The sequence below is a fragment of the Amphiura filiformis genome, chromosome 12, assembly GCF_039555335.1.
Source record: "Amphiura filiformis chromosome 12, Afil_fr2py, whole genome shotgun sequence".
Classification (NCBI taxonomy): Eukaryota; Metazoa; Echinodermata; class Ophiuroidea; order Amphilepidida; family Amphiuridae; genus Amphiura; species Amphiura filiformis.
In genome coordinates, this window is record NC_092639.1 from 50,742,844 (window position 1) to 50,887,022 (window position 144,179).

At 38.6% G+C, this 144,179-nt stretch overlaps 5 protein-coding genes across 7 annotated transcripts; all 5 read right to left on the bottom strand.

The window, feature by feature from the left end:
• Positions 1 to 9,813: 9,813 nt before the first annotated feature.
• Positions 9,814 to 20,513, bottom strand: LOC140166367 (uncharacterized). 2 transcript variants are annotated; one of them, XM_072189814.1, is made up of 5 exons: positions 20,211 to 20,512; positions 15,933 to 16,136; positions 15,266 to 15,350; positions 14,121 to 14,275; positions 9,814 to 9,984 (listed from the first exon to the last, which is right to left on the bottom strand). In XM_072189814.1, exons 1-5 carry the CDS (start codon positions 20,317 to 20,319, stop codon positions 9,962 to 9,964), a joined length of 576 nt encoding a protein of 191 aa, XP_072045915.1. In that variant the 5' UTR covers positions 20,320 to 20,512; the 3' UTR covers positions 9,814 to 9,961. The 2 variants fall into 2 exon arrangements, with proteins under 2 accessions (XP_072045915.1, XP_072045914.1); XM_072189813.1 differs by lacking the exon at positions 9,814 to 9,984 and having other exon boundaries at positions 10,021 to 14,275; positions 20,211 to 20,513.
• Positions 20,514 to 25,399: 4,886 nt separating this feature from the next.
• Positions 25,400 to 41,571, bottom strand: LOC140166368 (uncharacterized). The gene is made up of 4 exons (XM_072189815.1): positions 41,303 to 41,571; positions 38,156 to 38,359; positions 26,757 to 26,847; positions 25,400 to 26,564 (listed from the first exon to the last, which is right to left on the bottom strand). The coding sequence occupies exons 1-4, from the start codon at positions 41,370 to 41,372 to the stop codon at positions 26,156 to 26,158; spliced, it is 774 nt and encodes a 257-aa protein (XP_072045916.1). The 5' UTR covers positions 41,373 to 41,571; the 3' UTR covers positions 25,400 to 26,155.
• Positions 41,572 to 58,590: 17,019 nt separating this feature from the next.
• LOC140166369 (complement component receptor 1-like protein) lies at positions 58,591 to 68,269 on the bottom strand. Of its 2 annotated transcripts, XM_072189816.1 has the most exons (4): positions 67,947 to 68,265; positions 63,486 to 63,683; positions 62,424 to 62,513; positions 58,591 to 60,036 (listed from the first exon to the last, which is right to left on the bottom strand). In XM_072189816.1, the coding sequence occupies exons 3-4, from the start codon at positions 62,465 to 62,467 to the stop codon at positions 59,178 to 59,180; spliced, it is 903 nt and encodes a 300-aa protein (XP_072045917.1). In that variant the 5' UTR covers positions 62,468 to 62,513; positions 63,486 to 63,683; positions 67,947 to 68,265; the 3' UTR covers positions 58,591 to 59,177. The 2 variants fall into 2 exon arrangements, with proteins under 2 accessions (XP_072045917.1, XP_072045918.1); XM_072189817.1 differs by lacking the exon at positions 58,591 to 60,036 and having other exon boundaries at positions 67,947 to 68,269.
• Positions 68,270 to 70,416: 2,147 nt separating this feature from the next.
• Positions 70,417 to 71,427, bottom strand: LOC140166891 (lengsin-like). Its single transcript, XM_072190377.1, has one exon. The coding sequence runs from the start codon at positions 71,425 to 71,427 to the stop codon at positions 70,417 to 70,419; it is 1,011 nt and encodes a 336-aa protein (XP_072046478.1).
• A 3,263-nt stretch (positions 71,428 to 74,690) lies between these two features.
• Positions 74,691 to 84,060, bottom strand: LOC140166370 (cytochrome P450 2J5-like). Its single transcript, XM_072189818.1, has 3 exons — positions 83,128 to 84,060; positions 77,204 to 78,163; positions 74,691 to 76,149 (listed from the first exon to the last, which is right to left on the bottom strand). The coding sequence occupies exons 1-3, from the start codon at positions 83,501 to 83,503 to the stop codon at positions 75,971 to 75,973; spliced, it is 1,515 nt and encodes a 504-aa protein (XP_072045919.1). The 5' UTR covers positions 83,504 to 84,060; the 3' UTR covers positions 74,691 to 75,970.
• Between the last annotated feature and the right edge of the window lie 60,119 nt (positions 84,061 to 144,179).

The following is a 144,179-nucleotide window of genomic DNA, read 5'->3' on the forward strand; positions in this document are numbered from 1 at the left end:
AGTGCCTCCAAGATATTCGTCAGTAAACTCTGGCTCGTAGTCAACATGATTGCCCATGTTCACGTCAGAATATGCGTAGTCCATAGTCTCAGACTTTGGCTTTATGACATGGTGAGGAGACCCCTGGTAATGAGGCGAATGTTGATACATATCAACAGCTATAGAGTCCGGATCTCCACCCATGTTTGTGTAGTCATTCGGTAGAGCTCTGGTTGGTCGTCTCTTTTGTTGAAACTAAAAGAAATAGAAATAAAAATGCATTAGTATCAATAGTATGTCACCTTTAGATGTTGGCAAAAATATACTTGTGTGCACTGCATGTGCCTTGCTACAATATTAAAACTATTTTCAATGATGGGTATCACTTCTGTTATAATTTTGGGAGACGTTCTGTTCTCTGGCAGGGATCAGGTGGATGGTAATAAATCGAAGTCATGTGAATGCAATGGAACACACACATGTTCTCAACTCAGTAGGCATGGTAGGTATCTCGCCCGATCGTAACCGATGTTTTGGGATTAATAACAACCTGTGGATATACAGCATTACCTGACAAACCTTATTTGGGAATTAGGAATCGTCAGGTAAATGTACTGGTAGTACCGAAAAAATAACGGTTTTAAACCGGATCCAGATCAAGTTGGCAAACTATTGTGGCAACTCTGAAAATAATCAAGACTTTGGATCCGAGCACATACGGTTTGTACACACACTGGCCACAAATATTGCAAAATTGCTGAGAAAAGAAAAGAATTTCCGCAAACTGTAGGTGAACATTCATCAAATATCCTGTCGATTTCATATTACAATGTTCTTTACATGAAATGAGTAAGATTAGACTAATTAATGGGATGGAAGGTGTCACCTGTGGTGACATCATGTGTGTATGCCAGTGCTTACAATGGCGGAAAGGCAGGAAACCGTTTGAATGCACAGACGAAGAAACTTTAGTCCACAAACTGTCCAGATGACTTAACAATGGTCGCCAAATGGTTTAATCGCATGGTTTCTGTAAGGTATCAGGAAAATGATGCTGATGGAGAATAATTCATGGATGTGTCGGGTGAAAGAAATTACCAGCATGTCCTTCAGGGTCTGGGAGACTCAGAAGAAAGAAAGGTCACGTGACTTATCCAATAGAACACCAGATGACCTTGAATCGCACCAAATGATTGTCTTGTGTGTATATTTAATGTCACACTATCCCGAGTAACCACGTGAACTTATTATTGTAATTGAAATTCCTGAGTCCCAACCCGTGCCAGATGTCGGACATCTTTGACCCTAAATTCTGTCGAAGCACCACTTTCCACCATCTTCATGCCAATTTTCCTGTTTGAAAAACCAATTACTACCATTGGCGAACAGTCTAATTTTAAAGGCATCTGGACATTATTGTAGACCAAAGTTTCTTCGTATCTGCGTTCAAATAGATTTCTATTATTTCTATTCGCCATTGTAAGCATTGGAATGGAATCGAATACGCGCATGATGTCATCACAGGTGACACCTTCCATCACATTGATAAGCCTGATGTTACTTATTTCATGCCATGAACATTGCCATCCAGTCTTCCAGTCCCGGGCATCTATAGTACGTAATATGAAATACAGCTATGTTGCATTAGGCCAGTGTGCAGATTATATTATATTAAGGACAAAATAAACCGAATGGATAATTGCCGCATTGCCTAATGTACTTTTTAATTAATTCATTATCAGTTTGTTAAATGATGCTCATTTTATTTTATTTATAATCAAGTTCAAGACAATTACTTACTTTCTTACAGCAAAAATAACAATGGCAATAAAGAGAAGGATTATGACAAACATCACCGCTGCTGCTATCGCTACGGATTCAAGATCTGTTGAAGGAAAACAAATTGTTGTTGGTATTATTATCATTATTATTATTATCATTATTATTATTAGTAGTAATAGTAGTAGTAGTAGTAGTAGTAGTAGTAGTAGTAGTAGTAGTAGTAGTAGTAGTAGTAGTAGTAGTAGTAGTAGTAGTAGTAGTAGTAGTAGTAGTAGTAGTAGTAGTAGTAGTAGTGGTTGGTGGTGGTGGTGGTGGTAGTGGTGGTGGTAGTGGTGGTAGTGGTAGTGGTAGTGGTAGTAGTAGTAGTAGTAGTAGTAGTAGTAGTAGTAGTAGTAGTAGTAGTAGTAGTAGTGGTAGTGGTAGTGGTAGTGGTAGTGGTAGTGGTAATGATAGTGGTGGTGGTGGTAGTGGTAGTGGTAGTGGTAGTGGTAGTGGTAGGGTGGTTGTGGTAGTGGTAGTAGTAGTAGATGTTGTTGTTTTGCAACTTATACCAGGAAAGGAAGACACGTAGCTTTAAATCTGTACAATATCATTGTTCATCATCTTATAGAGGGCAAGTGAGGGATCCACGTATTGTCTCTGAGGTTGTAGGCTTTACTTACTTATTTCACAAGTATAGCCGCTTAATTCATGTGCCACATTGCCGTTCTTCCATGTGTTATCCTCATGGTCACAATAAAGTACACTTGGTCCACCATCCACTTTGTATCCAGTGCCGCAAGAAATTAACTCTAGCGAACATGGTCCGTCTGCACTGTATTTTTCCTCGCGTTCAACATCGGTGCTCAGTCCCTCTGTGCCACAATTACACGTAGATGGCTGGCCTGCTATTGGTCCTGTAAACGAATGAACCAAAAGTGAAAAAGAGGGAAAGAGAAAGAATAAAGTTAAAATAGTTTGTTCCAATCAATGAGGAAAAAATCATCATATTGTTGCATGTTGCTCAACAAACAAGCGAACAAAGTAACACACAAACAACAACAAAAAATAAACACCTTCACACAATCACATACACAGCCAGGGGGTCAATGATCGCTTTATCTATCCTTACACAAATCTTTAAAATACTTAGCAGTAATTAAAATCATTAAAATTTACAGGAAATTGTATACTCATTTTTTGTCCATGCATTTTATGTGAAAGTTTCATGAATGTAAAACACAATCGTGCTTTGATTTTAGTCTAATTTTTCTTTATAACATTTAAATGTCTCGTAATATAGGCAATGAAAACGTTTTCAAAACCTTTACATGAAAACGCTGTCAAAATGTTACTGTAAAATATTTGTTGGCAGTAATTTTTAGCAAAACAATTGTCAACACTTAAATAACATTATTTTAGAATGTTATTCACACCAAGTTTTCAAAAATTTGTACTTTCTCGATATGTTTTTGAATGTTATTAACCTCTATGTATCCGACATTTAAAGGTTTTCTGCGCAACGTTTTGTGTTTGTTTTTTGATTGCAAAATTTCTATGGCGGATAAAGCAATATTGCATCAGATGAACATTTTAAATTTCATGTAAGATGTTCCAAGATACTAGAAACAAGAACTGTCTTTAAAAAAAGACAACACCATGGATGAAGATCATGTTTCATAATTTTGCATTGACAGGTACTATAGTTCTTGCATGGAATGCAAGTAATATTTTGTGTGTGGTACAATAACTGGGTGGGAAATATCGGTATTTAAGAATGTTTGCTGCTCAAGAGTGATCATATCAACCAAGTTTCATGACAATCCAACTATCTTTTATCAGTAACTGTGACCTTGATATGACCTTGATGGTTAATGTTGGGCACAGATCATTTTGACTCGCCCTGTAGTAAAATGGTATTTTCAGTTATATGCTGCATCATAAAGCATTTTACCGTAAAAGCTAAAGTGAAATAACCATTTAAATAATCGTCCCGTTTGGGTCGGTCCAATTATAGGTTTCAAAGACTATAATATATCTAGTGCTTTTTACCATATCATTATGCATTTAATAGATTTCATCGATGAAGTTGACCCAGTTAATATTGCTCGCTGAGAAACGTGGTTTATTTTATTCTGATTTCAAATTAGCAGATTTGGTTAGATTAAAATTAGTATAATAAATTTACATTAATCTCTTAATAAACTGATAAAGAACAGTTACACACCCGATGATTGGAAAGTAGGCTAAACACATGCATTTACTTTCTGAACAATTTGAATAAATATATTGAATTTCAAAGTGAATGTTTAGAAGCTAAATCCTGTACTCATATTTATTCTTTGTACTTTGTACTTTAAGGTGTTTAGTTTTATGTTTAGGTGTTCAGTCCTGCGGAAAATGTCATAATTCTTTACTGTGTAAATGAGAAATAGTTTATATAGCTAGTTACAGAAAACCTATAACCATTTGAATTTATAGTGTAGAAGAGCAACTTGTTATCTGGGTAGATTATATGCGGGACACATTTAAGGGCTGGGGTATGAACGTTTGGACAGTATTTATTTTTGGACATTAGAGCACATCAGACATATCGAATTGCATTCTGAATACGAAGAATGTCATTCTGATATCAAATAATTTTGAATTTTTGAAATTCGCAATTGAATACACATTTTATGGCAAATCATTAAAAATTGATATTTTTGATATTTAACAGTACTTGAAGTAAACTTTATAAATCTGATGATTTATACTTAAAGTGTATGTAGGTGGGTTGAAAAGCCGACGATCAATTGAACATCTTGACCTTTCAAATTAAAGATATGGATTTTTTCTCAAAACACCAAAAAAATAGGTCTTTTGGGGCAAAAAATCCATATCTTCAATATGAAAGATCAAAATTTTCAATTGACCGTCGGCTTTTCCTCCCTGCTACATACACTCTAAGAATATATCATTAGATTTATATAATTTACTTCGAGGACTGTTATATATCAAAATTCGAAAAATATCAAATTTTTATAATTTGTCATAAAATTTGTATTATATTGTGATTTTCAAAAATGAAAATTATTTGATATCAGAAAGACATGCTTCGTATTTAGAATACAATTCGATAGGTCTGAGGTGCTCTCATGTGCCACAAAAAATACTGTCGAAATGCAATAAACGCTCATTTTAGATCCCTTAAAGCGGAATGAAAACCAACGGATGCAACATATAAAACCCTATATCATAAAATGGCAGATATAATTATGTCATGACATAATTATATCTGTCATTTTTCTACGGATCATTAAGTCTGCCCACGAACTTTTTAAACTTTAACTTGCGGAAATATAGGCCTATATAAAGTAGTAGCTATGTTTCCATGTACATTAAATATTACACAATATAGAGATACAAAAATATATAAATCTGTGTACTTACTGCAAATTATAACAAACAGTGCTACAAAAAGCACTGACTCTCCGTTGATCTTCATTTTCTCAGGTTATCGGGCTTTCTGCTAAATCCTTCCATTCAAATCCTATACCTTCGATCCAAACCACACATGTTGGTGTAGCAGAATTTCAACCATTTTACATTTTACCCACACTAAATAATATAGTTGTCATTTATCATGTTTATGCCTATTATGAAGAAGCAGTGTTTCTAGAAAATAATATCTCACAGTACTAAAAGTAAACGATTTTTGTATAGAAAGTCATAAGCATCATTTCTCATTTTATAACCATCTGATTGCATAACACTGTGTTATAAATATACATGAATATGTTCGATTTTAAGGGAATAACTTTTAAAAAGTACCAACATTTAAGAGATTTTTTAAATTATTAATCACTGTTTTGTTGTAATTCTTGCCTTTTGAGTCATATACATGACTGAATATAAGTTTCCTATTGACTCTGTGTACTTACCCGACCCCTGTGAGTTTCTATAGGGCTTTTTCATAATGTGAAATCAGGCGTGATGTGCAATCACTCGTTGGTTCTCATTATCTGTTTAAAAAGCTGATTTTTCGCATCAAATTTTTAGAACCATCAAAAATAGATACTGTAGCAATGTTAAGCGCATTTTGAATTTAAAATTTTCTTCTTTAAAAGCTTTTCAGTTGGCAAAAATATAAATCAAACTTATGTACAAATTCTGTGTGTCAACGTTACTTGATCAATTGCGCTCTGAAAGTATTTAACAAACGCGAAAATAACAACAACAACAACAACAACAACAACAACAAAAACAAAAACAAAAACAAAAACAACAACAATAATAATAATAATAATAACACTAATAATAATAATAATAATAATAAATAAATAATAATAATAATAATTAGGATTATGCAACAATACACACGTGATCTTAGTCTCCAATTAAAAAGTATTTTTGAAATTCCATACATTCAAAAAGACAGAAGGACAAAATAAACAGATACACCCTGAAAGGGAAACGAACCTACTGTGATATTGCTCTGATTTCTTTCTTCTTGTCAAATCAATTTGTAATTGTATGGGAATTTCAAAATCGCATTTAATGAAGTGTTATGAGCACTGTTCATCTTCCGAATCATTTCTCGAGCCATTTGAACAATTGCCATAATTGCTGTGATACCCTGCTGGATCGACTGTGTCACCGTATCCCAAAATGCAAAGTGATAAAGATAACATATTTAATTGCTATTTGTTTGAAAAATGTTGTCTTATCGACATTCCAGGGTAAAGCTTAAAAAATCAAATCAAATAGCTATCTACTGAAGATAGCAACAAATAGCTATCTACTGAAGATAGCATCAAATAACTATCTACTGAAGATAGCAACAAATAGCTATCTACTGAGGATAGCAACAAATAACTATCTACTGATAGCAACAAATAGATATCTACTGAAGATATCATCAAATAACTATCTACTGAAGATAGCATGCGATAGCATCAAATCAAATAGCTATCTACTGATGATAGCAACAAATAGCTATCTACTGAAGATAGCATCAAATAACTATCTACTGAAGATAGCAACAAATAGCTATCTACTGAAGATAGCAATAAATAGCTATCTACTGAAGATAGCAACAAATAGATATCTACTGAAGATAGCATCATATAGCTATCTACTGAAGATAGCAACAAATAGCTATCTACTGAAGATAGCAACAAATAGCTACCTACTGAAGATAGCAACAAATAGCTAAGATAACAACATTTATTTATTTTTGATATACCCGGATTTACCATGAAAGCCAATGATACTTCAATCTTATTCTCAGCAGTTACCTACTGTCTTTTCTGGCCAGTCCTTCGATGAAAGGTGGAGGTCGCGCCCCAAATAAAGATATCCATTATATTTGGTTTTTGGATTTTTTCCGGTCAATCATTCAATGTCTTATTTTGTTCGCCCAACATGCCCCGTGTATCCGATACGTACAGACAGCTTGGGGTTACCCCGGACGGAACTGGTTGTAGGGCCTACTACAGCTGTTCTACAATTAAAATGCAGTATGGAGAGAGTGATTTTGTAAATATTTTTTGTCTCCAGCGAGAGTTGAACCGGTGACCTCTTGCACCAGAGACCTTATACCGCTGGGTCACGTTTGTTCTCTGTTGATTTGTTTTATTTTAGGTTTCTTTAAGATCCACTTTATTTTTTCACACTTGAAGGTAAATCTGTCTGCATGCAAGGTCACAACCCCCCCGGAAAAAAGGCCCACCGTTCAAAATCACCCCCCCAAACAAAAAAATCCTGCGTACGGGCCTGGGTCCAACTATAAAGCAGTGTGAATAGGATCCCAAACAAAACCAGGAACCATAAACTTGAAGGTGGGTCTGCGTTCAGTCAATAGAAATCATTGTAAAGACAGTGTAAATAGTATGCTTGACAGAACAAAGTGACCTTTTTAAAAGAATAATTGGCAAAGAACAAACAGATATATTATGTGGTGAACTGCCTGTGGAAATACGTGAATAGGACAGTAACACCCAAGGAAACTGGTATTGATGCTTTTTTTTCTTCAAATAAACAATAATCCATGACAATGCTCGAAAGATTTGTAAAGTAAGAAGAAAAATTCATGACACACACACAATACAAAAGTCAATTAAATATTATGTTTTAATTAAACATTTTTACCATTTAAGAGTGAATCTATAGATATGGATATTAAAGACCCATTCAGTGATCCCAGCGCAAGTGTAAAAAAAATAAAATTGTTTATAAATTGCTTAAAAGTGAGGATAAGTCATTCAAATTGTCATTTAGTATTTTTGAAATGACAAATTTGACAAAAAACGAAGAAAAGCATGAAATAGCAGTACTGACGAAGTTGAAGCCCCGTTCAAATACATGGAGCTAATTTAGATACTGTCGGTATCGAAATTACAGATTCATGTAAAATGTCTTATTTTGTCTTAAATACACAGCTTTCGGCTGAACCACTAGCAGGCTATATATGTTAGCACATCTATGACAATGACAAAGGTACCAAAATCTGAATTTTGATGTTTTTTACGATCGTCCAGATGAGCAAATCACTGAATGGGCCTTTAATATCATGGATTATATTTTGATCATTTGAGCATATTTATCATGTTTATAGAAGCCTTAAAACGTAACATTAATGTTAGTGATGATATCCGCTTCTTCTTTAAGGCGAGTAGCATGGCAGGGGCCATATTTTTCTAGTTTAGCAATTATTACTAAAATATAATATTAATACTTTTATCTGATAGGAAACAGAGTCAATGAAGCCAACAATCACATTTTTATTTCCATAAGTCGGGTTTAGTTTAGTTTATTTCACCATTCAACAACTTTTATAGGTAAAGCAAAATTATGTGATAAGTCAAACAGAGCATAACTCGAACATTTTTGGCCACCGTTTACAATAAGTTAAACATTCAGGACGAAACACAATCAAAAGACGTATCAGGACATAATTATGTGCAGACAAGGACCGGACAGGACACGTGAGACAGACAATGTTGGCTATTAAGATTCTTGAGGTAAGGTCAATCAATAATATGCATAAGTTTTGAGCGTTTTCCCACTCTCGATAAAAAAATCATGCACATGGGGTGGAAATGGCCACCCCTCTTGTTTCAATATGCGCCGTAAGCATGGTAAGGTCATGCTCTCCTCTGACTCACCTTAATACGGGGTGTATCAAAATAATTGGTACCCATCGATTTTGATGTTCCCTTTTACTTCTGAAACACTTTTAGGCGTTTAAATTTATACATATACACATTACACAATAAAAGTATATAGGACAGTTTCACTTGGCTAAACACCTAAGCACCAACGTTAACACATAAACACAAATAGCAAACACATGAGAGTTTATAGATTGCAAACATTAATACATTATTTTAATATGTTTACTTTCAAACTGTTCAGAATGTTAATGCATGTGCGTTTATTTTCTAAATATTTTTTCTATATGTGTTTACTTTGACGGTTATGTATTTAAGGTAGGGAATCCTGTAATGAAAAAGATCAATAAACGCTTAGAAGTGTTTAAAAAGTGTTACAGAAACCTTAAACACCTAACAGTGTTGGTGCGCTGAGATGGACAACATGACTGTGGTTCATGGTGACAGAGAATTGATGCTGAATAAAGTCTTACTTCAGACCGTATACAATTAATGTCTTGGTTCTTGTCCCCTCCCTCCTCAATTTCTGGGTTTTGTCAGATTTTTTAAATTTTTTTTTTCAAATTTTGTTAGACTTTGGAATACTTTAGAAAACTTCTGTATACATATAAATAAGTTAATTACTAGAGAACATGGATCACCTCCAAGTTTTTTTTGTAGTACTAGGGGTTTATCCCTCAGAATCTCACATTAAAAAAGGGGCCTCCTCCTTTCTTGAGCACTATTGGAAAAGACCGAAAACTACTAATAATGCTAATTTTACATTGGGGAAAACCCTCCCTCCCTTATCAATTCATGAAAATCCTCTGGACGAGAACCAAAACATTAATTTTATACGTCGAAGTCAAACCTTCATCCCGATTCTTTTTTTTTTAATTGTTCATGTCTGGAAGAATAATAAATCATGGAACATAACGACTATTCCCATCTACTTCTCCTGCCTCCAATCGGTGATGAAGATGATCATGATGATGTCTATATCTCCCTTTGATAACCATGGTAATGAAATCAATTCTTAGATAACCGCCATGCTGAATGTCTGCCTGCCCACTGTATGAGCCAGCCCGCTATCCATTGTCTGAATTTGTACCTTTGGCGAAAACAATATTGTTGAGCAAATTAAAGTTGTTAATGTTAATGTAGGAAACTACGTGAATTAAAAAGCGAATTATGGTGTCAAGAGGTCGTTGTATTCTGTCAAATTAATCTGAATTCACTATCAACATTAGTTTCAGATACCTGAAAAGCACCGGATTATATTGCATTTCGGTGTATCTTTCGTGACTTTCATTGCGGGATATAATGTTGTATAGAATCCAGCCTAATTGGGCTATTCCAGAAAATAAGTGCACACAGAGGAGTAAATTTTCAATAAAAGAAATATCTGGATTTCTCCCGGGATTTCTAGGCTTGCTTCCTGAAAACGACTGGAATTCCAGTTACCAATGTTACTGGAAAAAGCTTGGAAATGCAATAAAGCGTATAAAAATCATGGAATTGTCCGAAATGAGCTCTCAAATTGAGGATTTCAGATTTTGAACTATTTTTCTACTGGATATTTTCACCTTTGAGCACTGGATTTCTAACAATCACGACTGGACAAAAAGACTGGAAATCCGAACTCCTCTATATGGGGTGTGCATCTATTTTCTGGAATAGCCCATTGCGTACTTCTGACACGAAGGAAACATTTGCATTAGCGTTGCATGCATGCTGCTTTTTGTGCATACCAGCAGAATGGGTTAGTCCAATTGAAATACACACACCCCTTTATGGAAGACATGATCTTAATCTCCCACACAGGGGGTGTAGATTTAAAATGGAGTCACCCATTCAAGTAACCCCATATTTGAAATTCACACTCACTGTGTTGGGTGGAAGATTAAGGTCATGTCTTCTATAGGGAGCGTATGGATTTCAACTGGAACATCCCAATATTAGAGCAAGCAACAATAATCTGTGCTGTTTCCATTTTCAAACCCCTGACGAATCAATGGGTGGGTATATGCTGTTAATATAATTGATTGATTGGAATGTCCAATTTTTGCCCAAAAAGTGATTTACAGAGCGTAACCAGTACTTTTTCAAAGCGGGGAGACCGTGGGGGCTCTGCTCAGAGGGGACCAAGGCTACTTTCAAGCGGGGGGGGGGCAATTTTGATGAAAATTGTCAAAATAGGGTATAAAAGAACAACAAAGACATCAAAATTCTTAATAAATATCAGGGCGGCCAACATCTCAGATTGGGGCAAGACATTTCATATGGGCCTTCCCCTTGCTACACCCACTGGGTATATACAACCAAACATATTGGTATCTTTGTTAACTGTACATTTTACACCAACTTTATATTCCTGAATAATTGTTTGTATCATAACCATGAATAGGACTAATAGAGCAAACAACAATAAGGTTCCATGCAGCTCTAACTGCAGCGCTGTTGGAAAGATGGTCAGCGTTGTAGAAGATCAGTTGCCTGATGTTAAACTTAATTGACTCAAATTAAAAAGATTGAAAAAACAAAATAAACAAGGTTTAAGTCAAGACAATCATTAGCGAACACTTACCATATACCTGGTGAACGGCAGTCGTTCAGGGTTTTTTTTAATATCTACTCTTTCGTGTGAGAGAGAGGAGGGGGTTGCAAGCGGGAGTACTTCACTGCCCGTATCTCTGCGCACGAACATTGTGTTATTTTATATCATGGGCTTTGGTTCAAGTGGAGTCTTCGAATCATTTTGATAAACATGGTAAAGCGGGCGTAAATATCTAATTGTTCTACTTCTAGTAATTTTGCAACGGAACGTATTCAGAGAATCATGCCCTTAAAAGGGCCCATGGCTGTCCTGTATGTAGAACCTTCAAAAGAAAATGGTTCTTGAAAATTAAAAGAACCCCAAATTTTTTTTCTGGCATTTTCAGAACCCTTCAGGTCTAAAACGGTTTTTTTTAACCTTTCAAACCCATTTTCTGTTCTTTGTAGAACGGTTTAATGTTCCATATACATCGCAGCTCAAGAACCATTTTAAGTTTTACTCAGAACCGTTTTTCTAAGAGATTGTCTTCCCATCATGCATTTGAATCTTCGTAGTAATGAATCTGTGAATTTGCCAAATGAAAACAAATATTTTGCCTGTAAGATTTGCGAGAAGTTTCAAGATCTATAAGCAATTTGACTATACTCTATAAAATTAAGTTTAAGTTCTGGATGCGTATGTGATCTATAGACGGCAAAATAATTAAGGTACATATACCAGTTATGTTCACCCCTGTATATCCTAAACAAAGACAGATATTTCAAATCAAACCCAGCAAACAATACCCGTATCCTTTAGCTCTGATTTAAGACCTCATTTGTTGACATCGGTCGAGAATGAAAGAAACGGTGATCAAAAAGGAAGGAACGAAATCAAAAGTTGTTTATGTTCTAATCAATGGAAAGCACGGCGCTAGTTCTCTTGTTCGATGACGTTTTGAGACAAATCAACAGAGTATCCAATCCAATGGAGCAATCTGCAACTTTTGAATTACATCTTCATGGGATTTCGCCATCACCGTGTCTTTATTTTTTGACCAATTTCAACGAATGAGGTCTTAAATCCGAGCTAAAAGATGCTGTGTCATATTGCGCTGCTGCTGTCTAGTTAGAGTTGTCTTTGTTTAAGATATACAGAGGTTAACACAACGGGTACCTTAATTATTTTGCTGTTTGTAAGTTTCTGTAGCTCATTTCATGCATGCAAGGCAATGCGGAGTCCTGAGTTTCTGCTGTAATAACGAAAGGACAAGAAGAGAGCACAAAGTGTCTTTCTTGGTCATTTTAATAATTTTGCATCTTAAAATTAATATGAGTTGTGTTGTAGAGTTTTCAGTTATTAACATGGTTAGTATTTTTAATACTAAGATTTTGATACTGAAGAGTAAAGATAATACTGTAAAATAGTCATTAGCTTGGTCAGGCAAGATTTGAAATGGAAAGTTATCACGACTTTAAAAAAGAATTGTAATCTTTCGGCAGCCAAAGTCATTATTAGTTAGTGAAAGGAATTTTGTAGTATTAGAGCGAAAATATAGGCGTATTAAGATAAAATTATTACACTCTTAGAAGAAAAAGGTTTCTTGACTGTTATACAAGTACATGAGTAGAATCCTCAAGAGAAAGGGTTCTTGACATAACCTATTTCAGTTCAAAAATGGTTCCTTCTTGTTTTTACAGAACCTTTTTGATCTTCGTATAGAATCATTCAATATTCCGCATTCGGGACAGCTGAAAGAAAAGCCTTTTAGGTTATACTTGGAACATTTTTCAAAGATTTAAGGTTATCATGGTTAAAGGCTGCAGCATGAAGAGTACCATTGTCGTATCTTGTAACATGTATATCGTTCGGACTTTTTCTAAATTTGGTGAGGGAGGCCCTTATTATTTGTTAATTGTCTATGACAAATTCATACATTATTATAATAGTGGCAGCAGATAACAAGATAGTGATTAAATTGCATTTTTGTGTTTCGATTGAGTGTGTTCTACTCTACATCGTTATTAAGTAAATCTATATGTGATCGAGAGTGCATTTCTATTATTGAAATAAAACTAAAAAGTTGTATGTTAAAAATATTAATATATTTGCTTTTTTGTTGCATGCATGCAAAAATGTATTAGGCGTAACCCTTTGACGAACCGAGGCTGTTGACCATAAAACTAAGCTGTAAACTTGAGCAAGGTATACTCCTCAGAAATACCGTAAACCTGGTATTATAAGCATTAGCGCTTTTAAATTGACAACGCGGCTCAACGGGTACCGGTTACCGAGTACATAGAATTGGTTACTGAGCGTCATTGAATAATCTTGCATTGTTTAAGCTAAAGTTTAATGAGAATTAATAACCTCTTTTTACAATACTCAAAGGGAGATACTAGCACCAATATCCATTACCAAATCATGGTAAAAATCAGGTTGACATGATAACGCTATCGGTACTAGTCTCCCTCACAGTCTAGTAAACGGTTCGTTATTGATTTGCATGCTTTGCCCAAGTTCAGGAGGAGCATGTTTAATAGAATCATAGATGTGATTTTTGTCTTTGCCATTGGAAGAAACAGCACCGCTACCGGCGGTTTTTGGGAAAGTGCTATATCTGAGTTCGTTAGCGGGTAGCTCGGGTAATTCAGCGGTAGGTCGTGGCAGGGTTGATGCCCGCAGTTCACCGTCATTATTGTCTGTAGTACCTTCACTAATATATCCATTTCGATCCATATCAAATAAGTCTAAATCAACATCTTCTTCTGTTGCTCCAAATTGGATAAAATATGGGTTATCTTCTCCAACTTCTGGTTCTTCCTCACCTTTGAAGTTTTCTATGTCTTTTTTGGGTCTCCGTATCCTAAAAACAAAATACAGTCATAAGATATCATCGCCATGTAGTGTTGGTATTTTACCGGGTTTCACTATTCTGCCCTTTTGTGAAAATCATACATCAAAAAGGCTACTGGGAATAGCCCCGCCATATCCCACCACCACCCATTCATCGCCATTACATCACCCAAGTTGTTCATTATTTTGTAATAAAGGGTGGCCAAACCCTCTAAAATTGCCCTTTTTGAACACCTTATCACCATAAATGGACCGCTGTCATGGTCAATTATATTGGTCTCCCACTTTTGGACCTTCTTAAAATAGCAAAAAGGAACGTGTGTCATATGGGGGTGCCCTATCTGCATACGGGCCTGGTAATCGAGATGTGAAACCGGACATTACTGTCTCACTATTTGAAAACTGTGAACACATTTGCCACTTTTATTTCACACACATATTGAAGAATGGCGTTTTGAGGCTCGGGCAAACTGACACAAAATAAATTGAAGAGTGGACAAAATCGTGATTTGAACCCGGGCCTCACGATTTATACCGGCCATGGGTTTTATATATCTTATGAGTTCGTAGATGGTATTCGGGTAATCTCATTGTGGAAGAAATGACAAATGGAATGAAATACCGTAAAACCTCGATAGTTAGCATAATGTGCTTACTATCGAGCGCTTTTTAAAATGAATTTGATGAAACGATGAAATTGTACCAAAGTCCGGGGCTTTACCAACTGAGCTAATGCGGTTGAGACACACATTTTCGGGTGTACTTGTTCGTATAACTACTATATGTGTATCGATGATTTGCACAAAACCCTTTACACTTTTGTGGATGATGGGGCTCTTCATGTTTGCACATATGCTAACTGTCGAGTTTTTACGGTATAGCAAATATCATAGATGAACGTCTCTAAAGCAGAAAAAAGTAGATAATGCTTTTTTTAGCCAAACTCATAATTGACAATACCAGGTGAATTCTTAATCTTTGTAAAACATTCCTTTCTCACCTTTTAAGTGCACAAAAGACTAAGACAATGAATATGATAATTATAGCTATGCTGACTGCACATGCTGTTACTATCGATGTGACTTCTGAAAAAAATAAAGAAAAAAATGTAATCTATATAGATCAGAGCTACACTTGATTTGAGTGTAAAGTTAGGCATGTTAGGTATGAGTAAAACTTGTGTTATGTTTCCTCTATGTTGATGTCAATATGGAGTGACTGGCGAGAGACAGACCATTTTGGGCCTAAATTAGGAGGGCCTTGAAATCTAACCTCTTTGAGAAATGGGAACTTTGGGTGCGACCATGAGAGTCAGATCAGTCCTAAAGAAGCTTCTGACATTGAATTGTTAGTTCCAAATGTCTCCAAATGGTTTTTCCCCCCAAAATAAATGAAAGTTGCTGTTCAAATTGAAAAGTATTGGCCCTTGGCTGACAATCGAAAATATGAGGTCTTTCGTGACCGAGCACGTGTTCGAAAAAAATATGGTGTCTCTAGGTGACAGCGATGTTGAAAGGTGGTATTAACAACCCTACACCCCTTCACCTCCAAAGTATATGAGTGCCCACCCTGGACTCTAAAATGACTGACTAATCACGGGGTGGTCAAGATTCGTGATGAAATTAAAATATTTATGAGTGAAACTGTTTTTATCATACAAATCTTACTTAGCTGGCAATTATATGTGTCCGGTCCTTCCGTCCATTCGTCTTCACCTAAGCACGTCCGATGGACTGGGCGTCCAATTATTGTGTACCCTGTACCGCAAAAATATTCTAATGTTGTCCCATCTGCAAATCTGTCTGTAGTTGCGTTAGTTTGAGCACCTGACGCGGGCGGCGTGTCACAGTCCGCTGAGACTCTCTGAAACACTGAGAAACGTATAGTAAGAAACATTTTAACACGAACATGACGAACGATGGGAACAAAATAGGCCCATAGACAAAACTGAAAAGAAAGAAAGAAGCTAAAAAGGAAATGTAAGAAAGGACAGGTTTAGATAAATAAATTTGACCTTTTCCATGATGCTACCTATTCAGTAATTCTTCCTCTTTTCGTGAACGCTCCCATTTACTCATCTAGCGGGATCCGCGCGAAGCGCGGGTGTCCCGTTTGGTACGTTATAAAAAGTGAAAATCCCTTCGGTGTTAAATACCAGTATTAGTGTTTAGTTACTACAAAATGTAGTCTTTTACTTCTGAATCGAACATGGGGAAATGGATTAAAGCCCAGGAGAAAAGCTTTAATAATTTACCTTACATTAAAGGGGCATAGCCCGATCGCTAATAGCCTCATCCCCAGAACCCCAGATTTTACCGGAAGTGGTTTAAATGTTGGTATCAGAAAAAAGATACTATTTTTCCCATTCACCCTGTGAAATTTCAGGGTTCAAAGATATTTAGTTTGAATGTTATGAATGAAAAGTTGCACCTTTTTGGTTTGGTCCATCAATTAATTAATACACAGTGTTCCTATGGGACTAGAAAATCACATTTTTAGCTCTCATATCAAAATGAATTGAAACACCGGCGTGAAACTTCACAGATGGGAATTGGTGGTAAAGGTCATTCAATCAAGAAGAAAACTTTATATAGTTAAATCGGGCAATGCCCCTTTAAAGCGATAATAGTGTGTAATATAAAACAATATATACAATTTTACTATTTTCAGAGAAAATAGTGTTTTTTGACAAAATGATAATTTGTTTTCTGGATATAGAGCTTGACATAGGCTACTAATTGAGCACTGAGCATGCGTGGTGATAAATTGACAAGAATTTTTTTTAGTTTGAGGGCGTTTGATAAAATTTCCTTTAAAGGGAAAGCTTCCCGGAAAGGTTAAGCAATAAATATACGTCCCTTATATGTCAATTTGAAAATATCAGTTATAGATCAAATTCTTTAAGGGTCATGTCTGTCATTTTGATTTTGGATCCTTGGTTCTAAAGTGCCACGAATCCACGATAAGGGGTTTCGGGAGGGTCAAATGGGTCGGTCAAGGCCCGGGTCCAGGGTGCCATGTTGGGGGCAAGGAGGAGTGCGTCAAGGGAAATACGGATGGGTCTAGGGGTGTCATGGTGGGTCACAGGATGTCAGGATGGGCCAATGGGTATCATGGTAGGTGAATGGGTGTCATGGTGGGATAAGGGCGTCGGTGTAGGTCAAGGGGTGTCTTGGTGGGTCATAGTGAGTCAAGAGGTATTATCATCATGGCGGGTCAAGGGGTATCATGGAGTGTAATGGTGCATGGGTCATGAGGAGTCATCAAGGGTTAATATATTTGGTCAAGGGGTGTCATGGTGGATAAATGGTTTTATGGTGGGTCAGTGGTGTCTAGTATTACCTCGAAGTGGTGTCAAATGAATGAGAAAAATAATAAGGAATACAATAAAACAAACCTGGGGTCGTACACCGAATAATTTTATAGTTATAAGAAGAATCATAAAATTTGGATCCCTATTTTCAGGGTTCCCTATTTCTCCAAAGCTTAAGCAATAAAATATACGTCACTTATACGTTGAACAGGGATCGATTGGCGCGAGGTTCAATCATATGCGTATGCACCAAATATGTATCTTGTTACATTTGTAAAGAGGGACAATAACCTACCACCGTACGTGTGTGCAATTACACCCCAATCATACGCACCTCGGGATGCACACCTACCTTCACACACGCACCCCAGTTGAACAGACACGAGTGGACGTTAAAATAAGAAACTCTTCATCAAAGGTTTTGCAGATACGGGAAAGACGACATTCCTTTCAGTATGAAACATATATCGCGCAGCGCAGAGTACCACCAAACAAAGGCCCAAAACATAGGACGCGTGGTAGCACACACACACCCCCACCACCCCATCTACCCACCCACCCCTCACAATATATTGCCCAATCCTTTGGTACAGCAAATCGAAGCATCTCCCTGATCCTGTTTATTTATTCATAGGTGACACCCTATATGTGATCAATATAATAATGAACATGGTGAAGGTTACAACAGTTCAATTTTGGTTCAATATCGAAGAACAATAATTTTCGAATAAAATGTCGAATATCGATAGTGAACATGTTGATTTTACAAGATCAGTTAAAATAATAGGCTTAAGGCCAAAAACATTATATTTAAAAGAAAAAAAAAAAAAAAAAAAAAAAAGGGAAATGTACGAGGCCCCACACAGGAACCAAAATAAAGGCACAATTATTGAAAACTGCAAATAATTTCAATTATTATTATTCCCTGACATTAAGCTACATTGAAAAGGCCTCGGTCATATCAGCGGCGGATTAGTCATTTTAATTGTGTGATCAATGGAGCGTTCTGCTGTATAGGGAATGCCTGTCTGGGAGAGATTTGCGTGACTATTCAACAGGTAGCGATCGTTGCCAGGCATAAACAAAACATAGAAATGTGATGATTAATTAATCGGATTGTGTGGGAGAAGTATTATCTATGATGTAGGCATATATCTATGTTGAAAGGAATGTATCATTATATATATCATTATACCGACATTAACATCGTTAAAAATACATTGTATCAAGCAAACTTGTGTTGTTAAAAGGAGTAAAATTCGGTGGAAAATCTGTTCACAGTCAAAATAATTTTGTCATGATGACATTTCGTGTAAAATTATCAGATGAGATTACAGATAAAATTATTCATGTTTCAGACATGTCAGATGGGTTTTTATGGATTTGTTGATGACAATTATATATATTTTAAATAATAATAAAAATAATAATAACAATTGAGGAGCATATGATTGGTTCTCAATATTATCATTTTCTTGCAAAATGAAATCTAGATACTAGTACATCATGTATGTTTCCTATATTAAAATAACGGTATACTATTGTACTATTTTCTTTGCGTTTTAAAACTATAATGCCTCTCTAAGTACTTAATGAAGGTATTTTATAATGTTAATGACTGTCATAATTTTATTTGTAATTATCCGTGTAATAAAGTCTGCTTTTATAGTTGGTGCCTGTGTACTTAAAATGTTTTCAAACGTTTTTGTCAAAACGTTTAAATGACAGTAAATGTCGGGTTAATATAAGGCCATATAAAATTAATGTTTTGGTTCTCGTTCAGAAGGGCTTCATGAATTGGCGAGGGGGGAGTTTTGTTGTTGTTGGTTTTTTAATGTAAAATTAGCATTTTGTAGTAATTTTCGGTCTTTTCATGCTTGCGGAAATTAAGAAGGAGACTCTTTTCTTTCTTTTTTTTGTCAAATGTGATATTCTGAGGGATAAGCCCTCTACAGCACCGAGGGGGAGGGCAAGAACGAAAACAATTTTTTCGGCCTAAAGATTGTAAAAAAATTTTGTAGGAAAAAAACACTAAAACAACATTTTACTTTTAAATATTGCAAAATATTATAGCCAAATATTTTGGCAAATCAACAGTTTAATAACATTATATTAGAATGTTTTGCAGGTAACAATTTAAAATGTTATGATGTTTTACACCTTTTACATAACCCGACATTTAAACGGTGTTTTACAACTTTCTCGCTATACTATCATTTTGCGAATGTTTTTGAAAACGATTTGTGCTGGCTGGGTTAATTACGTTATGGTGTCAAAATTGAACAGATCAGATATGTTAAACTTATCTGTTGTTTTCTGTTGTTTACATTCCGTTTTCTCTTGTATCATTAAATTGCTCCCCGATGTGTTCATTTGTCATGGTGCACAGTGCGTAAATGTAACTCTAATTCGTACTTTCGGCTCGTGTCACAAGTATTATAACCATGTTAATTAATTAAAATAATGATCAATAATGAGAGATCATTACTGAGCAAACAAAAGAAACTTGTATTCCCCAATCTGAACGTTTATGGCGTCGTAACATTCCATAATTTTATAGGCCAACTTCAAATTAATTTCAAATTATTATTGAATAAATATTAATGATTTTGTTTTTAAATAATTAACTTACCAAATAATTGGAAGCACAACACGGTCCACACATAAACACAGCAGCATCGACAGCCACGGCGTATCACATCGTCCAATATCCGATATAGACATCTTGAGTTCAAAATCATTTTCAGATTTAATTTAATTTTATATAGTTTTGATAATAATCATATGGTTTTTAAAATCCACTATAAATAGAGAGAAACGGGCGTCATCTTGTGTAAACCTCATTCATGTCATATCGTTCCCACACGGTGGTATTAAACTTGTTTTCATGCATGTAATTGTTGACTGCATGCATCGGCTCTGGTCATATATAGAATACGTCTATTGTCATTTTAATTAGATCTCTTAGTAATCTACAGGTCATGCGAATAGTAGAGTTCATCTGTTCATGAGAATGAATTCTATTACAGGGTGACACAAAAAAGAATTCAAGTAAGCTAACTGTAATATAGCCTCACTCTTTTAGAGTGAATTTTCATTCTTACAAAGAGTGACTCTATAGGGACCAGTCCTTGAAGAGTGACAATCACTCTTTGAAATATTTCACTCTCAAAAGAGTGCTTTCTCACTCTTAAAAAGACTGAAACCCACTCTCAAAAGAGTGGAAATGAAATGACTCTCACTCCAAAAAAGTGGTAATTCACTCTTAATTGAGTGAACACTAATCAATATTTTAAGAGTGAATTATATTACTCTCTTGTCACTCGAATAGGAGCCAATTTTACTCGATAAGAGTGAAAATCAGTTCACTCTTTTTAGAGAGTATACCAATTTGGATGCAATGCTTTGCCAATCTCCAACTTGTTTAGCATATAATAGTAACGGCTAAATGATTTCAAATTATAGGGTGGGACCGAAAGTTATCAGTATAATAATAATATAATAATACAACAATTCTTATAGCGCTTAACCCTTGTACTAGTTCACCACGTAAACTTATGGCTCAAAATTCGGACCGCTCGCCAATAAGTTTACTGCTTTCTATGTTTTGAAATTTGTTGACGTTTTAACGATCCCCGATTTCCGGTCGCTTATTTTAGCCGTGTCACGTCACATGCATGACGCTGGTGGGTACCAACCAAACTTCAGAAAAAAAAAACTCTGGCCGATAACGATGTGATATGGGACTTACATAGGATTACACAGAGATATTTCTTGCCAAAATTTGACCATTTCTAGGCAAGTTGGCCCTACTTTGTCTAAGTTATATGAAAAAGGACAGTCTTAAGTAAGTATAAGTGCAACGCTTTTGATGTTTTGATGTTTTGGGAGACTGGGAGGGTTCAGAACAAAAAAAATGATGGAGCCTATTCTTGACTGTGTAATATTCCTTCAACCAGTTGCCGTGCGGTAACAGTCTTATACGATGGACAGATAGTATCAGTTTGTGAATGAGGACATCGTATAAGTTCCTTGTACTAACCCTTGTACACCGAAGACGTGAACAAAAAACAAAAAACAGTAAGCAAACAAAATAACATGTAGGCCTACAAAACAAAAAAACATCAGGAATCAATTATTACAATTATTACAAAATGCCAGAATAAATAAATATGTTTTCAAAGAAGATTTAAATATCTAAAAAAAAAGTAACTACCCCCCCCCCTTTTGCCATTATTAAAAAATTGGCTATATTGTATTACAAATCTGTGAAAAGCTTTGGAAGCAGAATTTATTTCTGCGCATTTTGACACGTCATTTGATACGATAGCCCAGAAAAGAATATAAAACACCGGTCAATTTATGTAGTGAGGTCCAGATTTGAAAGTTGCACTTACACACAATACAAAAGCACTCTGATAGGCCTATATCAATACACGTACACAGATTTCCTTTCATTATACTGAATACAAAATCAATACAATTGACTGCAACTTTCAAATCTTGGGCTACATTGTTTTAATATATTTAGTTAATTGCTACAAATGAGGTGTCAAAATGTTCAGAAATAAATTCTGCTTCCAAAGCATATCACAGATTTGTAATGCAATCGCCCGTTTTTGAATAATGGGCATTATTTAAGGGGGGTAGTTACTTTTTTGAGATGTTTATGAAAGCAGCTTTGATTTTGTGTCGTCTAGTGGAAAGCTTGCTGTATATTACCTTTAGTGTCTTACCTTGAGACATATATATTTGTAAAGATGTCTATTATTGAAACCTGGCAAGATATCACCAACAATCAGTTGCAAAGTAAGAAACAGGAAAAAGAGCAGTCCGTATACAGGAAAACACGCACATCTCACCTGCATGCAAATTTGTTTTTAGCGTACACTTACCACATCCCGGTGAACCACACAACACGAATATTGTTAGCTCATGTTATGTTATCATGCACGTATTTCCAAATTGGTTGCATGTGGGATGTGTTTGCTGATGTGGACTGTGGGGTGTCTTTGTATGTGATTGTCACGGGTGTGGGTTGATTTGCGGAGGGGGTGAAGGGGGTAGGCTATATTGTATATGCACACAGATGGGGATGTATGTGAGGCTAACAGGTGTCCAGGTGTGCATGTAGTGGGGTGGGGTGTTGGGCAGGGGATGGCGATGGGGTATGTATGTCATTTTCTTAATCATTTCAGTTTGTTTGCATGTCCATTTTCCGCATTCTGATTTGAGTCCATGTAATACTTGCAATCTGATCATTAAGAAGTGTGTATCTTTCATTACCATGGTAACGTCGGATTTTTATGTTCAAAATAATTTAATATTATTGCTATCTGATAATATCCTAAACGCTTGCTTATTTATATTCAATTGATTTGCTTTTAGTTTATGTAATAATCACATAATAATTGTATCATACAAAATCTAAACAAATCTAGAAGAATGAAAGTCGTGAGTGCGTAAAATGAGTCACGTCAGCAAACTAAACAACCAACCCACGCCACGTCTGGTCAAATATATTTCATATCAATAGAAAGTGACAGAGATTTTATACATGCATGATATGATCGACGTGACTTTTATCCGACATTTAAGTTCGGGGTATAAGTTGGAACGAAAGTGTCATAAGTGTCTGCCATGAGAGTCGGGACACTTTGAATAGCAGTGGTACCAATAATTACGAAATATGTTGCCCAAATGTGGGGGACGCCCTTAAAAATCCTAATAGAAAAATTAAGCAATAATTGCCTTGTGCATTTTCCTTTTTTGCCCGAAGAAATACCATGTTTAGGCTCTAAAATATGGTAAAATTGCACAATTTCGCGTGTTTCGGCCACACTGGTCCCATCATAATTACCTTCATTTAGGGCTAAAATAGTGTGAAATTGAAAAGTAAAGATCCCAAGTAAACCAGATCAAAATATTCCAGTCTGCCTAAATTGCTTGGAACCGCCCCCACTGAATGGATGTTCGAGCTAAACTTGACAATAATTATATACAATAGGTTTTCAAACATATCATCTGCCGATTGTACGCCCGATTGTACGATTTCCGTCAAATTCAAATTTCGTTATTCTTCAGCCAAAAATGCTAAAATAATATTAGTAATAACTGCCAGGAATGGTTTCTGCCCATTTCAAGCTGAAATATAACAAGGTAAAGTGAAAGAAACCCCACTGGCTATTTTGGCTGTATAACATGGAGTTTTATGTGGGACTTAAGGGGTGGGGTATGAACGTTTGGACAGTATTTATTGTGAGACATTAGAGCACATCAGACATATCGAATTGCATTCTGAATACGAAGAATGTCATTCTGATATCAAATAATTTTGATTTTTTGAAATTCGCAATTTAATACACATTTTATTGCAAATCATTAAAATTGATATTTTTGATATTTAACAGTACTTGAAGTAAACTTTATAAATCTGATGATTTATACTTAAAGTGTATGTAGGTGGGATGAAAAGCCGACGATCAATTGAAAATTTTGACCTTCCGTATTGAAGATATGGATTTTTTTTCCCAAAACACCAAAAAAAATTAGGTCTTTTGGGGAAAAAAATCCATATCTTCAATATGAAAGGTCAAAATTTTCAATTGACCGTCGGCTTTTCTTCCCTGCTACATACACTTTAAGAATATATAATTAGATTTATATAATTTACTTCGAGGACTGTTATATATCAAAAATTTGAAAAAAATAAAATTTTTATAATTTGTCATAAAATTTGTATTATATTGTGATTTTCAAAAAATGAAAATTATTTGATATCAGAAAGACATGCTTCGTATTCAGAATGCAATTCGATAGGTCTGACGTGCTCTCATGTCCCACAAAAAATACTGTCGAAACGCAATAAACGCTCATTTTAGATCCCTTAAAGTACTCAGAATTGCTCTGTTGACCATATACAACAAATTTGGCTGATTTGATTTGGGTGTACGTTGGGACACGTAAAAACGTCACAAAATGCCAAAAAAAATCAGGTTTGAAAAAAATTAACTAATAATCATATTATAAGATGGTACATTATGTTTTTAACCCAAGAACAAGAACCTCATACAAAAGTCAACTCCTTGAAAGTTAATATTCAATAATACTATTTATTTGACTTAATGGCTATATACATACAGCGAACAGCGATTGCACATTATTTTAAAATTAGATGTTAACGAGGTATTCTAGCAAGACCTTCAACCTCTAATACCCATGCTTACTACACACTATACGGGCACGTATGTTATTTTCTTAAATTTCATTAAGGAATCGGATAGCAGCGTTTGCACAGTATTTGTTTTTTGTTTTTTTTTGGGGGGGAGAGCACATCAGACGCATCAAACTACATTCTGAATACGAGGAATGTCCTTCTGATATAGAATAATTTTGATTGTTTAAAATTCGCGATATAATATAAATTTTATGGCAAATTATATTTTTCATATTTTGATATTTAACAGTCTTCGAAGTAAACTTTATAAATGTAATGATTATGTATTTAATTAAAGTGTATGTAGCTGGGATGAAAAGCCGATCACCAATTGAAAATTTTGACCTTTCATATTGAAGATATTTTCAAAAAGACCAAAATCATTTTGGTGTTTTGGGGAAAAAATCTTGAAAGGTCAAATTTTTCATATGATGGACGGCTTTTCATCCCAACTAGCTACATACACTTTAAATACATCTCATTAGATTTATACAATTTACTTCGAGGACTGTGAAAATTCAAAAACATAAAATTTTATTCATTTGCCATAAAATGTGTATTATATCGCAAATTTAAAACAAAATCAAAATTATTTATATTTATATATCAGAATGACATTCATCGTTTCCAAAATGCAATTTGATATGTCTGCATGGTACGCTCTCAGGTCCCACAAAAATAGATGAAAACGTCGCTATCAGAGCCCTTAAACAAATTCAAATTGAGAAATCAATTTCCTACTACTTACATCTTCTCTGGTTTTACGAATATACTATATTTTGCATCAGTCTATATATCCTTGATTTTAAAGCACAAATGCAGAGACTCTCCTCTGCACATCTACCAAAAGTGTCCTCAAGTCTAGTATAAGCTAGCAACGAAGGCACAGCGCATTTTGGCATTTCTATCAAAATGTCCTACCATCAGATAGTATACTACGGACAGCAAAAGAATTAAGATACCAGTTATATTCATCCTACATCTTAAACAAAGACCTCTAATTTTGTTGAAATTGGTTCAGAATAGAAACGGTGATCGAAAACCCAACGAAGGAACAAAATCAATGGAAGGCACGACGCTATTAGTTCTCTTGTTCGAAAACGCTTTCAATTGGGCATCCAATGGGGCAATCTGCAATCTGCAAAGTTTTATTTTCCTTAGGATTTTGAATCACCATGTCTTTATTTCTTGACCGATTTCATCGAACGAGGTCACAAATCCAAGCTAAAACGAAAAAATGCAGCTATTGGCTGCTGGTTCTAATTATGACAATATAATGTCTTTGTTTATGATGTGGGTGAAAATAATTGGCAAAATTATTCTTTTGCTTTCTGTGTATTATTTTATCGCAATCTGGCACGTCAGAGCTTCGACATGTTTTCTTCTTCTGGTACTTCTTTAATGTCATCCAATTCTAAACTATCAAAACTAGTATCATCATGAATCCACCCTGTGCCTTGCTTTTTCAAACTAGGTGTATAATACAATGGTGACGTATTAACACTAAGTCCCGGGTTCGAATCTGCACCAAGTTCATTATCAGTAGAAGTGTCATTAGCAGTTGCGTCTATATCATTTGCTGCAAATGCTTTGTTAAGTTGAGATTCAATAGATACCTCGGTGATATCTTGTCTCCGTGGCAATTCTGATTCGTAAGGATTCTCGATCGATGGGTGAGGATTATTATTAACCGGAACTGCTGCTTCTGTCGATTCGGGATCTTTTATCTTTTTACTTCTCCGATTCTTTATATCAGAGAAACCTGTTTTCCTGAAAAAGCAAAGAAACAACAAGTGCAAACTTTTAAAATCAAATAATATACTTGATAATCTTGAAACTAATATAATTTGAAAGTATCCCTAAATCCAATTTATCTCCCAATATTCAGAACACATTATCGTTTACATGCTTGCAAATACTCACATTGTTAACATTATATCGCTATGTTTTAATCTATCTTACCTTTGTTGTGATAGGCGACAAGAAATTAGAAAAATAAAAATTAGAACTACGCCCAGTGCAGCCATCAAAGAGATAAAGACATCGATAAAATCTGAAATAAATAAAACAAAAAAGCACTATATAATAATAATTTGATATGTAGCTCCCAACCCCCCCCCCTCCGCCCCGAAAAAATTCATGGCGCCGTCCCTATGGCCACTGCAACATACCCCCTGCCCAACTGCGCACATCTTATGGGCGGCCGTGAGGGCCAAAAGGGTCTCAAAACCACACAAGGGTCTCAAAAGTACAATAAGGTCTCAAAAACACACAAAGGTCTCAGAAATAAACACACAGTAATGTCTCGATAGCACAATACGGTCTCAAAAACAGACACACAACAATGTCTCAATAGTATAATAAGGTCTCAAAAACAGGGAAAGGTCTCAAATACAGAGAAAGGTCTCAAAAACAGAGAAAGGTCTCAAAAACAGAGAAAGGTCTCAAAAACAGAGAAAGGTCTCAAATACAGAGAAAGGTCTCAAATACAGAGAAAAGTCTCAAAAACAGAGAAAGGTCTCAAAAACAGAGAAAGGTCTCAAATACAGAGAAGGTCTCAAAACAGAAAAAGGTCTCAAAAACAGAGAAAGGTCTCAAAAACAGAGAAAGGTCTCAAAAACAGAAAAGGTCTCAAAAACAGAAAGGTCTCAAACACAGAGAAAGGTCTCAAACACAGAGAAAGGTCTCAAAAACAGAGAAAGGTCTCAAAAACACGTTATGGTCTCAAAAACACGTTATGGTCTCAAAAACACGTCAAGGTCTCAAACCAGGTATTACAACCGACCGTTATATGTGCAGTACCGCATGTAGTACTGCACACATCCGCTTGCAGTTCCGCATGCGAAACTGCACATTCCGTCACGCACATCCGCATGCGGAACTACACATCCCCAACTTGCATTTCCACATGCGGTGATTCACATCGGGAAGTGCAGTTCCGCATGGGGAACTACAACATTTTTGGTGCATTTCCGCTTGGGGAATTGCAATATTTTTGGTGTATTTCCGCATGGTGAACTGCAATATTTTTGGTGTATTTCCGCATGGGGAACTGCAATATGTATGGTGTATTTTCGCATGGGGAACTGCAATATTTTTGGTGTATTTCCGCATGGGGAACTGCAATTTGTTTGTGGCATTTCCGCATGCAAAATTAGCTATGCGCATACTTTATATGTTTTTTTAGAATTATGCAAATATGTGATTGAAAATGCAAAAACTAAAAGAGTCAATACATTTCAACAGTATACATGCCAAATTTTAACTCTGTAGGTGGTAGGGTTGAGGAGAAATGACGTCCCAAAAATGTCTAATTCGCCCTTCCGGCGGCCAAATTGGATACCTAAATTGCATAATTGAGTGAAATCGCTTAATTTTTGTCAGTCATCTAATTTGGGCCAAGAAAGAAAATAACCAGGACTTCATCACCAAGTTTTACAGTGCCAAGTCAAAGGATGAACATTAGTGATTTCGTGAAAAGGGCGTATTTAGCTTACTTTAAATTCAAACTTGGTAATCAAGATAAATCATGGGCACCACATAAAGTTTGCAAGACACGTGTCGAACATTTACGCCAGTGGACACATTACTCGTTGACTGCCGATAAACGTCCCAATAAATCGGACTTAGTCACCGGTCAGTTCTCAGCTGTTCTCATGATATATTTCCATGGCTAACGATGGTTAACTATGAAAACATGTTAAAGGACATCAAGAAAATTTTCTAAGTTATTTATTTTGAGCTCTTTCGAGTATCGACGAGTAATGGATATATTCTGTAGATTTAGGTTTTGTCTGTGACTGCTAATGTGAGGCCGTCGTAGGTCGTACGGGGCTCAAACTCGGTGGGTGGGTGTAGCTCTGTCCTGGCAAGAAGAAGTTTATGTTCGTTAAGTCATCCGACCCCGGGGCCCCCCTCCCAGGGGGCATTTGAGGTCAAATTACTAAAAGCTGTCATATGGGCATGAAACTAGGTCGTACGAGGCTCAAACTCGGTGGGTGGGTGTAGTTCTGTCCTGGCAAGAAGAAGTTTATGTTCGTTAAGTCATCCGACCCCGGGCCCCCTCCCAGGGGTCATTTGAGGTCAAATGACTAAAAACTGTCATATGGGCATGAAACTAGGTCGTACGGGGCTCAAACTCGGTGGTGGGTGTAGTTCTGTCCTGGCAAGAAGATGTTTATGTTCGTTAAGTCATCCGACCCCGGAGCCCCCTCCCAGGGGTCATTTGAGGTCAAATGACTAAAAACTGTCATATGGGCATGAAACTAGGTCGTACGGGGCTCAAACTCGGTGGGTGGGTATAGTTCTGTGCTGGCAAGAAGATGTTTATGTTCGTTAAGTCATCCGACCCCGGAGCCCCCCTCCCAGGGGTCATTTGAGGTCAAATGACTAAAAACTGTCATATGGGCATGAAACTAGGTCGTACAGGGCTCAAACTCGGTGGGTGGGTATAGTTCTGTGCTGGCAAGAAGATGTTTATGTTCGTTAAGTCATCTGACCACGGGTCCCCTCCCAGGGGTCATCTAAGGTCAAATTACTAAAAAGTGTCGTATGGGCATGAAACTTGGTAGGTACAGTCAACATTTAAAGCAACATTTTTTTTTTTTTTTTTTGGGGTCATCCAAGGTCACCACGGGTCATCTGAGGTCAAATTAGTAAAAACTCATATATGGGCATGAAACTTGGTAGGTACAGTCAACATTTAGAGTTATAAGTTTAGGTCATTTGGGGTCATCCAATGTCACCCTGGGGTCATCTGAGGTCAAATTACTAAAAACTGTCATATGGGCATGAAACTTGGTGGGTACAGTCAACATTTAGAGACACATTTTTAGAAGGTCATTTTGGGGGTCGCCAGGGGTCATCTGGGGTCAAATTAGTAAAAATTGTCATATGGGCATGTCACCATCAGCGCAGCCGAGAACCGCCAAATATGGGTAACCGCCTAGTCTATTTTAAAACTGATGCATCAATGACTATGTTCATCATGTCATATAGAGGCCTTGCATGCGACGTATCATCCCGTAAATATGGCGGACTACTCAAATGCATTCAACAAAAGCATGATTGCAATCTACCGTGACAGTTCGTCTCACACACATAATCCTCCACTACGATCAAATAGGTTGATGACAACATTTGATTGAATGGACTGCACTCCGCCATAACTACGGTGAAGGACACCGGTTGAAAACCTTTGTTTGGAGCCAATCAATAATTTCATGCAGGGCCTCTATAGTATCATTCTCACATAGATATAGAAATACTAAATTCGTTCACTATCTATATTTTTACTTCTAGTAGAGCTCCAATCTAAGGGTTAAAGTTATGTTTTAGGTTAGGTTAGGATTTTTTAAAAGTACCCAGTACAGTGAACCTTATGGTACAAATGCGCGCGAAAATTTTAGCATAGGCCTATTGAAACGTAAACTGGTGAAATATGGGACAAAAGTGGAATAAATTCGCGCAAAGCGCTAAAAATGGCATTTTGTGGCTATATTATAATGGCCAAATATGAGGTTAATTTTGACAATCGGTCTCCCTCTCCTCTCTCTCCTTCCCCCCATCCTTCCTTTTTTTTTTTTTTTTTTTGGCGGAAACTCTAATAGGCACAAAGGACCAATATGCGATACGTAATCTATTTCCTCTTCTTTCTATATCTAACCTCCTTGGGCCTACATATTAGTACTGATATATCATACGCTGGCGAAATTACGTAATTAATCGGATTAATTAACATACTGAGCAATAGGTGAAAACAATCTTGAACAAATCGTGCTGCACTACAAGCAGGTTACACTCATCACCTGTGTATGTCTGCAATCATAAATTGAATACAATCCTTGTCAATTTGTAGACATGTACTTTTGATTATTTACATAGCTTCTTCTCCAATCACTGTGTAAACATCCATCCAAAAATCTGATTGCTATTATTATATATATGGATGAATGGACATTATCACAAAAGGATTGCTTATCTCAATAGGGCATGTACTTAAGCATTTTTTTTAACTGACCGGCGTTATTGGGCGTTTTATCGGAGGTCACCGAGTAATGCCGAAGATCAAAATCGATTTTATGTATTGTGTATGTATCATAGGACGCTCGTATTAATTGTCTCTATGCGCTTGAGAATTCAACAATATAAGTAATGGTAGCTCTATTATAATACACATTAATGTTTTAAGCAGATAAAATTCCAAAATATAATACGTTTTCTCCTTTGCTTGTCACGTGGTAGGCCTATGTTGAAGTTGCGATTATATTTTTAAATAAGTTTCAGATGAATAACAACAAGACAAGTGGTCGAGTGGTCTAAGGCGCTAGGCTCATAGAGTACTAAGCGTTGCGCCGTGAGTTCGAACCCCGCCTCTGCCAAACTTTAAAAGAACTAAATTAAAATGTGACTTTTTAAATTTCATATTTGGGAAATGTGACTGGGAGAATTTATGTATGGTGTGGAGTGGTGTGATAGGGCATGTACTTTAACTGGCCGGCGCGGTCCGGTGACTAAGTCTTTATTGGGCGTTTTATCGGCAGTCAACGAGTAATGAAAAGGAACTAGAGATCAACTAAAATTTGGCATTCCTATGATATGGCGAGAGCCAAAGGATCATGCTAATGACTGCTATTTCTGCATTGTGAAGACCGCCGGGTTCAGTAAAAAAACTCGACACAAAATAAGTTACCCAAATCTGGATCAGCAACTCGTCCCGTGTCCCACTCCGAAGAAGTACCTGTGTCTATGTTCAAGATGTTTGAGCAACTGTCTTTAGAGGATGAATTGTCTTTAGAGGATGAAGATGAAACTATAGAAGATGTTCCTGAAATAGATAGTGACGAAGATTTTGCAGAAGTTCCAAGTACAGAGCCTCAACGTTTTGATCAGCCCGAATTGAATGATTTGGTACGAGATTTAGGCCTATCAAAGGAGCTATCTGAACTTTTAGCTTCTAGACCAGGCCTTCTCAACTAGTTTATCTGAAGTGCCAACTGGGAAATTTTAGTGATCATGAAGTGGCAACATGTTAAGGCAAGATTTTGTGAAGGAGCGCGTGCGAGACCGACCGCCCAGCGGGTTTGGTCCAGGGGGCTACCTTATGGCCCTGTAAGGGTAAAAGCCCCGGCCGCGGGGGTCCAGGGGGCCGCGCCCCCGGAAGCTGTGAGATTTTAGGGCTTCCTAAGGGCTCTCAGATGTGGTATTTTCACCCCTTTTTGTTGAAAATTTAGGTGAAAATTAGTAAATGTATCGTGCGCCACTTCGACTAACTCCAAGCGCCACAAGTGGCGCGCGCGCCGCCAGTTGAGAAGGCCTGTTCTAGACTAAATGACAAAAATTTGTTGCAAGCTGGCACAAAGATATCATTTTATCGTAACAGGGAAAATGAGCTTCTAAAGTACTTTACAACAGAAAAAGATTTTGTGTACTGTAATGACATATCTGGATTGTTACATGCGATGAGTGTGACATCATATGACCCAAAAGAGTGGCGGCTGTTTCTAGATAGTTCAAAGAGGAGCTTAAAGTGTGTGTTACTCCATATCGGAAATAGATATGGTGCATTCCAATTGGTCACTCTGTGCACCTTAAGGAGGAATATGGGCACATGAAATTAGTTTTAGATTTAGTCAAAATATAAGGAACACAACTGGGTCATATGTGTGGATCTAAAAATGGTGAACTTCTTACTTGGTCAACAAGGAGGCTTTACAAAATATCCGTGCTTCCTCTGCTTATGGGATAGCCGAGCTAGGGACAAACATTGGAGTGAGAAAATTTGGCCTGCACGAACAAGCATGATGGTTGGCGAAAAGAATGTTATAAATGAACCACTAGTTGACCGGGCAAACATAATTTTTCCGCCGCTTCACATCAAATTGGGCTAAATGAAACAGTTTGTCAAGGCTCTGAACAAAGATGGTGACTGCTTCCAGTACATTTGCTCGGCGTTTCCTGGTCTGAGTTAAAAGTAAAAGCTGGGGTTTTTGATGGGCCTCAAATCCGACAATTAATAAAGGACCAAAACTTCATAACTTCCATGACAGCTGTGGAGAAAAGAGCATGGGAAGCCTTTGTTTCTGTTGTGAAAATCTTTTTGGGGAATGACAAGGCTGAAAATTACAAAGATGTGGTTGAGACAATGCTTCAAAGTTATCATCGTTTGGGTTGCAACATGAGCATAAAGGTTCATTTCCTCAATAGCCATCTTGACAAATTTCCTGCTAAATTGGGTGATGTAAGAGATGAGCACGGTGAACGATTTCACCAGGATATAAAGGTTATGGAAGAGAGATACCAAGGCCGATGGGACACTCATAGATGGCTGACTACTGTTGGAGTATTCAAAGAGACTACCCGTACATGCATCACTCCAGACAATCCCGCAGACGGAAATTTGTTCCATAAACATGCTAAGGCAAATCTTCTTGCCAAATTAGTGTACCTTTATATAGTTGATATTATTATGTAAATATTTATGCATTTACCTTTTGACTTTGAATTGGGTTCATGTAAACTTAGTAACTTTATGGACCCGGGCAATACACCCTCTCATATAAGCGGGGGTATACCATAGAGTGAAAATTTGACGTGATATGCAAAAACTAATGCTATATTTGAAATCAGCGACCCAAAATTACCTAAAAACAACTCTCAAACCAAAGTCACCAAAAACTGTGTTGGGCAGTGAATAGAAATAGAATGTGGTCACAATGTCAAGTTGATCATTATTATAATAGTCATCATTAAGAGGCGTGTAAAATTTATTTTAATAAAAATTTATTTCATTCAATACTAATATTATAGGCCTCTATACTTAACCGGCCTTTCGGACAAGACTTTCCAAGATATATTTTCTTTTAATTACAACAAATGAAACGAAAAGTAAAACGATAGAAGGCCTAATATTGAATTGAATAAATTCATATATCTACATTCGGACATGCGACAGTAATTATTACATGCGACATTAATTAAATTATTCTCCTCAGCGAGACTACAATAAAACATAAAAACTCTTACCCACTGTACATCTCGTCTTGTATGTGCAGTTCCCAGTGGCGTAACTAGCGGGGGGATTTGAACCCTTGCCCCCCCCATGAAAGGTAAAGTAGGCCTACTTCTGAGAGTTATTAATTAACCTCATTATTTGGTCATTTTAACCTAAAAAACCCAAATTTTGCGCGCATTTATTCAACTTTTGAACTTTTGTACCATAATTATGTCACCAGTTTATCTTCAACTTATATCATATTTTTTGCGCGCTTCGCTCGCATTTGTACCATAAACTTCTTTTGTCGCCAAAAGGTGCTGGATTCACTATACTTCAAGACAATCTTTCCAACCCCATCCCTCCCATGTCAAAAAGAAATCTACGCCACTGTTCCGGGGACACATTCCAAGCAGATCCCATGACTCTAACTTAGACTCCCCCTTCCCCGTGTCGACAGTGCGACATAGTCATTTAATTTAGCATGATGAAATGCCTATTAAAATGACGCATAGGCCTATTCACTGCATGTCAAAGCACATAGTCATTTGACTTAAACTTTCACAAAAATACAACATAATTTTGATTAATACATCCCATTCGGAAATACACCAAACATATTGCAGTTCCCCATGCGGAAATACACCAAAAACATTGCAGTTACCCATGCGGAAATACACCAAAGTATTGCAGTTTGTCATGCGGAAATACACCAAAAATATTGCAATTCCCCAAGCGGAAATGCACCAAAAATGTTGCAGTTCTCCATGCGGAACTGCACATCCCGATGTGCATCACCGCATGTGGAAATGCAAGTTGGGATGTGTAGTTCCGCATGCGGATGTGCGTGACGGAATGTGCATTTCGCATGCGGAACTGCAAGCGGATGTGTGCAGTACTACATGCGGTACTGCACATATAACGGTCGGTTGTAATACCTGGTTTGAGACCTTGACGTATTTTTGAGACCATAACGTGTTTTTGAGACCATAACGTGTTTTTGAGACCATAACGTGTTTTTGAGATCATAACGTGTTTTTGAGACCATAACGTGTTTTTGAGACCATAACGTGTTTTTGAGACCATAACGTGTTTTTGAGACCATAACGTGTTTTTGAGATCATAACGTGTTTTTGAGACCATAACGTGTTTTTGAGACCATAACGTGTTTTTTGAGACCATAACGTGTTTTTGAGACCATAAAGTGTTTTTGAGACCTTTTTCTGTTTTTGAGACCTTTCTCTGTTTTTGAGACCTTTCTCTGTTTTTGAGACCTTTCTCTGTTTTTGAGACCTTTCTCTGTGTTTGAGACCTTTCTCTGTTTTTGAGACCTTTCTTTGTTTTTGAGAACTTTCTGTTTTCGAGACCTTTCTCTGTTTTTGAGACCTTTCTCTGTATTTGAGACCTTTGTCTGTTTTTGAGACCTTTCTCTGTTTTTGAGACCTTTCTCTGTTTTTGAGACCTTTCTCTGTTTTTGAGACCTTTCTCTGTTTTTGAGACCTTTCTCTGTATTTGAGACCTTTCTCTGTATTTGAGACCTTTCTCTGTTTTTGAGACCTTTCTCTGTTTTTGAGACCTTTCTGTTTTTGAGACCTTTCTCTGTATTTGAGACTTTTCTCTGTATTTGAGACCTTTCTCTGTTTTTGAGACCTTTCTCTGTTTTTGAGACCTTTCTCTGTTTTTGAGACCTTATTATACTATTGAGACATTGTTGTGTGTTTGTTTCTGAGACCTTTCTCTGTTTTTGAGACCGTATTGTGCTATTGAGACATTACTGTGTGTTTGTTTCTGAGAGCTTTCTGTGTTTTTGAGACCTTATTATACTTTTGAGACCTTGTTGTGTGTTTATTTCTGAGACCTTTGTGTGTTTTTGAGACCTTATTGTACTTTTGAGACCCTTGTGTGATTTTGAGACCCTTTTGGCCCTCATGGCCGCCCATAACATCTTCTCATGAATAATGTGTTGCTCACCGGGAAATGGAAAGCGTACATTATTATTGCATGAGCGCCAGAAGGGACATCACAACACAAAATGTCCCACCTTCAACTTAAATCATACAGTCACAAGTAGGTTGATAATGTTGTATTATAATACTCACATTTTCAATCAATCAATGTTCTAATATATATGGGATTCTGTTTTATAAGACAAGCTATAAATTATAAGCCTCTACTCATCATATTGGGAAGGTCATTAGGACAAAGAGTCATTAGGCCGAAAATGGCTAAGTTACGATATAGGATATTTTATTTAGGATTAGGATTAGAAGTAGGGTTAGGTTTAGGTTTACGGTTGACATTATAGGGTTAGAGTTAATGACAGGCAGTAGCGTAGCCAGGATTTTATTTGTCCCATTTTAGTCATTTTAGGACACTTTACTCTTTGCCGTGCCCCTTTTATCCATGAAATTTGTCTCTAGTGAATCCCACTGGCTCCTCCCTGGCTATACACTCCTGATGGACAGGGTTAGTGTAAGGTAAAATTGTTACAGGATTAGAGTATATGGTTAGGTTTTGGGTTAGCATGTTAGGGTATGGGTTAGGGCTTTTCGCCAGCCCATTCGGGGCTGGTACCTGTTTCAGGTTTGGGGTCAGTTTACTCAAGAGATTATATTTTAGTGGTATTGGAATGATTTTTTTTAACTTTTGTGGTTAAATTTTTTTAAATATTTTAATTCGATTTGATGGGAAAAGGAAGTATGTTTTGCCGTTTCAACGAACGAAAACGAGTGAGTATTACCAAAGTTATGTTTGAACTAATTAATTATGACTTTAAAAGTTTAAAGGCCTAAATGTAACAATAATAGTTAATATATATAGCATCATATGGTCAGCAGAAGAAAATCTGACATCACCTATGATGTCATATCAGTGTCCTTGACCGGGGTCCTTACTCCTTGACCACTGAACAGCGTGATATCATGTTGATAACAGATCTATAGAATCAAAATCTTCATCATATCCCCGGATCATATCACAGATTCTCAACAATCTGTGATCATATGGACCATATTGATGTGAAAGTAGTTATCTATCATATCCTGTGTCGTTTTATGGATAAAAATGACTCAAAATGTTATTGATGAAATGGTTGCTATCATAAACATCAGTTTTGTCTTTTCAACGGGAAAAATCCGATGCAAAATAAAGTTTTTAGGGCCTAGCTATAATATGGGCATAATTTATGCATATAGTATTGAACAATGTACCCCATTTGACATGCACTTATAAGTTATAGATAAATAAATTGTCTTACTTTATTAATTTAATAACTTCTTTATTATAAATAAAATGACACATAACTATTTGATTCATAAAATTACATTCAACAAAATGATTGAAGAGAAAACACACAAGGCACTAGGCAGACTGTTATAGAATGGAGTATGTAAGATGCCATGTCCATAGCTTCGCAGGAGTTTCCGACTAGCAATCAACATGATCAGCACATTCAGAAAAACACAGTTTAAGAGTGAAGATTGTAGTGAGTAACCAGTCCTTTATAAATGTGCTGGCCACTATCTATTATAATATAGTAGGCTTAAACTATACATTGCGAATTAATTAAGTTATTTTAAAATAAAATGTACATGTAAGTTAACTCAAACCGGCAGTGTATATATCGAAAGCAGTGAAATCGGACATTCCTAAGCGAAGATATTGAGTTCGTAAGTTCTGGTATTACAAAATTGGAAATTGAGATATCGTGGGTAAAAGCTGAAAAGACAAAAAAAACAACGACAACAACAACAACAACAACAACAAAAAACAAACAGACCAGAACAATTTGGAGTACATGTAATGAATTAAAAGAGTTGACATGAGATTAGGAATTAATGTTTTCTGCTGTTTCAGTGTGCATGTTCTCATCGTTGATGGTTTGGTGGACTGTCATGTAGATGTAAGCGTGATCCTAAAAATGCCTTTCACATTGACCAAAACTAATTACAAGACCTCTTCTACATTGAGGCTGGCTTTCCCTTTTAAAGGGAATTTTTATTATATCTCTAAATGTAAAAGAGTGAAAAACTCACTCCCAAAAAGCATGAAATGAGTGATTCACGTACAAAACCACTTATAAAAGAGTGAAATGTTGTTTTTTAATCTTAAAACCACACAAAATTTGAATTTCAACTCTTTCAAGGAGTAAATGGAGGACAACTCTAAAAGCGTGTTGTCCTTCATTTAACTCCTTGAACGAGTTGAAATTCACTCTTTTAGAGTAGTTTCCACTCTTTTTTGAGTGGTGGTTTTAAGGTTAAAAACACATTTCACTCTTTTTTGAGTGGTTTTTATAAGTGAATCACTCTTTTGGGGAGTGAGTTTTTCACTCTTTTACATTTATAAGTTGTTGTTTAATCACACTTACTTAATCTACACACTTGATCCCTTCCCGTCCAAGTCCCATCCTTCAAACACAGTCTACTTCTGTAGATATCTTCTGAACTAAAACCAATCAAACAGCTATATGAGAGCCTGGTTCCTTCTGCATAAAGCGTGTCTGTAGACCCATTATATGATGTGGCGAAGGGTTTGGGTGGAGAAACACAACTGGACGTGACAATCCGAAAAACTATACAAAAGAAAGAGTGAAATTAAACTTGTATCTCAACTTTTATTCGTACTTTTCTAGTTTGTAATGTTTTTTTCTTTAAATTTGCACATAATTTTTAGATATATCGGTATTGGTTGATTCTACATGGAATCTTTTGGTGAAGTTATTTTGGCCAAATCACTGAATATCACTCGACTCGAGTCAATCGCCTCAAGTTATCTCGAGTCACAAGTTATGACTCATTACAAGTTTCACAGGTCTCCTCTTTATCACACTCATACTCATAGACATATTATAGGTATTACATTTGATTTATACAGGGTGTCCCTGAAAGAACTGTATCGTCGGGAACTGAATTATTTGGATATTTTAAGGCATAAACCGGGCATAATTATAAATAACCGGTGTGGTTGAGGAATTTTGACAATTAACAGCTCCGTTTTTGAAGAAAAAAAAAGAAGAATTTTACGAAAATAAACGCCTCATGCGCTGATGATGCGCAGTGCATTGGCACTCCGAATACAGATCATCGATTGATATTTTATTCCGTGGAAAGGTTTGAAAATGAGGGAGATTCGTAAATTTCTTATAAGATTATATTATATTCCTCAACTACGCCAGTTATTTAGTTATGCTATAAGTTGTGGCGTTAAACACCTAAATTAAGTTTATGACGATACACACTCGGGGAGCAGCGTGGCACACTGGTTAAGGTTTTTGCCTTTGGTGCGAGAGGTCCCGGGTTTAATTCCCCGCAGGACCAAAATAATCTTATCCGCTCTCCCCGTGGCTCATCTGGTAAAGGCGGGGCAGATGACCCATGATAAAAGACCTCGTTACAGTCGGTTCCGATCAGGGTAATAAGCCCAATTGTTGGCTACACTTGACTGTCCTGTAAAAAAATGCCCCGACAAGCTATCTACGGCGACCCAGGTCACTTGTGGCTGGCCGAAGATTCGTCAGCGATAGATTTCAGCTGCTAATGCCTAGATATGCTCGACCAAAAAAATCCGGTGTCAAAAGTAACACCAAGGGTGTTTTTGGAGAACCACACCCACGGGTGTTGATTTACACTGCTGGGTGTTAACTGCTGCTCTGTACGTTCGTTTAAATTAAAACTAGCAACCGATTATTGAAAAGAAGGGCGTTAGACAATGCATGACCACTGTGAGAAGTTTGGACGAATTTTGCCCGGAAATTTTGGAACTTCGAAATTAACGCCACGGTGTGAAAATATGCTTTTGAAAAGTACGATTCAATGAACTTGTAACTTGACCCGCTCATGGACATGGACTCATTTACACACTTGAACATTGTTAAACCGAAGCATATTCATTTGTAGACCGCTAGTTTGGTGTTAACTTAACACTTTCCTAGACTAGATTTAACACTGCTAGTTGTGTTAACAATAATTGGTGTAACCATGGTAACATTATATTGTAATAGCATATATTTTCAGATTATAAAAAACTTTAAACTGTAAGCAGTCCAGCAAAGTGCAGGGTTAGAATTTTAACACAACCGTTTTTTGCAGTGCCACCAGGTGGTGTTTACTTGGTTAATATAATACCGTGATTAACACCAGAAGCGATACCAGCTCAGTGTTGCAAATTTAACACCAGAGGTTTTGCAGTGCAGTTCTTTCAGGGACACCCTGTACATATAAGTTAGCAAAATCTGATTTCATCTTCTGGCGGAATACGCCAGTCACAGATCATTACCATGACTTTCTCTTAAACATTACTTAAATACATATAATGTGAACAAACTTATGACGAAGCTCATGACGAATTAATGTGGCATGTACTTGGTGTTGAAAAAATAACACGAGGTGTTATTATACCACCCATTTCGGGATACAACTACCGACTATGTCCATAATTCTATACCATATCTACTGTTATTCTTATGATTGTTATTTTCCGCCCAACTTCATTATATTTTTTTTAACTCTCCATATAAGACCACCCCATGTCATATATAATAATTTTAGCTATAATTCAAACAGAATATCCACAATTGATCATGGTATTAATTTTGACGTTTGTTTTCTATGCATATACCATGAAGATATTAACTTTAGCATTTGCATTGAGAGAGACGGAACTATCTGCAAGTAAATCAGTGAATGTGAAGTATGAATTGAATGGAAAAAAAGTGAGAATTGTTTTATTTAGACCAAATAAGTTGTTAACAAGAGGGAGTACAAGTTTCATAGTGTATACATGCATGCGCGACCAGAGATTTTCAAAACATATAACATAAACAGGATTTGCCCTTTTGCGCAAAAAACACCCCTAAATAGGAATTTAACGCGGGTTCGCAACAAAGTTACCCCTAAACAGGATTGATCAGAAAGGCACCCTAACCGATTTTATTTGAAAGGTACGATCTTTAAAGGTGTTTGGGTCAAATCAGGGTTGTGGTCAATACATTTTTATAACTTGTTTTTTTTAAATCATTTTCTAATTTAGGCCTATGTTTAATGATGCAAATCAGAAAACGCAATTAAAACACACACTAGGTATAAAACAAATAGAAGTTTAAAAAAAAACCTTTTTTTTTTCCACAAAACGGGCGTTCTTCGTTTCTTTGGTCACACATACACTATGAAACGGACTGGTACCCGGTGTTGTTAACCTGTATTTTTTAAGTCGTTACAAATCAAATTTGTCATTGTTTTGTTTAACGCATCTATAGCTAAAAAAAATCAGGATCACACTATTGTATGTGTTTATTAACCGACACATTATAATAAGCCGAGATACTGAATATACTCCAGGAATTTAAGGAATAAAAGTTTTGATATCATGCCTAAATGTGTATGTGTCATAGTGTGTGCACATCCCGGCACAGGTCCCGGGAACAGGCTCATTAGGTAAGCAAAACAAAAATAATAATAATAATAATAAAATCAAGTTCGTACTCTAGGTATACAGTGAAGCAAAATGAAGAACTTACCTGAAACCAATACACATACGATAACTGCCTGAAACCGCCGGGCAATTGCAGGTAAAACAACGGTGTTCATTGTGCTCCAAGTTGCAATGTTCTCTTCATTAACGTTTTAATTACGATAATGCGACGATCTTCTTCACGCGAAACTCCTCAATACAAGAAGTACATAATGCCCTTACCCTTGTATTGTGGTATTTTCTGTAACATTTGCCAGTGTTTTTCTTTTGCACAATTCAGCGCACATGAAGTAAAATAACAACAGGTAGCACCACAGGTCCAATGTATACGAGAAAGAAAGAAATACTTTCCCAGAATTCATAGCGACTTTCTCGATAATACAGGTGTGTGACCTGCTCTAACAAAACGTGGAAGAAGTCACATTGATGACATGTCATACTGTTTTCGGTACAGCTAGAAAACGTCAGAAAGGATGCTTTAGAATGGCATTTAACAAGCATAAATACATTGACTGGGACAGGACCAAGATTTTGGAGATGAGCACCAAGTGGTCTGAAAGGAAGATCCTGGAACAGCACATCAACTTTTCTTCATACAACAATATTTCATTAGGGACAAAGGAGTGGTTCCTCCTGAATGGAATAGTTATTAGAAAGGACCCCTGACCAAGTTAATTAACCCATTCAAGGAGCAGTCTTCGGTGAACGGCTCTTTTCAGAGCCATCAGTAGGCAAGGGGCCACCTACATGTCTCAGGCTCTTTCAGAGCCATCAGTAGGCAAGGAGCCATCTACATGTCTCAGGCTCTTTTCAGAGCTATTAGTAGGCAAGGTGCCACCTACGTGTCTCAGGCTCTTTTCAGAGCCATCAGTAGGCAAGGAGCCATCTACATGTCTCAGGCTCTTTTCAGAGCCATTAGTAGGCAAGGTGCCACCTACGTGTCTCAGGCTCTTTTCAGAGCCATTAGTAGGCAAGGTGCCACCTACGTGTCTCAGGCTCTTTTCAGAGCCATCAGTAGGCAAGGAGCCATCTACATGTCTCAGGCTCTTTTCAGAGCCATCAGTAGGCAAGGGGCCACCTACATGTCTCAGGCTCGATCTTTTTAGAGCCATCAGTAGGCAAGGGGCCACCTGCATGTCTCAGGCTCGATCTTTTCAGAGCCATCAGTAGGCAAGGGGCCACCTACATGTCTCAGGCTCGATCTTTTCAGAGCCATCAGTAGGCAAGGGGCCACCTAGGCTCGATCTTTTCAGAGCCATCAGTAGGCAAGGGGCCACCTACATGTCTCAGGGTCTTTTCAGAGCCATCAGTAGGCAAGGGGCCGCCTACATGTCTCAGGCTCTTTTCAGAGCCATCAGTAAGTAAGGAGCCACCTACATGTCTCAGGCTCTTTTCAGAACCATCAGTAGGCAAGGGGCCACCTACATGTCTCAGGCTCTTTTCAAAGCCATCAGTAGGCAAGGGGCCACCTACATGTCTCAGGCTCTTTTCAGAGCCATCAGTAGGCAAGGGGCCACCTACATGTCTCAGGCTCTTTTCAGAGCCATCAGTAGGCAAGGGGCCGCCTACATGTCTCGGGCTCTTTTCAGAGCCATCAGTAGGCAAGGAGCCACCTACATGTCTCAGGCTCTTTTCAGACCCATCAGTAGGCAAGGGGCCACCTACATGTCTCAGGCTCTTTTCAGAGCCATCAGTAGGCAAGGGGCCACCTACATGTCTCAGGCTCTTTTCAGAGCCATCAGTAGGCAAGGGGCCGCCTACATGTCTCGGGCTCTTTTCAGAGCCATCAGTAGGCAAGGAGCCACCTACATGTCTCAGGCTCTTTCAGACCCATCAGTAGGCAAGGGGCCACCTACATGTCTCAGGCTCTTTCAGAGCCATCAGTAGGCAAGGGGCCACCTACATGGCTCAGGCTCTTTTCAGAGCCATCAGTAGGCAGGGGGCCACCTACATGTCTCAGGCTCTTTTCAGAGCCATCAGTAGGCAAGGGGCCACCTACATGTCTCAGGCTCTTTTCAGAGCCATCATTAGGCAAGGGGCCACCTACATGTCTCAGGCTCTTTTTCAGAGCCATCAGTAGGCAAGGGGCCACCTACATGTCTCAGGCTCGATCTTTTCAGAGCCATCAATAGGCAAGGGGCCACCTACATGTCTCAGGCTCTTTTCAGAGCCATCAGTAGGCAAGGGGCCACCTACATGTCTCAGGCTCTTTTCAGAGCCATCAGTAGGCAAGGGGCCGCCTACATGTCTCAGGCTCTTTTCAGAGTCATCAGTAGGCAGGGGGCCACCTACATGTCTCAGGCTCTTTTCAGAGCCATCAGTAGGCAAGGGACCGCCTACATGTCTCATACTTAGGTACTTGTGCCCTGATAAAGAAGTCAGAGCTACTCCTTGACAGTTTTAAACTTGTCCGATGGCAAACCCGCTAATACTATGAACTCCCGTCGTATAAAAGCCTATATCCCACACTTTTAAAGAAAATATTAAACCCTACTCAGCATAAATACTTTTCACGATAAGAATGATTTCTAAAAGTTCGCTCCAAATGTCTGGCGAATTGTTTCCTGATATAAGGGAGCAGGCCACAAAATGTGATTTCAGGGTAAATGATTCGTCAAAGCATGGAAGTACTACTTCCATGGTCAAAGTTTGTGCGTTATGTGATGGGCGTGAAATCTTTTTCCACCATTTTTGAGAACCTACTGAATCTGAGAATTTTTTCAGAGCCATCAGTAGGCAAGGAGCCACCTACATGTCTCAGGCTCTTTTCAGAGCCATCAGTAGGCAAGGGGCCACCTACATGTCTCAGACCCTTTTCAGAGCCATCAGTAGGCAAGGAGCCACCTACATGTCTCAGGCTCTTTTCAGACCCATCAGTATATAGGTAAGGGGTCACCTACATGTCTCAGGCTCTTTTCAAAGCCATCAGTAGGCAATTGGTCACCTACATGTCTCAGGCTCTTTTCAGAGCCATCAGTAGGCAAGGGGCCACCTACATGTCTCAGGCTCGATCTTTTCAGAGCCATCAATAGGCAAGGGGCCACCTACATGTCTCAGGTTCTTTTCAGACCCATCAGTAGGCAGGGAGCCACCTACATGTCTCAGGCTCTTTTCAGAGCCATCAGTAGGCAAGGGGCCACCTACATGTCTCAGGCACTTTTCAGAGCCATCAGTAGGCAAGGAGCCACCTACATGTCTCAGGCTCTTTTCAGAACCATCAGTAGGCAAGGGGCCACCTACATGTCTCAGGCTCTTTTCAGAGCCATCATTAGGCAAGGAGCCACCTACATGTCTCAGGCTCTTTTCAGAGCCATCAGTAGGCAAGGAGCCACCTACATGTCTCAGGCTCTTTTCAGAACCATCAGTAGGCAAGGGGCCACCTACATGTCTCAGGCTCTTTTCAGAGCCATCAGTAGGCAAGGGGCCACCTACATGTCTCAGGCTCGATCTTTTCAGAGCCATCAATAGGCAAGGGGCCACCTACATGTCTCAGGCTCTTTTCAGACCCATCAGTAGGCAGGGAGCCACCTACATGTCTCAGGCTCTTTTCAGAGCCATCAGTAGGCAAGGGGCCACCTACATGTCTCAGGCTCTTTTCAGAGCCATCAGTAGGCAAGGAGCCACCTACATGTCTCAGGCTCTTTTCAGAACCATCAGTAGGCAAGGGGCCACCTACATGTCTCAGGCTCTTTTCAGAGCCATCATTAGGCAAGGGGCCACCTACATGTCTCAGGCTCTTTTCAGAACCATCAGTAGGCAAGGGCCACCTACATGTCTCAGGCTCTTTTCAGAGCCATCATTAGGCAAGGGGCCACCTACATGTCTCAGGCTCTTTTCACAGCCATCAGTAGGCAAGGAGCCACCTACATGTCTCAGGCTCTTTTCAGAGCCATCAGTAGGCAAGGGGCCACCTACATGTCTCAGGCTCTTTTCAGAGCCATCAGTAGGCAAGGAGCCACCTACATGTCTCAGGCTCTTTTCAGAACCATCAGTAGGCAAGGGGCCACCTACATGTCTCAGGCTCTTTTCAGAGCCATCAGTAGGCAAGGGGCCGCCTACATGTCTCAGGCTCTTTTCAGAGCCATCAGTAGGCAAGGAGCCACCTACATGGCTCAGGCTCTTTTCAGAACCATCAGTAGGCAAGGGGCCACCTACATGTCTCAGGCTCTTTTCAGAGCCATCAGTAGGCAAGGGGCCACCTACATGTCTCAGGCTCTTTTCAGAGCCATCAGTAGGCAAGGGGCCGCCTACATGTCTCATACTTAGGTACTTGTGCCCTAATAAAGAAGTCAGAGCTACTCCTTGACAGTTTTAAACTTGTCCAATGGCAAACCCGCTAATACTATGAACTCCCGTCGTATAAAAGCCTATATCCCACACTTCTAAGGAAAATATTAAACCCTACTCAGCATAAATACTTTTCACGATAAGAATGATTTCGTTCCAAATGTCTGGAATTGTTTCCTGCAGGCCATATCGCCACAAAATGTGATTTCAGGGTAAATGATTCGTCAAAGCATGGAAGTACTACTTCCATGGTCAAAGTTTGTGCGTTATGGGATGGGCGTGAAATCTTTCTCCACCATTTTTGAGCACCTACTGAAACCGAGAATTTTGGTGACATCGCGGGACTCGAGGCCCTTTCACTAATAGTTCCGCCACTGGAAAACTTATTACACAGTCATGATACATGTTAAACAGCAAACAAATGGATCATTGCGCAAATTGTACAAACACATAGTATTTTCTTTCAAAGACTTTGACAATCACACTGACATTGTACTTTCTTTTAGAGTACATGAAATACATAATTTATTATTATCTGGTAGGAATATGAATTGTTGTCACGCAATCACAATACTGTATTCTTCTGCTCATGAACACGATGAACGTGCTAGAATTTATACCAGGGTGAGTAGGCCTACCATACAGTGGCGGCGCCAGGAATTTTTTTTTACGGTGGGGGGGGCAAAGTAAATTTCAGGGGGCAAATCAACAAATTTTGCGCAACATTACCGCAAAAAGGTGAAATTTTCGTAATTTTGGGTTTATAGTGGGGGGGGGGGTGGCAACAGGGGGCATGAGTTCTGAATGGGAGGGGGGCATTTTCCCGCTCATGCCCCCCCCCTCCGTGGCCCCGCCACTGGTACCATAACCAAAATATTGTTTTCGTTTTCCATGCTACTGGTCACTGGTTCTAATCGTAGGCCTACTCTATTTTCTGTCAAATCAACAATGATGAAAAGTGCTAAACGAAAGAAATCTTTATAAATTAACCCATATAGATAAGCGAGGTCTGCTTGCTCACTTGTAGCAATTGACTAAATATTGACGTCACAGCGTACATTTAAATTAATGTAACCCAAGATTTGAAAGTTGCAGTAAATTCTATTGATTTGTTATCAGTATATGGAAGGAAATCTGTGTAATCTGAGTGTTTTTGTATTGTTGTAAGCAACGTGGTAAGTCCATTTTAGTCCAACTTTCAAATCTGGACCTTACTACATTAAGGTGGTATTGGAGGCATTTTGGAAGTGCTCTATTTATGTTTTAAACATATTGAGTAGGGCAGAGGACACTTATCCATATGCCTTTTGTTTGAAGCTAATCGGACATACGGTTTTCATAATACATACATGTTAAATGTCTTTGTATTGTATTGTTTTATCAATACCGTAATCAATACAGTTAATGTGCTAATATGACTTGAAAGTGCTCATTAATATGTAATTTTTGCCAATATTTTGCTAAAATCCAATGCATAAATGTTCATAACATTTTTATTTAACAGAATATTGGTTTCAAACTTGGTCAATGTTTTCCTAATGACTTCCAGATAATGTATGCATAATTAATGAGCTAGCCGCCCTAATTTGCATAATTAATTAGCATTTATGCAAATTAGCTGATTTTAATTAAAATTATGCAAATATGCAAATTAGGGGGGCGGCTTCACTATATAATACATTAGAACATATTAGAAACATTTTGACCAAGTTTCAGGGCAAAAGTATGCAAAATAAAAGTACCATGAACATTTATGCATTGATTTTTAGCAAAATATTGGCAAAAATTACATATTAATGAGTCTTTACAGTCCTTTTAGCTCATTAACTATATTGATTATTGATAAAAACAATAAGATACAAAGAAAATATAATTTGATTTATTATGGAAACCGTATGTCCGATTTGCTTCATACAAAAGGCATATTAATCAGTGTACTTTACCCTATACTCAATTAATCTGTTTAAAACATGCTCAAAGCATTTCCTAATTTCTAGAAAATGCATCCAATACCACCTTTGACCGGTGTTTTATTGTTTTCTGGGCTATCGTATCAAACATGTCAAATGAGGTGTCAAAATGTGCAGAAATAAATTCTGCTTCCAACGCATTTTACAGATTTGTAATACAATAGCCCGTTTGTGAAAAATGGCAATTATTTAAGGGGGTTAATTACATTTTTGAGATGTTTATATGACTTTGCTAAAGAGCGCTTACAATTAATTGATATGGCATGTGAACACCCCGACAGAATGATGGGAAGACATGGAGTCCGACAATAGTTAACGTCCATATACATCATCAGTTTGCTAGCGATTAGCGAAAGTTGAATCCTGACCAATGAAATAGATACTTCATTGTTGCAATGGATAAAACGAAGCAGTTCATTGGTCTAAACTCCACATGGACTGGAATGAACCCATAATTTATGCTTTACAATTCGTTCAACGAGTAGTGTGATGTGCCCTGAGTAATTTGATTTAATTTAATTATTTAACTTTGTTTACAAGCTGAAAGTATTTCATGAGATGGGAAAGCCCCTTGTAATTGCAAGATAATGGTGTGGAAAGCCATATTGGAATTCCCCCCAAATTATTGTAAACAAAGTCAGAGCTATGTTTGGAACTTGGAAAGCCCCAGTTCATTATTGCACCATCAGGAAAACCCCAGGAAGTGATGTAATGTGAAAGGTGAATGTGTATAATTAATCTTGGGAAATCCCAAGATTGCAGCAATGTTGTGAAAATGTGATTGAAGTAATGGTTTATTTATAGATGATGGGTTTTTTGCATGAGTACTGATATAAAAAGTTGAAGGCTTTTGTTGGGACTTTACAGAATGTCATGTGAGATTGAAAACTCCACATGTGTGTGATGGTCTTCGTGCTTCAAAAAAGAAGTACATTTTAACCAGTTTATATAGCCAATAATTGAGCTAATTTTAATACAGCAACGAAGAAGACAGCGAGCACACAAAAGTGCTCTTCCTCATCAAAGGATTAAAAGTTCTTCTGTCGAATTGCTGGAGTTTGCTGAGTTTGTGAAGGCCACGCATCTGTCAAAAACAGCGGAGCTGTGTTAAAGAAACCTGTTCCCTGGAAAAGAGTGATTGGTGAAAGAAACGCCATTTTTGGAGAAAGCAGCGCAAAGAGATATTGTGGAGAAAGCAGCGCAAGGAGATATATTTGTGGAGATAGCAGCGCAAAGGAGATTGGAGGAAGCATCATCATTTTCGTATGAGGATTTTATGTGCAAGGATTTATAAATGCAAGTGTACGATGGACTTCGCTGATTTTCGCAGAACAAGAGAATAAGGATATAGTACATCAGTCGTCCAGAACATTGCAAGAACTCTAGAATCACCAACAAGAAGACCGCTGGTTAAGTACCGATATAATAAAACAGATTGTGTGATTTTATTGTAATTGTTGTTATATGTACCAAGCATACTCTATTTTCAATTAAAGACTTAGATTTGTTAGCTTAAAATCAAACAGTGTATTTGTGTTGTGCATTCGTGTGAGTTCGGGTAAAAGGTGATTTTGGCCTTGAGTCAAGTGCGACTCGTAACAAAAATTGGGGGCTCGTCCGGGAAAATACACTGTAAAAAAGTTGACATTAATATACTGAGTCTTGAAAGTGAAAGTACAGTATGGCAGAGTTCAAAGCAGAAGAGTTTCTTGAAACTATAAATTGGGAGAAGTTTGATGAATTGAAGAAGCCTGATTTATTAGCATTTGCCAAACATTATGACTTGAAAGTAAAGCAAACTACAAGAAGACAAATAATCAAAAATGTCTTGATTGAGGTTTTAGTTGATGAAGAGTATTTTGATGAATCCATTTTGGGCAAGAGAAAAGAGGTCGAAACTGAAATCGGTGGGGACTCTGCAGTTAAATTGAAAGAGTTGGAAATTCAATTAGAACTGAGGAAAATAGAAATGGACCAAAAAGAAAAACTGGAAATGATCAAGTTAGAGAATGAAAATAAAGAAAAACAAGAAATGCTAGATATGGAAAAACAGAAAATGTTTATTGAAGAAAAGGAAAAGGTGGCAAAATTGGAACTTGAGAAACAGAAAATGGCAATGGAAGACAAAGCGCGCCATGAAAAGATGGCGCTGGAAGCACATTTGAAAGAAAAAGAAATTGAGTTTGAACAAGAGAAGTTGGCTAAGCTAGGTGACAAATACTCATCAAGTTTCTCCTCAAAGTCAAAGTCAGGCTTTGATGTTACAAAGTATGTAAAGCTTGTGCCTAAATTCAAAGAAAAAGAAGTTGACGAGTACTTTCAACATTTTGAAAAGGTAGCTACAAATTTGAAATGGCCTCCAGAGCATTGGACCCTACTGTTACAAAGTAGTTTTGTGGGGAAGGCTAGGGAATCTTACTCAGCTCTACCCAGAGAGAAGTGTAATGATTATGATGAATTCAAACAGGCAGTTCTCAAGGCCTATGAGCTGGTGCCTGAAGCATACAGACAAAAGTTCAGAGATTCAAGAAAGCAAGCAGATCAAACCCATGTAGAATTTGCTAGAGTGAAAGAACAAATGTTTGACAGGTGGCTTGGTTCAAAAGAAGTCAAAGATGATTTCGGCCAACTTAAGCAATTGGTTCTTATAGAAGAGTTCAAGAAATGTGTCCACGTTGACATTAAAACCCATTTGGATGAAAGCGCTAGCAAAATTAAGACGCTAAACGAAGCGGCGACAATGGCGGACGACTATGGCTTAACTCACAAATTGAATGGGAGTAGATTTGGTCATAACAGAAGTTATTCAAACAGGTTCAGCCATAATCAACCTAGAACAAATCAGGGTGGTACACAAGAAGGGAGATCTCAGTCTAATTCACAGCATATAGTGCTGGTGGTAGAGGGACCCCAGGGAGTTCAGGTAACAGAGCAAAATTTGGGACTGAATTTAAAGCCAAAGTAACTTGTACTCATTGTAAGAGACCAGGGCATACGATGACCCAGTGTTATTTCTTAAAAGGCAGACAAGACGCACAAAAACAGCAGCAAACTGCTAGTAATACTGTGGGATGTGCAGTGTCACTTGAGTCAAATAAAAAAGTCAGTCAAATCAAGAAACAAGAATTCCCACAAAAGGGAGGTGAGACAGACAAGGTGTGTGAAGAATTTGAACCATTTGTGTTAGAGGGAGTAGTATCACTTGGTGAGAATGGTAGTCCAAAGCCCATTAAGATTGTGCGAGATACGTGTTGTGCACGGTCTATGATTCTGGAAGGAACTTTGCCCTTTAATGAGGATAGTTCAGCAGGTAATGCTTTGATCCAGGGTATTGGGATGGAAATAATTAGTGTACCTCTCCACAAAGTTAACTTGACATCTGACTTGGTTTCTGGTCCGGTAACCATAGGAGTTAGACATGAATTGCCAGTCAAAGGAGTGTCCATGTTGCTAGGAAATGATTTGGCAGGGGGGAAGGTGTTTCCTGACCCAATAGTTACAGATAAGCCCTGTTTACAGGATGAGAATAGTGAGGAAGAGGAGATATTTCCTGCATGTGCAGTGACACGGGCAATGAGTAAGAGAGCCTCATTAGAAACAATTGAGAACAACCAAATTGACGACTTAGGCTACAATTTGGAAGACACATTTGTGTCACAGTTGAATGAGAAAGAAGATAAACTTCCTTCTCCAGGGGATAAAAAGACCCCTCAAAATGACACAGCCTCTGAGCATGAACAAATTGAGGAAACCATGAAAGACCCATTAAGTCATGACAAGCTGATTCTGGAGCAACAAAATGACCCAGAACTCAAAGAGATCAATCAAAGGGCATTGACCCTAGAAGAAGCAGAACAAAATTCTGTCTGTTTTTACAAACAAGATGATGTGCTAATGAGAAAATGGCGCCCCCCTGATGCACCTGCCGATGAAGAGTGGAAGGTAGTGCACCAAATTGTGGTACCAAAAGTATACCACACTGAAGTAATTAACATAGCACATGATAGTCCCATGGCAGGGCATTTGGGTGTTAAGAAAACTCATGAAAGAATTCTGAGACATTTCTGGTGGCCCACTCTCAGAAAAGATGTTTCTGAATATTGCAAAACATGTCACATATGCCAAGTAGTAGGGAAGCCAAATCAGAAAATACCTCCTGCTCCATTGAAGCCAATTCCAGCCTTTGATGAACCATTTAGTAGGGTTATTATTGATTGTGTAGGCCCCCTACCAAAGACTAAGTCAGGTAATCAATACCTTCTGACAATTATGTGCGCGTCAACACGCTTTCCTGAAGCCATACCATTGAGAAATATTAAAGCAGTGACCATAGTGAAAGCTTTAACCAAGTTCTTCACATTTGTGGGGCTCCCCAAGTCCATACAGTCAGACCAAGGATCAAACTTTACTTCTGGAGTATTTCAGCAGGTCATGTATCAATTAGGTATAGAACAGTATACCTCAAGTGCTTACCATCCAGAATCACAAGGTGCACTAGAAAGGTTCCACCAAACATTGAAAAACATGATCAGGACATACTGTTTGGAATTTCAGAGGGACTGGGATGAGGGAGTACACTTGTTGTTGTTTGCTGCTAGGGAAGCTGTTCAGGAAACTTTAGGATTTAGTCCTTTTGAGTTAGTGTTTGGACACACAGTGCATGGGCCCTTAAAGTTGTTGAAAGAAAAGTGGCTCAATGAGAAATCAGATATCAATTTATTGGATTATGTCTCCAATTTTAAGCATAGGCTTAACAGAGTAACTGATATTGCCAAAGAAAACTTGAAACAGGGTCAGGCCAAAATGAAACAATGGTATGATAAACATGCCAAAGAAAGAGTGTTCAAACCAGGTGACAAAGTTCTAGTACTATTTCCAATTCCAGGACACCCATTACAAGCCAGATATCATGGCCCATGTGAGGTAGAGTCAAAAGTGGGTGAAGTAGATTATATTATCAAGACTCCTGGTAGACGCAAGAGCAGGCAGTTATGCCACATAAATATGCTCAAAGAGTATGTTGAAAGAAGTGACAGTGGCATTCCAAAACCTGTGTGTACAGTAAAACATGCTAATGTAGACAAACATGCCGATGTAGACAAAATCGCCAATGTAGACAAGAGTAAAGATGACAATTCTGATGTCACATTTGACCAGGATAAAGAGCTGGAGCACAAAGAGTATAATGTAAAATTGAACAATTCTGATGTGCTCACTAATTTGGACTCAAAGTTAGGTCATCTTTCTCAAGATCAACAAAGTCAAATTGCAAATTTGATTCACAAATTTGACAATATATTTCCTGATACGCCAAGTAGAACAAATGCTGCATTTCATGATGTAGATGTTGGTGATACTAAACCAATTAAGCAGCATCCTTACAGAGTCAATCCATTGAAAATGGAACATCTCAAAAATGAGATCAATTACATGCTAGACAATGATATCATAGAACCAAGTAGTAGTGAGTGGAGTTCACCATGCATTCTTGTTCCCAAGCCTGATGGTTCATACCGATTGGTCGCAGACATGAGAGCTGCATATGTTCATTCAAAGACAGACTCGTACCCAATTCCAAGAATTGATGATTGCATTGACAAAATTGGGAATGCAAAATTTGTTAGCAAATTTGATCTTTTGAAAGGGTACTGGCAGGTTCCGCTCACAGACCGTGCCAAAGAGATTTCTGCTTTTTGTACACCATTTGGTCTTTACCAATACAAAGTTATGCCATTCGGGTTGAAAAACGCCCCAGCAACATTTCAGAGAATGGTGAACCAAATTGTGGCAGACATAGAGGGATGTGAAGCGTATGTAGATGATTTGATTGTGTATAGTCAAACTTGGGAACAACACATGGAACAACTCCATCAATTGTTTGAGAAGCTGTCTGAAGTACAGTTGACAGTCAATCTGGTAAAAAGTGAGTTTTGCCATGCCACAGTCACATACTTAGGATATGTTGTAGGTCAAGGTCAGGTGAAACCTATCAAAGCCAAAGTTGAAGCAATTGAGCAATACCCCACACCTGTAAACAAGAAGGCACTCATGAGATTTCTAGGAATGGTTGGCTATTATAGAAAGTTCTGTCCAAACTTTTCAGAGATAGCAAGTCCTTTGACTGATTTGTTGAAGAAAGATGCAAAATTCATTTGGTCAGAACAGTGTGAAAATGCTTTTCACAAAGTCAAATCAATACTCATGAGTTCACCAGTGCTTACTGCACCTGATTTTCAGAAGCAGTTCAAGTTGACTGTGGATGCCAGTGACATAGGCTGTGGAGGTGTTGTGATGCAAGAGGGTGAAGATCAAATAGATCACCCCATTTGTTACTTTTCAAGGAAATTCAACAAGCACCAGAGAAATTACTCCACAATTGAGAAGGAGTGTTTAGCATTGCTATTAGCATTGCTACATTTTGATGTGTATTTGGGTACCACAGTATACCCTGTGCTTGTTTTCACAGATCACAATCCCCTCACCTTCATCAACAGGATGAAGAACAAAAACCAAAGACTGGTGAGGTGGAGTTTGACCTTGCAAGAGTACAATCTGGACATCAAACATATTAAGGGAAAAGACAATGTAATGGCTGATGCCCTGTCCAGAATTGCATAAAAACTGACAAACAAAAATTTCCTTTTAAAGGGAAGTTGTGTGTGACAAGTAGTCACTGTGTATGATGAGTTAAATACTCAAAGTTAATAATATGTTGAAGTTGATGTAAAAGAAGAAAACACTTAAGAAAGTTTTCATTACATTCGAACTTTCTTCTTTCAAGGGGGAGGGTGTGATGTGCCCTGAGTAATTTGATTTAATTTAATTATTTAACTTTGTTTACAAGCTGAAAGTATTTCATGAGATGGGAAAGCCCCTTGTAATTGCAAGATAATGGTGTGGAAAGCCATATTGAATTCCCCCAAATTATTGTAAACAAAGTCAGAGCTATGTTTGGAACTTGGAAAGCCCCAGTTCATTATTGCACCATCAGGAAAACCCCCCAGGAAGTGATGTAATGTGAAAGGTGAATGTGTATAATTAATCTTGGGAAATCCCAAGATTGCAGCAATGTTGTGAAAATGTGATTGAAGTAATGGTTTATTTATAGATGATGGGTTTTTTGCATGAGTACTGATATAAAAAGTTGAAGGCTTTTGTTGGGACTTTACAGAATGTCATGTGAGATTGAAAACTCCACATGTGTGTGATGGTCTTCGTGCTTCAAAAAAGAAGTACATTTTAACCAGTTTATATAGCCAATAATTGAGCTAATTTTAATACAGCAACGAAGAAGACAGCGAGCACACAAAAGTGCTCTTCCTCATCAAAGGATTAAAAGTTCTTCTGTCGAATTGCTGGAGTTTGCTGAGTTTGTGAAGGCCACGCATCTGTCAAAAACAGCGGAGCTGTGTTAAAGACACCTGTTCCCTGGAAAAGAGTGATTGGTGAAAGAAACGCCATTTTTGGAGAAAGCAGCGCAAAGAGATATTGTGGAGAAAGCAGCGCAAGGAGATATATTTGTGGAGATAGCAGCGCAAAGGAGATTGGAGGAAGCATCATCATTTTCGTATGAGGATTTTATGTGCAAGGATTTATAAATGCAAGTGTACGATGGACTTCGCTGATTTTCGCAGAACAAGAGAATAAGGATATAGTACATCAGTCGTCCAGAACATTGCAAGAACTCTAGAATCACCAACAAGAAGACCGCTGGTTAAGTACCGATATAATAAAACAGATTGTGTGATTTTATTGTAATTGTTGTTATATGTACCAAGCATACTCTATTTTCAATTAAAGACTTAGATTTGTTAGCTTAAAATCAAACAGTGTATTTGTGTTGTGCATTCGTGTGAGTTCGGGTAAAAGGTGATTTTGGCCTTGAGTCAAGTGCGACTCGTAACAGTAGCAATAATAATAGATATTCATTTGTTCTGTAGATCACAACCCAGGAGTCGAATTCATACATGACTGCCATTTGTTTATGCTTGTTTGATTCTGATATTTAATTGTGTTCATTTTTTTAGTTTACCCGAAAGTTTATATTTTGTGTTGGTAATTAACAATATCGTGATAGACATTGCAGTGGCAAAGCCATAATACGGGGCAGGGCCTTGTAACTCTTTACAGGTTATGCTGTGCAATAATTATGAGCCCTTGGGGAGGGTAAAATGGGGGGGGGCAAGAATTTTTTGCGAGCCGAAAGGAGGGGGTAAGCAATTTATAATGGCCAGCCGAGAAGGGGGAAAGCGATTTTTGGCACACATTCATGGGGCCATGGGCGCCTTTTAAATAAAACGCAGGTTTCCTGCTCGCTGCATGCACTCGCAACATAATAGACCTTTTAAGGTTTGCAAATTGGGATCCCAAAAATTTGGCATGTGTAAGGTGGCATATATAAGAATTAATTGCTCATAATTATTGCACAGCCCCTAAGGATCCCAAGAATGGCGTTTTCAAGAGTTTTATTTGTTTGCTTGCTTTAAGCATAATTATAAGCTTATACTTAATTTTTACCATAATGATCAAATAAGCAATGTGATTTCTGGGTATTTTACGTATATCATCTGTCATCCATAATATAAGCACGTGACATCATCAATCGCCACCGCTAAGTCATATTTCCACTATTATATGGAACTTAATGAAAGTACTTTAAACAAAGTATTTTAATTATATACAAAAATGATAACATAATCATTGTACACTTTTCATATCATATACATGTAAATCAACCATTCAAACATTTGTATTTAGGGTGTTTATGCAATTATCACGGTGTCCGGTATTTAAAGGGGTAACAAAGATCCCCTTCTTCGGTACGTCAACAATATAATAAACCGCATTATTTTTGCAACACGCATGACCTCGACCCGGCAACCGATCACACGGCTCGTTTCTACTGCGCGGATTACACGCTTTGACCCGGCATGATCCACCTCAAGAGGTGGATCACGAAAGGCAACCGATTACCCAGATCGTTTCTACTGGGCTTGTTCACCCGCCATGACCCGGCACGGCACGCCATGGCACGGAATTTGGCCCTCAGTAGAAACACGCAGCTCTTGAGGTGGATCATGCCGGGTCAAAGCGTGTAATCCGCGCAGTAGAAACGAGCCGTGTGATCGGTTGCCGGGTCGAGGTCATGCGAGTTGCAAAAATAACGCGATTTATATTCCACTTGTATATATAGTATGGGCCTAGGCCTATAATGTGTAGTAGGTTCCTTCTTACTGATATTATATACACTGGCCACATGTGTGACTCGCATGAACTTGATGAAGTAAAATGGATATGACTTTAGTCCAGGCCTATGCCTACTTCTTTATAGTTAATGAGTTAGTAATAGGCCTATATTTTGGCTGTAAAATAATTATCATAATAGCCAATTACTAGATCCACTGGTAATGCAATTTGGATTATTAACACTAAATTGTGATTGTAGGTCCTATGCCATGAGCTGCCATGCGTAGACATTTAAATTTAGGATACAACCGTCATTGCGCTCGCTGAAATCTGTTTTCCGTACTTCCGGTTTACAGGGAAAAATGCCGTGCATCGTGCGAGACACGGCTTTCTGGTCTCAGTAGAAACAAGCGGGGTAACGGTGGCCGGATTATGATCGGTATTTTGTGCCCGGAAAATAGCGGGTCAAAAAGCCGTACGCTCAGTATAAACACGCTGAAAAATTATGCTTCCACAAAGTACTATACCAAATCCTTGCCCCTTTGCGTTTGTAGATTTGGGTGATCGCTTATTAAAGGGGCATTTCGTGATCCACAGCCTCATCCCCCCCCCCCCCCCTTTTCCCAAAAAAAGTTGAGATTTTTACATCACTGGATACCTCTGGCTACATAATGTTTATGTACAAAATATTTCTTGCAGATTAATTCGTTTAGCAAACATATCGCCAAATTTGAATTTCGTTCTGCATGGTGCACCAGAACGAAATTACAACACATTGTCTATGGAGCAGTGTAATACACATAATCATGCATAACTCGCAAACGCAAAATCGGAATCAACTGAAATTTTGGAAATACGCTTTTTTCGTGGATATCTACTGAAAAATGTCATAAAAAGAGGATGCTAGGATCACGAAATCCTCCTTTAAATCCAAAATCCATAGCAGATAATATTTGCATGGATATTGTGTGATATAAAAAGATTTGTGTGGCTATTGCTTTTTGTCACCCCTTTAAATACCGGGCACCGTGTAAGGGTAGATGCTTCAGTCAACATTCCCCATATGCAAATGAGGGTTATGGTCACTTGTTAGGGTTTATTGGGTTATGGTTAGGGTTATCTCATTTGCATATATATCAAGAAATATTGAATTAAGCAACTACCCTATTTTGACATTTCCGAATTGCTTTGAGAACCACAATTTTACTCAGTCCCCAGAGTCAAGTAAATATGTTGCACCCAAGCTACCCCAGCCCCCTAATCAACAAACAGTGATTTTAATGCCTTATTTGGATTCCTTGAGTGACGAAAATAGTTTCCAAACAGTAGCCCCCCTAGTAATAGTGTACAGAGCACACCACCAAATAAACGTAGGCCTACTATTGAAATACACGAAAAAATACAAGAAAGTAAGTTTGTCCTATGCATGTGACGATAATTTGAAAGTTCCGACTGGATTTCTTTAACCCTAACCACCTAAGGGCTTTTTGGCGACGGGAAGGGAAAGAAGGAAGGAATAAATAAAGAAAACAAATAAAGAAGTTGTTTGCTCTGGGTGGGATTCGAACCCGAGACTCCCCGCATGCCAACCACTGGGTCGGCGACACTTTGCCACGGGTCTTCGGCTTCGCTGGCCAGCGAAACCGTGCCTATCACATAGGGCGATTGCGTCATCACACCACGTGGGATGCACGCACGAACACGAACAGCGAATATATCGAGTAGTATTTTAAATTATAGTACACAGTCCTGTTAGGGTTAAAGTATGAAATTTAATAATCATTTTGATTTTTAGATGTAAGTTGAGACAAACTTTTTAGCTACATGCACCTGAACAGCGCCACCCTAATTTTCAGCTTGCACGAACTACACTCATTTCTTCAAGTGGGTGCGCGCCTTGGGCCAATGAGGCGGTTGGCAGCCCTGGCGGTAGTCGACTGGTGGATTTTGTAATGTCAGAGAGGGCTTGTCATGGTCTCCTATGCATTGAACATTAAGTGCAACACTAAACCAGTTTCTACTCAATCATAAACCCGTCAGTGCCACCAAAGACCATCCAAAATGTTTCAATGATCTAAACACATGTTTCAATCATTCAATGGTCTATGGTGATCAGTGGCGTAGCGTCAGGGGGGTACGTGCCCCCCAATCAACCGCAAAATTTAGAAAATCCCATTGGAAAATTGCCAAAAAAACGGCTTGTGCCCCCATCAGACCCGGTGCCCCCAATCATGGTCGGTGCCCCCGCCCCCAATATGATGACACACGCTACGCCACTGATGGTGATACGTATTAAACTTAGATCGTGATCCCTTGGAACGTGATTTGCCGTCACAGTCAGAATTGAAGTGCATTCAAATTATACAAACAAGTACAAGTTGCTCTGTGTTGACTTTGTTCTGGAGGGATCCTGTAACACTAGAGAGCAATATCTGCAGCTGCTCTGTGCTGACGTTGATCTGGAGGGATCCTGGAGCACTAGAGAGCAACATCTATAGCTGCTCTGTGTTGACGTTGTTCTTCCGTCTCTTCCTCATCATAACTATCAAAACTAGCATCATCGTGAACCCAGCCCTCTCCTTGTCTGATAAAAGTTGCACTGGTATAGGGGTTTCTTGTGAAACCTAGTTTTTCAAATTCAGACCTCTCTCCGTCTACATCATCAACACCGGGATTCGATAAGCCTCCCTCATCTTCACTGGTAGTCGGTTCACTGTTGAGGAGTGAGGCGATGTTTTTAGGTTTGCTTGGAGGTGGAGGCGGGGGATTGAAACTGAGGTCAGAGATTTCAATACCAGGATTCGATATGCGTCCCTCATCTTCACTGGTAGTCGGTTCACTATTGAGGAGTGAGGCGATGTTTTCAGGTTTGTTTGGAGTTGGAGGTGGGGGTGTGAACTCTGGTATTGTAGTCGGTTCACTGTTGAGGAGCGAGGCGATGTTTTCAGGTTTTATTGGAGTTGGAGGTGGGGGAATGAAACTAAGATCATTCTCTGGTATTGTGGCGGAAGGTGGAGGAGAAGGCGGTGGCGGTGTGTAAATGCTGATGTTATTCAATTCCATATGATCATGATGATTAAGCTTATCTCTCGGGCTTGGAAGAGAACTCAGGTTGTCATCGTCTGTGATATAGGATTCGGGGAGGGAGTCACTATGGACATATTCGGGGAGGGAGTCATTTTGTACAGATCCGTTTTTACGGGAGCCGCCATTTTGAAATGATGCTCTATTGTTGTTATAGAAACTTCCTAATGGTGTCGGTGTTCGTGAGTCCTTCATTGCAACTGTGGAAGAGGAATCTTCTCTGATCACTGTCCGGTGAGGATTTGTCCTTTTTCTAAAAAGTGAAAAGTCAAGACAAAGGTATATAGATGGTTTTAGTACTATTTTCATTATTTTTCATATTTGTGACGATAATGTAGAAATATTTGGGGGCACGGTGGTACCGCGGTACAGGCTCAGGCTCTATACAGCGCGCGCGGAACAGGATCTACCCCGCAATCGGAGGGTTGCGAGTTCGAGCCCCGGTGGTGCCATCGTGTTGTGCACTTGGGCAAGGCGCTTTACCTCATTTGCCTCTCTCTACCCAAGGGTGAAATGGGGAGCTGTTAGGAATATGTCCATGAACTGAAACTGAGCGCCGCCCAAAGGTATGGGAATAGAGAATTTTATGGCAACTGACATATTCTAATGACAGCGAAATAAATGTAAAGAGCTTTGATACACGTAAAAGGCGCTATATAAGGCCAAAAAAGTGTTTGTTTGCCCAGACAGTGGTTAGAAAGGAGTGATTCGGTAGGTTGATTTCCTTCTTCTTTTTTTTTGTCTTAGATCTGTAGGCCCTACATGTTGCAGCAAGTGGGGTAAGAGAAAATATACTATATTCAGCCTTACATTTTGTACTTGTGTCAAACTTTAATTATAGATTAATGAACACGTATTACTTGTTGGGAGAGAAATGCATGCGCGCTGATGTTGATGCATAAATGCACGAGCCACGAAGGGAGGAGTGCATTATTGTATCAACCATCATGCAGTTATTGTTAACTACATGTATGCACACAACACAGGGACACTCACATCTATGTGAGTAGTAATTGACCCGTAGTAGTAGCGCTATGCTGTGGGTATACGAGATGAACTAGTTAGCGTCATATATCAAAAAGTATAAAAGCTCTGCTTTTATAGTACTTGCTCTATGTTTCAATTCTTTTCAACATATCTGAATTTTTAATCCGGTATAAGCTTTAATAACGGGAGAGCATGCATTTGTATGAGAAGGGAAATCTACCATCTTATCCAAACTCCCGTGTTAATCCAATGCACATTTTGCTTCACCGGGCCGCCCTGACTTGGTCGCGTTTGGAAGAGGAGTGCCACCAAACCGTAATAGGTACAAATTTAGTACTTTCTGTCAATCAAGTATGGTTTATTTTCTGCATGTCAATCTTTAAACTATTAGCATAGTCCTTATAATAACGATGGAGCGCCTTGATGAGTAAATGATAGCAAACCAGTGAAAAATCCCCAAAACTCAGTCAGTGGAGCTCCACCCGTACATGTCAATAGCGTCATTATCGATTGGATTAGTCGACCGTAGCAGACAATTCGATCGCTCATTGGATTAATATTATCACGTGGTAATGTGCATTGGACTTACTATAATGGTTTAGTACTGCATATTTCGGTTAACACTAAGCGGGTTTATGGCTGAAAAGGTCACGGTGAATTTGCCGTGGACAAAACTGCACTATGCATCAGTGCAAGTGCATTATTTTGTCTAATTTCTCAAGCAACAAGTAATACGCGTTCATTAACCTATACACGAGAAGAAAAAACACATGATTTTTGCTGTTTTTATAACAAAATTATCACTAGAAATGTTGGAAAATAGGACCAAATATAAATGCATCAACCCGTCCGAAAAATGAATCAATGCACTCAAAGTGCACATTATACACAAATCAACGCAACCCGCGTACTTTTGATATATGAGGAGCTAGTGTATATGTGACGTGTCATGTCAAAAGGAGACACTTTTGGGCAGGATCGTAAATGGAGAAATAGCCAAAAATCTACCCGGGGGTGATTTTTTCACAATTTGGGTTTGTTGCGAATTTGTGATGTTATTAATGTTAAAAATATTGTCTGATAGTTTCAGACCGGAATATTACTGGCATCTTGTATTTTTTGAGACATTTTCAAGGTAATTCTTACTCTCAACATTGTCAATAATATTTTTAAAGGCCGATATCTCAATTTCCAATTTTATAATACCATAACTTTCGAACTCAATATCTTCGTTTAGGAATGTCCGATTTCATTGGGGAAAACGGCGTTGTGGCGCAAAATATCTCTATAATTAAGATATGTAAAAACCTCAAAATTGATAACCTGCCCAAAAGTGTCTCCTTTTGACATGACACGTCACATATAAAGTGTAACCTCTTAGGAGGAGTGTATAAAGTTTAAAGGGGATAAGCCTAGCGTTAACCTATTGGGTGATCTGATACGGAATGACCCTTATGGTGGCAAAGAACAAAAAAATAATTTTGTACAGCTTTCAACAATAAACGTGTTCTATATACGATTCCTTTTTTCTGAAGTCATTGCGATATAAGGATAGTGCCCAGCATATGTACCAAATTATTAAATTGTTATTGTTAAATTATTATTGTTATTAAAATATTCAATAGTTATTATTTTTGAGGAAAATGTTCTTACCTGCGCCCAAAAAACAGACATGAAACTAGCATGATGAAAATCATGATGACTCAACAGCTGACATCAGAGCGACGAAGAAGCTTATAAAATCTGCAATGGGGTACAAGAAAAGAAGATTATAACATCCACCAACTGAAGAACTGAATATGGTTCTATACAAAGGCCAGCAAGATGAGAACTACTCTAGAAATGAAAAAGGTTCTGTAAACATAGTAAAAGGAAAGAAATATCCATTTGTTCTAAACAATGGCAACCGGACGGAACCGCCGTTAACCGCCGGTCGAGGTTTGATTTCATCCCTAAAACAGTATACCGTAAAATTCCGTCTACAAGCATATATGCCTCTAAACGAGGTTTTTTTGACACAAGAGGCAAGAGGCAGACACTCTCAACAAAAACGTTATTTGGCGTTTGAACAACTATATTACTGATAAAGGCGGCTGTACAAACATGTATATTTGTAAGACCAATCTATTGCACTGTTTTTGAGAAGGGTGTTGGCCTTTCATATCTTTCGTTAAAAAACCCCTCGTTTAGAGGCATATATGCTTCTAGACGGAATTCTACGGTATATGATTCCACATTTTGCGTAATATTGGTCTATATAGTTGATTTTGATATTAGATGCAAAAACGAATGCCCCATAGACAACTGTACATACTTCAGGTGGTACCGGGGTACTTGCCACTTGTTACCACGTTTTGTTCCCACCATCTAAACGATTTTACATGGGTGATAAGGAAAATAAACTTGACCTTTCAATTTCGATGAGGTAAAGTGGAGGATTAGGCTGTTGATCGGCGGATCGCACACCTTCAGTGGTGTAGCCAGGACTTTTGCAGAGGGGGAAGGGGGGGGGGGCAATGCAACCTTTAAGGGGGGATTTTGATGGAAATGGTCAAAATGAGCTAAAAAGTATGCATAAAGGCATGAGAATATTAAATACCAGCCAGCTTTCCACAGGGGCCACGTTTCCGGGGGAAGCTGTCCCCCTTTAAACCACCGTGGCTATACGCTATTATACATCTTTAACAACAATTACGATTATTTCAAGAAACTTACTAAGTTTGCAGACTTTATCATTGCCTGTCCAATACCCATCCATCTGACAGATCCTGTACTTATCATCTGACGTGAAGCCAGTCAAGCAGGTGTATGTAAGAGTTGTTCCTGGAGGATACACGGTATCTATTGAGCCATTGTGGGCGTTTGCGAACGGTACTGATGGTGATGGGCAATTTGATGCAACAAGTTGGAAAGCTGTTAGAAATCATAGACGAGAGAGACAAATGTTACAAATCACCAACGTGAAAATTGTTTTTGGACTTACTGTGTGATGTGACCCAGAACATTGTTTGACGTTTCCCCTCCCCACTCCCGAGATGAACATGGGGCGGAAATGACCCCCACTTAAATCCACTGAGTCCTTTGTATATAGAACCCATGTTCCATTTCTCTTATGTGTCAGCTTTAATTGTCTTAATATTTGAGTGCAATCAATGCTAGGACATGCTCCTCTCCGCATGCTCCAAACAATTAATTTGTTTAGTGCCAGGTCTGTGACTATGTATATGTTATTTTCCCATTTAAAATTTCTATTAGCACTGCTAGAAAATGTCAAATTTTATAATAATATGCAAAAACAACGACTAAACATCACACCCCACCACCCCTCACACACATCACATTGTCTGCTCCAAGTAGTCGATAAAGCCTTAATTACGATTTTTAATTTGGTTATACTTTGCCAAATATTTGCCAAATTGAACAACTGTCAGGATGAAAGTTTTCTGGTCATTTTACTACGGTGTATAGTGGTGTTCTAGGGGATTTAAAGTCATATTACGATTTTAATTCAAACTTGCCCTGTTTCCTAAAAATACAATTTAAACGTCCTTTCACTAAGAAACATATATGATAGTCTAGGCCTATACGACGATTTATAATGTGTTTGGTCTTCTATGTGCATGTAATTAGATTTACACTAATGTATACATTACAGTAGACTTACCAAACAATGAGATTAGATCAGCCCAAGGTACCAAAACGAAATCAGTAATTTAATCGTAAAAAAAACCTTGGTGCAATTTGTAAAATTGAAGAAATCCTCTCAGTATGGACAATGTGATGAAATTAAGAGAAAATCTGATTAGCTTATGAATTATCATGATCAGTTCAAGCAAAGTATTCTAGCCACTTTGGTTCAAGCATGTATATGGGCTGGTTTCTCTATGACTAGTGGTCAGACTTTCTAAGCCATCAGACTTTTAAGCCCAATTAGTCCTATACATACCCAGGTAGCTGTACATAATTATATACCCATATTAACAACAATTCACATCATATACATCACCTAGAAATATAAATCAATAAACATGATAAAATGGATCCACATCGGCTGGGCTATATGCTTTGAAAGTCTGTGACCACTAGCCAAGCTTCGAGAAACCGGACCTATGACTTCGTGCAACGGAACTTAATTGATTAATAACAAATTCCTTTAAAAAAGGAATGGGGTCGTGAAGCTTGGTCGTGATGTGGTGAATTCCATGGTGATTAGGTTTGCAGAATGATTTCTTTTCTTAGGGAAGATGATTTAATGCAAAAGATATGTGTTTGAGTGGGGGAGGTGTATATGACAGGACCGTTTTGGATTGAATTAAATTGTATTTTTGAAATGAATGATATGAAGCTTCCGTGTCATTTTGTGATCATGTGGGATGGAGAAGTTTTGTATTTATTGTAGTGAGGATATTAATTGCATTGGATATTGAAATTGTTGAATTTCGTTAAGCAGGGGACTCTTATGATTGATAGTATCGATCGAAGACAAGAGTAATTATTTTGCTTTTACAAAGTACCTTTCATTCCATTTATTTAAGCAGGTGTATTATTGCACTGACAATGTTTATAAAAAGTACATTTATACTAAGCAACCCAAAATCATTAACATTTCCTAATCTGAAAAACGAAACCATGAAAACACACCAAGCGCTTGTCTCCCCTCGCTGGCACCAACAGCCAAAGCTGCACAGCGCCATCGGTTTATTTGGTGTTTTTATGAGTACATTTGTTTTGTATTTAAGCAAAGGATAACGGGCCTATACGCACAAGCTTTCATCTCATGCATATTAGTAAACAATAATAAAACCAAAGCCAAGCAAGTTGTGTTATTATTTCAAAGCTGGGCATACTTTTGGGCATACTTTTAAGCAAAACAGTTGCGAAGTAAATCTAGCAAGTCCGAAATTAGAAGCTTTTTGCAAAGTCAAGCCAAATAAGGGGCCCGCCGTAGCGGGCACCCCAAAAAGGTTTAACATTCCCTGTATGTTCACCAGGTTAGGCCAAGTAAAAATAAAAACATGTTTCTCGTCCGGGTTTTTAAAATTAGGAGAATGAGGGGCTTTTTATTTTTATTTTTTATTGGAAAACGACGCTAAATACCTGTATCTGGCACCATGTTTCGGGTATTCGACATACAGATTGATATCTGAGAAAAAGGAGGAGGCCCTTTTTATTTTATTGTTTTGAGAGGTAGACCCCTATAGTGATCACAAAACTCTTCTTAAATGATGTATTATGCATTTACAAAGCCGTAAAATAAGTTTCAACTTCTGAAACATCTTTTTCTACAAGTTATAACTGAAAGTTTACAAAATAAAAAGAAATTTGAAAAATCTTCAAAAAATGAGGAGGGCGCGGACGAGAAACATGTATTTTTTTTTACTCTGCCGTAATATTCTGTATTTATTGTATTCACTATGATCCAGTTTTACACATTATTTTGTAAATGATCCGCATGGTAGAATGACGCAAATCTGTCCTATTTATTACTAAACCGACGTAATCAAATAACGTAATCCGAGTGGAAGAAGTCCCGGAAGAAGTAGGCCTACATATGAGGGTCATTCAATAAGTTCTACCTCCGCTCTTGTAACTTAAGTTCTGTAATTGCTAGCTTCTTTAACTCAGCATGATTATTAATGTTACCTTTTTCAGATTTTTATTTTGTAAGTGACCTCAGAGCCAAAATAAGATTTGATACACCGGAAAAGGTAAAAAATCGTAAAATATTTACATGAAAATATGCATGTGTGTATCCTCTTACGAGATTAGCTCGATATGCTAGCACTTGTTCAGTGCCTGTATGGGACCAAACTTTGATGGGACCATTACAATTCCTCCCTGACATTACAAAATCCATAAGCGCCTCGTTTGCCGGCCCCCCGAGGAACTATAGAACTAGGTTAATAATTTGAACTAAAGCATCATAAAAATTAAAATGTGTTACCAAGCAGCAATATAACAAGTAATAATAGAAATGCATTTTAACTTTTAAAACTTACACCAGCAGTAGGCTATTATTGTGATAATATCGATAATGAAAAAGTTTCTAAACGTTTTCATTATCGTCATACTAGTAACTATCATTCTATCTTCGTTCTAACTAAACCTTGCATGAATAGTCAACATGATCAGGGTGAAATTATTATTTGTATCAATTATTAAATCTAAATTGTTAATTGTCGTTTTATACAGAATTATATAATTTAACAGTAACCATGAAGGTATTCATAATCATTATATTTTTAAAGGTTGTTCAAAAGTGTTATTGCAAAGAACCATTTGAGACTGTTTCATGGTTTATTGAATAAACAAGGACAACATCAATCAAAAGATATTTTTAAACGAAAAGAGAAATCAATTTTACCTAAAATAGAAATCGATGAGCGGGCTCCCCTGCAGAATGATCTGCAACTACAACATGCAAGCCTACATGTAAATGCTTCCTGATAACGTGTAGGCTATATTAATGTTGTTGTTTTTTATTGTCTTCGATAAATTTTAAGTGTCCGTTGGAATTATAAAAGGAACTATACCTTTGTAATCGATCATCGCGATTCCACGCAATATTCAAATTATATAATAACTTAATCAGAAGCTCGATGCTATAATCAAATACTTTTAAATGATTTCAACACTTTCCAATAGCTTCTAATTCAGATCCTTGGCTTTTCTTTTCTACTTTACCAAACAGCTCCACCGGGAGCTCCACATTAATACCGTAAACGTTCGCCTAATGGCGCACCTGGGCCCCGACCTGGGCTTCTTTGCATTGGTGTAAATTTCATGTACAAATAGAGAACTCCCTCCTCTTAAAATCCCAACAAGAATTAAGGGTAAGTGCCCCTATTTGCTGGTGGGATTTTTATAGGAGGGCACATTTAGTTTTGTGTCTAAAATTCCAGTCATGTCAAGGGAGCCCATAGCGCCAGGCGAACGTTTAAGGTATACCGTTTGCAAATTATATTTCCTCTAGTATTTCATTTGATTTAGATAATATTGATGATTGGTTAAGTTTCCAATAGCTGTGCAAATGGAACAAATATTATAAATTCACGAATTTAGCATAACCCGTTTTCAAGCTAGTTTTCATTGTAATTATAGCAGTTATTTTGACTTTAATAATACCTATTTGAGCATTATGTACACACGGAAGTAAAATGCAAGAAAATATCTTACCCGAAATAAAGATATACAACACGCCAATTTGAATCGATGACGATGTGAATGATGAGGATGGACTACTCTCCATCTTGGCTAAGCAACAGTAAACACCAGACCCGGGATACCAGTTGACTTATAATAATCGGTGATATTTCTTCAGCAGAGATAACTTTATTGTTTCAAGCAAATTCGTTGCTCTTTAACTATAATAGCAATTGAAGTAATGACGAATATGATAACAATACATCTTGTGGTAGCTTAATTCCTCAAGGTGAACATGTATTGTTGACTTTCTTCATGTTTGACTGACTTCATAAGGTGTTTTCCTCTTCCGTGTGTGATGGGCAGTTGATGTCCCGGATTGATGTGCGGTAATAGTGTGTATCTCTGCTATTGTAAAGTTGAAAAGTAGCCCAAATTTTATTTACTCATTGATTTCTTCGGGGTATAGAACTGAACAGAAAGCGCGGAAGGATTGATTTTTCAATGTTTAGCCTTCAAAACTACCCCAATTGTGCAGGAATATGGCAACTCTGGTTAACAAATAGGAGGCATAGACCAAATCAATAAAGTTTATTGAAGGCATTTGGTTACAATCAACGATACTAATGTAATACATAGTGATGATTATTTGAATGTAATAATTGTTATTAGTGCGATTATTATCCGAGATGGAAGTGTGAACTTGAAGTCGGATATGGAGCAAAATTTCATTTTTGAGTTGCTCTCCCTTAGAAGGATCGAGTTGATGTCATTTTTAAGGGCTGGAGACTATGCACTCTGAAAATATCTGTTCGTGCAAAAAGAAGTCGGTCATGGAAGTTGTTCGACATGTTCAACTCAATCCAGCGAAAATTCGGGCACATTAAACGCTTCTGAAATCCCCCACTTTACAATTACACATTATTAGCTATGTATAAAAGCTCTTCAATCGATACAATAAAATATGCGATGACCCCTACCCGCCATCTTGGAATGAATTCAAATGGGCCCCGGATCCAAATTTGTTAAGCATATCAAGAGCTACATCTGTGCCAATTTTGGGGCTTTTCACCAAAAGTGAAGAATATACTTTCACCATTCTCAGACGAATCCAACGAGCAAAGTGATGGTCATAAAGCAGTAAGCTGAGGTTATCACTTCCCCTTATGAGCAGTATGCAGACTTTTTATTAGACGTACAATATTGTAGGCCTATGTAACATATCTACGTTATTTAATCTATTGCCATTCTATTTCCAGTAATGTTTAAATTCTAACGAATGTTTGATGACGTAAAATCGATAATATATTTCTACCAGATATTATACGTAACATATTATCGATTTTACGTCATCAAACATTCGTTAGAACTTAAACATTACTGGAAATAGAATGGCAATAGATTAAATAACGTAGATATGTTACATACAATATTGTACGTCTAATACTCGGAGTCTGCATACTGCTTAATTCATTCGGCCATTGGTCTCGCACCCGGGCCCGCACCAAACTGGTGTTGTGACTGCCCAATTGGGTGGATTACAGCCGCTTAAACTCGATATTATATTGTATTGTGTTGTAAACTTTTATCATTCTTTTGTCTATACGTGTAACACGGGTGATGGAATGCAGTTCAAAATCCCCGCCAAGGCCGCATCATTTCACATTTTAGGGGTCTATTGTTCTATTGTTTCCGATTAGAGCGCTGACATATTGGAAAATGTTGCCAATCAATGAGTTCATGAGAGTGTAAATTCAACGTTCAGTTTTCGAAATTGGGTGACTTGTGTTTGGCAGGTGTGAAATACATCTGACTGGGCGTTTTAATTACGTAACGAATAAAGGCATTGACATCATCGAATGGCTGCCCAGTGCTGTTATGTGTTTAGTTATTATATAGGCCTAATAATTATTATTAAATGCATTCATCATTCCTTTCTTTTTCCTTCTCTGTACTTATTCTTTCCTAGGCCTACACTTTATCACTCCCTCACTCTTCTTGTCCCCTCTCACCCTCCCTCTCTCATTCCCATCATTTTCCTTATATATTTCCATCTTATCTACTTGTCTTTATTATATCTCTTCATTTCTCCCTTCCTCCAGCCCTCTCTCATTCTCCATATCCCCGCCTCCCCTCTTCCTCCCTCCTACCCTCCCAAGACTTCTCACAGGGGTGAATCTGTCCCTTCCCAACCCCCTCCCCTCATTGGGTACGCCACTAGTTCTATACCAATCTCCTTCTTAAAATAAAATTAAATGGATATTTCTTAAAAACAACCTTTATAGGCCTATACTTATACTTACATGTATACGTATAGCGATTACCATTATAGTGTAATATAGATATGTGGAAATGGCAGCCTTCATACATTCTAATGTGTAATCGAACAGCAAGAGCATTCAATTTATTTAAATGAAGCGGCTTAAGTCAGTTGGGTGGTAAAGATGATTGCATCGACAGCTAAAGCCTCCTTTATAGACTTCAGACCCACACGAGCACACATTTAGGATACGTGGGAACAATGGTACCACTTTATGTGATATGTTTTGAGGCAATTGACTGTTGGAGCCATCAGAACAGCAATTGCAGGTACATGAGCCAAAACCCCTGCTATCCAGTGTTGGGCAACTATAGATAATCCATTACTATTATTGTCCGTCATCATACTATTCTCGCCCTTGATGTCCCACAGAGAGTGGTTGAAATGAAGTGCAGTGCGACTGTCGTTTTCAGGCCATGGTTTGGTCATGAAGCTTGCTATGTATCCATGTTCAATGGCGATTTCTTTGACTGATATACGACATGTGTGCGAGGTGTCTGCTGCTTGAATACCAAAAGAGGGTTTGTTGACGATTTCAATCTGACCAGCTCCCCATTCGCTTTCAAACACTTCAATATCAACACCTACTTTAGGAAGATCTGTCATCAGCTGACGAGTAAGGTCGGGATCTTTGTCATTCCGAAGTGTTGATCTGCAGTTGTTTCCTTGTGTGTAGGGCTCCAGAGTATCCTTGTTAACAACAGAGAATTCGTGCTCATAAGCAGAATACAGCGCATAGCCGAGTTCCTTTAACGAGTCGAGTTGTTGTCGTGCTACTGTACGAGGATGAGCAGCAACTGGTTTACCCTTTAGCGTAGGTTCAATCAGAATTCTTCCCGTATTTTCACGCCATGGGATAGTCGTGTATGTGTCCATATCAGGGAATGTCAATACATCAGGAGCACATCCCCCTCGGGCAGCAGCGAATTCGGCATCGGAAATAAAATTGCCGGAAGGATCCCAAGCCATGTAAGAAAAACTAAATTCAGTACCGCGAGTAGCTTTGCTTTCAAAATGCTTGACAGGAACAATCTTAGAGCGTGCCACTCCGTAGATATCAGACAGCTCAAACCTGACAAATTTAACATCGTCGGCTTTCATTCTTGACATAATGTTGCCGATCCGTTCTTTCTCATCCTTGGAGTGTTCTTTCTCGGTATCCGTGTTTTCATAGTTGAAGAGTAGGTTACCCATCTTGGTTTGGCAACAGGCGGAGAGACACTGCATACTTCAAACCATGAATCTTGCAATTGTCGTCTCCAGTGACCATGGTGACCGTGACACCTCATTAATTTCCCTTCACCATAGGAAGTATTTCTAGAAATTACAATTGAAGACCCATGGATGAAATGATCTTTATCTCCCACACAGGGGAAGTAGATTTCAAACGGAGTCCTTAATTCAGGTCCACTCGTATACATGAGATTTACGCTCACTGTGTGGAAGGATTAGGCCTAAGGATCCCTGTGTGGAAGGTTAAGGTCGTGTCTTCCATAAGGGGTGTGTGGATTTCAACTGGAGTAGCAAGTTGTAATAGTTATTAGCATTTCACTTTAATACAAGAATTGTCTTTAAAAAAAACACAACGCCATATATGAAGATCATAATATTTTATGATAATTTTGCGATGATAAAAGTGCCTGAAATGCTGATAATTTGTTTTGTGTGTGGATTAATTAAACGGATGTGAAAGGCTGTGAAAGACTCACGAATCGTTATTTTTAAAGCTAAATTTACTTTCCAAATATGTGCTACATACATTTAATTCAGAATTGTAAACGCTTACATCCAACACAACAATCCACCCAACAATCTATATTCAGTTGACCTCAGATGATCATGAAATGACTTGGCTCATATCAAGTTGGCATAACCAAGTTTCATGACGAACCAGCAATCAATTAGCCTTTTCGAGATATGGCGGACACAATATGATGGCGCTGCACGAAGTGGGTAAAGTCTTTTGAATTTGCCGGGTTTTACCCAGATTGAAGACAGCACTCCTTTTGTGTACGCCATACTTCGAAAAGGCTAATATTGGCCTCAGATAATCTTGAACATTTTCGGGATTCAACTGTCATCACATCTACCAAGTTTCATGACAATCTGACAATCTTTACTCAGTTGACCTCGGATGAAATCAATAATGACTTAAAGCCATAATGTACGATCTTAAAAGGGGCTATGCAATAATTATGATCGGGCAGTACAATTTTCAAACGGCATGCCAAAATTTGCCTGACCCCCTCCACACTCTCGGCCTGCCAAAAAATATCCCCCCCCCCTTTGCATATGCCGAATGTTTGGATTCCCAATTTGCAAACTGTACATATAATTATGATATTGCAAGCGTATAGCAAGTATAGCGAGCAGGAAAATTTGCATATTGAACGCCATGTTTCCAGCCTTTTTGATATTAAAAAGGTGTACGATAAATGTGTGCCAAAATTTGCTTGCCCCCCTCTCTGCCTGCCACAAATTTCTTTCCCCCACCCCCTCGGCCTGCCAAAACATCTTTGCCCAATTTTACCCTCAATCCCGGGCTCATAATCCTTGCACAGCCCCATATATGAAATTGGTTACATTTTTTCAAACTTTTTGGTAAATTTGTAATGTTTACATGTCCACTCACATCTTGCTCTGTCTTGTACCTAAATCGGCCAAGTTCGTTGTGTTTGTAGGCCATCAGAGCAATTTCGATGACCTAGAGAAAAAAAAAACAGTTTCCATGCCCTCCAGCATGTCCAGTGAAGTTAATGACCATACCCAGGAAAATAACTAGTGGGACCAGATGATTGATTGATCATACACTCAGAACGCTAGTGAAGTTGTGGTGAATCATGCATGGAAGTACGGGGTGTGTTTAGACGGTAGCCTACTTTTGAATGTAACTTACAAGCGAGCCAGCAATTAAATTATGCTACAAGCGAGTGTGTGTCCACACGGGACTTACTTGTAAGCCCGGCTTGTAAGCCAACACAAAAGTAAGAGTGTCCTTCACTGGTAAATTTTTGGTTTAGGTAGGCCTATAGGATCGACAGTGGCGGCGGCTCCCGGGGGGGTCACTCCCATTGTGGCCTGTACACCATCCGCGATAATGAAAACGCGTAAAAAGGGTCGTTTTTCGTGGGTAGGCACGATACGCGCGTATCGCGTTTAGGGTGTCAAAAACATGAAAAATTGGAAAAAAGGGTAGCAAAATTGCAATTGCTAAATACGCGGAAATGAAATTTAGGGTATGAAATTTGATGTTAGGAATGAAATCCCTGTTTAGGGTGTCGTTTTAGCCAAGGGTTAAATCCTTGTTTAGGGTGCTTTTCAAAGGTTGATTATCGCGGATGGTGTACAGGCCACAATGGGAGTGACCCCCCCGGGCGGCGGCTGAGCATTACAATATAGCAGGGGCGTAAATCCATTTTTGAAAGTGGGGGGGACACAATGAAAATGATTAGTCATTGATACTTCGGCGCGACAGCGCTGCACGTCACGCCCCCGCGACGTAGGGGGGTGTCTGAGGGGGGATGTGCCCCCCTGAGAAGTAAGAAACTTTTGCAAAATGAAGACCTAATTGAAGCCATTTGGTGGACCATTTTAGCACTATTATTGTGTAAAATGTTGTCTTGAAACAGCTGAAAAATTGTTAAATGACCGCCTAACAAGCGATTCGTGGACAAGTCTTCACTAAAACAGAAGCAAAAGCGACCACTTGTTTATGTATACGCAGGGGGGTGTATGAGGGGGGATGTTCCCCCTCAGAAGTAAGAAACTTTTGCAAAATGAAGACCTAATTGAAGCCATTTGGTGGACCATTTTGGCACTATTATTGTGTAAAATTTTAGCTTGAAACAGCTGAAAAACTGTGAAATGACGGCCTAACTTGTGGACAAGTCTTCACTAAAACAGAAGCGAAAGTGACCACTTGTTTATGTACACGCAGGGGGGGGTGTCTGAGTGGGGATGTTCTGCCCTCAGACGTTGGAAAATTTTGCAAAATGAAGGTCCAATTGAAGTCATTTGGTGCATAATTTTTACACTGTTATCATAAAAACAAACAAAAAAGGGACCAAACTCAATTTGCAAAATTTTACTTGAGATTTGAGATTCGGAATTATTACTAAAGCATGCATGGATTGATGTTGAAGTCAGCATTGAGTCCGTCTTAAAACTGACTTTGGTGATAAAATGTGACGGGCCCTGCATATCGACGGGCCCGCAGTACAGGCTTTTGGGCCGAGGACCAGCCTTCAAGCAATTTGCCCAAAATAATCACAGGCCTATAATATATTATACTTACGATCGACCCGGCTGTGCGGATTTTTAGGTATGGGCAGTGATGGGCCTACTAATTACGTGCAAACATTTTTTCTTCTCTTTTTCTCCCTTTTCTCTTCTCTTTTTCTCCCTTTCTCTTCTCTTTTCACAATGAAGGTGAGTTATTGTGCTATATAATGTGCCCGTACGCGCGAAGCGCGCAAAAGGTTGCAATTGTACCCTATTTTGGCCCAAAACATGGTGTTTTTCGGGCTATAAAGAATGCAGAGGGCAATTTTGGGGCCCCAAAAATTTGGGGGCCCTGGGCTCGGCCCATCTGGCCCAATGGTAAATCCGGCCTTTCTTGTGAGGAAATATAGCCTAAATGCGCCCAATTCATGTCTCTGCTGAAACAAATTGGCTGCAACCACCGAAAATGGACATGATGCGAGGCATCGCTATGCCAAAATTACTGAAAGTGCACCCCAAAACTCGCATACAGTCCGTCAAACAGCAGTAGATTTGTGGCCAAGACATTAATATTATGTGCACGTTTTAGGTCTTGGTCAAATAAGAGCAACTCATGCAAAAAACATACAAATGTTTTTAAAATGTTAAAAACGTGTTATTATAATGTTATTGTAAAATATTTGTTGGCAAACATTTTTAGAAAATATTTTGTCAACTCTTATATGACATCATGTTTTTAATTTTTTACCAATTTTGACAAAAAAATATATATTAAGTGAATTTCTTTCTTAAATTGACTGTTTTATTTCATTACTAATGCTTCTACACCTTTTGGATACAATAATACCCCTACGATGTAATTTTATCTATTGTTAAAAATTCATCTTCAAGGTGCAGAATAATATTCAACAGGTTAATTTTTTCCCATGATTTTAGCCATTTTTTTCTTCAAAATTTTAACATGTAAAAACCTGATATGAGTGTGCTGTTTTTGTGCATAATATGGCGAGGTCTCTTTTTAAGTTTTGACTTAATCATGGGGTACGTATACATATGTAGCAGTTCTTGGAATTTAAAAAAAATCGATTTAAATCAAATAAATCCGATTTAAATCAAATAAATCGATTTTTTTTTAATTTAGAAAACAAACAAACAAACAACCCCAAAACAAAATAAATTTTTCTGGGGCTACTATATCATTTTAGTCGCGTTTTGCACTAGATGCCTAAAATAGTGGGAAAACACTGTTATTTTGCCATTTGTTGACATTTCATGTTCGAGGTCCTGTCAAACATGGCACTTTTCCCCGAATTTTGACACCCTAAACGATATACGCCACAGTACATGCGATCGCTTGTCCGTGCGGCTTGTTACTTTTAACAAGCATGATTTCCACCGTGGAATATGTGGCATGGAATACATATGCCCAGCTGTCACAAAACACTGGTAGAAGAAGTTCCAAGGAAATGTCAAAGTTCTACGGCCCCTCATCCTTCTAGCGTTTCTAGTATAAGCCTTAATTCCTCTTTACGGCTTTGAATTGATATGTTTGAGGGGTATAAGTTAATCCAACGTTTCCAACAAGTGAATATGTTTGTCCGTCTGATTTCTCAAAACTAAATTGATGTAAGAGATGAGAGAAGAAGAGAAATAGTTCCATCTTGGCCAGATTCTCACCTAAACAGGCACGACGTCCTACAAAATGAAAAAAAAAAGAGAAAAGAAACAAACATTATATTAATTTAAGCCAAAGGAAAACAAACAAACAAAAGTAACTCTTTGCGACCTTCACTTTTAAACAAGTTTTGTTCTTCACAATTGTTTCAAACTTCAGCTGAACTTATTTTACTCCTACAATCGTATTATGATCGCCGCATACTGCCGAATAACTCACAATTATAAACCGTTCGCGTCTGCATCACTTTGTATTATTCGACCACAGAGGGCGACGTGACTTATTTATTTTTGCAGACGGTTTACAGTAATATGTTTTTCGTCAATATGCACAATCATGTGGATCCTCATGATATGACAAGTACAGTTTTAGGACCCTTTTTAACAGAACATTACAAAATTATGTGGATCGTATAGGCCTACCGTAGAATTCCGTAAAAGCATTATTATGCCCTATAAACGAATGTTGTTGTTTTTTGACGAAAGAGACGAAAGCCAAAAACCCTCCACAAGAACATCACAGTAGATTGGTCTTACAATAATACGTGTTTGTATAGTCGCCTGTGTCAGTAATATGGTTGCCCAAACTTCAAGTAATGTGGAGGGTATCTGCCTCTCGTCTCTTTCGTCCAAAAAACCCTCGTTTATAGGTCTACATAGACGGAATTCTACGGTATATTGTATCTTGAGCTGGCAGTCCCGTCCATCACTGAGTGACTACTGATGGGTGGCAATCAGTCTGATTGACATAACGTCAATCATTCTGATTGACATAACACATAATTATCGTCAGTCTGACATAGCCTGCAGGGGCGGATCCAGGAATTTTCAATAGAGGGGGCGCCGAGCCTCCGCCGTCGCCGCAGCGGCTCGGCGCCCACACAAAGTCAGGCGCCGCTCTGCAAAAATACACATAGTCAGGCGCTGATCGGCAAAAAATAGAGGGGGCGCGCGCCGGGTGCGCCCCCCTCTAAATCCGCCACTGGCCTGTATAAGAAAAAAACTTGACAATAACTTTTAATTTTTGAATTAAAACTTAAGAAATGTTTTAATTCAAAACGATTATGGAACTTACCAATACTAAATGGAATTAGATGTTCCTCGTGCTGTTGAACATTTCCATCACTGTCAATAAACCTATCCGGATTAAAAGTCTCCGGATCCTGCCAGAAATCCGGATCATGATGAATTGCCCACAGGTTGGATATGATCATAGCTCCTTCTGATACGTCATACCCACAAAGTTTCGTATCACGTGCTGCTGAGTGTGGAAACCCTAAAAACAATATACTCGCGTGCCGCTGTATCTCTGAAATCGTTGCCATGGTAAATGGTAAGTTATTTCTGTCCGATAATCTTGGAAGTCGATTCCGTCCGATAACCGAATCTATTTCATCCTGTATTCGTTTCTGTATCTCTGGATGGGTTATCATATATAAAAACGCCCATCTCAATGTCGTTGATGTTGTTTCAACCCCAGCTCCAAAGACGTTATTAACTGCCCCACGAACGTTGTCCTCTTTCAAATGCAGTACTTCCCCGCGTTCTTTATGAAGCCGTATCTCTTCTAAATAGACATCCGTGTAGTCTCGAATATCATCGGGATCGAATTGTGATCGATGTTCATCAATGTGCTTCTGAACGAATTGTTCCATTCGATCCGCATTCTTGATTAATTCGCGATTAGTTTTCGTTGGGAGATATTGGAGCACCTTGACAAAAGCTTGGGCGCCCCCTGCGCCAACCAGCTGTATATGACGCTCAGCAATTTCTAACAGTTTTCGGAATTCAGGATCATCGTAAGAATATTGCTTACCGAAGACAACTGAGCATATTACGTTGGACACAGCATTGACAATCAGTTTTCGCGGATCAAAAACTTGCCCCGTCTTTTTGCTCAATTCTGTAATTAGTACACCTGTCTCCCTGGATATCTGATCTTCAAAGCTTGATTTGCCAACACCCATACTGCGGAGAGCCGAGAGACTGAATTTCCGTTGTTGCTTCCAAAGATCACCGGAAGTCATCAGAACACCTATGAAAATAAAAACAAGAAGCATTATAGCAAGTAAAATAGGCTTTGGTGTTGGCTGCCCACTTGATGCTAGTAGTATTTACGATTTTTTTCCGGCTGCACGCGGTGATCGCGGTGAATCCCGGCGACCCCCCCCCCCAAAAAAAATACAACACTCATCCCCTGGCCAACCAATTGGGCGTTAAATGACAGCAGCCCGTCGCCGAACATGACACCATGGCGGAGTGCGTTACTGTGTGTAATCTACCAATCTTTCTCAATGGGAGATGAATTGTGCCGCTTGGATGATGTTGTCGGCAGAAGCCAGCCGCTCAAAAACCTTCGCTTCCCATCATTTTTGGACCCTTAATTTAGGCGAAAAAGAATTCGCATCCCCAGAGGAAGAGCCCCTCGCCCCAGTAGATCCGCCACTTTATAATGCATCAAAGTCATATTCAGACCGCGACCGATAGGCCTAAACGTCGGATCCGTCGGATTTTTTTAGCGAGGGAGGAGTGCGGAATGATCAATTTTGACCTCTCCCCTACCCATTGAAAAAAAAAAAAATTGTGGGCTAATTTGAAGTGGTCCTCAGTTTTATTTTATTTCATTTTTTGCGTGCGGGGACTGGTCACACTTTATTCGCATTGAAAAGCGACGGTTTAACGCACTCTATCCTGATACCGCGCTCTATTCGGAGAAGGTCTGAAGAATCTTTGTATAAATCAAGAGAGGGCGGAAACATTTATTCCCTGTACTTCCTAAATAAAAAGTCCGACATGCAAGTATATCGGACGGTGTGTGTTTTGTTGTAGCGGGGTGCCATACGGCTGAGCACGCCGCCTGGGTTAGATAACGCACTCTATCCTGATAACACACTCTATCTGGAGAGGTCTGAAGCCTTTGTCTAAATCAAGAGAGGGCGGAAACATGAAATTATTCCCAATCCCTGCCATGCCCAAATAAAAAGTTCGACATACGGCGTGTCATCATGGAATGGACCCATGGCCATATGGATGGACCGTTATTCGTTTAAGGCTAGTAATAGTATTATATATAGGCTAGTCGGATGACAGGAACCATCATTTTCCAATTTTAGCCATTAACTAAAAAAAACTGTAGGCCTACTTCTTGACAATGTTTATTAATACATTGATCCATATATGAAATAATGAGTCAAGGAAGCCAATAATCATTATATCGCATTTATATTTGCGGTTAAGGGGGTACTACACCCCTGTCCAATTTTGTGCCTATTTTTGCATTTTTCTCAAAAACATAGCGCATTGGTGACAAGTAAGATATGTATAATATTGGGGCAAGGACTACAACTACTGCAGTTGTGGAGTTACAGTCAAAAATGAGGGAAAACCAGTATTTGATCAATAAAATCAATAACTACTTGCCCCTATAATATACATCTTACTTGTTACCAATGCGCTATAATTTGTGAGAAAAATGCAAAAATAGGCACAAAATTGGCCAGGGGTGTAGTACCCCCTTAATCAATGTTTCCCCCTGCCCAGAAATGTTTTCATCCTCCAAAGAAAAATCACACACATGGGACAAAAATGACACCCCCTTATAGGTGACGTGGTAGGCCTATATCAAAAAGAGACACTTCTGGGCAGGTTATCAATTTTGAGTGTTTTACATATGGATCTTCTACGCCGTTTTCCCCAATGAAATTATCTGCCATTCCTATAGCGAAGATATTGAGTTGTTCGTAATTTTGGAAATTGAGATATCGGCCTTTAAAAATATTATTGACAATGTTGAGAGTAGGAATTACCTTGAAAATGTCTAAAAAATGCCAGTTTACTATATATTCCGGTCTGAAACTATATCAGACAATATTTTAAACATTAATAACATCGCAAATTAATTTGCAACAAACCCAAAGTGTGAAAAAAATCAAACCGGGCAGATTTTTTGTTATTTCTCCATTTACGATCCTGCTCAAACATGTCTCCTTTCGATATACCACGTCACATATTATTATTAATCAATCACATTCATGTAGTGGCTATTGTTAATTTCTCCAAGTCAAAAAGTACGGTTTTTTTTGGTCAAAAGATTAACTTTTTAGTATAACAAAGCAGTTTTTTCGTACTGCTATAAATCTGATATGATCTCACACGATGAAGAATGTAGATTGATTGATTTGGTTGACTAATTGAATGATTGACTGAGTGACTAGTTGATTGACTAATCATTCAGATGATTTGCTTGATTATTAATTTTTACTTGATTGTTTGGTTGATTATTTAATTATTTATTTGTTGATTGATAAGGATAATTAATTGGATATAAAGTAATTGATTTCTTTGGTGGTTGATTGATATTTGATATATTGATTGATATATTGATTAATTGATTGATTGATTACTTGAATGATTGATTGATTGATTAGCTGGTTGATTATATAGATAAATTATTTATTGTTTAATCGAATCATTTTCTTAGTCATTGGTATCGAAACACATTGATGTATCCGGGGTCCTGTAGGATCATGGGGCCCTTGCATAACTCAATATTTGAAATATTATATACCCAAAGTACGCGATGTATTTGTTGCGCACAAAACTATGACTCGTATTCTAGTTCATCAAGTACAATAGTGTTTAGTCGAGTAATGTAAAGTTCAGGTCGGAGTGCAAATAACCGAATGAATGAAACAAATAAACATACGAATCTAATTTAAACAATCCCACATACCAAGCATGAAGCTCATTTCAACAGCTCGTCTGTATTATTGCTTTTGACAACCATTCAGTTTGATGGCCCTTCGCTTTAATAATACCGAGAAAACAGTCTCTTTCTTAAATAATTAAATTATGTTCAAATTAACTATGAATTGTGATTTAATTCCGCTTTATAACTAAATACCGGGAAAGCAGTTCCTTTCTTTAAAGAAAATTAACCTATGTTCAAATTAACTATGATCATGATGAATTGTGATTTAATCCAAGGCTTATCAATCATGGTCCAATCATATTCCATATGTTTTCAAATCATTTTACGGCATGATCTAGTGCATTGAAGAAATAAACAAAACGCGTGAACTGCCCTTTTTCATTTTGATCTATATATACCGGTGTGTTTTGCCACAGATATTGGAACACAATATCTGTGGTTTTGCCTTTATTTAAAACAAAATAATTTACAGGAATTATAGCATATTAACAGTATTATTATTGGCTATCCCAATTATTGGCTATCCCATTCACTTTTTGAAGTACATGATATCGTGTAGGCCATGTTGTATTTGCGCATAAAAAGTAAAAATATAGGCCAATTTGAAAAACAACCTGTTTAATTTACAAGTTTATACTTTTACATTTCTTCACTTCCATAAATTAAATGGACTTCTTTTTCCGTAAAATGGAATAAATTTAAATTGTGCATGCCAATAGGACAATAGGCCATAAATTAACAGTGTCACAAACATTAATTTTATCAAACTTAACTCATAGACCCTTCTAGGGTCTATGCTTAACTTGCGGACATAGGCATATGAAAATAACAATATATTTAACTCTCTGGGTCTTCACCACAACTTCCAAACAAAAAGTTTTCAATTCACAGTTTTTATTTTAAAACGTGATGGCCTAAATATTTTTTGTTTCGTGATCTTCGTCCAATATTAATAATAGGCCTATATATATAGTATTATGTTTTTCTTTTGCGTATTATGGCACAAAATGGATTTTGGAGGATTTCGCACAAAATGGTATCAACGACATGGCAAACCTATAATTAACGAAGCGTGAAATTGGATCAAACAAAAGTGTTGTAAAACTAAATATCACAACCATGCAATAAATTTCAGCAACCTGTATTACGTAGGGATATTTCTCAAGCGCAATATCATGCATTATCTAAAATAAATATATAATATATAATTGTATGCAATTTCAATGCACATAGAAAATCATTGATCAATTTCCCGTGATTTGATAAAATATGGTAATAGACGTCACATCAAAATTAAAAATCATTGTACATTTAACAAGTCCTATACCGTATACTAGGGCAAGTCTTAAAGAGAAGCTGAACAGTTTTTCTGGGGTCAACTAAACCCGCCTGGTTATCAAATTAATCAGTGACAAGGTATATCCGAACTTGACAGGTGCTAATTGATGTAATAATATTATTACCGGTACATCAATAAACACCTGTTAAATTCAGAGATAACCTTGTCACTAATTAATTTGATAACCAGGCGGATTTGGTTCACCCCAGAAGAACTGCTCTGGCGGGGCTTCCTCTTTAAAACTGTTACAAATTCTGCATGGTCATTTCTATAGATAATCCCGTTTTGCATTTAAAGAAGCAGGCTTTTCTGATAAACAGAATAAGGTTCAAAATATTATACCAGAGGCTCTGGAAGACTATTTTGAATTTTGGGACTGCTCCGTTTTCTTCAATATCGAAAAGCCAGCTCCTTCGCAAAGTCAATATTGCATGGGCTATTCCAGAAAATAGGTGCACAACCATTTAGAGAGTAAAAAAGTTTTCAATTTTATAGTTTCCAATTTCCAAGTTTGCTTCCTGAAAACGACCGGAGGTTCTACATACAGATGTGGAAAGGAGAAATTTATAAACTGACCTGTAGATACTAGTTGTAGACTAGTCATATTACTAGTAAGTTCATGGTATATTGTGTTGTCCAGGGAAAATTTGTCCATATTTGTAAGACTATCCATGCCTTCATGGTGAAATAAACCCGATGCTACGGTCAGGCCTTCTGTCTGCTGTTTCCCTGGGAAACACGGATTTCCAATTTGGGGCCTTTAAGAAACTTTTAAGGTTGAATTAAATAAGGGTGTACCATTTGCATTTTATCAAATTAAGCTGGAAAGGCTCGGATCATCCATGCAAAGCTCATGCTCATATTCTTTTTTTACCATCCATCGTTTTAAGAGATGAGCCTGCATACATAGGCCTAAGCATTTATGAACGAGTCAAAGAAATTTACTAACCTGGTCCCCCTCCTACTTTCATAGTAAACGGTGTTGTTGGTCTATCATTGAGATGCTGGTTATGAAAAGCCTCCTTTATACTCGCATAGTCATTCAATATAATAATCTGCTGTCCAAATACGCTGAAGCTGTACATACTTCCATAGACTTTGGATAAACTTGCAAAGAATTGATGTGGTTGAGTTAGTGAACCTGATCGAAGCATCCTCACCGCGATCACCGGGAAACTCCCGAAGATCGGGAAGGTCCAAGGTCCTGGTGGTGTTTTTTTACCGCGTTGTGTCAAATAATGCAAAGCTAGGATCATCACAATTAATACACATGTCCATTTGAAGTTGAAATAGTCGGTAAAATATTGCAACGCAGCCATTTTCATGCCTTTATCTGCTGCAAATGTAACAGTAGCAAAATACTATAAACAGGCAGCTGGGACTGAGCAATTAGTGTTGCTAGAATCTTGTACCAACAATAATCGGCAAATAGCAATGCCAGTGACGCGCACTCTTCATTTCAGTCGATGACTCCAGCTCAAAGTGAAATGGTTTTTAGCAGCAATAAATAGCGATTAAAATTTGTTATACTGCATCTCAACTTTGCTTCATTGGCCCCAGTTGTGTGCCAAGCGTTCGCTACTATTCATTTAAAAGTAGCCCAAATCAGCGACTAAAGCGCACTATTAGCAACACAAATACAGTATTACTGTGGCCTCTGGTGCTGGACCAGGAGTGAACTCTTTTACACAACAGAATCCAAGGCCGCCGAACTACGCGGTATTTATGAGAAACAAAGTTCCAAAGGTCGATCTTTTGTCCTGCCCATCGTTGAGAGAGATGCCCTGAATACAATTATTTGATAGATGCCTTGTCAAAACCCTATTTACTGACAATAGAAATTCAATAAATCAAAAAAAGACACCACATTTTACGTGGGCTTCTTTGACAAGTTCTAACCCAGGGGTTGCCAGCTGTTTCCATGGCAGCATGCAAAAGTTGCTGTTTTCAATTTTATATGGTTGATCTGTCAAATTATTGCTGCTTCCTATTGTTTGATTTAGTCATTCTGTAATTCTTTAGTAGTTTTGCACTTTAACATATATAATACGTAAGTCTATTAAATGAACATTACAGTAGATTTAACAATTTTGTACACTTTAACAAATCCTTTAGATTTTGAAGAAATCTGGAAGTGGCACTACATCGATGACCTCTTGGATCTGTATTTTGACGGCGCCGTTTCTATTTTTCTTGCTACATTTCTCTCCGCCACTTTGCTGGTCTTGGTGGAGTCTTCACTTTGATAGTTAGAATTAATTAATTTAAAAAACAAATATTAAAGGAAAGTGAAAAGCAAAAGATGCACTCTTGACTTATGAATGAAAAATCACGGAATTGTCCAAGAGCTCTCAAATTGAGGATTTCCAATTTAGAACTATTTTTCTGCTGGATTTGTTCACCTTTGGACACAAAAAGTCTGGATTTCCAACAATCACGACTGCACAAAAATTCCGGAAACCCAAACTCCTCTATTCGCTACTTGCACGGTTCCGCCATTATGCACTATGTGCGGGAGAGCCTCGAACTGGCAGCATACATGAAAGGAAGAATTATGTAACCTTACACAGAACGTTATGACTAGTTCAATTCCCATTCATGTATGCTGCCAGTTCGAGGCTCTCCCCGCACATAGTGCATAATGGCGGAACCGTGCAAGTAGCGAATAGGGGTTGTATATCTATTTTCTGGAATAGTCCTATAAACCTGAATGATCGCTCGATTAATTGATTAAAATAATCGATTGATTAATAAATTGATCGATTGATTGCTTGCTTGCTTGATTCCGTGAGTGATTGCTTGATTCCGCGAGTGATCGGGAGTAAGTGAGTGAATCTTGGATCTTGGATTGGTAGAGCTCCTAAATACTCCTGGGGAGTTTAAACTGGAGGTGTGAATGATCGTGAGTAAGTGAGTGAGTGATAGTGAGCGTGCGAGTGAGTGAGTGAGTGAGTGAGTGAGTGAGAGAGCGAGCGATAGTGAGTGAGTGAGTGAGCGAGTGAGTGAGCGAGTGAGTGAGTGAGTGAGTGAGTGAGTGAGTGAGTGAGTGAGTGAGCGAGCGATAGTGAGTGAGTGAGTTAGTGAGTGAGTGAGTGAGTGAGTGAGTGAGTGAGTGAGCGAGCGATAGTGAGTGAGTGAGCGAGCGATAGTGAGTGAGTGGTGAGTGGAGTGAGTGAGTGAGTGAGTGAGTGAGCGAGCGATAGTGAGTGAGTGAGTGAGTGAGTGAGTGAGTGAGTGAGTGCATAATTATTATTACAATTTCAACACTGCTGCCTTTTCTCTAACTTAACACAATTTAGAACAGGTATAGGGGTGCACGTGAAAGTGCACCTTTTGCTTTGATGACATATCAATGCACTTTTTGATATTTTCGGCAACAATAAACTAAACACCTTGAACAAATTACAGTTATAAATTTTACAATAAATAGCCTATAAAAATACAAAAGAAAAGTTCAAACATATTATACGACACAGAACTTTATAGTACAGTGACCCCTGTCCAAGGAATCCTCCATGTTTCTATTTACAGGAAAATCTTAGAGGTGGGCTTGATGAATATGCATACAACCACTAAAATGCAATGTTAACAAAAATGCGGAAATTCGCATTAACGTTATTTCACATGTGGTCTGCAGAATAACAACAACATGAGGAAATCTGTAATAGTACAATGACCTTTGTTAAAATATATATTGTCCACTGCACTTTTACTCTATTAATTTCTTAGCTCAAGCAACCCACGATCTATGTAATTGTATAAATAATGAGCCTTAAAAGTTCACAAGATACAAGCGCACTCCCGCAAAAAACCTATACTTAAAGTGTGTAAGCAGGACCGTCACTATAGGAGGGGGGGGGGTACAGGGGTGCGACACTCCCTTGAGAGAAAGGAAGAGAGACGGAGGGAGCTCTCGTCCAACCGAAATTGTGAGGACATGCGTGGTACTTGTCATTGCATTTATACTGCCATTTTATTAGTGGGGACATTTTTACACATAGGCCTACTGCAGTTACTGTCCGTTTTCCTATACACAATACACAGTGCTCTCACCATTGACGCGTGACCTCTACAAATGATGTATGTTGGAAGAATGGGCACTTGCCTAGTTAACATCACTGTGTGAAAAATAACCAGCCAATATTTAACTTATTCTCCAAACTTCTAGCAAATATATTTCTCTAACATGACCTAACATTACAGCTAGGTTAGATGTTCAGAAATAGTCGCACTTTTGTAAAATATGAGTGAGGGCAAGGCATAGCTAGCCAACTCCCCGTGTTAATTGAATGTTGATTTGACCGAAAATATTGGTATCGGACCGCTCACTTCTGAAGGATGCCACAAAAAAACGGTACAAGCTACATTTAAACTATTCTCTGGCAATCATCATGATGAGTTTCTTATATAGTATGCCGAAATTGGATACTGTAGGTGATTGACAAAGGGTCGCACTTTTGTGTTTTAGGAAGGATATGTAAACGACAGATAACACCAAAAATATGAAGAAATTATTTCCAAACCGTGTTAAGTCAACAATCATTATGTTGCTCATTTTCAAGAATGCTGGTTAACAAAAAGCAGGCCATTGTCTCATTTCGTGAACAAAGGTCCACTACCATTGTTTCCTTGCGTTTCCTTTATAATCGGTTACCCAACTGAAGCTGTATTATAGCAGCTCATTGCTATATCGCACATAAAACAGACACATGTGCACAGCCAGAGAAGATCCGATTTAATCAGTTGAGCTGTTTCAATGAGTGTTATCTTGGTTTAATAGCTTTTAATGGGGTTTAAGTCCTGCAAAGGCCGAGGTGAATTCTACTGTATCGACATTCCCGTTGAAGTCCCTACAATTATACGGTAGGCCTATATGCCAGAAAAGTGAGAAAACGCTGTTTGCAGATTGGGGACTATTAATAGGTAAAGGCATTGGCTCAGGAAGATTTTCAACATGGGGGGGGGCTGAAAATTGAAACAATATTTGGTGGGCCACCCTGGAGGGTGCCCGAGGGGGATTTCCCCCCTAGAGTCAGAAAATTTGGCAAAAATAGGTCACAAACACCCATTTCCCCTCTATTTTATCACAATATTTTTTACTTAGGATTAGGGGGGAGGCTGAAAGGTATTCCAGCCCCGCACCAAAATTATTGAGGGGCTGAGTCCCCCCACAGCCCCCGCTTCCTAACTAAAGCCTATGATAGGGGTCCCTACGCGTCCGTATATACGTGCATATCACACTTAAAAATAGGTAGTCAAAAATGACCCTAATGTAGTCATTTTTAACCCATTTTCAGGGTCACACAGAACCCATTGGGGTCAAATTTGACCCCGGTGATCTAGTGAAAAAAAGTTTGACCCAAATTATGGTTAAAAATGACTACATGATTTAGGGTCAAAAAATGATTTGACCCCTGGTATATTCAAGAAAGATAACCCCATTAGTGTCAAAAAAATGACTATATTCAGGGGTCAAGATTAGAAAATGACCCCTAACGTGGTTGAAATGACTATATTCAGGGGTCCCGTTTAGAAAATGAATTATTATGAAAAATTATTATATTTGGGGTCATTTAAATATGACCCTTTTAAGGGTCAATTTAATATGATGTCAAACTACTGAAAATGACCTCAACCGTGGTTGTTTTAACCACGAATAGGGTTGAATAAAATTGACCCCGTAAAGGGTTGATATTTTGATTACCTATTTTTAAGTGTGTAGAGACAGAGGTGTAGGGAGAGGGCGGTTGCAGTGGTGATAGGAGAGTTTAAAAAAAAAGTGGGGACAATCCATAAATAAAGTAGCTGAAAGGTATAGTCCGCACTATAAGAGTATTTCGGGGGTGAGGTTTTGTCAAATAGAATAGGGGCGCTCTATCGACTAAAAAAGCCGGGGTAAAAAAGCCCCTTATTAAAAGGCAGTTGATAATTTACACGCAATTATTATGATTTTTAATTTAAATTAAGTGAGGAGGGGGACCTTCATATAGTTTGTGTTTCAAAATTTGGCTACGCGGACGACAAGGGAATGTGAATCGGAAAAAAACCCAATGAGTCGATCCTTCACGTAATATTTCGTGTAATAAAGCCTTTAAGCTAATCCTAAAGCCTTTAAGCTAATCCTAAACCCTAACCCTTATACTCTAACCCTTAAACACCGTATAAGGGCAATGTTGATTTGAATCTTTACATGCACCCCTTTTGATGTGCCAAACATCTTTGCCCCCCTTACACATTTACAAGATTTTTGGGAACCCGAATTTAAAATTGTCCTATCATATAATTTTCATATTTGAACGTGTTCCTAACATTTTCCTATACACCTTTTTAGAGCGTAAATATAGAAACGGCGCCCAAAATATCTGTGTCAAAAATCGCTTTCCCGGCCTTTCGACCTCCCAAAAATCGCTTCAACTCCATCCCCCCCCTTTCGACCTGCCAAAATGCTTGCCCCCTCTTTTTGGCTTCCCAAAAAATCTTCGCCCACACCTATAATTCATCACCTCGGGGTAGGCTATAAGGCTACACATAATTATTGCAACACCTATTTAAATGGCAATGTTGATTTGAATCTTTACATGCAAAATTGGGTCGATTCTTAAAGCTAATCAATCAAAGTACGCCCTCTCCTTTTGTGCCCGCCATACTTCATGGAGAGGGCGTACTTTGATTTGGATAATCGTTTGCAGGCGGTGATGGAAGCGATATCGCCAATTTTGAGGTCGCCATGATTTGTTTTTTTCAAAATATAAGTAACAAAATCATTGATAAATGAAAGTTGCTGTTCAAATTGAACTTGTATAAGGGTCTTTGAGTGACAGATCAAATGGAAAAATAGGGGGTCTTCGGGTGACAGAGCATGTGTTTGTAAAAAAATGTGGGGTCTTTGCGGGGTGACAGCGACGCTGAAAAGGGGGGCCTTAACTGCCCTACGCGTCACCTTAAAAGGAGTGCCCCCCCGAGGAAAAGATCCTGGACACGCCAGGGTTAGGGATAGGGTCAAGGTTAGAGTTAGGGTTAGGATTAGGCTTTATTACACAGAATATTACATGAAGGATCGACCCAAGGTTTTGCGCCTCCGGGATAGCTGGTTAATGCGTTTATCTGTCATTTGTGACATCGCATACCATGCGCTTACATAATGTGACATACTGGTTAACGGGGAACGGGCAAAACTGATTACACAAATTTAAAGTAGGCTAATGTATGATAATTAGCTCACAAAAATTTACAGTTACTTTTACACTACTTTTGATCTGATTGATCTGATAATGTAATTAGGCCCATCCTATGGGTGGGGGCGACCATGATGGGGGGCACCTGGTCTGATGGGGGGGGTACCCGGCCAAATTGGCAACCATGAGAGTTACCAAATAGCGAGGAAAAGGGGTAATTTTTTACCAGTATAGCAAGAACCGCGAAATTGGCCAAATAGGCAGGCCTGAAAATAGGGGTATTTAATTTGGACTGTCCGCGAAATTTGACCATGAAATCAGCAAAATAGGGGGTAGTTAATTTGCACTGTCCGCGAAATTTGGATAAAAGGGGTACTTGAAAAATTCCGGTTATTGTATGTCAATATTTAGTGTCATATTGAAAAGAGGTGTTTGAAATTCTAGTTATCAAAAAGGGTATTTGAAATTCTAGTCATTGAAAACCACAAAAAAGGGGTTGCTTTTGGCCAAATTTTGTCCTTGATTTTGAATAAAAAAAGGGGGTAAATTTGATGAAAAATCATTGCTATTTGAAAGATTTGGTAACTCTCATGGTTGCCAACTTTTGCGTTGAGTTGGGGGGCCTGGGTGGGTACAACCTGCATCAATGTAGCTACGGCGCTGTATAGGTTTGACAAAAAACACAAAAGTTTTAACCTCCCCCACCTATAACAACCCTAAATAAATAATGAATAAGCTCTCAATAAATAATGAACAATCCCTATTCGTAATTAATAATGTCCTACGAAACAAACACGCCAAAATGATATGTTAACTCACTTTTTCAAAACTCACAAAATCTTTAGCTCCAAAATCAATTATTTTGATTGGACAAAGATACTGACCTACAGGCTGTGATCTTTCACCTGTTACAGCAAGCTTGACATACAATAAACAGGTGCCTGTGCAGGAAAGCATTAAATTGAAAGTGAACTTTGTGGCGAAAAATTAGAACTTTTACAGTGAAATCTGACAGTCTCTTTCGTCTGTCACAGTCAAAGGAACGAACGTATTGGAATCATAGGTATTAATATCTGTTACTTCTCAAGAAGATAATGGCCGAAAAGCAGCTACTGACTGGTAAGTTTATCATTGTTTGTAAATATAAAGTGCATCATCATCATTATCGTACATACATACACATGTGTGCATTGTATTGCTCCGGTGTATTGCATGATTGCATTGAACCAAAGTACTTTGATTGAATTGCATTGCAATGCATGTGCAATTGTGCATGATGTGCGTGGATGAAGCTTTTATGACTGAATCGCTATATATCTCGGACATGTCGGAGGCTGTAGTGTACCCGGTACTCAGTTTTGACTCGGATCACAGCGAGGCTTTAGGCCCCTAAACAGTCAATTATGAGTTTCCCGTCACATAATTTCTGAAAAAAAGTGAGGTAACTTTTTCATTATTCATTATTCATTATTTTTCTGCCATGACCAACACGCATGTAAAATGTGTTGTTATTTGCCACTCACTCACTTGAAGATGGATGTTTAGCCCAAATGAGATTCAAAAGTATATTAAAAAGAGTCTGCAAGGTTGACAGCAAAATGCATGTTTTGATTTTGATTTTTCCACACAAAATAAAGAGATATTCATAATTTTTTTTGTAAATATAATCAGTTTTTATCGGTATTTTTTGGAAAATCACAATAATGAATTCAAGTGAGGGTCAGAAAATGAAGTGAGGGGGTGACGGAAACTCAAAATCGACTTTCCTTGGCCTTATATGCATTGAAACTAGCTAGAATACTAGATCATGGAATAGATGCATGAATCTGGATGGAACCTATTAATCAACACTTAAGGTAGTATTATCGGCTACGGTGTCATGCACAGATTTGGTTGAAAATGATACAGGATGTGTAGTTGGGTGAGAAAAACTTACCTGCCAATTTTTAATTTTTGCCAACAAAGCGTTTTTGAGTTATGCCATTTTTTATCAAATGAGAAACCCCATTGACTTTGTACATAATGTGGTTTTGACACTAAGCCTCGTTCACGAAAATTGGTAAATATTTGAAAATGAATACTATGTTTAAATATTATTTTTTCTCCTTTATCCCCTTTATAGAATTGCTTTTTGGATCTTTTATTCTTTTTATTACAAAAATGTTACCAAATTATTTTAGTGACTTTTTTCCAAGATATTTGAAGGTAATGTTAGTACTTGCTCAAATTTTCTTGATTTGATCTAGAAACACTGAATGACCCAATTTTCATAATTATAATTGTCTGAGCTATTTATAGGGCAAATTTTAACAGACAAGCTGCAGGTGTCATATGAAAGGTTATTAAATTAGGGGTCGGTTATTGAGGGGTAAATAAAGGGTGATGTGTCAGATTCCTTAGGGCTCAAGCTAATTTGATGCAGGATGATCTCCTGAGCATTTTGACACCTTTTTTACTGAAATCGGCCAAAAAATGAGAAGGTGCATGTATCCACATCAAATGTATAACCAATTTTAGTCTTTACTCCACTTATTTTTAATGTTTCATGAAAATTGAAACATTTCTTATGTTTTCTTTGTTTTGTGAAAATTCCTATTTTTTTTCTACAAATAATTATTGCTAGCCCAGAGGGAATGTGATATGGTTTCCAAAATTTGAGGGGTGGTTAATAAGCCTAATATCTAAATTCTCTTGCCAGATTTTTTTGATAAAATGTTTATTTTTTGAAAAAAATGATTTTTTTCCATTTTTAAATTAGGGAAATCTAGAAACACCCATAACTTAAAATAGAAATACTTTATTAAAAAAAGCTGGCGAGAAAAGTTTCTAAATTTAATTAGTACTGGGTTATACAACCATGATGTGTCAGATTCCTTAGGGCTCAGGCTTATTTGATGCAGGGTGATCTCCTGAGCATTTTGACACCTTTTTTACTGAAATCGGCCAAAAAAGGAGAAGGTGCCGGCCAAAAAACTTATTCGGACGGGGGGTCTGAGGGGGGTCTGAAAATTGTCATTTTCATCAAAAATATTATTCTATACCCTATTCTATTGATATTGGTGTTGTTATTATGCCTCCACTGGAGGTATTATGTTTCCTGGTTGTCCGTCCGTCCATCCGTCCATCCGTCCGTCCATCTGTCCGTCCGAGCTTGCGGGTGCAATTTCTCGGAACTGGTAAGATGTACAGTGATGCAATTTGGTGGAGGGATGGTCGTTGGCGGTCTTCAAATTCCAGTAGGTTTGGTTAGTGGGTCAAGGTCACCCAAGGTCATCTAGGGGTCATCTGAGGTCAAATTAGCAAAAACCGTCATATGGGCATGAACCTTGGTGTACAGTGATGCAATTTGGTGGAGGGATGGTCGTTGGCGGTCTTCAAATTCCAGTAGGTTTGGTTAGTGGGTCAAGGTCACCCAAGGTCATCTAGGGGTCATCTGAGGTCAAAGTAGCAAAAACTGTCGTATGGGCATGAACCTTGGTGGGTACTGTAAACATTTAGAACCAAATTTTTTTGAAGGTCATTTTGGGGTCATCTGGGGTCACACAGGGGTCATCTGAGGTGAAATAACTTAAAACTGTCGTATGGGCATGGAACTTGGTAGGTACAGTCAACATTTAGAGTTAAATTCTTGGAAGGTCATTTTGGGGTCATCCGGGGTCACCCAGGAAACTGTCGTTATGCCTCCACCGGAGGTATTATGTTTTTATGCCTCCACCGGAGGTATTATGTTTCCTGGTTGTCCATCCGTCCGTCCATCTGTCCGTCCGAGCTTGCGGGTGCAATTTCTCGGAACTGGTAAGATGTACAGTGATGCAATTTGGTGGAGGGATGGTCGTTGGCGGTCTTCAAATTCCAGTAGGTTTGGTTAGTGGGTCAAGGTCACCCAAGGTCATCTAGGGGTCATCTGAGGTCAAAGTAGCAAAACTGTCGTATGGGCATGAACCTTGGTGGGTACTGTAAACATTTAGAACCAATTTTTTTAAAGGTCATTTTGGGGTCATCTGGGGTCACACAGGGGTCATCTGAGGTGAAATAACTTAAAACTGTCGTATGAGCATGGAACTTGGTGGGTACAGTCAACATTTAGAGTTAAATTCTTGGAAGGTCATTTTGGGGTCATCCGGGGTCACCCAGGAAACTGTCGTATGGGCATGAAACTTGGTGGGTACAGTCAACATTTAGAGTTAAATTGTTGGAAGGTCATTTTGGGGTAATCCGGGGTCACCAGTAGGTTTGGTTAGTGGGTCAAGGTCACCCAAGGTCATCTAGGGGTCATCTGAGGTCAAATTAGCAAAAACCGTCATATGGTCATGCACCTTGGTGGGGACTGTAAACATTTCGAACCACATTTTTTGAAGGTCATTTTGGGGTCATCTGGGTCACCCAGGGGTCATCTGAGGTCAAATAACTTAAAACTGTTGTATGGGCATGAAACTTGGTGGGTACAGTCAACATTTAGGGTCACATTTTTGGGCGGTCATTTTGGGGTCATTTAGGGGTCATCTGAGGTCAAATTACTAAAAACTGTTGTATGGGCATGAAACTTAGTGGCTAAAACTTACACTGTCATCTACAGATAGCCAGCTCGTAGTGAAATTGCACCGGTTAAAATGATATGCCTCAAGGTGGAGGCATTGTGGCCGACGCTTTGCGTCGAGAACCGTGCAAGTCGAGAACCGCTCTAGTTTTATATGTTATTGGTGCCAAAGAATCCATTTTTTAAAGTTGGTTGACTCTTTCAAACTTGAGCAACAGCAAGATTATCTGTTTCCAAAATTTTGAATAAATATTTGCATGCTTAGGGGTGGTGCAATAATTATGTGTACCCCCGGGGTGGTGAATTATAGGGGGGGGGGGGGAAAAGATTTTTAAGCCTATTTGCCTCTCAATAGATTGTATAATTAGCTGTCTTTCAGATTACCTTGAAATTACATGATGATATTGGGCCGAATCTGGGTAACCAATTTAAACCATTATAACAACTTTGAATTTTAAGTTCAAAATTTGGGACAAAGACTAATCGATAGATAAAGGTTGAAATTACTTGTCTGGCTAAAAATTAGAATGATTAAAGCGTTAAGACAAAAAATATCCGGGTTAGAAGTCCTCAGCAACGAAAATAAATTTGAAGGTAAGCAAACGCAAAAATCACGAATTCTAACGACAAAAGTAGACAAACTGGAAATCAATTAGAGAATTGTGAAGATATTTTCAATACAAGTTATTTGAAAATTGCCCAAGATGATTGGCTTCACATAATACGATATGTCATTTCAAATCGAAATTTTCCAGGGGAAATGTAAAAAAGCATACCCAAGAGTGCGACGGTCATTTTTGCAAAGGTCGCGTACGTTAATAATTTGACCTTTAACGGAAAACGCGCATGATGGCCCTCCGACTGTTCTATTTGCTGATTCACTTTCTTGGTTCCCCTTTTTTAAAAGTAACAACAGGAGTACCTTTTATGTAACTTTATTCAGGTGAACTTACCAGGTGAAGGCCAAACAAAATAAATTGTTTGGTTGCCCTTCCGAGACAAAAAAATTTGGAGGGTCGGGTAGCAGTGTTCGAATTAGGAAAAAATAAATGGTTGTCCCACGGACAACCAGGTTACAATTTCTGGTTGTTCGTCTAAGTGTTTGGTTGTCCAATACTGTACAAATGTAAGCAAATACATACACTTGTATAGATGAATCCAACAAGCCAAGTGATGGTCAGAATTCATTTGGCCATTACTGGGTCCCCTCCACACCAAACTGGTGTTGTGACTGCCCAGTTGGGTTGATTAAAGCATAGCCTCTGATCAGAGTCTATGATTAAAGCCGCTTTTAAAATTGATGTTATATTGTATTGAGTTGTAAACTTTCATCATTCATTTGTCCACATGTAACACGGGTGATGAAAAAGTTTAGAATCCCCGCCAAGGCTGCATCATTTCACAATCTCAGGTGGGACCCAGCTATGGCTGCCATCATGCAGCCATTGAGGTGTGGGAATGCGTGAAATTTGATTCATCTACAGTGTATAACACAACATTAAATTGGCTTTTGCTAGTGCTATGTAGCCATGGACACTTGTACTGTAGGGCATTATATTATTTTACATTCCAGTACCGGTGTCAATTGACCTTTTTGGCAAATCCCATAAGCCTTTGCGAGTATACCTGATAACTCGTCATTTGACGTCACGCCGACTTGCAATGCGCAGTAACGATGTTCGATGAACGATGTGCGCATTGGCGAGATCGGAGTGATGTCAAATGACAAGCTCTCTGGTGTACTCGCAAAGCCTGTGTTGCAATACATGTAGATGATTTGTTGTCATTATTGTACTCATAATGGTTGGTTTATTGCTATGTTTTGATGGTGTATGTCTATTGTTGTGTCTTTCAGTGGGTTGATTGACGGGACGTGTTTATCTCTCCGTTGGTCTTAACTCCTCTGCAAGAGTACACTAACACTATTGCTGCGCAGCTCTCAGACAACAACAAGATAATACAAGATTTAACTTCTGTGTTAAAAACTAAGTTAACAACGGCTCTACAGGATATGGTAGGTAAAATCTTCCCCCCCCCCCATTTTACCCTCCCCAGGGCTCATAATTATTGCACAGCCCCTTATCCAAATAACCTCTACATGGGACAAGGAGGAAGTGGATTTTTTTTGCAAAATTGGTTTCAAAGCAAATACATGTACATACTACTTGTATACAAATGTAGATGAATCCAACAAGCCAAGTGATGGTCAGAATTCATTTGGCCATTACTGGGTCCCCTCCACACCAAACTGCCCAATTGGGTTGATTAAAGCATAGACTCTGATCAGAGTCTATGATTAAAGCCGCTTTTAAAATTGATGTTATATTGTATTGAGTTGTAAACTTTCATCATTCATTTGTCCACATGTAACACGGGTGATGAAAAAGTTTAGAATCCCTGCCAAGGCTGCATCATTTCACATCTCAGGTGGTACCCAGCTATGGCTGCCATTGAGGTGTGGGAATGCGTGAAATTGGATTCGTCTACAGTGTATAACACAACATTAAATTGGCTTTTGCTAGTGCTATGTAGCCATGGACACTTCGTCGGCTGTATTCCATAGTGGCGTATAGTGATTTTTGGTCATTTTTTTGAAAATTGGCACATATGTTTTTAATGATGTTCTCTTTCATTTTTCTAAGTCTCATCAGTCATAATTAGCTAATTAATTAGTAATTAATTAATTAAATGTGGCGTATAGTTACAAAGTGACATTTTTTGTATTCCATAGTGGCGTATCGACCATACGCCACTTTTTACACACATTTTATAATTATGAAATATCGGCAAAAATGAAAAACATTGTATGTCATAGTGGCGTACGCGTATCGGACCTATACGCCACTATGGAATACTGAACGACGAAAAGTAACGCCATAGGGATTACACGGCGACCAAGGTGGCGTACGGTTAACGTAAGGAGTCCTGTAAGGTTAGGGTATTGCGTTTTGTTCGTTTTCCATAGTGACGTATAGTTTTATTGTCAGTTTGCCAGCAATAGTATGTATTTATTTCTTTTGAAAAATATATAACAATAAAATCTATTTAGTTTACTACAGAAATTTCACATCATTTACAAAATATAATGAATGTCTGATTTACACAACTCGATTTTAAATTGGCATTTCTTCAAACCCGATTTTCTCGAAAAGTTGTTTGTTCATGGCGCCCACTATACGCCACTATGGAATACGGACGACGACTTGTACTGTAGGGCATTATATTATTTTACATTCCGGTACCGGTATCAATTGACCTTTTTGTTCAACTTGGCCAATCCCAGTAAGTATATGGTACACTATGGACCACAATGGCCTCATCCCAATGGCATAGTTCAATAAGGCTAAAAAAAAAAATTGTTTGTTTGTCCTCCACAACCATTTGAAAATTGGTGCGGGCGGGCGGATTTTTTTAAATTTTTTTAAGAGCACATATCTGAACTGCAAATCGGCAATGGTAGCCACTGTTTCAGTAGGAGAAACAGTACTCCACGGTCCATTTCTTTTCTCCCCACCGCTATCTCCAGGCGGTAAATTGATCATCAGCAGTAGCGGAACATCTGACATTACATTATTAAATAATTCCCGTAAATTTAGGGATATAGGGGCACTTACAAGGCGATCTACAATCACTTTCCTTTCACAAGCCAAAACACATACGCAAACTGCGTGAGGTCGCCATGTTTGGACTGCATCACTTGAACGTTGTTATGCAGACAATATAAATCACCACGTGAAAATATTTAAAAATCAAAAAACTATTACATATATCATTCAAATATGTATTTCAAATGTATGAAAAATATTTTAATACAATGTATTTAGTACATTTTTTGTAACTTGTGAGAAAAATCGGTATATTTACACATTTTCACCCTGCGTTTTGTCCACAAACAACGCTAGCTATACGATATAAATTCAGTTCTTTTAATAGTACGATCGCCGAGTACAAAGTTCACAACGAAATATAGATTTGTATAGTGAGTTTGGACATGCGCCACACGTATGATATGGTCTGCGTAAATGCCTAAATCAAGGCGTAAAAGTCGTAGAAAGGTAGAAAATCCAACAAAATCGATGTTTTTAACTTACAGTTTTGGGGAAAATGTTTAAAAAAAAAAAAATAGAAAAAAAAAAAAGTTGTAGGCGCCGGCGTAAAAATAGGTGCGGTGATCGAGGACAAACAAACAATTTTTTTTTTTAGCCTAACCTCAATTAAACAATCAGAGTGCAAAATTTGACCTCATGTTGCAAAGTATATGTGACACGATCATGGGAAATGAGTCGTATGTCGCTAATATTGATTTTGAGATATTGGCAAAGAAAGTGTTAAAATTCTTTTGTTTTATATTGTTTTTAGCGATTGATAAATTGGCGTAACTTCAGAAAGAAAGGTTTTATCAACATGGGGTTTTCAGTTTCTGAAAGCTCTAAATGTCCTCTTTAGAAACATGTGTAAAACTTATTTTCGACCAGGGCCGACATGTGACTCATTCCCCTTGATCATGTCACATATTAAGTTTTTGTACCCAAATTTTCAAAAGGTCATTCAATGAATGTACAAATGTATTGGGGTAAAAGAACTGTGCCCGGATAGATGAGCATGTTGTGGATCCTAGTGGTAGTTAGTAGTCTATGCTACAGATAATGTATAACTATATTAGCCATTGGGAGAGAAACTGCTGGGTACCACACTCTTACATACAGAAACCAAAGTGGTTTAAGTTGCTGTGATGTCACAACTTTGCTGCTCTGTCGCGCCTTTAGGACTCCACTCATCCCCCACAATCGTGAGTAGTCTCTGACAAAGGTTAGGGGTATTATCATCAGCAGTGGCAGTGCTCATCAGAATTAATTTCAGAGTAGTGGACCATTGCGGGAGCAAAGTTAATTTATTGAAGGGCATAAGGCAAAAAAAAAAAAAATTGTTTGTTTGTCCACGTACGACCGACCGTGTACCCTGGTCCCAACCGTGTCTTTTTTTTTTTTTTTTTAAATTTGTGTTGAATGTGCTAGTAAAACAGTGGTTAGTATATAAATTTAAAGAAAGAAAATGTAAATAAAATGAACAGTATAACATGCAGAACCGTCTCAAGAGTTAACCAGTAAAGTGCTGTGTGTTTTGACTTATTTACCAGTCTTCAAATTGTCAGTTTCAAGTGCAATATCTGTAAAAAAATAAAAAATCCGACCTACCGACCCAACTGTTTCATAAGCCTCTATGGACAAACAAACTTTTTTTTTTTTGGCCTAACTGCGAACATACACCTAAAATTTTGCTTATTTACGGCAAAATAGTCAAATTTTTAGAGATTTTGTTTGTTCTCACTGTGAGCGGCAAGTAAGGGAAAGAGCCCAAATATGAGGGGAAATGCTGACTACATGCACTATGTGACCAGATTTATATTTGAGCTGTTTTATTATTTTATAGCAATTTGTAATCTGTGTTAATAATTGATAACATTCAAAGGTCATTAAGGAGGTAAAAACTTACAATTACATTATCTGGACATTGGGAAGGGGTATGGGGCTCAAACTCAGTGACAACAAACCTCATGATCAGGGGAACATTTTGCAGGGGTCAGGTCAAAGGTCATCTGGGGTCAAATAGCAGAATTTCATTATCTGTTGGGTTAGGGTTAATGCATCGCAGCGGGGGAAGTCCAATCTGGAAAAGACAAGCTGCAAACATTATCGCCTCCCTGGCCCTGTACACCCATAACCATGCCCACCTCCTTATCAGGACTGTCAACTCTCACGCATTGGCCAGGAGTCTCACGCATTTGGTCTCTGCGTCTCACGCCAAGGTAGTATAATCTCATGCCTAGGTAGTAAATCGAACCCCAAGAGCTGTCAAATGAGTAACATCTCACGCATCATGAAAATAACTTGTTATCCCTACCCCCCTTCTCCGATTCTCGAGCGCCTTGGCTCAAATAATCATGAACATTGTAGTCGGCCAAAAATAATTCCGCACCGGTACGACAGTGTCTCACGCTTAGCAATTCCAAACAGTTGACAGCCCTCTTCTTCTTCATTGATTTATCTGTCTTTCTGACCTCCAAGTTAATGCAACAACAAAAACATTAATTTCAACTTTCCTATTCATGTCTTTTGTCACAGTCACACAGGGCGAGACACGCCAAAAATGTGCAGCGCTGGATATTACGTGACTCAACGCACATGATACAGCAACAATGCTATGACATAAGTTTATATTCTAGACAGATCTTTTAATGACAATGTGAATAGATCCATAAACTTCAACATAACAACAAATGTCAGCACGATGGCAGCAAGAAATTGGCCAGCCATTCAATTCATTCTTTGCTACAACAACAACCTACACTCTCCAAGTAAAAAGATCTTATAACAAAACTGAATTCGAAAACAATGAAACTGCAAATATTGCCAGCTGTAATTGAACAATAATTCTTAGTCCAAACACCTCGAACAGTGCAGCCATGCACACAATCACAGCCAACTATACAACCTCACCAACTCATACACAATTTGACACTGCAAATGTGGCCAAATCACAGAACATTGCAATACTGTATCAATGAACAAAAAAAATTCAAATATCCTCATATTCATGTGAATGTCTGTTCTTTCCAGGAGTATCGGCGTGCCAACGGGCAGTGGCCAGGGGACAACGAGGTCTATGCAATAGCAAAAGCCTTAAAGCAAGTTGCTACAGAAATAGGTAGGTGACATTGTGTCAAACTCCAGTGTCCTTAAACCATCCGTTATTAAACATAAAGGATTGCGTTCCTTCTTGTGTTCTATAATAAAGGACATACATATGCAATCATGCAGAACCTACATTCCTACAAGGTTTGAAGCTGCTGTGCATACGTTCTAAAAAACCAAAACATAAACAATTTCTTTACAACAATAGCCCGGCCCATTCGAAATGCAAATATGTGCGCAAAACTGCAACATCACTTCTTAGTTCATTTAAGGGTACATTCTCTTGGGTCATGACCTTGACATAGGGAAAAATTTTTATTTTATTTTTGACAAGAAGACATACATACCCTTCATATAAAATAACATGAATCCTGAAAAAAAGTGTCAGTGTGTAATTTCCCCTATTTTGTCTCCGTTGCTAATGAAAACAAACTCCGATTGTATTGCGTGAGGTCCATTTATTAAAAGCTCCATGGTATGCACCAATTACTCTCTTAGTTTCGAGTCCAGACTGCATATTGTAAGGACGAACGACGTGTGTTTAGAACGACCTAAACCACAGCATAAACCGATTGTGAAGGAGACTAACTCTCAAGTTGAAGCGTTTCCGATTTAAACGTCAGTCCGCAAACTCGTCAAATTGGGCATAATATCAAAAGCGGGATGTACGAACGGAATCGGGATATCGCTGTGCTTGAAACCGTGCGCTCAGCAGGGCCCGCGCCCAGTAACTTGCAGTAGTTTTGTTTTGCATACAGCCCGGGCATGCAAGAGGTGCTGTGAAAAAATATTTATATGGAAGATATGGGCCTATATTAGATTTACTGAAACCCGGGGCTCACAAAAATGATTATTATAAATGATCAACCAAATATTGTTGAAGGTCTATTGATCATTTATTCAATGACAATGGACATGCCTATTGCCTCCGGCAAGGGGAGGGTGGGGTAATCCCATACTGCCAAATGCATACGGGATTGCGCTTTGCAAATAATCCTTATAGACATGGGTCCCTATTTTTGCTGAACATCAGTCCTTATGGGTCCGTGAAACACCCGTACCGTGATTCTCGTTCCTTTCGGGGCAAATGGGTCTAGGCCTATAGGAAAGAAAACTTTCGACATGGGTCTTTGAGAAAATCCTTAGAAATGGGTAGGCCCCTCCCTACCTGTCCACGGTGAAATGGCAATGGGTAGGCCTACGGGTTTCAAGTCTGGAGCCCCCGTCTAAAAAATATCAACTTGTCCCCCGCATGCCTAGGGCGGTTTTAGGTGCCACTTACCTAAACCATAATTATCGCCTAACGACCATACCCGTCATACTGCGTAGGCCTCACGGGGGCAGGCGGGGGGGGCTTTGGGGGTGGCAAAAAGAAGGGCAGCAGAGGCGGCAAAGGGATAGCGCACAGTGGTGTAGATTTCTTTTTGACATTTGGGGGGATGGGGGTTGGAAGTTTTTTTTGAAGTAGGCCTATAGACCTATACGGTGAATCCAGCACCTTTTGGCGACAGCATTATAAAGCAAAAAAATACTAGAAAATAACTTGTGACACTAGATGCAAAAGTGGAATAAATTCGCGTTGAGCGTGCAAAAATTTGCACTTTGGGGGCTAGCTAAAATGGCCAATGAGGTTAATTTGGTCAGAAACCCCTGGCAGAAACCCACATACAGACGTCAACATTGGGAGGGTGATTGTATGGAACATCTACCCTGGCAAATTAGTGGGATTTATCCGCCATCCCACCAGGATCTACGCCTACAAAAGGGATCCGAAAATCTAAACTTCGAAAATAGTCCAATAGGCCTACTGATTAAAATAGAAAATAACAAAAACACAAAATAACTTCCCATGACAATATGTCGGTTCATAAAATACAAATTTTGTATTAGATCCAACACAAAGGTTTTTACTGCTTTTGGAAGGAGGGTGGTCCGAAATTAAAAAAAGTCGGCGGCAATTAAATTACGACCCCCCCCCCCCTTTTTTCGGCAACAAAAAAATTATGACCCCTCCGCTGATTGGTCTACACCTTAGGGGCTGTGCAATAATTATGACCTCTGGGGAGGGTAAAATTACGGGGGGAAGAAATATTTATGCGAGCGAAGGGGGAGCAAGCAGTTCCCCAAGCGATTTTTGGCACGCATTCATGGAGCGCCTTTTTAATAAAACACTCTAAAATGGCTTTGGAAAACAGTACGGAAACGCTTAAAAATTTTCCTGCTCGGAGCGCAAGGCCTGCATCTAGACCATTTAAGGTTTGCAATTTGGGATCCCAAAAATTTGGCATGTTCAAAAAGGGGGAGGGGCAAAGATTTTTTGGCGGGCGGAGGGGGGGAGAGCAAGCATTTTTGGCGGGCCGAGAGGGGGGGAGCGATTTTGGCGAGTCACCATTTGGAAGTTTTACCCCCCGGGGGGTAAATTGCACAGCCCCTTAGGCCTACCCCATAAACAGGCTAAAATTGTATTGAAATCATTCAAATCAGTCTTTTTGAATGAAATAACCACACTAGGCCTATCTGTCATCTTGTGACTCCCAACATTTTGGTCATCGAAAATGTTATGACCCCCCCCCATATTTTTTATCCTTAAAATATTTGAACCCTTCTGTATATTTGGGACCCCCTTCCGAAGAAAATGATAGCCCCCGCCAGGCCTAATTATTATTTTGTTCTTGAGCAAAGATTGGTGAATCATATGATTTACAAATTCATCGTTAAACCATATTTTGTACTTTTGTTCTCAAAATTAAAAAAAAAAAAGTAAGGCAATTATCGTAGTAGGCTGACGATATCCATTCTTGTTCTAAAATTGTTAATTTTGCCCTTGGTTCGTTCTGACTAGAAATATGAAACACTGGCCCTGTTCTGACCACAGCTTCTAACATTCATAACATCGTTGGTCAATGTTCCAAACGGGATATACAACCGCGCGACAGTCTTCTCCAGTGTGTACATCTCGATTTGCCGGATTGACCCATGACCTCATGAAACGTAAACACATGTGGCTGGGCGTGAAATATAAATTTCTCCGTGTCTTCTTGCCAGGAAAATCAGGAATTTAACCAGTTGCAGTCATTTGATTGTGAGTAGCAAAGTACACAAGCAACCGGCCTTGTCGTGGCTTATGAGGGCTAATTTCGTTTGACATTTTGTCAAATAAGTAACATAGAATTGAAAGAAATGTTACGCGATTGTCCATATCTCTGAATCGTGTAAAAGCTTAAAAAGTGTTGACCATACCGTCTAAAAAAATTGATATTTCAAAATTGGCTGATCGTAGTCCTCAAATTCGAGTATGCACATGTAGCGAAGATATGCACCATATCTTGCAAAGTTAATTTTTTTGAAAATAATTAAACAAGCTATGAAAGCTAGACTCATTAAGAAATTTTTGAAAAATACAAATTTCAGTCGTAAATTTAGGTTTTCTACAACTTGTAATTTTATTTCTGAAGTAGAGATATCAAAACTGAATAGCAAGAATGTTATTATGGGATGTTTTATAGATGACTACAATTTGGTTTAGAAATCGAATGAGGAAAATTGATGAAATGACTGGTCCAAAAAAAATAGCGAGTGCTATAATCAATGACCCAGTTCATTCACTCCCAGTCCCAATCAGAGTCTGAAAATTAAAATAGCAATGGAAAAATAATAATATATAAACCTTTACCTTTAAGATGAGGTATAACTTTTATTTTTCCGATGATTATTTCTGGGCCAAATTTGATACTTAATGTGGCAAAATCATCCCATTTTTTTGCTCAAAACATCAAAAGAGGCAGTAACCTTAAACATAAATTAATAGTGCCCATAACCATGATTAGGCCAACATTTTAAACAATTCTTCCATTCTCCGCAACAGCCCATCCATAAACACTGAAAAAAACAAAGTTACACATTTGTATTTCTTAAAATACATCTGTAAGGAGTACAGGGCTCAAACTTTGTGACAACAAACCGCATGACCAGGGGAACAAGTTGGAACTTTTTTGCAGGGGTCAGGTCAAAGGTCACTGGGGCCAAATTGTGTTATCTGGACATCTGTAAGCGGTAAAATGGGTGACAACAAACCTCATGACCAGGTGAACATTATGGAATATCTTGCAGGGATCGAGTCAAAGGTAATTTAGGGTCAAATCTTAGAATTGCATTATCTGGACATCTGTTAAGGGTATGGGGCTCAAACTCAAGTGACAACAAACCTCGTGACCAGGAGAACATTTTGAAACATTTTACAGGGGTCAGGTCAAAGGTCATTGGGTGTCAAATCTTAGAATTGCATTTTCTGGACATTGGTGAGGAGTACGGGGCGCAAACTTGGTGACAACAAACCTCATGACCAGGGGAACATTTTGCAGGGGTCAGATACCTTGACAGCACCAATACGCCCCAGCTAGGTTTGTGGTCTATGACCACCATTTGCCACTAGTTAATTCTTGGAATTTATGAAGAAACTGCCACCGCCAGAAAGGGTGAATAAGGGAAAGGAGTGTTATTTGCTTTTAAATGTTGATATCAATCCTTGGTATTAGTAGTTCACTATAATCACAATTATATTGTTTTCTTTGTATATTGCTCCCTTTGTTTTCAATAGAAGATTGAGTAAAAGGAGAGGTATGGAGTGTGATGTCATGCAACAACTTGATCTACCACAAATGGTGCAACAACTAAGAATATCCAAGCAACACCACCCGCAACCCAATCAAAACAACCATGCAGAAGTTATCGAGCAAAGGCCTTCACAAACTAAGAAGAAGCAACACCACATACATTAAAAAGGAATCTTTTTATTGGCTGATTATGTTTGGCCATGGTACAAATGTAAGTTCAAAACTAGATTTTGTATTTGACACTGCACACCGACATCGCCTGGCTAATAATTACTTGGTACACCAGAGATACTAAAATCAATACCCGGGATCGATACACGTGAATGTGCTATGCACGCTTTTGATATTCAGACGAAAATCTTTGGATACCGGGGTAGAAAATGATGAATATCTCCCATAAATGATTTCGTTTAAAGAAACCAGATGTGGTTCCTTGCACTTGAATATATGTGTTGAACAGATATGATAGTCGTTAGCTTGCGTCTTGAGAAAGAAGCTTGCGTCTTGAACTCAAAAACTGACAATAATTCTGATTTTATATGTGCCAAATTATATAGCGCAGTGCATAGGCCAATCGTGGGTAGTCTAAAAGCATATGACCTATGGCGTAACATGCTTGAATCACACACAGCGAGGTCAGTCACCGGGCAATTGTCAATAGCCTTAGTCAGATGTCCTTCGGCACATTATGTGTCTCAAAACTATTAAACAGGTCGGAACAAAATGGCCATGCATGGCGGTGGATTCAACCTACCATGGCGATTTCTGCCATGAAGATATCGGGGCGATGACACTGTGCACTATGGATCACAATAGCCTCATCTCAATGGCATAGTTCAATTTTGCCATTATTGAATCTAAAATTATGAAATATGGTGCAAAAGTTAAATATATTCGCGTGAAGCATGCAAAAATTGACACTTTTTGGGCTAAAATGGCCAAATATGAGGTTAATTTGGTCAAAAACCCACATGCAGGCGTCAACATGGGGGATGATTGTATGGATCATGTTGAATACAGAGGGTTTTAGTGGATATATATCATTTACTAGTATGTTTGTTTGTTTCTGTTTGTTTAACAGGATCAAAAAGGGACCCCTTAATCTTCTGATGTGTTTGTTGGATGGACAGAACAGAACTGAGTACAGTATTGAGTAAGTTCCTCCATCAATTAGAAGGAGAGGACACCAACACTCCACCAAGGAACCACTGACCACTCTGTATTGGATAGAGCTTGTGATATGGCCGGGATACTCATATAGTGACACATTAGATTGGCGAACATAAACTCAAGCTACAGAATTCTTGTTTGCTTAGATTTGTGGTGTGACTGAATTAAGAAACTGAACTGATTAGGGAAAGCAGGATTTCTTTCTAGGCATGTCGGCCATGATATGGACTAAGACAGCCACATTGAGCATCTACAAAGTACATCATCAAGGGAGCACATCGGTACCAACACAATTGTATACAGTTTAGTCAATGCAATGGTTGTAGAGCAGCCAAGGTTACCCAATAGTAACACATTAGTCTGACGAACATTAACTCGCGCCAAAAAACTCTCGCTCGCTTAGTAGTGTGAATGAATTAAGAAACTGAACTGATTAGGAAAAGCAGAATTTCTTTCAAGGCTTGTTGCCATCGTATGGACAAGGACAGCCATATTGAGCATCTACAAAGTACATCATCAACGGAGCACATCGGAACCAACACATTGTATACAGTTTAGTCAATGCAATGGTTGTAGAGCAGCCAAGGCCAAGGTAGGCAGCTGACGGACACATCGCCCGGGATACCCAATAGTGACACATTAGTCTGACGAACATTAAATCGCGCCGAAAAACTCTTGCTCGCTTAATAGAATTGTAGTGTGAACGAATTAAGAAACTGAACTGATTTGGAAAAGCAGGATTTCCTTCAAGGCTTGTCGCCATCGTATGGACAAGGACAGCCATATTGAGCATCTACAAAGTACATCATCAAGGGAGCACATCGGAACCAACACATTGTATACAGTTTAGTCAATGCAATGGTTGTAGAGCAGCCGAGGTAGGTGGCTGACGGACCCATACGCCTGGGATACCCAATGACACATTAATTAGTCTGACTGAACATTAACTGGCGCCAAAAACTCTCGCTCGCTTAGAATTGTAGTGTGAATGAATTAAGAAACTGAACTGATTAGGAAAAGCAGGATTTCTTTCAAGGCTTGTCACCATCGTATGGACAAGGACAGCCATATTGAGCATCTACAAAGTACATCCTCAAGAGGAATTACACATCAGAACTTCAAAAAGCCCTGCATGAAAACCAAGCAATTGTTGTAGAGCAGGCAAGGTAGGTAGCTGACAGAGCTGAGTCAAAATGGTTCCTGAGTGATCTAAGTTCTATTAAGATGAACTCTGCCCCCTTAAAATAAAACCATAATTTTTATGTGATGCTGAAAACAAAAAAATCATGGAACTGGGTGTGGAAAAAAAGATACAAATGATCACAAAATATCTTCAAAAACATGTCATGATCACCATTTATAACTTGACTGACAGCCTGTGATCTGATTCTATTGTGTATAAGATAAACTGCCATTGGGAGCCGGCAAAACCTGTGATCAAAATGAGCGACTGTGTTGCCAGTGCAATATTCATCACACTAGAGATGCTAGATGAAAATATCACATGATTTTGGCAAATTGAGGCAACAGGATTCACAGAAAAATTCTGGCTTTCCCTCAAAGAGACTGAATTTAGGCAAAATTCCAGACCCAAGTTTCACTCAGCTCTGCGTGATGATCAGCTTGTTTTGCTGAAATGATCCTTTAATTTTGAAGACTGTAATGGACAAAGTACCCAAGTGTTCAGAAATAGTTCTGTGAATAAACTAATCATGTCTCCTATATTATTGGTCATAAACATGCACTATGGACCACAATGGCCTCATCCCAGTGGCATAGTTCAATAATCTGAATTAAACAATCATAGAGCAAAATTCGACCTCAAGTTGCAGAGTATGAGGTTTTGTACCCAAATTTTTAAAGCTAGATCATTTGAATGTACAAATGTATTGGGGTTAAAGAAGTGTGCCCTGGTAGATGAGCATGTTGTGGATCCTAGTGATATGCATGTTGTTTTCTAATAAGATGTCTACAGACAGATGTGAAAGTGAAACACAAACTCTTATAACATTTTGTATGACATACTTTTCTTAGAACTAATTTTGAACTTGGGACCCTGCCACTGCAGTCTTTAATTAGAATCTGGTTCAAAATGTGATTTGATAGAAATGTTTGTGTCTTGATTGTCAAAGTTTGACGGTTGAGAGTCTACAAAAAAAAGCCCTCATTTTGATCAATTTTGATCACAGAAACCAATTAGGGCTTGATCTTAAGCAGCCTGAAGCTTTTGATAGCTACATGTGTCAACACTTGCATAATTTTTACAGGAAGAAATACATACCGTATTGTTTGTAATAAACGCCCCGGGGGCGTTGCATTTTTCCAAAAGGGGGGCGTTTATTGGAAGTGAATTGTCAGTGAAAAAGCTTAAAATTGTGCTCAATTTCCGATGGTGCTCCTATTAAAAGGAGGGATTTACGACTATACTGATGGCGGCGCCCACGGAAAATGATATTTTCGTGGGGAACAACAAAATTACACCTGCAAATGCATGGAATTGGTGAAATTCTACCATAATTAGGCAATGAAATGGATGGGAGTTGAGCCATAAAAGGTTTTGTCCATTCAATTTAGCGATCGTGACTTACATGACTGATGCAAGTTTTAAGCTTACCTACATGATATGTCATGGAAATGTTCGCATTTTTGTCAATTTTTCACAGAAAAATTGGAGGGGGGCGTTTATTACAAACAATACGGTATATCAAGAATGGTGAAACAAGTAAGGTAGGCCTACATATTGTTTTGATCACAGCATATGGCCAAATTAAATCCAGTATAAACTGTCTTCCAAAAGAGCTCACTGGTTAAATCATTAAAGTCGCCCTCAGTTTACAGAACACAATACTAAAGCTTGACCGCTACTTGCACTCGGCAAATCGCTGGAAGCGCATATTAAATAAGCAGTGGCGGCACCAGGATTTTCTGGGGGAGGGGGGGGGGCGTGCATTTTAGGGGGCAAAATCGACACATTTTGTGCAAAATTGCCGCAAAAAGTGGGAATTTACGTCATTTTTGGTGTTTTGACCTTGAAAGAAAAATATTGGGGGGGGGGGATCCCCCATAGCGCTACCACTGGAAATACGGACGGTTTATAATAAATTGTTTGGCTCTCTGCTGAATTCACAACGATATGACTTCATCCTGGTGAAAACTTGACATGAGGTTCATCTTCACATGAAATTCAGTGAAATCATAATTACCGTATTTCGTCAAATAAGCGCCCCCGGGGGGGGTTACATTTTCCCAAGGGGGGCGTTTATTCAAGGTCAATTTTAGAACAATAAAAACCGCTAAAATGATGAAATATGAACTAGAAACACTGACTTCTGGCTCACTTCCGGGTTTCCAATCCAGATTTTCGCCAATTATTGACGCTATTACCGACCATGTGGGGAACTTGGTAAGCTTACTACACAAGATATCTTTAGTATATCTTTTATGTAATTGCCCCAATGGGTTGGAGGAGTCACACCTTTTGGTGACAGTGTCTTGATGCTTCTGACTCTTCCTGGCTAGCCCATTGGGTCTATTTTTACTTTTGTTTCCTTTTGCATGTATTGCGTAATTTTACTTTGCTTTTTGATGTATTTTTAGCCGAATTTGTAAAATAAAAATAAAAAAAATAAAAATAAGATGGCATGGAAATATCGGCATTTTTGAAACATCTTGGTTGAAAAAAGTGGTGGGGGCGTTAATTTGAGGGTGGGCGACTATTTGATGAAATACGGTATGTCTAGATGCTGTTATAAACTTACAGGCACTGAATCAGCTGCATTGCATGTAGGTCTTTAAAAGAAGGACTTGCATGCACACATGAACCACATTTCTGGATAGGCCAACTTTTTTGCATGCATTTATCCATTGCATCAGGCACTGCTTTTTCCGTTTTCTGCAATGATGTACCTTTGCTGTGATTTTCCACTTCAAATTGAAAAGCTTTTTTTTGAGGCTCTATTCTTTTTAGCTAGCAATGGACAGATGTATGCAAAACAACAAATTAAATGTGTGTATCCTGGTTTCATGAAGGCTTTTCCACCAACCAAGAAACCAAATTCAAGCTCTTCACCATGATGCCATACCTTAAAAACTCGATAGTTACCGTATGTGCTTGCTATCAAGTGTTTTGAAAACATGAAATTGTACCATAGTCTGCACTTTACCATGTTTACCAACTGAGCGAATGGGGCTGAGACACAAATTTGCATGTTTACTTGTTCATAGATTACTATGTATATCAATGATTTGCTCAAAACCCTTTACACTTTTGTGGATGGGGCTCTTCATATTTGCATGTTTTAAAATTGCTCGATAGTAAACACATATGCTAATGATTGAGTTTTTACAGTATAATGAGTTCTGTGTAATCAATCATCTTCTATTCATAGTCATGGAATACAGGGTGTCCCAAATTGATAAATACCTGCACATGTCACAAACCATTCAAAGACATCAGTTTCACTACAATCTTGAAATCAAATGCGTAATATTTACAATCTGAAGTTCCATGGCAGAGATATGGGTTTTGCGTTGTGCAAGTTATTGAACAATTATCTTAGTCATGTTGGTTGTCAGGTAAAACATCAAAATACCATGACAACTGTCAAAGGGTATTGATCGTTTTGGGAAACCCTGTAAATGTGACAACATAATGTGATTTACCATGTTTACTGTAGTCAAAAGTTACATTTTGAATTATTTTGAAATCCAATTCTAGGGCAAAGGCAACTTGGAAAATTGAACTCCCATGGTAACCTCCCACAACCAAAAACATCAAAATCTGACTTGCAAGAATGTAAAGTTGTTTTGTAGGAATATCACTCTAAAGGCTGTAATTCAAAATGAAGTGTAGTGTCAACACTTTGTCCAAAGTTATTTTGTCCAATATTTTTATGTCAAATTATGTTTGTCCCATTTATATTTTGTCCAAATATATTTTGTCCAAAAATATTTGGTCCAAGTGTTATTTTGTCCCATTTATATTTTGTCCAAATATATTTTGTCCAAAAATATTTGGTCCAAATGTTATTTTGTCCAATTTATATTTTGTCCAAATATATTTTGTCCAAAAATATTTGGTCCAAATGTTATTTTGTCCAATTTATATTTTGTCCAAATATATGTGATATTGGTAAAATCTCTGTTTTGAAGCATGGGGTATAACCATGAAGGGTAGGTGGTTTTCAAACCAGTTGCTCCATCAGATTTTCTTGTGTGTTAAGCTGAATCTCCTCACTGACATGATTAAGTATTTTTCTGACATAGAGGGTCATCTCCATTGATTGGTAGGTGACACTGAGCCCGCATGCTCTTTGGTAAATTGTATAATCTGTCAGACATTATATCTTTCAAGTTTCAACAACTTCCTTCTGCACACTGGGGCAAGAAAAGAAACTAAATGCACCAATATTTGTAAAATCTTGTCTCTATTGCAGCTAGGGATTGTTATGGAGTTGCCCGCACTTGTTTCTTGGTCATGGGAATAGGTAGATCCTTGACTGCCTGAATTTTGTCCTGTTTGGGGGACACTTGACCATCGCCAATTATATGTCCTAGATAGGAGACGTGAGTTTGCCCAAATTTACACTTTTTTTTACGCTTGGCATCAGCACAATCAAAATATTTTTTGCATAAGTTTATATGAAATACCCTAGTAGACTTACCTTTGTCTGGTAGTGCCACCTCATAGTTGACTTTGTCTAGTTTTTGGGTCACCATATATGGACCTTGCCATTAGTTGTCCAGCTTGCTTGGGCCTTCAGGCAAGAAGACGAGAATCTTGTCACCAGGGTTAAATTCTCTTTCGTAAGCATTTTTGTCATAATTTAGTTTCATTTGTCTCTGATTGGTTCTTGTATTCTCATTTGCCTCATAAATCAGATTATTTATGCGTTTACGCATCTCGAGGAGATCTGAGACCACTTTATTTTCCTCCGAATTAGGAGATATCCAATTTTGTTTAAGAATGCTAAGGGGCCCTCTGATGGGTCGACCGTATGTCAATTCAAATGGAGAGTACCCTGTGGTTTGGCAGGGCACTTCCCTATACGCAAAAAGGAAGTACGGTATGTATTCATCCCAGTATTTCTGTTGCTCTGTAGTCAATGATTTGAGCATATTCTTTAAAGTACCATGAAATCTCTCAGTCATCCCATTAGTCTGTTGATGACGGACTGAAGCCTTGAGCTGTGTTATGCATAACTTTTTACAAAGGGATATCATGACTTTGGACATGAAGTTTGTGCCCTGGTCATGTGCAATTTGTGAGGTATACCCACCCTAGCAAAAACAGTAATCAACACATCCACAACACATCCCACCGCTGCCACCATATTATGGAGTTGGAGGGTGCATATAGTTAGTAGTTAGTGATTCATCAGACACAGACACATTGTATTGTATAAAACAATCATCTATCAGTTCTTTTCTAAGTAAGAATCCAGTGATACAGTATCTAGTCTACCTATGAAATCATATTAAGAAGCATGTTCGCCTTCTAACACCAAAACTCCAATTTATCTCTCTCTCTGCTCTCATTCTCCTCCTCTGGCCACATCCAACATCACACCACTCCCTACACCTGTTCCTCTCACACACCCTAATCCTCCACTCATGGTCAAACTAACTTTCCACCAATCACAGGCTCCCACATATTCCTCATGTTACCCACCTGTCTCTCATGTTAGTCACATGCAAATGACATTGAAACATTTCCACAATGGTCAGCAATTTTGCAACTTATACACTAATTTCACAATTTCACATACACGTATTTATAATAATTCAACTTCATGACAGACCTATATCAACATTTTTTGTGAACATCCTTTAATCTACCCACATTCTTGTACAGGGTGTATCAAAATGATTGGTACCGGCTATGTGACATTTTCAAAAATATGTCAAAAATATAAAACTGCTAATTAATATAGTTTTTGTACTATAAATAGAAAGGGGCATATGTTAACTTATTGATCTATTAATCTGAAGTTGATAGGTTGATGCATCTGGGAGCTATTGTCATTTTAACAAAGATCGACGTAATCATGGTTTGACTTACACAACACAAGATGAATAGGTTCACTGCTTGAACCATTTATTGCACACGTGCTTTTAGAAAGATAGTTCCTGAAGTCCCTGCCTTACGACTCTTGCAGTGTGAGGTGAAGCCCTATCTTGAAAAAACTTTTAAAACACCTGGGATGGGTCCATTATGTAACTGCCCATATCAAATTTTTAAGCATTGCATGTTATAGCATGTTTGCATGGGATATACGCCTTGCTCTTAGAAACTGTCTCCTAAATCTTCTCCGTAGATTCGTGTCGACCAGTGATTCTTAACTATGAATGCACACTGAAGTGTGGAATACTGTGGAGCCATTCCAATAACTTTACCAGGTCTAAACTAACTTACACTGTCTACACTCTATAGCCATTCTGCCACACCATCTACTTAGTAATCTCAATAATACAATTTAAATTACCGCACTGGATGGTGTTGATACACAAACTTCTTTCACCCCACCTGAATTATTCAAGTCAATAATATTACTCTCAAGCAACAAACATTGATTATAACATTTATATATACTATGAATGAAGAAAAAGGCAAGAAAAATATTAAACATTTCCATGATTTTCAACATATCATCCTCACAAGGTATTTGCAGTAAAATAGAGCTTTGAAAATGGTGCGCTACTGATCCAGCGGTATGATGAAAAGTGTAAAAACACCTACTGTCCTTTAGAATCATGTAACTTCTGAATAGAATGTGCTATCTTTATGATCCTAAATTCTTAGAAAAGATAAAACTTCTATAATTACAAATATTTAAACAATTAACCCCAAACTGGCACAAAAAATAGTTAAAAAAATCGGCAAAAAATGAGAAGTCTTCGGTACCAATCATTTTGATACACCCTGTAGTAAGTTTATTATGGAAGATCTATCTTTAGTACACACAGAAAATTGAGGAATAAACCAGCATACTTTTTTCACCAAAAAGTAGCATGTAAAGACCACTCTTTCAGACAGTACAAAGTTAAGTCCCCTTGACCAAAGCTTAGTACTTAGACACATTGATAATATAAAGGGGCCACATTTACCACAGGGCCACAATTATCCCAGTCTCCCCTACATAATGAAAATGTAGGTTATGCCCATGTTGAAGGTGGTGACACAGACCTAATCCTGTGGATCATGCATTGGTGGCTAGATCCGCATCCATAGTCTCTGACAGACTCCCACCTGAGAATAGGGAAAACTTTTTCTGGTTCTGATGTTGCCAAAAAAAGTGCCGTTCCCTCTATTTCACCCTTTGCGGTTATATGATGGGTAAATGATTTTCCAGTAGAAGCAGTTTGTGCTCTTTGCATTGACCCCATATTAGTTGGTAGCTTATATTCCATTGTCTTTTGCTGTCTGTGTGAAGAATTTCTGCTCGAACTAGAGGTAGTGAGCTTTCAGCCAAGTTTCAGACCCGTATTCTGAGATTCAGATTAAAGTAATATGTCAAGTTTATATCAATAAGCTTTTGTACAATTTAAGAACAATTTAAAATATTCATGAGCACTCAAATAAGCTATGCTGTTTTCACGTTCTCCTCTGCTGAAGATGCTGGGACTTCCTGCCAGCCTGAGAATCATGTCCTGATCTTTGTTCAGATCCTCCAGCTCCCTCACAGCTGCCTGCCCTCCATGTTGCAGCAAGTATATTTGGGACCCCCCAGTATATTTGGGACCCCTCTTCCAAAGAAAATGCCAGCCCCTTAAACTATCAATTCTTGGTTCTTTCTTTACACAAAATGAAAGCTTACATGCATTTTTTACAAGCAATATTGACTGAACCCTTCTTCCTATAGAAGAAACCCTCATCTCTCTCCATTTCCATAATGACCATATCCGATTTGACGTCCCTCTTTAGGCCTTTCAAAATTGACTTTGAGTTTACTGTTTCCCTCCCGCCTCCAAAATTGAGAATTGCAAAATATTTAATTATTTGATTTTTATTTGACATTTTCTCTGTTAAATGACAATTATGACATTTTAATTACAATAACTTGATACTTTCTAACTTTGATCATCTTAACTATGATGCTGAACAAACAAATAACACCCCTGCATTATTATCAACTAGTGTAGCATGTCGTGAGACATTATATATTATGTGTGCACGTTTCATACCTGAATGGTTGAGAGCTCCGTGCTGTTGACTAGTCTCCGTTCCTTAAACTTGTCAACTGTCACATTTGTGACAAGTACCTTCACCCCTTCATCCTCTGTTTGTATAGCATCCACCTTTTCATTCCACAGCTTCAGGCACACCCACTTTTGGGGTGCCTCCAAGTCAGTGAGTAAGACATCTTTGCGTTTCCAGGTTTGCCCTTCTCGTTCGTCATATACCCGTTGTACAAATAAGAAGACATGTATTCGGGGACACCTGGAGAGGGCACTAAAGCTAATGACTTTGGGACTACCCAAACATGATATAACAAATAAAGATGGTAGGACATTAGGTTTGTAATCTTCATTTGGGCCTCACCAGTGTAACAAATGACATTACTAAAGTTTATCAGAAACACGGTTCCATTGAATGGTGTCCACTGACAGAAGTCAATATGGCCAGTGAAAATATCTGTGTGAATAGTAACTTGATAGGGATAAACAAGATACTATTGCAGTTAACATCTGTTAAACAAATGTTTCAGTTTCAGGACACTATAAATGATATATGTGCATGTTTCATACCTGAATGGTGGAGAGTTCGGTACTGTTAACCTGCGTGCGTTCCTTAAACTTATCCACTGTAACATTGGTGACCAGCACCTTGGCCCCTTCATCCTCGCTTGTGATGGCGTCTACTTTATCATTCCAAAGTTTTAGGCAGACCCGTTTCTGCGGTGCCTCTAAGTCAGTTAGTAGCACGTCTTTCCGTTTCCATGTTTTTCCCTCCCGTTTTCGTTCATCATATACCTGTTGTACAAATAAGAAGAGTAGTATAATATTAGGGGACACCTGGAGAGGACACCAAAGCAAATTACTTTGGTCCTATCCAAACACGATTTCAAATACAGATGAGGTTGGACATTAGGTTTGTAATCTTCATTTGGCCCTCAAAACTGTAACAGTGACATTGCTAAAGTTGATCAGAAACACAGTTCCATTAAATGCTGTCAACTGACAGTCAATATGGCCAGGGCAAAAATGTGACTCCTCGCCACAACTGAGCCCGGATGTCGCCAGTGCCACTATTGAGATATGCTCCATCAAACTTAACAATAAACAATAGGAAAGAAAGGATTTATTGACTGTTTTATTGATTTTTCACTACTTAAATGTCAAGTACTATAGACATGATATACATCATTTTAAAGCTAATTTCAAGCAGAATATTTTGGTTGAATATCTCAAAAATGATGATTGGCGACATCCGGGCTCAGTTGTGGCGAGGAGTCACAAATGTCAAGCGTGAATAGTTCAGTTCAGTTCAGTTCAGTTCAAAATGTATCGTTGATATTGGGCTGGTGACCGCTCATTTCAAAATAAAGAAAATAATAAGTACTTAATTAATAATTAATAATTAAAAGTTACCTTGTGCCTTTTTTAAAATCCAAAACAATAAACTTAAAATAAATTGTGAAGGGCCTTAACTTTAGCAGCATGATTTGTTTGAGAGATGGATGGGAATGGAGGGGAGCTTCTGAAGCTTCCCCGCAGTTTGGGACAAACCATTCACTCAAATCCTGCCAGGAATCCTGCTCATTGGACTCTCTCTGTACATAACCATCGTCTTTATCTTCCCCGCTACTAGTGCAATAATTCAATGCAATTAGATCCATATTTATAGCTTGCTGAAGAGTTAAATAGGTACCGAATCGCTAAACAAAAGAAACATGACAAACCAAAATAAACAAGCCTCCGCTGGGCGATCTACCCTTCTTGAAATTATTGGTTTGTATTGGATGTTCGCCCCGGGAAGTGACTCAAGATTTATGCCTGAGGGACGTCTTGGTCTTGGCCAGCTGTTAGCCCGGGAGTTGAACTTTTCATAAGCAATATTGACTGAACCCTTCCTACAGAAGAAACCCTCATCTCTTCGTTTCCATAATGACCATGTCCGATTTGACATCCCTCTTTAGCTTGAGCAGCGTGATTTGTTCGAGAGATGGATGGGAATGGAGGGAACGATTGGGACAAACCATTCTCAAATCCTGCTCTGTATGTACATCATCATCGTCTTCATCTTTCCGCTACTGGTGCAATAAACGCGATTAGATCCATATTTGAAGAGCTCTATTTAAAAGGGAAAGTCTCTAATGATTTCTGCTCCTGCCCCTGACGGGTCACACTTTTCTTGTAAGCATTCTTCAGATCTGCTACTTTGGATTTTTTTTTCTCATCCGGACGTGCCGGAAAGCCCAAATCATGGAGGCGGACTTGGATCTTGGACCAAATCATTTTCTTTTTGGTCCCCTTCTCCCAATTCAAGGAGCTTTATATCGAAACTCTCCACAGAATCACTATCAATCAAGCCAATTGTTTTGTTGGAATGGCTCCCGAAGATGTCTTCCATAACTTGCACACTTACTATCGGCCACTTTCTGTACTTTTTCTAATTGGCGGGAGATATATCATCTTTCATGTGCTTGGTGCAAAACACAAAATTTGCCATTTGAAACATCCACCCTAGACCATTCTTCATGGCCTTGTTTCAATCACATCCGATAGCAAGGATGCCATCAACTGAATTGTTGAGTTCCTTTAATATGTTGGCAAAAAACACAAACTGGGTTTTATCTTCCTTGGTATGGATCAGGGCTGCTCCAGGAAGGAAGGGATGTGTGCCGGTATCAGACATAACAAGTTTCAGGTGTTGGTAAACGGTGCTTGTGAGGATCGCTTTCCTATATTGTATGTTGTATCAATACCACGAATACTAAATTTATTTATTTTGTTATGATAATCTTTGTTTTTAACATCCCAAGGGCACTCATTCTGTTCATATAAGTCGGCCAATTTCTGGCTCATGGCCATTTTTGGTACAGCTATGGTTGTGAATGTGATCATGAAAGTAGACCTTTTTACCTTTTAAATATTGACCAGATTGTCCCTTTGCCATAGTCACTGCACCCCAGTTTTGAGGCATTCCATCTGTTGTGAAACTGATATGCCCACTTGGGACCCTTCCAAGTGGCTTCAGAATAGAACATGTTCTATTCCCGGTACCCCAGGTCAACATAAAAAGTGGTAACCATGTGTGTTCTTCCTTTTTTCAAAACCCCCCTTTTCACTGATTTTTCATTGATTTTACCCCCTTTTTTGCCAAATCACTGACAAAATCAGGGTAAAAAATACCCCTTTTTTCAAGGTTTTCAATGAGAAGATTTCCAGACACCCCTTTTCAATGACTCCAAATATTTTAATATATTAAGTACAAAATGTGCAAGTATGAACATTACTTTGTGTCTGTTGTACTCCCAGATGATCCTGTGTTATTAACTGGGGTAATTACAATGCCTGTATACTGATTTTAATTGAAAATAAACCAAAGAGGAACAAACCCTCGAAGTTTTGTGTACAGAGGTTCCTTTAAAGTATTGTGGTACCCAAGTTTTGACACAAGACCTCAGGCTGCACAACACTATGGGTTGGATACTCAGATCAGATATATCTTAAACACATACAGAAACAGATAGTAGAAATTCAAATGTACAATTTTGTGGTATCAGTCCAGGTTCCCATCCAGGTTATCCCAGTTCAGACACCTCTGGGAGATCATCGTGCATGTACAGCTTCTACATTATCTAGGAACATCATGCATGTTCATATTATGTACATAAAATATTAAAATATCTTCTATAATAAATTCAGGGAAAGTACTGTCCACAAAACTGTTTTAAAATCCCAAACATGTAATGATCCAGGAACATTATTAACCTGAGTTATTAACACACCATTATCTCAGGCAGATTTACCAGATTATGAAGCTGCAGTCTACAACTGAAGCTTGGTTTTCCAAGCTCACTCAGGTCAATTAAGAGTTGCCACATGCCAGATCTAGCATCATATTGAAACGGAGAGCCAAAATGCGATTTCAGATTTTTGGCCTGTTTTTAAGCTTACCTCCTGTGTGTTTGTGTATTGCAGAGATACGAAAATTTAACTCTTGTCAAATTCATATTTAGAGAAAAGTCACGATGCTCACGTGTTCGTGGTAGTTTTTGATTGTTATTATGAATTATAAAAATGATTGCATGGCTCTGCACAAGGTATATTTTTGTAAATATTTGGATTTGTTTACCTGTCGATCGTCAGTTTTTGCCGTGGGTTGAAAATACGGCAGAGAAATTTGTCATGTCGTACGTGCGAATTTGGTTTCAAAATTTCACTATTCTGCTAGAAGTTGTACAGAGATCTTATAATATTGTGTAAATAATTTTGTCAGGAACAAAATAAGGTATTACATACCGTCTACGAGTAAATATTGAGGACAAAATTCAGGTTTTTCATGTGTTGTTTCAAAGAATTTTAGATTTGTCATTTTGAAATTCCCGGCCAGCAATCGTCTGAACGTAAACAAGTTTTTCCTAAAATTGTAAATTTCCTTAAAAACGACTTTTCTTGATCAAACTTTGGATTATTTAAGATGTAATTATTTAAGGATGTAGAATTTTAAGATATTTTTGAGTATTTTTATGTTTTACATGGTCAAAAGGGGTCATCAGTTTGATTCCTGATTTTAAAACACTAGCAGTTCTAGTTATTAAATTTCGTCATGTTCAAAATCTTTTCGAAAGTGAGCGCCTGACGCGGAGTGACTGCGTGATATCCATAGTAACGGATCTTACTCTTTGAACGCAGCCGCCAAAGGGTTCCGTGAACGCGTTCAGGAAAGTATATAAAGGCCGTGCACGACGCAAATTAATCAGATTGCTTGGTGGACAATAGTCCACCCAAACCTTCACTCAGTTTGAAGGTAAGCACTGCCAACCAAAGCAAATACGCCTACTCTGGAGCTCAGATTGAGCTAGGGGCAGCTTGGCTACCACAATAGTGGCAACACCCGGGTGGTTATGCACTCCGGTGATTTGGCCTAGCGGCTGTGCCTAATTTGGGGCAAGTGACTTGCCACACACATGCACAAGTCCAATGGAAATTATGCACTGTATTTTGTGTGCATTCATTGTTGCATAGCAAGTTCGTATTTGGTGTACAGGCATGGATACTCTGCAGTATAGGCCTACTAGGCCTTGGCCTAGCCTACGACTATGTCATGTGATGAGAGATTCTGTTGATTAAATTGTATTTTATGCTTCTTGATTATTCAAGCAGATAGTAGGCCTATATACTTTTCGGCAGCATTTATTGGTAATTTATTTGGATTTAAAAGAAATAGGCCTAAATAAGGAAATATCGTCATGATCAACAACAGAGATTGTGTATTTACCAGTGTTTACTTGTATTTATGAATTGTGATGTGATAAGACAAATATGAAAGCAAAATAACAATACAAGATATAACAAAAGAAGCAAATATAAAACAGAATTGTCAAGTCTCATTTTTACCTGTTACTTCTCCTTTCATGCATCACTGATTCAATATGTCTTGGGGAGAATTCTAGTCTTTGATACTACGCTACCACTTGTATGTTTAGAAGGCTAGTCTTCTCCATCAGTCGCTTACAAAAGTATTAGGGCAAGCTCGGTCCCGTTACAACTGGTGTCTGGCGGTAGGATAAATCAAAATTTTAACAAATTTTGGCTCACGATTTATTATGGCAGCGACTGAAGATAGTGTTGATACTTCTCCAACCGATACCAGCTCAGAAATATTAGCTGGTGATGAATTTAATGTTCATGACAGTGATGAATCAGTAAGAAGCAGGCCTAAACTTTCTAGCAATGACACGCAGCCTGGAGTGAAAATAAAACCTCAAACTTACGATGGGACCACTTCCTGGTCAGACTATTTGACACAATTCGAAATTGTTGCTGAATGGAATAAATGGAATGATTATACCAAAGCCATTTGTTTAGCAACTAGTCTAAGAGGTGTTGCTCAGAGTGTACTGGGATATTTGGATCCGACTGAACGGCGTGATTACCACTCACTTGTGGCCTGTTTGAACCTGAGGTTTGGAACCGAAAATCAGGAAGAGCTATTCTGGGTGAAACTCAATAACAGAGTAAGGCACCCAAAAGAGTCATTGCCTGACCTAGCTCACAACATCAGGAAGTTAGTCAAACTAGCTTTACCAACAATACCAAGTCCTTTCTCACAGGAGATAGCAAAGAGATACTTCATTAGTGCTATCAGAGAGAGCGAGTTGCGGTTGAACATCCTGCGTGCAAAACCTGTTACTTTTGATGATGCAATTAAGTTTGCAGTGGAAACTGAAGCTTTTTACAAAGCTGAAAAGTACAGGAAGCATCAAAATGATGCTAATACAGATGGAATTGCTAAAGGGCAATTTGAAGATGAGAAGGATGATGAACTTACGAGAGTCAATTCACAGAAGACTGGGAGATCATCGAGAAAGAACCGGAAGTCTCCCTCATCACAAATGCGAGCCAGGAGAAGGTTAGCTTTCTTGAAGATCCAGAAAAAGTTAACCAGGCCGCATGCTCCCGTAATTGGGAAAGACTGTGATGATCTACCCTGCCAAATGGCATGCTCAAGCAGTTTCAAGAAGAAAGGGAGGAAGACACGGAAGTCTCCATCATCTAGAAGGCGAGCCAGGAGACGGTTAGCTATAAGGAGACAGTTAACTGGTGGTCAGGACACTCCCTTGATAAATGGGGAAGACTGCCAACTAGCAGGTACCCCGAGTGATAATCAGACGGTATCAGTTGACCGTATAGGCGTAGGTGAATGGAATTCATCTGGTCAATACGCCGACACTCTGAGAAAGTTGTCATCTCAGATGAGTCTTTGGAAAAGGTCAGCTATGTTACTTGATGACGGTCATGATGGTATAGGCACGCGATCGGGCCTATGCACCAACTCATTGGCACCAGGAGACTTGTCATCATCAGAATGATTCTGGAAGAGTGACCAGTTACCATGACCATACAGGCAGTGATAATGTCTGATTAAATATAATTTGTAAATAGCTTTACGAGGAAGATTCAAGGAGACGAAAGCTATCGTGATTATGGGATAATGATATGCGGAAAAGCCCTCGCCATATAGTCATTGATCCTTGTGGTGTATAAAGTCTGGAAAAGGGCTCACCGACGTCTTGCACTGCCTGCTCACAGCTCCTTGCCGCTAAAATATGAAATTACTGTTTTATGAAGTTGAAGTCAGGTATAGGCCTTGCCGACATCATCATCATATAAATGTGTTTCATAGCGGATTGTCTACTCTCCATGTAGACCCTGTATATAAAATTGTTTTCATTTGAAATTGTTATTATGTAATCATAATAACTCGACTCTGAGAGGAACAGCCTCCCATAAAAAAGAACTTAATGAAATTTTATTTCAGCCGAAACGTGATTAGAAGTTTGATATGACTTTACTGACTGCAGCGGTATTGACATGCCAACCTTTTGATCAACTTGAGTTTTGTCTCTGTGAAATTCTTGTTCTTTTTAAAAGAGCAATAATCTGGATTTCTTGATTTAGATAAAGTGAACGACACCTCACTTTATTTCGACACAACTATTCTTACAATCATTTGGAATGATGGATATGGGGACATCACCAAGAAAAAATGGACAGTGATGATTGTCGGGCACTCATGTTGTTTTACATGAGATTTCATGCCTTAATTCTGAATTGAATGTCAGATATTGCAGATTACGAAGACAGATGAAGAAAAACAAAATGGAGACGGAGATAGCTACAGTTAAATAACAGACATCGACTTTAAGCCTACAATAATGGTTGCTTCATTGAATAGCCATTAGATCTGTACGTGCTATCTACTGAAGATAGCTAAGTTTCGTCAGATATCTGGCATGTGCTCTTAAGAAGATTAACAAATGAAAATCAACTAGATCTCATCTGTTTTCTTACTGATACTGTTGAGGCATCACCACGGGCCGGTTATGCAGATCTTATGATTTTGGAACTCTGGTTGGTGCGACGGTGACTCACTGATTGCAGTCATGATGTTTTTAGAGCAATGTCAGGCTATGTAGGCGCATTGGTAACAGAGAATCAAGTTTCGCTCTTGGGTGGATTACCAACTGAGAAAGTCTACAAGGACTTAATAGAACTCAGGTGCAAGAGTGAATGGCAAAAGCGATATTTGACTAGTCAATGGTTATTCTTTACCAGGTCAAATGTTTTATTGGATGATGTATGGTTTCTTTACACCTTGCATAACTGATGTAAGGGCGGCGCAGTCAACATTTCCTCTCATGATCGACGGTGAACCAATCTGGCAGTTTCTCATGAGAGTTGCGAAAGAGGTATGATAATGTAGATTCTCAGATGTTGAAGATATCGAACTGAAGACAAGGTCCATCAGAAGAAAGGACGCTGAGGAATATAGAACTTTTATAATATCTGAACTTAAATAAATTGATCATTAATTGATGGCAAAAATGTAAAATGTTAAACTGATGTTTTGTGTAACTTGATGCAGAGACAGACTTCTGTTCATTAGCTCGAAAGTCAGGATTAAAACTGGTATTGTTCATTTGAAAATTAAATTGATGGAAATGTGCACCAAGGTGAATTAAATGGTTCTTGTAAATTAATATTTTTTGGTGAAGAAGTTTATGCATAAAAACCAGATGCTTAAATGATTAATATGCTAGAGATACTGTGAAAGATTTGTATAAAACTTGTAAACATAATAATAATTTGCACGTGAAATAGAGTTGTATGAAATTGCTTTTATAATGTATGTAGTTGTAAATTGGCCAAATAGCCAATTAATTTTGGAAAACTTTTTGAGGTCACGAGGTCACGACAATGTTATTGTCAGCCTGTCACCAAACAATGGTTGAGTGAATTTACCTATGTTACTGCTGTAGTTTTGTGAAGGAAATGCTCTAATTTTTTTTTTTAATTGTAATTAAGTTAATTATAAATGTTACATTTCGGGACGAAATAGTCTCGAAGAGGGGGTAGTGAAACGGAGAGCCAAAATGCGATTTCAGATTTTTGGCCTGTTTTTAAGCTTACCTCCTGTGTGTTTGTGTATTGCAGAGATACGAAAATTTAGCTCTTGTCAAATTCATATTTAGAGAAAAGTCACGATGCTCACGTGTTCGTGGTAGTTTTTGATTGTTATTATGAATTATAAAAATGATTGCATGGCTCTGCACAAAGGTATATTTTTGTAAATATTTGGATTTGTTTACCTGTCGATCGTCAGTTTTTGCCGTGGGTTGAAAATACGGCAGAGAAATTTGTCATGTCGTACGTGCGAATTTGGTTTCAAAATTTCACTATTCTGCTAGAAGTTGTACAGAGATCTTATAATATTGTGTAAATAATTTTGTCAGGAACAAAATAAGGTATTACATACCGTCTACGAGTAAATATTGAGGACAAAATTCAGGTTTTTCATGTGTTAATGTTTCAAAGAATTTTAGATTTGTCATTTTGAAATTCCCGCCAGCAATCGTCTGAACGTAAACAAGTTTTTCCTACAAAGTGTAAATTTCCTTAAAAACGACTTTTCTTGATCAAACTTTGGATTATTTAAGATGTAATTATTTAAGGATGTAGAATTTTAAGATATTTTTGAGTATTTTTATGTTTTACATGGTCAAAAAGGGGGTCATCAGTTTGATTCCTGATTTTAAAACACTAGCAGTTCTAGTTATTAAATTTCGTCATGTTCAAAATCTTTTCGAAAGTGAGCGCCTGACGCGGAGTGACTGCGTGATATCCATAGTAACGGAGCTTACGCTTTGAACGCAGCCGCCAAAAGGTTCCATGAACGCGTTCAGGAAAGTATATAAAGGCCGTGCACGACGCAAATTAATCAGATTGCTTGGTGGACATTAGTCCACCCAAACCTTCACTCAGTTTGAAGGTAAGCACTGCCAACCAAAGCAAATACGCCCTACTCTGGAGCTCAGATTGAGCTAGGGGCAGCTTGGCTACCACAATAGTGGCAACACCGGTGGTTATGCACTCCGGTGATTTGGCCTAAGCGCCTGTGCCTAATTTGGGGCAAGTGACTTGCCACACACATGCACAAGTCCAATGGAAATTATGCACTGTATTTTGTGTGCATTCATTGTTGCATAGCAAGTTCGTATTTGGTGTACAGGCATGGATACTCTGCAGTATAGGCCTACTAGGCCTTGGCCTAGCCTACGACTATGTCATGTGATGAGAGATTCTGTTGATTAAATTGTATTTTTATGCTTCTTGATTATTCAAGCAGATAGTAGGCCTATATACTTTTCGGCAGCATTTATTGGTAATTTATTTGGATTTAAAAGAAATAGGCCTAAATAAGGAAATATCGTCATGATCAACAACAGAGATTGTGTATTTACCAGTGTTTACTTGTATTTATGAATTGTGATGTGATAAGACAAATATGAAAGCAAAATAACAATACAAGATATAACAAAAGAAGCAAATATAAAACAGAATTGTCAAGTCTCATTTTTACCTGTTACTTCTCCTTTCATGCATCACTGATTCAATATGTCTTGGGAGAATTCTAGTCTTTGATACTACGCTACCACTTGTATGTTTAGAAGGCTAGTCTTCTCCATCAGTCGTTTACAAAAGTATTAGGGGCAAGCTCGGTCCCGTTACAATATTATGTGTGTGCATAGAAGTGGTGTCATGACATTGTCATTGTTGTTTAGTAAAAACAGAGATGTACATGTAATACAGATATATGCCCAGGCAATGGCATGTATGTTTGGTTGTGTCTGTTGACAAGAGTGACAACCACTGCAATGCACACAAAATTAGAACAGCAGGTGCACAATTTAGCTTGTGGCAGCTTATTATACCTGATCTATCCATACATCTATTTGCACCTAAGATCATCTATCTATACTAATAAAATAATAAGCGGTCTCTATCTGTCTATCTGTGTATCTGTGTATCTATCTATCTGTCTGTCTGTCCGGCTATGCGTTCCGCCGCTTGACGATCGAGCGAAATTTCGGATATGGATAGGTGACGGAAAAGCAAGTTAACCGGTGGTTTTCAAGGGCCCCTCGAGGTCAAAGGTCATCTAGGGGGAAAATACCCCAACTGGATAGCAAAAGCAGCAGCAAGTGGATACAAAGATGTGTAATGGGCAACTCTGGACAAGTTTCATTCAGCTTTTGGCTGTTTGCCCAATTTGTAATGCACTGTAATGTCTACCCAGAATGCATTGCTGCAAAGCTACAGGTGCACTAGCATTAAGAAAATAATGAGCTCTGTGTGTTCGATGGCAATGCGTTTCTCCGCGCTTCGACGCATCATTCCGATATTTCGGACATAGATGGGTACCGGGCGTGCGCTGTTTACCGGGTAGTTTTGAAGGTCATCAGAGGTCAAGGTCACAGGTCACATATTTCAAACTTTGTCCGATCGGGCCCAAACTTGGTGGGTGGGATCCTTGATAGGAGGGAAATATATGTCCAAAATAAAAGCGAGGTCAACCGAGGTCAAAGGTCATTACGGAGGGGTCAAATTGCAAACTTTGTCCGATCGGGTTCAAACTTGGTGGGTCGAAACCTTCATATGAGGGGAGCATGAAAAACATTATATGGAGGTCATCCGAGGTCAAAGGTCAAAGGTCATGGATTTCAAACTTTGTCCTATCGGGTTCAAACTTGGTGGGTGCAATCCTTGCTACGAGGGAATATATCATAAAACAAAATTGAGGTCAACCGAGGTCAAAGGTCATGTAGGGCTAAATTTAAACTTTGCCCTATTGGGCTTAAACTTGATAGGTGGAATCCTTCAGTATGACTGAGGGGAGCATGAAAAAATTGCACCAAGGTCATCCAAGTTCAAAGGTCATCTGGGGTCAAACAGTATCGCTATCATGCCAGTGCTCTCACAGCATCTGGGCTCTCATAGCCGCAGGTGCACTAGTACTAATAAAATTGTAAGCTCTGTCTGTCCGTCTGTCCGGCAATGCGTTTCGCCGCGCTTCGACGCATCACTCCGATATTTCGGATATAGATAGGTATCGGGCATTCCACGTTTATGGGGTAGTTTGAAAGGTCATCGGAGGTCAAGGTCAAAGGTCAAAATTTCAACTTTGTCCGATCGAGCCCAAACTTGGTAGGTGGAATCCTTGATACGAGGCAAGTATATGCCCGAAATAAAATTGAGGTCAACCGAGGTCAAAGGTCATTACGGAGGGGTCAAATGTCAAACTTTGTCCGATCGGGCTCAAACTTGGTGGGTGGAATCCTTGATACGAGGGGAATATATGCGAAATTAAATTGAGGTCAACCGAGGTCAAAGGTCATTACGGAGGGGTCATATTTCAAACTTTGTCCGATCGGGCTCAAACTTGGTGGGTGGAATCCTTGATGCGAGGGGAATATATGCCCAAATGAAATTGAGGTCAACCGAGGTCAAAGGTCATTATGGAGGGGTTAAATTTCAAACTTTGTCCGATGGGGCTCAAAGTTGGTGAGTGGAATCCTTGCTACGAGGGGAATATATGCGCAAAATACCATTGAGGTCAACCGAGGTCAAAGGTCATTATGGAGGGGGTCAAATTTCAAACTTTGTCCGATCGGGCACAGACTTGGTGGGTGGAGTCCTTGCTACGAGGGCTTAAACATGGTATAACGAATTCTCAATACGACAGGAACAGGAAGATTTCACCACTCCCTGTGAGGACTGCAATGTCTTCCCAGCATTCATAGCTGAAAATGATTTCTAAATTTCAAATGGATGTATCAAATAAAACTGAGGTCATCAAAGGTCAAAGGGGATCAAGCCAAGGTCATTTAGGGTCAGAGGTCATATGGGTTCAGTGGGGGTCAAACAGCATCACTATCTGATGCTGGTGGTGCTCTCACGTACAGCTACAGTGCCCTCACAGCCGCAGGTACTCTAGTCCCTGAAAAAGAAATTTCCTCTATAACAATGTTGTGCCTCATTATCATAACCTCTTGTTACATCTTTGAAGATTTTCTTCTAGAAAGGAATTTCATTCATAGATATTAATGATGTCTCATGAAGACAAGTCTACCATTACAATTGGAAAGAGATAGAAAAATAAAAGTTACCATGATTATAATGGTTACAGTTCTCAACATATTTCCTGTGTAGTTTGATGGGGTTTGATTTTGGTAGAGAGTGTCAAATGTTCACAGAACAGTTCTAAACAATGCAAGTGAACAAAATCTTTACAAAATCAAAGTTCATGAACAAAAGTTTTAAACATTTGACGCTGCAAGTAAATTAAAATCTTTACAAAATCAAATTACATAGGAAGGAAGGTTGAAACCTCATTTATCACCATGGTAACTTTGGTTTCCTAGCTTCTACCAAATCTTCAGAATGTAGCCCAGAGTACTGCAAGGTGCACAGAGAGTCGACTTGTCCTTAATGATCTTAACAATACATGTACATGTTTATTCTAGTTACACACTTAGGATGAACTTTGAAACATGAACATACTTTAATACACAAGTTTAGTGCTATATAAATGGAGAACTTGATGTAAGTTATTCTCCTGGTACCTTGGGGTAAAGACCACTCCAGGAGATCACCCCGGAGATCACTCTATACTTGAAAACTATTCACACAAGGCTGAAAACCACACCATGAATTACTACTCAAAAAATTAGCCCAGGGTGAAAAAAAGTTAATCTTCAACTCTTGAATGGCAGGAGTAACATAATGAAGGACAACTATCTATCACACCAAGTTATAAATGTTAACTACTCCTGGGAGTGATTTTTATAACTTTAACACTGTGTATCTTTAGAATGAACATTAGGAGTGGTACTCACCCCTTCGTGAGCAGGTTTCCCTCTGCAGACTATCTAGAGTGGTCTTAATCCCTGGTCGTAACAAAGGAGAGTGCCTCTGACATCACTAAACTCTGCACTCAACTCAATTTACAGAGATTAACAAGGCAATAACAGGTCCATTTTCATGTCACAGAAAACCTGGGAGAAAACCAGGCATTAAATGTTTGTCCACAATTGAACTGTTCTGGTTCTCTGTGATCTCCTTGCACTACCATCACCAGGCTCTGGGGCAACTGTAAGCCGAACCATTCCAGCAGCTTCTACAACTGATTCCACAGGATTAGGAGCTGATGCTTGCTGTACTTGTCTACGTGGTCTTGGCCCCGGTCTTGGCCTATTTGAAGTGCGAGCTGAAGTTCGAACTTGAAGACGATTTTCCAGAAATTCATTGATTCTGGACATGTCATTTGCGGAAACAACGTAACAGTCATGATCCTGGTTCATTGTAACATCTAGCTGTACTTTCATGAAGATCCTAGAGAAAGCAATCTCTTTGATTGAACTATTCTGATACTTAAAAGTATCCTCCTCAGAGTCCTCAATATCCTGACACTTCTCATATGTGTTGACAGTCACAGACAATTTGGAGTACTTATCTGCGTCTTTCAGATTGACTGGTTTGCGATAATCCACTGATTATCTAGCTGAAGGTGGCCAATGTCTTCTTCTCTGAGGAGCTTGACTGTTTGTAAGGTTTTGAATCCCTCTTGTTGTAGTTTACTTATGGTTGTTTTGGATACACCAGCCTTGGTTGCCCACTCCGAAAACTCTGCTGCAGACATGGTGAACAGGTAATCTGTAAGTACAATTATTTGAATAAATAAATAAATAAATAAATAAATAAATATTTTTTGAAATAAATGACTGGCTGTCATCCTGTATTCCCGTACAACATTGGTTTTTCATTTTAAAAATCATATATTTATAATAAGCTTTACCCCCGGGGCTGTCCTCAATTTTTTCTTGGCTCTTGTCTTGGGCATTAAAGGGGTATTCCATGATCCAAATTTCTTCCTACCAATATGTTTTTATCACTTCATTCTGTAGATAAGATATTCATGAAAGAATCGTGAATCCAAAATTTCACGCAAATCGGACTTACCACCGGGACTTACCATATGCGAGATATGGACCAAAACGATATTTTCAATGGTCCATAGCCATAGGATTAGTATATTTTCTGTCTGTCGACAGACAAAAAAAAGCGCTGGACAAAAAATACAAATCGAATATATTTGCCGATATCTCTGGAAAGGGAATGAATTTACAAGATTCCTTTGGCAATTACACAGTATGTATGTAGGGGTCCCATTATCAAAATCTTGAAAAGTTTGGTATAAGTTGGGGGGATGATGTTGTGGATCATGGAATACCCCTTTAATTTATTCATTATACATGTTTTATGAACATCCGAACGAACATTACCGAGTATGACTGATCGCCCGACTGATCGAGTGTCGTGGGTGGAGTGTTTCTTTAAAACTGAGCTTGAAATTTTCAAAAAACTCACGGATTGCATGATAGGTTCCAAATTCGCAGCTTTGTTAGTTTGACACATGTCAAATGCCCCGGTAAGCTTACTTTGATTTATTTACTTCACGAACGAACCGGCGCACGCCAAACTTTAAGTGCAACAGGGGAAGAGAAACAACGATACAAAATAAAACTTACATGCATCAGAATTGAACAGAATTAAAAACCAAGGAAAAATATCACTCGGTCGGTCGTAGAATTCGCTCCAATCACTGCCAATGTTTCCCGCAATGTTTTCAATTCACCACATGGAAAAGTGTATACGGCAGCCAAAACGGTTACATCTGACACCATCGATGTTCGCGTTGCTCATTCAGCTCTCTTCAAAACGTGCGGGAGCATACGCGCAACACCCACTAGACAACTATATCGGGAAACCGCCGTGCAATAGTAAAAAGCTGCCTTCTGACGCCTCGCTGTGACGATTGAGGGCGGAATCAATGAAATGCCAGAGGATGGAGGCTGAAGACTCGGCTGAAGACATCGATCGAACGAACCTGTGAGATACCCCTTTTTTTTTAAAATTGCGCGAACACAATGCTCCGAATACCCCCCTTTTTTCGCGATTTCATGCGGTCCGCGATTTCAGTCAACAAAATACCCCTTTTCCGCGAAATTTAGAACACACATGGTTACCACTTTTTATGTTGACCTGGGGTACCGGGGTTCTATTCTGGTTCAATTTGCTTCATAGCCCTCTTGGGTCCTTAACTACCCAGTCAACACTGAGTTTACAGGAGGCGATTCTGGCAGAGGAGACATTCCAGAGCAACTCGCGATCACAAAGTCCTCGTCTAAACACACTTTGACGGTCTCTATCGCTCTTTAAACACTATGGTCTGGTTCCAAGAATTTCGTCCAAAATGAAGAATGTTTTCAGGGTATCTGCTCCTGCCCTAGATGGGCATTCTTGGTCTTTAAATTAATTAGCTGAGGTCTTTGATTTTGGGTGAATTTGAGCTCCGGTGCGAGTTGGAAAGCCCTTATCATGTACTTGCACCGCTATTTCATCCAACACCCGCTTCTTGGCATTGCCTTTTGTATCTATCCACTACTGTATCACCTCCTCCTTCCATGCTTCCGTGATGTGGCTATAGCATTCCACAAATTTATCTTTTTTAAAGCATCTATGTAGTCATCATGCTTAACAGCATATAAATGTTTGTACCGTTCCACCTCTGCTATGATTTTCTCGCTTTCATGCATCATGGATAGGCTGAGGGATTTTTCTTACATCGATCTTCGGAACATACCACTCTGTATTTTAAATCATGTGACATCAAGTATGTTTTGTGATTGGACAATGGAGAGCGTTTTCTTCTGTGGAGACGAAAAAGTTCAACCAGATGAACTTTTTCGCTCTACGTGGCAGAAGAGTCGTTGTGAGTTTGGCGAAAGATGCAGTGGCTCCAGTGGCTTCCATTTGAAGCTCGGCGAAAAATGCAGCAGAAAAAATGGTCATAACGGAAAACGTGGCGGCAAAAACGCCGGACGATTAACCAGGCTTTTGGGAGTGTATAACTTTTCAATGTTGTGTAATATGACCAAATGAGACGTGTCATGTCAAAAGGAGACACTTTTGGGAAATGGCCAAAAATTTTGTTGGAATTACTCCCGAAGATGTCTTCCATAACTTGCTCACTTACTGTATCAGGCACTTTCAGTACTTATTATTCTAATTGGCGGGAGATATATCATCTTTCATGTGCTTGGTGCAAAACACAAAATTTGCCATCTGAAACAGCCGCCCAGGCCATTCTTCATGGCCTTGTTTCGATCACATCCGATAGCAAGGATGCCATCAACTGAATTGTTGAGTTCCTTTAAGGGATCTAAAATGAGCATTTAATACTGTTTATTGCTTTTCGACAGTATTTTTTGTGGGAAATGAGAGCACCTCAGACCTATCGTATTGCATTCTGAATACGAAGCATGTCTTACTGATATCAAATAATTTTCATTTTTTGAAAATCATAATATAATATAAATTTTATGACAAATTATAAAAATTGATATTTTTCAAATTTTTGATATATAACAGTCCTCAAAGTAAATTATATAAATCTAATGATATATTCTTAAAGTGTATGTAGCAGGGAGGAAAAGCCGACGGTCAATTGAAAATTTTTACCTTTCATATTGAAGATATGGATTTTTTCCCCAAAAAGACCTAATTTTTTGGGGTTTTTTGGGAACAAAAATCCATATCTTCTATACGAAAGGTCAAAATTTTCAATTGATCGTCGGCTTTTCATCCCACCTACATACACTTCAAGTATAAATCATCAGATTTATAAAGTTTACTTCAAGTACTGATAAATATCAAAATATCAATTTTAATGATTTGCCATAAAATGTGTATTAAATTGCTAATTTAAAAAATCAAAATTATTTGATATCAGAATGACATTCTTCGTATTCAGAATGCAATTCGATATGTCTGATGTGCTCTAATGTCCCAAAATAAATACTGTCCAAACGCTCATACCGCAGCCCTTAATGTGTTGGCAAAAACACAAACTGGGTTTTATCTTCCTTGGTATGGATCTGGGCTGGTCCTGGAAGGAAGGGATGTGTGCCAGTGTCAGACCTAACTAGTTTCATGTGTTGGTAAACGGTGCTTGTGACGAATACCTTTCCTATATTGTATGTTGTAACAATACCAAGAATACTAAATTTAGCTGGATCACAACACATCTCAACCATGCTATTAAGCTGAAATTTTGACGGTGGGCCTTGGCCAACTCCACCTACTTCAAAATTGTGAATAAATGCATCGTTTTGGGACTTAACAATGAACTCATTAAAATGATGGCTTTTCTTCAGATCTGATCTTTTTGCTTACATAACGTACCTGATCTAGCCCTGCATCTTCAAATACGTGATGATATACCTTTGTGGGACCTAGATAATGAAAACATTTTTCTTAATCTTTTCCTTTGTACTGGCAGATGTTGGGTAAAAGTTTCTTTTGGTTTTCTTGTGTTTAGCTGGGGTCATGTAGCATGAGGTTTATTAGTGAATACATATTCGATAAAAAAAATGGACTTAGTTTTCCCTGCGAGTGAGCTGCGAGTCTTCTATGGTGTATGTTCTTCTCTTGAAATCCCGTACCTGGTATGAATCCAGTAAGTAAACCAAAGAATGACTTGGGATGCTGGCTGCCCATTTTAGCCTATTTTTGTCAAAGTTTGCCCCCCTGGAATTCAAGTTTGCCTTGCCCCCCCTCTGAAAAAGTCGCTGCACAACACACCCCCACCCACCCCATACACCACACACACCTCAAATCAAACCGTCATAGCATTGTGAAACATAAAAATCATATTAAGCTTGATTTGGCACAAGAAACATGTTATAAAATGTGGTAGCAGAATGTAGAAGGTAAATCACATTTACTGGTCAGGATGCAGTGTGTTACAAATTAATGTTTGCTTACAGCAGTTTTCAAGCAGTAGAAGACATGTCACATTATGTCTTGTAAAACTGGGTCATGCTGTAAAGAGCATTTTACCGCTTTGATCTTCCTAAAATACAGATTAATCATTCCATCTAAAATTCATACTCAAATCAATGTATTGCCATACCTATCTCTTCCTCTAGACCTCTGTAGAGATCTGCTTCTAGATCTAGGTCTGCTTGAGGATCTGTAAGGGATATAACAGGTAAAGAATTTTTACTGAGAATGCTGAATATGAACATATTATTATTGATAAAGATGCTCTAATAATGTCAGAGTATCCGTTGAATAAAAAAGAGTAGTGGGCAAGTAATTCCAACGCAGCTGAAGCATGGTGCGAAGGTCCGAGGGATATTTAGGTCCTCCCCTCTTTTACCCCCAGAGTTCTCATCAGAAAACGAAAGGGGCGAGAAACAGAAAATATAATTGTACATAGTGTAGTAGGCTTTATTACACTAACCTAGAGTCAAAGAGGCAGCATCTGGTTGCTGATTGTACAATTTAAAATTCACATCATTATCAACAACAGTACAATTACTTTTCGTACTTATGTCTTTCAAATGAGTATTCATTTGATCCACTCTTTGTTGATTTTGTGAATTATCGTTGCGGGGACATATTGTTGAGATGATGATGTTCGTGTCTGGTGATTTATTGATGATATCTTGAACCATTTCCTCATTATACTTGAACAGCAGTGCCTACATCCTGCTCAGATGTACAATCATTGGTACCTGCATGAATTATCACTGTTTTATAGTTTCCTCCATTCTTCTCAATGCCACAGGGGATGTTGTTTCCTGATGGTGGGTTGTTGTTTGATGAAGTGCCGCGGATGTTGTTGCTTGATGGTGGGCCGTTGTTTGAAGTGTCGGAAATGTCGTTGCCTGATGGTGGGTTGTTGTTTGATGAAGTGTGGGGGTTGTCGTTTCCTGATGGTGGGTTGTTGTTTGAAGTGTCGTTGTCTGATGGTGGGTTGTTGTTTGATGAAGTACCGGGGTTGTCGTTTCCTGATGGTGGGATGTTGTTTGATGAAGTGCCGGGGATGTTGGTGCCTGATGGTGGGATGTTGTTTGATGAAGTACCAAAAAATGAGCAAAAAAAATTATGTTCATGTACATTAATGTTATTTCATTTTGGATGTGATGTGATGTGAATTTGTACTTTTTCTTTTTCAGCCACTGTAACATATCCGGGTCATCGTTTGCTCTTAATTTGAATAGTTGAATTGAGTTTGAATTATCTTCTTTATTGTCAGATGATTCCTGGAAGGCCAAACCTTGTCTTGCTAAGAACCGCACGTTCTGAATAATGTTGGCCACATTCAGACGATTGGTTATTTTCTCTTGCTGGTGCAGGTGAGACAAACTCTCACCAATATCACCAAATGAAGTTGGAATGACTTCGACTGACTGAACAGCAACTTTGTGACATTCACTTCCTTGATGTCCTCTGAATTTTTCAGGTCCTTTCTTCCAGTTTTTGAATCCTAGCACTGGCTCTGTTGTTTCTGGCTGATATAAATTTGCTCTGTTTGTCAGCAGTCACACATGTGTGACACAGTATTGTGTCGTTATGTACGACATAATGCAACCACTGGAAATCTGTATACCAAGCTGTATTAAATCGTGTGCCACCATTCCTTTCAAGAAACTTCATGTTTGGTTGATTTGGCTTGTCAGGAAAAAGTTAAGTGCTGTGCTTCAGCTTCAACTTATGCTTCAGCTTCATCTTCAACATCAGATTCAGCTTCATCTTCAACTTCAACTTCAGCTTCCCCTTGTGGGTCCTTTGGTGTCCTCCTCTTTCCTGATGCTTTGAAGTAAGTCCATGTATGTGGGTGAGTTTCTTTCAGGTGCCTCAGGTAAGGTTGAGATCCAAGATGAGCTTTTCATGGAAGAGGCAACCTCACAGGAATTGATCTAGTCTTGCCTGGTTTTCTTGAGGGGAGACCACCTCGCTGGACGACCTTTTGAAGGATAGCATTCAGTCTGACCAGGAACTCGGATGGCTTTTCACCGGCCTTCAGGTATGTATCCCTGAATTCTGAATACAGGTCGTCCCCGTCTTTAACCAGGCCATATGCCTTCCTTAGTGCATCCATGATCTCCTGTGATGCATGGATCACTGGTGACATCTATGGCCGGAGGTAACAGACTGCCGACAATTACTGAGCTTCGTTGCTGTTCAGACATGCCAACACCCAGAATGGATTGTGTTACCACCTGGTCCAAGGTATCAAAGTCCCATTCACCGCTAGGCATAGGTGCATTACCTGAGAAGGGCTTAATCCTCCTGTGTTGTGATGACATCACCACATCCTGTACTGTGTTGGCGATGTCTGATGGTGTAATGGAGTCGGATGTTTGTTTGTCATGCGACTTGTTGGTTGTTTTGTTATCTTCTCCCTTTAACTGCTCCAAATATAGTCCCCCTTGCCATGAGACTGGAGGAATAATTTCAGGAGGTCCTCAAAGACTGGCTCTTATGCAGGGGTTACCTGGGTAATCTACCAGGTAATGTCCACGATTTATCCCAATCACATCAGCAGCTTGTGAGTCCATTAATTACGACGATTGTTGGACGATTAACGCAGAAATAATCAATTTAAATCACACGAAAATCACTTCCCTACCCCCCAATTTGGCCATGATTATTCGATTGTCCCGATGCAGCAGAAAAGCATGTGAAACATCCCTGGCCTGAGCAGCCCTGGATTTTCCCAGTAAGCAAAGCTGGTCGTAAACATGTGTGAGGGCGCTAGGACCATTTTACGGTGGTGAAGACGATGTCAGGTGGTGCATAACGCCGAGGCAAATTCCGTTACAATATCAATAATTAGAAAACGAAAACAGAAGAGATAAGGATGAAACGTAAGTGGGTGAAGTGATGGATAAGTCAAAAAGAGACATTTGGGGGCATATCATACCCTTCTCAGGGAGTTGGAAGGCGGATGATAAATATAAATATCGCAACTTTCTAAGGATGGCCAAATCATGTTTTGATGATATCTTGGCAAAGGTATCACCAATCATTAAACGCCAGGATACAGTCATGAGAAAGGCAATTCTTCTAATTGAATGTTCCACAGAACCTCTTCATCTCGATAGAAATCAATTAGATCACAGGTAGTTTTTATTGTTTTCATTGTTTTATTTCTAGACATGATGAATACTATAGTTTTATGTATGAACAACGGAGCAACTTCACACAGAAAATTATATTATGACTACTAGGTCAATATTTTCTGTGAAAGTCCCTGCATTTACCCACATTCTTGTTCTATAATTGGCTGATGAGTCCCTTGGTATTGTAAAATTTGAAGGGAAAATAGAACATGTTGTATTTTCTTGCCAACTATTTCCACATTCCTGTAACCTCAAAATGTCAAAGGTTTGACCAAATGGACAGTCACCCTGTCAAATTTGTCTTCAACTTGCCATGAATTGACTGTCTGACTAGAGCTTATCTCTATCACTCTGTGGTCTGGTTCCAAGAATTTCATCCAAAATGAAGAAATAAGAGAATTTTTTCAGGGTATCTGCTTCTGCCCCAGATGGGCGTACTTGGTCTTTAAATTAATTTGTACGTCCAGTTGAGGTCTTTGATTTTGGGGTGAATTTGAGCTCCGGTGCGAGTTGGAAAGCCCCTATCATGTACTTGCATCGCTATTTCATTCCACACCCACTTCTTAGCATTGCCTTTATCCTCTGCTGTATCTCCTCATCCTTCCATGCCTTAAGCAATTTCCTGATTTTAATAATGATAGTGTTTTTACTTTACTGTTGATTGTCAGCGTGATCTTCATATTCTTCTTCATATTCATATTTTATTATCAAAAGGTGACCCGAAGGTCAAATTACATGATAAATTTACAAAGATAAAAACAACAAACATTCAAAAATATTTTTTAAAGAATAACATCTATAAAACACATAAAATGGTATAAAATTTCATTTACAAAAACTAATATTGCACTTTTAAAATAGTATCATTAAATATTAATAAATAAAAAGAAAAGGAAAGAAACACATTGCAAAATACACTTCAGAAAAGGGGGGGTTTATTGCACGGCCACTGTGCATGCAGGATACAATGAGCACATGAATAAAAAAGAAAAATTACACATTACTTATTTAGCAGGTCCACAAAGTATGGTATGGGACTATTTTGGAAGCGAGAGGTTCTGAACCGCAGTTGGGTGAATTTATGCGCATTGCAAAGGTTGCGACCATGAGCACTTTGTCTAGATGGAGGAAGAAGATCTTTGGTACGGTCTGAGTCGGCAAGCCCTTCGGCTAACCTTCGACAATGATCTTCTCTTCTATCTGACAAGCGCTCAAGGTCGCAAGCTTGCACCGCCTCAGCATATGAGGTAAATCTCTGGCCTAAAATGATCCTGCATGCACGTCTTTGGAGTTGTTCAAGTGACTTTGTCTGATTTGTTGTTAACGAGGAGTGCCAGGTGACATCTGCGTACTCAAGAATAGGGCGCACATAACCTTTGTACACAGTAATTAGTTCTTCGTCATTGAAACCAAATTTTTTAGCAGTTTAAGCATATACAACTTCTGGTTGGCTTTCTTTGTTATTTCATTAACATTTTTTTCCCATTTCAAGTCATTTTGAAGGTGAACCCCTAGTATCTTAGCCTCAGTTACATAGTTCAAGGGCTTACCAGCTATCTTAAGCTCAATAGGGGCGGTGGTTCATTTTGAAACAGACCTGGATGGCCTGACACTTGCTAGGGTTCAAGCTAAGCTTGTTTTTGTTTGTCCACTCAGTGAACTCGTCCAGTGTGTCTTGAAGCTTGCTTGGTTGGGAATACGGATGATTTTCAGCAAGTGTCAGGTCATCCACGTACTTCCAACAGTTGATGCTTGCATCTTTGGACTGGATTGCATCATTAATGATAACCTGGAAGCCAATTGGGCCGAGTTTAGTCCCCTGTGGGAGGGCACCATTGAGAACTTTGAACTCAGAGAGTGACTGATTGTAGCGAACACATTGCATACGGTTGCTGACAAAGTCACACAACCAGGGAACGATGGATCTGCGGACTCCCAAGTGGATAAATTTCTCAATGAGGATGTTATGGTCTATCATATCGAACGCTTTGGAGAAGTCCGTCAGAACCACCGTTCCCACGTTGTTGACCCTGTCAGCACCTTGATGAAGAGTGTGGAGGAGGTTGATCAAGTAGTGGAAAGTCGAGATACCCTTGATGTTACCAAACTGTTGGGGGTCAATTTTGTCTTCGATGTCTTCCAAAATCCACTTCACAACAAATTCTTCACCTATTTTTGACAAAACATCGGTCAATGAGACAGGTCTAAGTTTATCGACCTTGGGAGGTTTTGTTTTGGGGATCGGAACAACGGTGGCTTTTTTCCACTGTGTGGGGACCACTCCCTCATGATAAGAACAATTCAAAATGTCAGTTACAGGGATACTTAATTCGTATGCGAATTCCTTGATCAACCTTGGGGAAACCCCATCTGGGCCACATGCTTTACTGGCTTTAACTTTACTGAGTTCAGCATACACATCCCATGGGTAGAGCAATGGAGGGGAATCAATGGCAAGTAGGTCTCAAGATTGCAAAGATCCAAAGGTGTCATATGGGAGGAGACCTGCACAAACTGATCATTGATTTTATTCGCAATGGCAACATGATCATCATTGTCCACCCCTGGAACAGGTATGCTGACTTCAGATTTTGTATTTCCCGTCATGGTCTTGATTTGCTGATGCCACTTCCGTGGATTGGTAGCCTGAAGATTACGAACCCTGTTAGCATAATAGAATTGCTTATCGATGGTATCGGTTCCTTCTGCTGAGAGGTCTACTTTTACCTCCACACATTGTTTCATCTTTGCTACCAGTTGCTTTTTGCTAGTGACACCTGGTGAACTTTTCCCCACATTTGGGGTTAGGTATTTTGGAGTTATGTGCCCAGCACCATAGGCAACATGTTACATCTGGCCCATTCCATGTCAACTTTGATGTTGCACATTTTTCCTCTTCAATTTTTTTTTTTCTGTGTGGTGGTAGATATTGATGAAAAGTAAAATCCTGAAAATTTGTTCAACTCCATTTCTTTTTTGTAGCAAACAATTTGAAATTTAGGGGGTCAAGCGTAAAAACTCTATGGAGTAGGCAAACCTAACATGAAGCCATGATGTTATCTCTCAGAGAACCATAAATGTATTCAACATACCTGAAGTTGATGGTGGGGCAAATTGTCTGACATTGGTTTTCAGGGGGGTCAAATGTAAAAAAGTGGTTTTCCTTGGGTAATATCTCAGCTAAATGTATTCTAATATGCTCAATATTGGATAAGAGTAAATGTCCTACCAAAGCGCTCTGACTGGCAAAAAAATTGACGCTAAAAATATTATTACTTTTGGAGTTCTGACCCCCCCCCAAAGTTGGTCCTGGTTGGACGAAGTTGCATTTTGAGGGCCCTATATCTTTTAAAGTAAAGGAGTTACAAGTTTTCTGATAGCAGATTTGAATTCTACACCAAAAAGTAGACCCCCAGGATACATACTTTTCAAAGTTTTAAAGGGTTCCTTTATACATTTATGGACCTCCAACGCTGTCTTGAAGGCTATGCAACACATTTTTACGCTGACCCCTAAATTTCAAATTGATGCCACAGGAAAACAAAATGGAGTATGAAGCTCAAATTTTCAGGATTCTACTTTCTCATCAATATCTACCACCACACAGAAAAAGAAAAAAATTGAAGAGGTGCTGCGGTGCACATCCCTGGAGTTGACATGGAATGGGCCATCTGCAGTCAAGAAATTACCTGAAAAACAGTTACGGAGACAAAATAACATTTCTGGTAATAACATCGTAGGAAAAAATCATTATAAATGTACTGAATAATATAAAGGAAAGCACTATTTGATTTGGCGGGGTATAAGTTAGGGTTGGATAGATTTCTTGAGATATTGTTAGAATTAAATTAAATTATAGCTTGTTGGTTTCTCATTCAAGATGACAGAGAACAGCAAAATGAGCAAACAAAATGTTATTCATGTACATTAATGTTATTTCATTTTGGATGTCATGTGATGTGAATTTGTACTTTTTTTCTTTTTTCAGCCATTGTAACATATCCAGGTTATCATTTGCTCTTAATTTAAATAGTTGTATGAAGTTTGAATTATCTTCTCTATTGTCAGATGATCCCTGGAAGGCCAAACCTTGTCTTGCTAAAATATAAGAACCGCACATTCTGAATAATTTTGGCCACATTCAGACGATTGGTTATTTTCTCTTGCTGGTGCAGCTGAGACAAACTCTCACCAATATCACCAAATGATGTTATAATGACTTCGACTGACTGTACAGCGACTTTGTGACATTCATTTCCTTGATGTCCTCTGAATTTTTCAGGTCCTTTCTTCCAGTTTTTGAATCCTAACTTAAGAAACACTGGCTCCTTGTTTCTGGCTGATATCAATTTGCTCTGTTTGTCAGCAGTCACACATGTGTGACTGCTGACTCTGAATTCTGAATACATGTTATCCCGTCTTTAAACAGCCCATATGCCTTCCTTAGTGCATCCATGATCTCCTTAGGAGTAGTGATGCATGGATCATGTGTGACATCTAGAGCCGGAGGTAACAGACTGCCGACAACTACTGTGCGTCATTGCTGTTCAGACATGCCAACACCCAGAACGGATTGTGTTACCATCTGGTCCCAGATATCAAAGCCCCATTCACCGCTAGGCATAAGTGCCTCACCTTAGAAGGGCTTAATCCTCCTGTGTTGTGATGACATCACCACATCCTGTACTGTGTTGGCGATATCTGATGGTGTGGTGGAGTCGGATGTTTGTTTGTCATGCAACTTGTTGGTTGTTTTGTTATCCTCTCCCTTTAACTGCTCCAAATAGTCCCCCTTGCCATGAGACTGGAGGAAAAGTTTCAGGAGGTCCTCAAAGACTGGCTCTTCTGCAGGGGTTACCTGTGTAATCTACCAGGTAATGTCTTCGGTGATGGCCAATGTTGATGGCAGTGGCAGCTTACTGGTGTCAATTTTGAAGTGACAGAGGACTTCGAATGTCTCGTCAGGAGCCTCCCGGTGGTCAACTATAAATGCCTCTGCAAGTTCCTTGAAGTGGTTCCTTACAGTATCATCACTATAGCCCACCATTGGGACACCCCATAATAACAATACACTTGTCTGCGCTTACCTTTTTTTTTCCTCACACCAACTTCTGTAACCTGCCAGAGTTGCCATCTTGTGTTTACCAAGATCACCATGATCACAGAAAACAGCAAATGGGTGATAACAATCATATGTACTAGTACCATTAACTGTACACATTTATAAACATTTATCATACCACGATGCACTGACCAATTCATTTAACACTGAAACTTCTTGGTAAGGTTTACATGTAGTTTTAACTTGTAATAGTATAGGCCTATTCACTTAAACTTCTTATTCCTACTATGATGTTGTGGGGCATATTTTGGCATGTTTTGCCGAAGTTAATGTCAAGATAAAGCCAAAAAACATAATCAGAAATAGAAAACAGGAACCCTCTTATTTTGCTGATAAACCAGAATCATTAAAATTGGCTAAAATACAAAACTTATGGGCCCCTCACTGGGCGCCATTTTGTACATTGTACTGCATATAGTTTGATTGCATCTTGGCATTTGCCCGCCACTGATGTCTTCAGACATTGTATTGTGGCTCCTGATTCATAAGTCAATCCTCGATACCAAAAATAATATGCATCTTCAGTTATTCTTCACTCAAATAGAGCTGGAAATTGCCACATTCCTTTTCTACATTGCATGATTTCTTTGTTGAATACCTTTCAAATCTGCCCAACCCAATTTTTCATCTATCTGTGTATTTACGACTTTCAAAAGCAGAGACAGTTGAAGACTTGAAGCGGCACACACTCTTCTTATGCACTCTTAAACTGTCCCTGCTTTTGAAAGTTTTGCTGCAATGTTCACACTGGGTGCGTGGCTTGTCGTTTGTATGTTTTTTTAAGGTGACGTTGTAATTTGCTTAATGTTATTGTTTTAAACTCACAGATAGTGCAATAAGTGCATCGATATAGTTTCTCATGTACGAATCCTTAAATGGGTTTTGAGGTTATATTTTTGTGAGCATTTATGTGTACAGCGTGAACATGTAAACGTTTTTTTTCTCCAGTATGTGCACAATTTGGAAGTTGCCAGTATGTTCAGTTTTATAGGGGCAATGAGTCCATTTCCTGGTCTGCTCTTCCTAATTCTCAGTAAACAAGTTATTACATGTATTGACCTTATTTTGTGACAACTGCTGGGTCAAGACTGTCAATGGAAATTCTTATGGTACATGTAGGGCGATGTGTGAATAACTTCAGCTTAAGCTCAAAACGTGACAACAAGAATATAAATATCTAACTATCGTACAGTGTCAGCAAGTTTACATTCACATTTGTTAAATAATATTTACATAAATGTTTAAAATCTCACCAGAGAAATGGAAGGAAATTGTCAAATATTTGCATCAAACTGTGATGCGATGCAATACCGGTGAACAGGAGCCTTGCAAAATTGTATTGCATGTAGCCCAACGCATCAACCTTGTGAAGCTAGCGGGAGCCATGAAAAAAATTAATTGACCTGCATCAGTTACTTACTTGGCTCTTTTTCCTGCACTCCAGTAACCAGGCTCCCGCATCTGCTGCCACACCTTGGGTGCCCCAGGCTTGGTAATTTGTGCTCATTTTTTTGGGACTCTTTATCAAGATGAGTACATCCACTTGGTGCGCGACCTTTAGTTTTCTGCATAAGTTACTTACTTGGCTCTTTTTCCTGCACTCCAGTAACCAGGCTCCCGCATCTGCTGCCACACCTTGGGTGCCC

Coding starts and splice junctions, on each gene's coding strand:
- LOC140166368 (XM_072189815.1), bottom strand. CDS start 41,372: ATGAACACCGTTGTTTTACCTGCAATTGCCCGGCGGTTTCAGGCAGTT. Junction 38,360..41,302: donor CGTATGTGTATTGGTTTCAG/GTAAGTTCTTCA, acceptor TCTTTTGTATAG/TTTTTCGGATTGTCACGTCC. Junction 26,565..26,756: donor TGTCGCCTATCACAACAAAG/GTAAGATAGATT, acceptor TTGCTTTTTCAG/GAAAACAGGTTTCTCTGATA.
- LOC140166369 (XM_072189816.1), bottom strand. CDS start 62,467: ATGATTTTCATCATGCTAGTTTCATGTCTGTTTTTTGGGCGCAG. Junction 60,037..62,423: donor TGTCTGTTTTTTGGGCGCAG/GTAAGAACATTT, acceptor TTCACTTTTTAG/AAAAAGGACAAATCCTCACC.
- LOC140166370 (XM_072189818.1), bottom strand. CDS start 83,503: ATGAAAATGGCTGCGTTGCAATATTTTACCGACTATTTCAACTTCAAA. Junction 78,164..83,127: donor GAAAGTAGGAGGGGGACCAG/GTTAGTAAATTT, acceptor TTATTTTCATAG/GTGTTCTGATGACTTCCGGT. Junction 76,150..77,203: donor TCTAATTCCATTTAGTATTG/GTAAGTTCCATA, acceptor TTCATTTTGTAG/GACGTCGTGCCTGTTTAGGT.
- LOC140166891 (XM_072190377.1), bottom strand. CDS start 71,427: ATGGGTAACCTACTCTTCAACTATGAAAACACGGATACCGAGAAAGAA.
- LOC140166367 (XM_072189813.1), bottom strand. CDS start 20,319: ATGATTTTGAACTCAAGATGTCTATATCGGATATTGGACGATGTGATA. Junction 15,351..15,932: donor CACATATAATTGCCAGCTAA/GTAAGATTTGTA, acceptor TATTTTTTTCAG/AAGTCACATCGATAGTAACA. Junction 14,276..15,265: donor GTCTTTTGTGCACTTAAAAG/GTGAGAAAGGAA, acceptor TTTTGTTTTTAG/GATACGGAGACCCAAAAAAG.